Source organism: Moschus berezovskii, chromosome 15, assembly GCF_049115385.1.
Source record: "Moschus berezovskii isolate FMDL1 chromosome 15, NW_MosBer_1.0, whole genome shotgun sequence".
Lineage (NCBI taxonomy): Eukaryota > Metazoa > Chordata > Mammalia > Artiodactyla > Moschidae > Moschus > Moschus berezovskii.
In genome coordinates this window covers 46549254-46692334 of record NC_142474.1, presented here as the reverse complement: position 1 = coordinate 46692334, position 143081 = coordinate 46549254, and the positions used below count along the sequence as shown (strand labels likewise).

General features: G+C 49.0%; 2 protein-coding genes across 3 annotated transcripts; one reads left to right on the top strand and one right to left on the bottom strand.

Moving 5' to 3' along the window:
• Positions 1-35225: 35225 nt before the first annotated feature.
• DSTN (destrin, actin depolymerizing factor) lies at positions 35226-64039 on the top strand. Its single transcript, XM_055430283.2, has 4 exons — positions 35226-35384; positions 59054-59361; positions 61841-61917; positions 63743-64039. Exons 1-4 carry the CDS (start codon positions 35382-35384, stop codon positions 63850-63852), a joined length of 498 nt encoding a protein of 165 aa, XP_055286258.1. The 5' UTR covers positions 35226-35381; the 3' UTR covers positions 63853-64039.
• Positions 64040-68791: 4752 nt separating this feature from the next.
• RRBP1 (ribosome binding protein 1) lies at positions 68792-116128 on the bottom strand. 2 transcript variants are annotated; one of them, XM_055430274.2, is made up of 24 exons: positions 115997-116128; positions 93422-95780; positions 84341-84489; positions 83179-83301; positions 82477-82629; positions 81737-81855; positions 80736-80889; positions 79172-79310; positions 77534-77703; positions 77407-77441; positions 74780-74870; positions 74309-74401; positions 73866-73958; positions 73700-73783; positions 73487-73576; positions 72960-73052; positions 72544-72615; positions 71984-72079; positions 71478-71561; positions 70888-70983; positions 70301-70384; positions 70048-70146; positions 69575-69718; positions 68792-69329 (listed from the first exon to the last, which is right to left on the bottom strand). In XM_055430274.2, exons 2-24 carry the CDS (start codon positions 95757-95759, stop codon positions 69294-69296), a joined length of 4635 nt encoding a protein of 1544 aa, XP_055286249.2. In that variant the 5' UTR covers positions 95760-95780; positions 115997-116128; the 3' UTR covers positions 68792-69293. The 2 variants fall into 2 exon arrangements, with proteins under 2 accessions (XP_055286249.2, XP_055286251.2); XM_055430276.2 differs by having other exon boundaries at positions 70897-70983.
• Positions 116129-143081: the final 26953 nt, after the last annotated feature.

The window sequence follows — 143081 nt, the reverse complement described above, 5'->3', positions numbered from 1 at the left end:
AGAGGCAAGAAAGAGACATGGCCCACCCAAGGCCACTTCAAGGGTGTGGAGTGTAACTCTATCACAATGGAATAAAGCGTTGGGATCAGCCACCCAGTCTGTCACCCTTGGAGAGAACTTTTGGAAAAATACAAACTTCCAGAAACATAACAACAGAAAAAAATATTACTTCTGATTAATCCAGTGGAAGAAACACTTGGAAAATATCTACTCACAAAGTATCATCTGGAAGAGTTAAATATTGGACAAGGTCAAGTCCTTACCCTTAAGGGGCAGGAGACAAATTCCTACTTAACAAATGAAGATACAAGGAAATCTGGGATAAGTTCAAAAACAGAGATGGTAACAAAGCACTGTGGTTGCATCAGGGCAGCAGCAGTGAGCAGTGGGTGAGCAGGCAGGCAAGTTAGAATTCCAGATGAAATAGCATAAACGAGGTGTGTACCCTGAGTTCCCTGAACTTGTAGCTAAACCGGGGCAGGTGTGGTAAGAGAAGTCCCACAAAGGAAAGCTCAAAGGCTCCACATGAGTGACCGTGGAACATGGGCATTACCTCCATTCCTTTCACCAAGACCCACCAAAAATGGCAGTAAGGAATCTCTTGAGATTAAAATTTCACAAAAATAAGGAAGAAAAGATGACAGTGGACAAGTTCCATCAACAGATTTTCAGAAGGCTGACCAGGGACAGATTCCTGGAGACTGATGTCTCACTGTGGAGAAAGCTGAAACCCAACTGTCTCAGGGGATGGGATAAGAAAGCTGGTTCCAGCAAGAGGATCTCAGAAAATTTTAGGAATCGTATGTATGGATGTGAGAGTTGGACTGTGAAGAAGGCTGATCGCCGAAGAATCGATGCTTTTGAACTGTGGTGTTGGAGAAGACTCTTGAGAGTCCCTTATACTGCAAGGAGATCCAACCAGTCCATTTTAGAGGAGATCAATCATGGATGTTCATTGGAGGGATTGATGCTAAAGCTGAAGCTGCAATACTTTGGCCACCTCATGCGACGAGTTGACTCACTGGAAAAGACTCTGATGCTGGGAAAGGTTGGGGGCAGGAGGAGAAGGGGACGACGGAGAATGAGATGGCTGGATGGCATCACCGACTCTGTGGACATGAGTTTGAGTGAGCTCCGGGAGTTGGTGATGGACAGGGAGGCCTGGTGTGCTGTGATTCATGGGGTCGCGGAGAGTCGGACATGACTGAGCGACTGATCTGATCTGATCTGATCTGATGTAGCAGATACAGGAGAAGATGGAGGTAAAGGGTAGTGTTAGCCAGTCCAAGCTCGTACTCCTTGCCATATGACAGGTCAATAACTGGAGAGATGAGTTGTCAGGGCAAGGAACAGAGACTATATTTGGAAAGCCAGCAGACTGAGAAGAAGGTGGACTTGTGTCCCAAAGAACCATCTTCCTTGAGTTAGGATTCAGGCCGCTTTTATACTAACAAGGGAAGGGGGTGGCTGGTTGTTGCAGACTTCTTGGTGCAGGAATCCTTAGTTCTAGCAGCTGTCCAGGTACCTCTGGTTACAATGTTCCTATAAACCTCCAATAAGACAAGTGTTACTCTCTATTCTGCAACTTTTTATCTCTATACAAATGGAAGAGTGTTACCCCTTTAAAGGTCAGAGCTCTGAGAAAAGACTGTCAAGAATATTCCAGACTGTAGGCAGCATGCTTTGACAGAAGGTGCAGACCCTGGAGAAGTTAGCACGGGCAACAGAGCACAACGGTTAGAGTGAGAGGAACAGACCCAACATGGAGTCAGGTTTGCTCATCTCTGTCACAGTAGAGCTGAAACACAGGAGGGTTGCCTGAGAGTCTGCACAGGAGCAGTTAGCATTTCAGATCTCCCACTCTATCCTGCACAGCCAGGCAACCAACCAATCTTCGTCATGACAGGAGACCTGAAAGTTATTCCAGGTAAAACTGAACAAGAGCTGTCTTGAGTTTAAGGTGGCTGGGCATAACCAAGGGCAGGATGGTGACAGATGAAGCAGCTGCGGGTGGTAGGAGCTCGGCCAGCAAGCCCATCTGGCTGCAGTCTGGGCCCTGGTAAAGGGGAGTAGTCACTTACAGAACGAGGGTCAGTGTGCATCCCAGTTCACCTGAGACCATCCATGTTTACCCCCTTTACCACAGTGTGAGTATAGCTGGCTCCCTCTTTCACTCCCAAGAGTACTGCAGTTTGTCTGAGAAGGACACAGCATCTCATCCCAGCCTTGAATGCATCAGTTTCAGTTTAGCCGCTCAGTTATGTCCAACTCTTTGCAACCCCATGGACTGCAGCACGCCAGGCTTCCCTGTCCATCACCAACTCTCGGAGCCTACTCAAACTCATGTCCATCACATCGGTGATGCCATCCAACCATCTCATCCTCTGTCGTCCCCTTCTCCTCCTGTCTTCAATCTTTCCCAGCATCAGGGTCTTTTCCAATGAGTTGGTTCTTCACATCAGGCAGCCAAGGTATTGGAATTTCAGCTTCAGCATCAGTCCTTCCAATGCCTAAATCTACTCATATAAAAATATCCAGACAAACCCCAAATAAGAAACTTCATTAATAAAAATAGACAGGAATGATATTTTTTTTAATGTTAATATCATAAAAGATGAAAAGACACCTGGAGAAGTTCCAGGTTAAAGGAGACTGACATCCAAATGCAGTAGTGATCCTAGACTGGATCCTATACTGAGGAGAGAAGACACTGTAGGATCACTTCTAGGTCCACTGGCAAAACCGGAAGATGGCCAATAGATTAGAACTGAATCAATATTGAATTTACTGAAGTTTATGACTACTCCATAGTCAAGTAAAATAATGTCTGTATTCTTAGAAAATATCCTCTGAACTATTTGGGGGTAAAATGCATGGCAATATACAGCCTTGACGTACTCCTTTTCCTATTTGGAACCAGTCTGTTGTTCCATGTCCAGTTCTAACTGTAGCTTCCTGACCTGCATATAGGTTTCTCAAGAGGCAGGTCAGGTGGTCTGGTATTCCCATCTCTTGAAGAATTTTCCACAGTTTATTGTGATCCACACAGTCAAAGGCTTTGGCATAGTCAATAAAACAGAAATAGATGTTTTTCTGGAACTCTGGCTTTTTCCATGATCCAACGGATATTGGCAATTTGATCTCTGGTTCCTCTGCCTTTTCTAAAACCTGCTTGAACATCTGCAAGTTCACAGTTCACATATTGCTGAAGCCTGGCTTGGAGAATTTTGAGCATGACTTTACTAGCATGTGAGATGAGTGCGATTGTGCGGTAGTTTGAACATTCTTTGGCATTGCCTTTCTTTGGGATTGGAATGAAAAGTGACCTATTCCAGTCCTGTGGCCACTGCTGAGTTTTCCAAATTTGCTGGCATATTGAGTGCAGCACTTTCACAGCATCATCTTTCAGGATTGGAAATAGCTCAACTGGAATTCCATCACCTCCACTAGCTTTGTTCATAGTGATGCTTTCTAAGGCCCACTTAACTTCACATTCCAGGCTATCTGGCCCTAGTGAATCACCATCGTGATTATCCGGGTCGTGAAGATCTTTTTTGTACAGTTCTTCTGTGTATTCTTGCCACCTCTTCTTAATATCTTCTGCTTCTGTTAGGTCCATACAATTTCTGTCCTTTATTGAGCCCATCTTTGCATGAAATGTTCCCTTGGAATCTCTAATTTTCTTGAAGAAATCGCTAGTCTTTCCTATTCTGTTGTTTTCCTCTATTTCTTTGCATTGATCACTGAGGAAGGCTTTCTTATCTCTCCTTGCTATTCTTCAGAACTCTGCATTCAGATGCTTATATCTTTCCTTTTCTCCTTTGCTTTTTGCTTCCCTTCTTTACACAGCTATTTGTAAGACCTCCCCAGACAGTCATTTTGGTTTTTTGCATTTCTTTTCCATGGGGATGGTCTTGATCCCTGTCTCCTATATGATGTCACGAACCTCCGTCCAGAGTCCATCAGGCACTCTATCCATCAGATCTAGTCCCTTAAATCTATTTCTCACTTACACTGTATAATCATAAGGGATTTGATTTGGGTCATACTTGAATGGTCTAGTGGTTTTCCCTACTTTCTTCAATTTAAGTCTGAATTTGGCAATAAGGAGTTCATGATCTGAGCCACAGTCAGCTCCCGGTCTTGTTTTTGCTAACTGTATACAGCTTCTCCATCTTTGGCTGCAAAGAATATAATCAATCTGATTTCGGTGTTGACCATCTGGTGATGTCCATGTGTAGAGTCTTCTCTTGTGTTGTTGGAAGAGGTGTTTGCTATGACCAGTGCGTTCTCTTGGCAAGCTCTATTAGTCTTTGCCCTGCTTCATTCCATATTCCGAGGCTAAATTCGCCTGTTACCCCAGGTGTTTCTTGACTTCCTACTTTTGTATTCCAGTCCCCTATAACGAAAAGGACATCTTTTGGGGGTGTTAGTTCTAAAAGCTCTTGTAGGTCTTCATAGAACCGTTCAACTTCAGCTTCTTCAGCACGACTGGTTGGGGCATAGTCTTGGATTACTGTGATATTGAATGGTTTGCCTTGGAAACAAACAGAGATCATTCTGTTGTTTTTGAGATTGCATCCAAGTACTGAAACACTGGGCTGGAAGAAGCATAAGCTGGAATCAAGATTGCTGGGAGAAATATCAATAACCTCAGATATGCAGATGACGCCACCGTTATGGCAGAAAGTGAAGAAGAACTCAAAAGCCTCTTGATGAAACTGAAAGAGGAGAGTGAAAAAGTTGGCTTAAAGCTCAACATTCAGAAAACTAAGATCATGGCATCTGGTCCCATCACTTCATGGCAAATAGATGGGGAAACAGTGGAAACAGCATCAGACTTTATTTTTCTGGGTTCCAAAATCACTGCAGATGGTGATTGCAGCCATGAAATTAAAAGACACTTACTCCTTGGAAGGAAAGTTATGACCAACAACTAGATAGCATATTAGAAAGCAGAGACATTACTTTGCCGACAAAGGTCCGTCTAGTCAAGGCTATGGTTTTTCCAGTGGTCATGTATGGATGTGAGAGTTGGACTGTGAAGAAAGTTGATTGCCAAAGAATTGATGCTTTTGAACTGTGGTATTGGAGAAGACTCTTGAGAGTCCCTTGGACTGCAAGGAGATCCAACCAGTCCATTCTAAAGGAGATCAGTCCTGGGTGTTCATTGGAAGGACTGATGCTGAGGCTGAAACTCCAATACTTTGGCCACCTCATGCGAAGAGTTGACTCATTGGAAAAGACCTTGATGCTGGGAGGGATTGGGGGCAGGAGGAGAAGGGGATGACAGAGGATGAGATGGCTGGATAGCATCATCGACTCGATGGATGTGAGTTGGAGTGAACTCCAGGAGTTGGTGATGGACAGGAAGGCCTGGCGTGCTGCAGTTCATGGGGTCGCAAAGAGTCAGACAAGACTGAGTAACTGAACTGAACTGAACTGAACTGAAAATGCATGATGTGTGCAACTTACCCTCAAATGATGGTTTAAAAATTACTTGTATAAATGTACACATAAACATAAATATTGACACATATAGACAGACTTGCCTGGAAGTCCAATGTCTGAGACTCAGAGCTCCCAATGCAGGGGGCCCGGGTTCCATCCCTGGTCCAGAAACTAGATCCCATATTCTGCAACTAAGAATTCACATGCCACAACTAAATCCACACACACCGCAGCTCAGACCCAGCACAGCCTGATTAATTAATCAAATGTATGAATCAAGAAAGGAAGTGGGGCATAATAGTAACAATAGTAATCTGATAATTACTAGTAACAGTAATAATAGTAACTAGTTACTATTCTTAATAATTACTAATTAGTTACTATTAAGAATAGTAACCGGAGAAGATAATGGCACCCCACTCCAGTACTCTTGCCTGGAAAATCCCATGGATGGAGGAGCCTCGTAGGCTGCAGTCCATGGGGTCGCACAGAGTCGGACACGACTGAAGCGACTTAGCAGCAGCAGCAAGAATAGTAACAGTGAATCTGGATAAAAGGTATATGGGTGTTGTTTGTACTATTCTTGCAATTTTTCTTAGACAGGTTGAGATGATTTTCAAAACCGTTTGTAAAAACTGTGATCACCTTATACATGAAGCACTTTACAATGTAGACATCTGAAAAAGATTCCTTTGCTTCATGCTATAGCTGTGTAGCTACAAAAAAAGCAAAAAGAGGGAGAGGGACAGAGAAGTAGTTTAGTCAACTATGCAAGAACAATAGGAGAAAATGGTCTGTAACCACTGACCAATTTTAATCATGTGAAATATGTGATGGCATCAGTGAAATGTTTATAACAAACATGAACGGGAGGAGAGAAAACAAAAAGCCACATGCATGGTGATTTTGGTCATATAAAAATATATATAATTAGAAATTAGCTTAATCTACCAGGCTTTATGTTTATCACATCTTTTTATTGCCATGAAGAAATACAAAAACTAGGCAGAAATGGTTTGTCTTTTAGTCAGTTAGTTTTAAACCTTCCCTTTCAGTTAAGATACATTCTGAGTTTGCTTTGGGCTTTTTATAAACATAAAGGGTAGAGGGGGGGTTCCCTGCCGTCTGATAGTTGTATGGCCTTGAATGATTTCGTTAACCAGTTTTTTGAATTGATGGATCTGAGCTAAGGCGTCTCTATGAGCTTCCCGCTTGTTATGGGCTGACTTGTGTCCTCTAAAATTCATATGTTGAAGTCCTCACCCTCTGGTTCCTCAGAATGTGACTGTATTTTGGAGACAGGGCCTTTGAAGAGGTAACTCGGGGGAAATGAGACCATGTGGGTGTGCCCTGATAAAATATGACTTGTGTCCTGATAAGAGGAGATTAGGACACAAACAGGAAAAGTGAAAGTCGCTCAGTCATGTCTGACTCTTTGTGACCCCATGGACTATATGGTCCATGGAATTCTGCAGGCCAGAATACTGGAGTGGGCAGCCATCCTGTTCTCCAGGGGATCTTCCCAAGCCAGGGATTGAACCCAGGACTCCCACATTGCAGGTGGATTCCGTACCAGCTGAGCCACCAGGGAAGCCCAGACAGGAACAGAGGGGGAACACCTCATGAAGACACAAGGAGAAAAACAGCCATCTACAAGCCAAGGAAAGAGGCCTCAGAAGAAACTACCCTGCTGACACCTTGATCTCAGACTTCTAACCTGCAGAACTGTGAGAAAATGAATTACTATTGTTGGAGCCCCAGGTCTGTGGGGCTTTGTTATGGCAGCCCTGACAGTCTAAGAGGCTGCAGGAGCATTCTGATTCTATACGGTCTCCTTTGATAGTCTATCCTTTCCCAGGACATACAGATGTGTGCCACAAGAGGGCCACGCTGCCCTGAGAGTGGACACCTACCTCCTGGCCCCTAGGGCAATTGCAGTCAGCAGCAGGTGGGGATGGGGGGAGGCTGGGTACACAGATGCACAGCTTGAAGCCTTGCCACCAAACTGGAACAACAGGTCCTGCAGGAGAGGCTCTTACTGAGTAAAGTGGCCAACAAACCCATAGTGAAAGGGCAAACCTCTGACTGCCAGGCCCTGCTCCCTAGACTGGCCTCCCCATCAGCTGTAGAGAAAGCTCGGCTGCCATACAAGTGATGTGTCACCGTGAAGGGTGACAGTGGAGGGAGAAAGACACTCAAAAGCAAGGCTCTCTCTCCAACTGCACACGCACTGTGGATGCTACAGGCTTTTCAGAAAGTGAAGCCACGGGCTCTCTCACTGTCAAAGCCAGGAGGACACTAAGCATCTACCTGCTTTCCTTCAGGTTCAGTACAGACACCGAAGCAAATATCCAGTGTGCTGACAGGTGTATTTCTTGTGGCTTTGGACTGACAGGATGGAAAAAGTATGACAACTAGATTCAGTGCATGAACTTGAATGGGATTCTAGACCAGAAAAACAAAAACGCGACCATGAAACATTACTGTGATGCTTGATTAAATTCAAGTATGGAAAAATGGATTAGATAGTAATATTATGTGTTAAACTGCCTAATTTTGATAATCATTCAATGGCATATGAGAAAAGGACCTTGTTCTCAGTAAATACATGCTGGTTTAAGGAATAATTAGGCACAATATTTAACTTACTGGCAGTGTTTCAAAAAACAAATAATATATACGTGTACACACGATACAGGAGGGCATGGAAACCCACTCCAGTATTCTTGTCTGGAGAATCCTCATGGACAGAGGAGCCTGGGCAGGTACAATCCATGGGATCACAAAGAGTCGGACATGACTGAGCGACTGAACACAATATATGATACACACATATAAATCAATACATAGAATAGTAAAACAAATGAAGAAAAATGTAAATAATTGGTGGATTTAGGTCAAGGGTATAGTAGAAGTACCCTGTACTATTCCTGCAACTTTTCTGTAAATTTGAAATCATTAAAAAAAGAGAGAGAGAGAGAAAAGCTGCCCTCCAAAATCCCAAACACCTCTGGAAAATGTGTGCTGAGAGTAGATGCTTCATAATGATAGCAAGAAAATGCAAAAATGCTCCTTTGATTCACCAGGTGGTATCATGGTTTGATTCACCAGGATTTCATGGTAGGAGTTTAACACACGAATGATGAAGGGGTTTTGAAATACACATAAGCTCACCTTCCCTGAGCACCAGACAATGGGGCACAGTCATGGAGCGTGATCGAGACATTGTCACACCTACCTATGCATCATCACTCTGGTTATGCGTGAGAAGTGGCCGTATCCTTGACCCCAGGGAAGCAGCAATGAGTCATTGTCCCAACAGGCAGCATTCTCAGGACCAAGTTCACAGTTATAATTTCTTGTGGATTTCAATCCAGCCATGCTGTTCATATTTCTGCTCTGTATTTCTCTTCAAGATATCATTAAATGGACCTACTGCCACATTCAAGTTGGGTCAGGGTACATCTGAACCACCCTCTTCTCTTCTAGGAATAGATTGTCCAGTGGTTTGATGTATCATCAAGCCACAGTTGGCCAAATGGCGTTTGTGTGCTCATTTTTTCCCTAAAAGGAAGCTGTTCCAGACCCCAATTCGCACCACTTAGGAAATGGATCCCAAGGAATTAGACACAAACATCCATGAAGGCATTTCTGTTAGGAATACACAGTCACAGATTTAAGCCTACATCTGGTGTATCCATTGTTTCCACAGGTCCATACTGCTTTCTTATGGATAACAAGAGGAACTGATTGAGCTATTTCACAAGAGAAGATGTTTTTATCTCCCAAAGTGTACCAACTTACCTTTAACCTGAAACTGGCAGGGATGCTATCTCAAGTTATATCTTTATTTATTACTCTTATAAACTTCTAATTTTTGGCCATACACACGGCCTGTGGGACCTTTAGTTCCCCAACCAGGGGTGGAACCCATACCCGCTCCAGTGGCCTCACAGTGTCTTAACCACTGGACCACTAAGGAAGTCCCAGAAATGATCTTTTTAAATATATGATTCATTTTCTCCATTTTTCCTGTTGATTGTGATCTCCAGGATGAATCCAGTTTCAATCAACATCCAGTGCCTTAGTCATTGGTTATACTGGAGACAAAGTGGGCTCCTTATCACTTTGAAGGCTGTTAGGCCTCCAAATTGGAGAATAGTTCCCTTAAGGAGAACTTTAACTACCTCAGAGTTTCTTTGCCCAGGTGAAATATGTTTTCATCCATCCTGCAAAAGTGTCCACAAACACTAAGAAGCATCTGAAGTTTTCCGCAGCCCCTCTGCCTGCCAGTCCTCAGTGGGGCAGGTTCCTCTCTAGGACTGAGTTCCCAACGGGCGAAGGGGTGTCTAGAGCAGGCTTTGGATTATTTTTTAGCACAAATCACACAATTCTGAGTGACTCACTGGATGGTCCTTTGCAGATTAGGGCTTTGCAATCCTTGGTAAGATGGCATCTCTCCTGTCATGGGTTTTATTATGGAGGAGCCCTCCAGAGGGTATCCAAGCCTCAGGGATCAAAACGATTCCTTCTGCACTGTATTTCCAGCCCGGCGAGGTGTGATCAAGAGTGAATCCCTTTCTTCAGCCCTTCCGTTGTCCTTTTCTGAGTACACTGGCTGCGATTTTGACAGAGCTGAGGAAGACGTGGCCCTCTCACGACGTGATGACTGCCTTCTTTGCAGCGTGGTCAGCTCACTGCTTGCCTTTTATTGTATGAGTTTTGCCTCTTTGGGGTCATGGGAGGGGTGTTATGGCCACTTGTGAGGGCTTATGGGCTGCCTCTGACAGTGACAGGATTTCAGTGTGATTTGTGTCCTTCGTATTTGAAGTAAGGAAGCCCCCCTCTTTCCAGATTGCCTCATGGACATATACTGCAAAGAATGCAGAGTGAGGGTCTGTATATATGTTCACCCACTTCCCTTTAGCAGCAGAGACAGTTCTTGTTAGAGCAATGATATCTGCCTTCTGGGCTGAGCTCCCTGGGGCCAGGTTTCCCCTCAACACTCCTCTCTGGGGTACTTCTGCGTACCCAGTGCGTCACCCGCCTGGTCTGTGAAGCTACTACCATCAGTGAACACCTCCAGCTCCAGCTCAGCCCAGCGCTGGTCCGTTAAGTCCGGTCTCCTAGAGGACACCAGCTCCGTGTTGTGTGGGCAGTGATGCTCTGGGGGTTGTGTGGCTCCCATCGGGAGCAATGTGGCTAGATTCAGGGCTGAAGAGACCTGCCCTCTTACACTGAGATTGTTTAAAGAGAACGACTTGGTACTTTCCCATTCTCCCGGAGGTCATTTCAGTAAAGAAAGGACATGGTGAGGGATGTACATAGTGAGGGGCTGCACCAGGGTAAATTTCTCAGCTTCCTGAAGTCTGTCACAAGTAACAACTACAGCTTGAAGGCAAAGACCACCCCTTACCAGTATGATCTAGCTGCTTTGAGAAGTAGGCGACAGGCTGAGGGATGTTTCCCAGAACCTGAACTAATACCCGAGACTTACCCTTGTCTTTCATAGACATATAACTTGAAAATTTTCTTCAGATGTGGTAGTCCAAAAGCGTGGGCTGAAATTAACTTTGTTTTTATTGTTTCAAAGCCTCTCTTGTACTCTTCAGCCCCAGTAAGGGGTTTAAGATTGTATCCTCTATGTGAATGGGAAAATGTTATACATTGGAAGATCGGAGTCTTGAGAATGGGCTCTTGGGTATATTCCAGGCTACAGGCAATATTCTTTACCAAAAGTGCAGAGCCCACAAGACTAAGCCCCAACAGTAAAGCACAAAACTTAGAGCTGAAGGAATTAATCCAATACGGAGTTAGGTCTGTTCTTCTCTTTTCCAATAGGTTTGACCCAAATCCAGAGAATGACTGACTGCAACCATGTGACTTGTTGGTTTATTTGGATAAGGCTCTGAGTGATGTGGGTGTTCCTGCTGCTCCACCCTCTGCTTCCTACTCCCGGTTGATTTCAGCTGACTCCCACCGCTTCATTAATTTCAAACTTGTGTCATCTGGCTTTCCTTCTCGCCCTATAGATACCATCCTTTTCTTCATTTGTCTGCATCTCTTGGTTTGGATACCAATATGTTCCTTTGCATCTCTTACACCTCGGCTTGTGCATACTAATTCATGAACATGGATGTCAAGACAGGTCTTCACACCTGAGCCCCCATGGCTGAGCCGAGATACCTTCTGGCTAAGGCTCCACCTCTCTCTCTGCCATCCTGGTGACCGGCAGCTCTTTGAGGGCAGAGTCAATGACATCAATGCTGTTCATTCTCCAAAGACCGTCACTGCCAGAGGATTGTCCCAGAGACCCACCTTCCACACTTCTCCAGGCTGCTCTAAACCCCAAAGGGCTGGGCCTCCGGGGTTGCATCACCCGTCTTCCATGTCCTCTGATTTCCTGTGCAGTTTGGCAAACAGTAGTCATCAGCAGGAGGTCAGGGAGACCCCTTTCCTACCTCCCTCTTCTCCAAGCATGACCCCCACCTGTTCTTGCCAGTTCCTGGGCCCCTCACCATGCTTAGTGGATTGATACCCTTAACCCGGCCCAGAACTCTAGAAGTTGTCCCTTGATTAAATCCTCTCTAGCTAGACTGTGCCATTATTTCCTGCTAGATAGAGAATAACACTGATGGGTATCTCATTCATCAACTAGTAAAGCTTCTGATTCAAAGTAGGTGTCTGATAAAAACCAATTAAAGAGCAAATGAAGCTTAGATAGAAACTGGACATGAAAGACACATTTTTTGAACGCTGGGAGGTTCATGTTGAAACCTTAAAATAGGAAAGCTGAGTCTTGCTGGGTGTTCAACGATGAAGCACAAAGCTCTGACCAACAGCGGGACCTGAGGCCTGGCCCTTTCACCCCACATTTGCTGATGGGGCTGTTTCAAAGTCAGATTTAGTAGCGGCTCTCCCCTGTGATGGTTTTGTTCAAACTTTCATCTTTAGAGGAAATACACAAGGACAAAACAAAAATACATTAATTGTGGAAGAAAACAGTGCACCAGTCAGCAGAATGATTGCAGTTACAAGACACACTCAAAGGAAAAATTAATTCCTTGGAAAAGAGCTTTCTATTTTAAGAGGATGAAAAAAAGAAGAGACGTCCTCAAGTGATACATAATGAAGACACTTCCCAGGCTCCTCCAAGGCTGTGGCTTTTCAGATGTAAACCTGAAACAAAACCCATCACCAAGGGTGGCATCCAGGCCACATTCCGGTTGCTTATTTTGTTCTGCGGTCAGTCTCTGCTGAACATGGAGTTTAAACTCCAGCCACAGAGCTGCCGGCTGCTCTGGTCTCTCACATGCCTTGGACTGTCCTCAGTGACCTTAACTTGGGTCACAGTCCTCCCAGGGCACATTGTTTTTCTCCAGGCAACGTGAGTTTAGGGGTAACACACACACACAGTGGACCTAAAAAAGCCACTTTGCCAGGATTTGCTATGTGAAGTCGAGGGACCTCTAAGACCAATTTCAGGGCACCTCAGAGCTAACAAGCCAGCGGTCCCAAGCATGCCTTTGAGGCTGCCTCTTAACAGCTCATAAGACCCAGCTGTTAGATTTTCAGGAATTTGAGGATCAGGGGGACACCTCATTAGTAGCTTGAAATTAGCCAGATGGGAATGTTTACACCACAGTGTGGAACCCTATACCAAGGCCACAGATGTGGAGCCCTGCACCAAGGTCAACTCTGAACTGACCGAGCCCCATATAGCAACTGTTGCCATGAATCCCTCCCCATCTAAATTCAGTCAGCTCCCTGATTCCATCTTAGGTAAAAATACCCACCTTATTACCCACCTATAGCATCCTAACCAGTCACCTAATGCCACCCTTCGAGCAGGAATTTTGTCTTGAGGCTGTAAAAATTGGTTACCAACCCATGAAAGTCGTTGGCTCTCCCTTGAGTCAGCCCACTGTACTAACAGTGTCTCTCGCTCTAATAAACTCTATTCTGAAATACACTGTGTCTGAAAATTATTTTCCTACCCATTCACAGACCGTGATGCACAGGAACTGACAAACACCATAAAGACACTCAGGGCACGTGCCCCTTGAAAGTCAGGTGTTCAACATTTACTCCATCCCATTACCTGTGAAATAATACAGCCCCAGCTCTCCAGTGGCAGAAATTCATGGGGAGAAATTTTTAATGTCCTTTCTTCTGGCTCTGCCAATTCAAAGAAGAGAATCAGTCTTCCCAAGTATGTAAAGTGGTACCCTAACTTGAAATGCTCAGTTTAAAAAACAATTAGACTAGAGTATATAGCCTGAGAAAATGGCTTGCTTTCATGTCAAGTTGGCTCAAGAGGTTTCTGAAAATTAATTTATAATAAATTGCTTTATAGAGTTAAAACAGCTTCTAAAATGTTATGGGGCCATTTAAAAAAATGGGGGAGTCAGCCAGTAAATTAAAGTGTAGCTCTATAAAGGAAGAAAAAGATTAACCTCAAAAATAATGCAGGCCCAACTGGAGGAATCAGTCTCTATTTTAGTGGAATGGTAAATAGAGATCCTTAGCTAATCTCAGGATTTTTTTTCCCCCTGAAATAATGGCTGACCATTGGTTCTGTTGTTTTTGGCCAGATTTTCTACCCAAACAAGAATTTTGCAGCTGCAATGACCTAACTTGGGAAACAATTTGATAACATTTTCTAGAAAACACACATTTGTTTTACTCTCTCTGAAGACCAACAGAGGGACTAAGAAGACAGCATGGTATTTTGCCTTGAAACAAAGAAAAACGTTAATAAGATTAGTGGCTGGAAGAATATTTCGGTTCAAATAAAGGTCATCCGAAGCCTGTGAAACGTTGTCTTTCAAACCAGTAATGAACACTTTTCACACAACCAGCTAACATCCTGGGTCCATTCAATTGGTTATTAGGGCATAAATGGAAATCCTTATCATATGATAAATTGTAAGCTTGCTAGCTAGCTTCGAGAAAAGCAGCAGGAATGGTGATTAGCTGAAAAAACAGACTTATGTTTTAGAAAAATCAGGAAAAAAGTTATTGTTGTGGTTGTGGGGGGAAAAAAAAGCAGCTTGCAGTGACTCAGATTTCATTTGGATGGTAAGAGAGTGTAAAAACAAAAATTGTATCAGTTCATCTATCAGCAAATGCCCTCCCAAAGCTGAATACTCACATGCTTCATCCCTAAGCTGGAGATGATATTGGCTCCCAAAAGATGTTGTTAGGGTTAAGTGATGTGCTTGAAATTGTTGTTACTGTTTAATGGCTAGGTCATGCCCAACTCTTTACAACCTACATGGACTGCAGCCTGCCAGGCTTCTCTGTTCATGGGATTCCCCAGGGAAGAATACTGGAGTGGGTTGCCATTTCCTCCTCCAGGAGATCATCCCGACCCAGGGATCAAACCTGTATCTCCTGTGTTGCAGGTAGATTCTTTACCACTGACCTACTAGGGAAGCCCTTTTGTACTTACAATGGTAAGTTCTTAATAAATATTAGCCACTAGTTTTCGCATGTAGCCGACTTACTTTAATCATTTGTCTTGGCTTGGAGTCCCCCAAAAGCAGATCCTGAGGCAAGGATTCAAATACAATTATCATTGGCATTCTGTGTCCGTGGGCTCCACCAACCGCAAATTAAAAATATTTTGGGGAAAAATTGGAATGAATTCCCTTGTGGTCCAAGTGGTTAAGATTTCGTGCTTTCATTATTGCAGGGGGCCGGCTCAATCCCTGGTTGGGGAACTAAGATCCTGCAAGCCTTGCAGCATATATCATGAAAAATTATATATATTTATATAGAAAAATTTTACATACATATGAAAAAAATTCCAGAAAGTTCAAAAGAGCAAATCTTGAATTTGTCCACATTCAGGCAACTATTTACACAGCATTTGTATTGTATTTACCACAATTTACATAGCATTCTATTCAGTTCAGTCAGTTCAGTCGCTCAGTCGTGTCCGACTCTCTGCGACCCCATGAATCACAGCACGCCAGGCCTCCCTGTCCATCACCAACTCCCGGAGTTCACTCAAACTCATGTCCACAGAGTCGGTGATGCCATCCAGCCATCTCATTCTCCGTCGTCCCCTTCTCCTCCTGCCCCCAACCTTTCCCAGCATCAGAGTCTTTTCCAGTGAGTCAACTCGTCGCATGAGGTGGCCAAAGTATTGCAGTTTCAGCTTTAGCATCAATCCCTCCAATGAACATCCAGGATTGATCTCCTCTAGAATGGACTGGTTGGATCTCCTTGCAGTAAAAGGGACTCTCAAGAGTCTTCTCCAGCACCACAGTTCAAAAGCATCGATTCTTTGGCGATCAGCTTTCTTCACATTCCAACTCTCACATCCATACATGACCACGGGAAAAACCATTGCCTTGACTAGACGGACCTTGGTCGGCAAAGTAATGTCTCTGCTTTTTAATATACTATCAAGGTTGGTCATAACTTTCCTTCCAAGGAGCAAGCGTCTTTTAATTTCATGGCTGCAATCAGCATCTGCAGTGATTTTGGAGCCCAAAAAAACAAAGTCTGACACTGTTTCCACTGTTTTTCCATCTATTTCCCATGAAGTGATGGGACCAGATGCCATGATCTTTGTTTTCTGAATGGTGAGCTTCAAACCAACCTTTTTCACTCTCTTCTTTCACTTTCATCAAGAGGCTTTTGAGTTCCTCTTCACTTTCTGCCATAAGGGTAGTGTCATCTGCATATCTGAGGTTATTGATATTTCTCCCGGCAATCTTGATTCCAGCTTGTGCTTCTTCCAGCCCAGCGTTCCTCATGATGTACTCTGCATAGAAGTTAAATAAGCAAGGTGACAATATACAACCTTGACGTACACCTTTTCCTATTTGGAACCAGTCTGTTGTTCCATGTCCAGTTCTAACTGTTGCTTCCTGACCTGCATACAGGTTTCTCAAGAGGCAGGTCAGGTGGTCTGGGATTCCCATCTCTTTCAGAATGTTCCACAGTTTATTGTGATCCACACAGTCAAAGGCTTTGGCATAGTCAATGAAGCAGAAATAGATGTTTTTCTGAAACTCTCTTGCTTTCTCCATGATCCAGCGGATGTTGGCAATTTGATCTCTGGTGCCTCTGCCTTTTCTAAAACCTGCTTGAACATCTGGGAGTTCACGGTTTACATACTGCTGAAGCCTGGCTTGGAGAATTTTGAGCATGACTTTGCTAGCGTGTGAGATGAGGGCAATTGTCCGGTAGTTTGAGCATTCTTTGGCATTGCCTTTCTTTGGGATTGGAATGAAGACTGACCTCTTCCAGTCCTGTGGCCACTGCTGAGTTTTCCAAATCTGCTGGCATATTGAGTGCAGCACTTTCACAGCATCATCTTTCAAGACTTGAAATAGCTCAACTGGAATTCCATCACCTCCACTAGCTTTGTTCGTAGTGATGCTTTCTAAGGCCCACTTGACTTCACATTCCAAGATGTCTAGCTCTAGGTCAGTGATTACGTTATCGTGACTATCTTGGTCGTGAAGATCTTTTTTGTACAGTTCTTCTGTGTATTCTTGCCACCTCTTCTTAATATCTTCTGCTTCTGTTAGGTCCATACCATTTCTGTCCTTTATCAAGCCCATCTTTGCATGAAATGTTCCCTTGGAATCTCTAATTTTCTTGAAGAGATCTCTTGTTTTTCCTATTCTGTTGTTTTCCTCTATTTCTTTGCATTGATCACTGAGGAAGTCTTTCTTATCTCTCCTTGCTCTTCTTTGGAACTCTGCATTCAGATGCTTATATCTTTCCTTTTCTCCTTTGCTTTTCGCCTCTCTTCTTTTCACAGCTATTTGTAAGGCCTCCTCAGACAGCCATTTCGCTCTTTTGCATTTCTTTTCCATGGGGATGGTCTTGGTCCCTGTCTCCTGTACAATGTCACGAACCTCCGTCCAGAGTTCATCAGGCACTCTATCTATCAGATCTAGTCCCTCAAATCTATTTCTCACTTCCACTGTATAATCATAAGGGATTTGATTGAGGTCATATCTGAATGGTCTAGTGGTTTTCCCTACTTTCTTCAATTTAAGTCTGAACTTCGCAATAAGGAGTTCATGATCTGAGCTACAGTCAGCTCCTGGTCTTGTTTTCGCTAACTGTATACAGCTTCTCCATCTTTGGTTGCAAAGAATATAATCAATCTGATTTCGGTGTTGACCATCTGGTGATGTCCATGTGTAGAGTCTTCTCTTGTGTTGTTGGAAGAGGGTGTTTGCTATGACCAGTGCATTCTCTTGACAAAACTCTATTAGCCTTTGCCCTGCTTCATTCCGTGCTCCAAGGCCAAATTTGCCAGTTACTCCAGGTGTTTCTTGACTTCCTACTTTTGCATTCCAGTCCCCTAGAATGAAAAGGACATCTTTTTTGGGTGTTAGTTCTAAAAGGTCTTGTAGGTCTTCATAGAACCGATTAACTTCGGCTTCTTCAGCATTACTGGTTGGGGCATAGGCCTGGATTACTGTAATATTGAATGGTTTGCCTTGGAAACGAACAGAAATCATCCTGTCATTTTTAAGATTGCATCCAAGTACTGCATTTCGGACTCTTTTGTTGACCATGATGGCTACTCCATTTCTTCTAAGGGATTCCTGCCCACAGTAGTAGATATAATGGTCATCCGAGTTAAATTCACCCATTCCAGTCCATTTTAATTCACTGATTCCTAGAATGTCGACGTTCACTCTTGCCATCTCCTGTTTGACCACTTCCAATTTGCCTTGATTCATGGACCTAACATTCCAGGTTCCTATGCAATATTGCTCTTTACAGCACCGGACCTTGCTTCTATCACTGGTCACATCCACAACTGGGTATTGGTTTTGCTTTTGCTCCATCCCTTTATTCCTTCTATAGTTATTTCTCCACTGAGCTCCAGCAGCATACTGGGCACCTACTGACCTGGGGAATTCCTCATTCAGTATCCTATCATTTTGTCCTTTGTTACTGTTCATGGGGTTCTCAAGGCAAGTATACTGAAGTGGTTTGCCATTCCCTTCTCCAGTGGACCACATTCGGCTGTGGTCCATGTGATCAGATCGACTAGTTTCCTGTGATTATGATTTCAGTTTGTCTGCCCTCTGGTGCCCCCTAGCAATACCTACCATCTTATTTGGGTTTCTCTTACCTTGGTCGTGGAAAATCTCTTCACAGCCGCTCCAGCATTCTATTAGCTATTATAAATAATCTGGGGATGATAGAGAACCTAAGAGAGAATGTGCATAGCTTGTATGCAAATTTTATACAGACTTGAGTGTTTGGAGAAGGGGGTCCTGGAACTGACCTCCCATGTATATTGAGGGGTGACTGTAGTGTATTGGGGAGAGGGTCCTGAGCACCAGTAGATGCTGCTGAAGAAGGGGGATAGAGAGAGAAGGCAGCAAGTTACGGGGATGTTCCCACGATGATCACGGTGGACAACTGGAGCTCACTGCTACTGTGTACTCCAGGAGACTGAGCAGGACACCCAAAAAGATAGCCCACCGAGGGGCGAGGGGGATGGGTTCTTGCCCACCAACTCCCTATCTCTGGTTGAAGGCTGTTCCCGAGGGCAGCCTTCAGGTTTAGAGGAACAAGTTTAGGGACATGGCGGAGGAGTAGGGGTGGGGCCTGGCAGAGCTTCTAGAATCCGCATCCTTGTTTTCTGATCATTAAATGAAATGAAGTTCCTCTACATGTTCACTGGGTCGACCCTATAGGGATAATAATGCAACAAAACAACTGTGTTCATTCTCTGCTGGTTTTAATGGAGATACTAAGATAGGAAATAAATTATGTAACTTCAAAACAAGTATAAGTTTCCATCAAGTCAATGCAGCATGGAGAATAACATGTGGAGTTTAAACTCGAACTCTGCCTTGAATCGCTTAACATTTCCTCAATACCTATCACCTGAAGCTAGAAAGTGTGGCTAATATTTTTTCACATTGCTGTGGAATAGCTAAGTTTTCATGAAAAAAGAAAAATAAAAAATCCCTCTTTTCCCCCCAAATCACCAAGCTTTAACAGCTGCAATAACATGCTTCCCCAGTAACTGGAACTCAAGTTTTTAGGAAAAATAACATATTAAAATTCCAGGACTTCCCTGGTGGTCTAGCGGTTAACACTTTGCCTTCCAATGCAGGGGGTGAGGGTTCGATCCTTGTTCAGGGAGCTAGGATCCCACATGCCTAGGGGGCCAAAAAAACCAAATATGAAACAGAAGTAATTTTGTAACAAGTTCAATAAAGACTTTAAAAATGGTCCACATCAAAAAATATTAAAAACAAAACAAAACTTTCCCATGCATCCAGGAAAAGGTTCAGATACTAGAGTGATGATTAACACTTATGAACTCCATTCCTAAACTGAGAATTTTATTTTACATAATCTTATCATTTGTGTCTTTTTCATGTGAAAAGAGGAAAGTAGCTGACATTTCCAAAATAAATAACTGCCTCAGACAAAAAGACTGAATGATTTGGCCACATAAAATATACTCTTTTGTGCTACAAAAACCCAAAAAAACACCCAAACGAAAAACCTAATGGCAACAACCCCAAAACAATGTTAGAGGCTAATCAAAAACAGGGGGAAAGTTTGCATAGTAGATAAATGACAAAGTATTATATAAAGATTACAAATCAGTTGAAAAGGACAAATATCTAATAGAAAAGTAGATGAAGATTGAAAGCTGTTGAGAATTTTTTTGTTACAGAATCTGACCATTTGTGATATTTTCTAATGAAAAGGAAAATCATGTATAAATGGCCTAGGTTTCTAAAGCAAATAAGTATAGAGTTTGATATGAAATGTTAAAGTATAAGGAGGAAGGTACATGGTCAAAAATACGAAAAGATGTTCAAGCTCATTATTCATCAAATATTGCAAATTTAAAATGAGAAAATGGCACCTCCCAACAAATTGGCGAAGGTTAGAAAGATCATTGAGACCTACTTAACACTGAAGTGGGGCCAGGGACCCAGACATCCTTATACTGTTACTAGGAATGCAACATTTCTAGATGGCAAACTGACAACATGCTTCATATTTCTTTAGATAGCTCAGGAATTTCGACCTAGCAAATTCTACTCACAGGAATTCAGCCTAAGGAAATAATTGGACAAATGTCTGGACATATTCTCAACAGATGCTGTGTCAGTCAGGGCTTTCCAGAGAAACAGAACTAATGTTTTATATATATATATATATATTTAGAGAGAGAGAGAGATGGATCTATTTTAAGGAACTGGCTTATGCCATTGTGAGGGCTGGAAGGCTGGCAATTCATCTAAGAGTTGAAGTGCAGTCTTGAGTTTGAAATCCATCAAGGCAGGTCAGTAGGCTGGCAATTCAGGAAGGATTGCTACCGTTACAGCCTTGAGGCAAATTCCTTCTCCAGAAACCTCAGTTTTGATATTACAGCCTTTAGCTGATTGGATGAGGTCCATCCAAATCAGTAATCTGCTTTACTCAGAGCCAACTGATTACAAGTGTTAACCACATTATTTTATTATATGTTATATCTACAAAATATAACATCCCCATGGAAAAGAAATGCAAAAAAGCAAAATGGCTGTCTGGGGAGGCCTTACAAATAGCTGTGAAGAGAAGAGAAGTGAAAAACAAAGGAGAAAAGGAAAGATATAAGCATCTGAATGCAGAGTTCCAAAGAATAGCAAGGAGAGATTAAGAAAGCTTTCCTCAGCAATCAATGCAAAGAAATAGAGGAAAACAACAGAATAGGAAAGACTAGTGATCTCTTCAAGAAAATTAGAGATACCAAGGGAACATTTCATGCAAAGATGGGCTTGATAAAGGACAGAAATGGTATGGACCTAACAGAAGCAGAAGATATTAAGAAGAGGTGGCAAGAATACACAGAAGAACTACAAAGAAGATCTTCACGACCTAGATAATCACGATGGTGTGATCACTCACCTAGAGCCAGACATCTTGGAATGTGAAGTCAAGTGGGCCTTAGAAAGCATCACTATGAACAAAGCTAGTGGAGATGATGGAATTCCAGTTGAGCTATTTCCAATCCTGAAAGATGATGCTGTGAAAGTGCTGCACTCAATATGCCAGCAAATTTGGAAAACTCAGCAGTGGCCACAGAACTGGAATAGGTCACTTTTCATTCCAATCCCAAAGAAAGGCAATGCCAAAGAATGTTCAAACTACCGCACAATCGCACTCATCTCACACGCTAGTAAAGTCATGCTCAAAATTCTCCAAGCCAGGCTTCAGCAATATGTGAACCGTGAACTTCCAGATGTTCAAGCAGGTTTTAGAAAAGGCAGAGGAACCAGAGATCAAATTGCCAACATCCGTTGGATCATGGAAAAAGCAAGAGAGTTCCATTGACTATGCCAAAGCCTTTGACTATGTGGATCACAATAAACTGTGGAAAATTCTGAAAGAGATGGGAATCCCAGACCACCTGACCTGCCTCTTGAGAAACCTGTATGCAGGTCAGGAAGCAACAGTTAGAACTGGACATGGAACAACAGACTGGTTCCAAATAGGAAAAGGAGTACATCAAGGCTGCATATTGTCACCCTGCTTATTTAACTTATATGCAGAGTATATTATGAGGAACGCTGGACTGGAAGAACCACAAGCTGGAATCAAGATTGCCAGGAGAAAAAGATAAAATAAAATAAAATAAAGATTGCCAGGAGAAATATCAATAACCTCAGATATGCAGATGACACCACCCTTATGGCAGAAAGTGAAGAGGAACTAAAAAGCCTCTTGATGAAACTGAAAGAGGAGAGTGAAAAGGTTGGCTTGAAGCGCAACATTCAGAAAACTAAGATCATGGCATCTGATCCCATCACTTCATGGGACATAGATGGAAAAACAGTGGAAACAGTGTCAGACTTTATTTTTTTGGGCTCCAAAATCACTGCAGATGCTGATTGCAGCCATGAAATTAAAAGACGCTTACTCCTTGGAAGGAAAGTTATGACCAACCTTGATAGTATATTAAAAAGCAGAGACATCACTTTGCCAAAAAGGTCCGTCTAGTTAAGGCTATGGTTTTTCCCGTGGTCATGTATGGATGTGAGAGTTGGACTGTGAAGAAAGCTGAGTGCCGAAGAATCAATGCTTTTGAACTGTGGTGTTGGAGAAGACTCTTGAGAGTCCCTTGGACTTCAGGGAGATCCAACCAGTCCATTCTAAAGGAGATCAGTCCTGGGTGTTCATTGGAAGGACTGATGCTGAGGCTGAAACTCCAATACTTTGGCCACCTCATGCGAAGAGTTGACTCATTGGAAAAGACCTTGATGCTGGGAAAGGTTGGGGGCGGGAGGAGAAGGGGACGACAGAGGATGAGATGGCTGGATGGCATCACCGACTTGATGGACGTGAGTTTGAGTGAACTCCAGGAGTTGGTGATGGACAGGGAGGCCTGGCGTGCTGTGATTCATGGGGTTGCAAAGAGTCGAACACGACTGAGCGACTGAACTGAACTGATATCTACAAAATACCTTCACATCTACACCTTGACGAGTATTGAACAAGCAACTGGGCACCACAGCCGAGCCTCAGAGACACATAATGTTAACCATCACAGATGGTCAAGACTGACTTCACAGATTAATAGGAGTCAGCAAAAGACGCTCTTAGTCCAACACCCCATTTTCCCTTCTTGTGTCTCCTCACTAACATTTGGGTGTTGACCAAATGCCCTTACTTTTTTTCTTTTTAATTTTTAATGGAGTATAGTTGACTTACAATGTTCTGTTATTAATAGTTTCAGGTATACAGTACAGTGAATCAGTGATACATTTACACATATCTACTCTTTTAGGTCATTACAGAGTATTGAGTAGAGTTCCCTGTGCTATACAGTAGGTCCTTATTATTTATCTATTGCATATATAGTAGTGTGTATATGTCAATCCAATCTCCCAGTTTATCTCTCCCCCCTTACCCCCTGGTAACCGTAAGTTTGTTTTGTACATCTGCAACTTTATTTCTGCTTTGTAGATAAATTCATTTGTACCCTTTTAATATATTCCACAAAAAAGTGATATCACATGATATTTGTCTTTGTCTTCACTCAGTATGATAATTTCTAGGTCCATTCATTTTGCTGTAAATGGTATTATTTCATTCTTTTTTATGGCTGAGTAATAACCTCAGATATGCAGATGACACTACCCTTATGACAGAAAGTGAAGAGGAACTAAAAAGCCTCTTGATGAAAGTGAAAGAGGAGAGTGAAAAGGTTGGCTTGAAGCGCAACATTCAGAAAACTAAGATCATGGCATCTGGTCCCATCACTTCATGGGAAATAGATGGAAAAACAGTGGAAACAGTGTCAGACTTTATTTTTTTGGGCTCCAAAATCACTGCAGATGCTGATTGCAGCCATGAAATTAAAAGACGCTTACTCCTTGGAAGGAAAGTTATGACCAACCTTGATAGTATATTAAAAAGCAGAGACATCACTTTGCCAACAAAGGTCTGTCTAGTCAAGGCTATGGTTTTTCCCGTGGTCATGTATGGATGTGAGAATTGGACTGGGAAGAAAGCTGATCGTCGAAGAATTGATGCTTTTGAACTGTGGTGTTGGAGAAGACTCTTGAGAGTCCCTTGGACTGCAAGGAGATCCAACCAGTCCATTCTAAAGGAGATCAATCCTGGGTGTTCATTGGAAGGACTGATGCTAAAGCTGAAACTGCAATACTTTGGCCACCTCATGCAACGAGTTGACTCACTGGAAAAGACTCTGATGCTGGGAAAGGTTGGGGGCGGGAGGAGACGGGGACGACAGAGAATGAGATGGCTGGATGGCATCACCGACTCTGTGGACATGAGTTTGAGTGAACTCCGGGAGTTGGTGATGGACAGGGAGGCCTGGCGTGCTGTGATTCATGGGGTCGCGGAGAACCGGACACGACTGAGCGACTGAACTGAACTGAACTGAATATTCCATTGTCTATATGTGCCACATTTTCTTTTTCCATTCCTCTGTCCATGGACTTTTAGGTTGTTTCCATGAACTACTCTTTCTTAGGTCCAAGATACCACGTGCTTCTGGATTTCCCATTTCTTTACTCCTTCTTCACCTCTTGAAGATATCCTCTTCAAATTCACATCTTTGAATTATTGGGGCTCTTGCATCCAGATACATGGAACAGGCACCCAACAATAGCTTAACCAAATACAATGGGGTGTAGAGGCAGGCAGATTAGGGCTGGCTTGGTGGACCCCAACTCTTTCCCACTCTCATTCTGCTGACCTGGGTTTGTGGCTCTGGTGCCCCTGCTCACAAGATACCTGCTGCCCTCTAGCAGTGTCTACACCCACAGGGTCTACACCAGCAGTGTATCCCCACCAACTCTTTGGAATCAGATTCATTTATTCAACAGGTGTTCTTCACAACCTATGATGTGCCAACACTCTTTTGGCACTGAGATGACAGAAGTGAAAAAATATATAATGAACCTTGTTCTTGGAGAGCTTATACTCAAATGAGGGAAACAGAACGTAAATAAGATAGTGAAACCTGCCCTGTGTTAGATGGTGGTGGCTAATATGGAGAAAAATAAAACAGGGAACTGCGGCTTGTTGCTGTGCATTTTCACCTGTCACACACAGGTTTAGGGGTGGGGTGGACCCAACATTTTTGGGGGAACTTATTTAGCCATATTGGGTCTCTTTTAGCCTTACTCTGAAGGCTTCAGTACTCTCTACTCTTTTATATGTATATATTTTTATCTCTGAATTTATAAAAGCCCCTAAAGTGGGTAAAACCAATCCCAGTGAATGGTTTAGGTGCGTTAAGAAATGGAGATGCTCAGAGCTCAACCTCATTGTTTAAGCAGCAAGACCCACCTCCATACAATCCTCTGAGGTTTTTACCTGAGTCCTCTTTGCCTCTCCAGAGCTCTTTCCCTTCACATGGACCTTGGACATAATTTCTTGGACGTGACTAGAGAGACTCCCAGGCAATTAGACCAGTATTAACCAGCTCTCACAGAGGTGTGCGGACATGCTTCTCATACCGTTTCTCCCCATTTTAAAAAAGGAATATAAAATTTGTTTTTTCTGTAGAATTAAATAATATTAAAATAAAAAAAAACATTAAAAAGCAGAGGGGACAGGAAGGCTGGGGTGTGTGTAGTAAGATCAGGCAAGGTAGTCAGGGAAGGCCTCATGGAGGAGGTGACATCTTAGCTGAGAACTGAGAGAAATGATAGGCAAGGATTGGGGTGTCTTCCCTGTACAGGGGTACTCACTGATGATTGAATAGGATGCTGGTCATGGTTTTGAAAAATCATAAGAATGCAAAGCTATATCTATCGAAAGACCAGTCATGTGTGTGTGATTGTATAAGTGTACAAACTGGAAGATACATTCCAAACCAATGTGACGGCTTCATCTTGGTAAGGGGCAAAGAACTGCAGGAGAGAGAAATTGAAATTTTCTGTGCTTTTTTTAAATGAGAGAAACTACTCTAGGTAATTTGTATAATTAAATTTTTTTTTAAATCACCTTCTAAAATGACTGACTTAAGGCAATGGGCAGAGTGGGGAAAAACTTTTCTTTCTAATACATTTTCAGAACTAAAAATGTTCTGCATTTTTAAACAACCAGGAAAAAAATGCAACAAGGTGATTTCTGACCTGTAATTATTCCTTTGGCCCAGCCAGCAGATGACCCAGGAAAGCTCTTATCAGACTGCCTCCCTCCCACGTCTGGCTCTGTGCTCCCAGCATCACCATGGCTAGCTACAGGCACTCCTGCCACAACCTCAAGGGTGGAAAGAGCTTCCCCCCAGCAGGTGACAACACTTATTAATATAAGATGATGGAGAACCAAAGGGAGAAAGAATGCAATGGGCTGGGCCTCCAGAAGGCAAAATCCCAGATCTTCAGCACCCATACCCAGCCCAAGGCTCATCTGCCTGATAACCTGGCTCTCACAGTTTCCCTCCCTCCGGGAAATTGTAGATAAGCTTCTCGGCCACCGGGACAAAGGGCCGTTGGATGCAATGTTTGGTTGCCCTCTTGCCATGGTCCAGGCTGGTCAGTGGCTTCCCTACCAGAGCACAGATAAAGTTACTTTATCATGTCTCTGCCCTCTGACCTCCCTTACAAAGTGCTCCAGGTTCTCTGTCTTGCAGGTCTGCATCAATCCCACCATGGTCTCCTCTTCCCAAAGAAGCCTTCGTGCTGACTTCACAGATGGACAGAGACATCTTTTCAGATCTGTGGCCTCGTCCTGGGTCCCTGGCTCAGGACCCTCACAGGCTTGACAGTCATTTGTCCATTTTCTCTGAGGCATGGAAATGTAACCTGAGCTTTTTCTGTTTTTAATTTTGGCAGCACCACAAGGCTTCACTTTATTTCTTCATGCTGCTGCTGCTGCTAAGTCGCTTCAGTCGTGTCCGACTCTGTGTGACCCTATAGACGGCAGCCGACCAGGCTCTGCCGTCCCTGGGATTCTCCAGGCAAGAACACTGGAGTGGCTTTATAGCACCTCCTTATTATGAATTTATGATGACTCCAGACTGTAAAGTGTGTGTGTGTGTGTGTAAAGCCAATGCTGAATAACACTGTTGTTGTTTTTAGTCTCTAAATTGTGTCTGACTCTTTGTGACCCCATAGACTGAAGCCCACCAGGCTCCTCTGTCCACCCAGGCAAGTATACTGGAGTGGGTTGCCATTTTCTTCTCCAGGGATCTTCCCAACCCAGGGATCGAACCTGAGGCTCCTGCACGTCCTGCATTGCAGGCAGATTGTTTACCACTGAGCCACCAGAGAAGCTTCCCTGAAGAACACTACTAGTAAGTAAAGCTGCTCTGTTAATAACCTTACTTTGATTCCATAGGATAAAGCAGCTGAAAGGAAGATTTAAGCTACTTATTACAAGGTTTTGGTAAGCTGTGATATCAGCCCTTTGCACTGGGTATGAATATTTGTATACTTTCTTTAGAATTACTACCCACTCCAGTGTTCTTGCCTGAAGAATCCCATGGACAGAAAGGAGTCTGGGGGGCTTCAGTCCACGGGGTCACACAGAGTCCGACATGACTGAGGGACTAACACTTTAGAAAATCAAATCAGCTGATGGAAGTTACATATGCTGACTTTGTTTCACGAGAAATGAAAATCCTACTCAGGAGTCCAACCATTATTTATGGCTCAGACTTTCTAAGTTTTCCCTGAAACAAGTTGGTATTCTGGATTCCCAACATTCTTCCCAGAATGCTTCGTTGTTTCTACACTGGGAGATGGAGGAATTTTTACTCAGGAAGGAAAATATTTTTCTTTTTTTTCTGAGAGGAAAATATTTCCAACTGTACCCGCATCAATTTTTATGGTTGGTAAAGTATTTTCATTATATTAGTCAGAAACAGTCTAGCCTAAAGTACAAAACCAAAGGTATTTGAAATGGTTTCCTAGTCAGGAAGGTCTCGCAACAGCTCAGTTTCTGGATTCAGGAAAAACACACGAAGTTGTGGCTGGCCAGGAAGGCCACCTCACAAGAGGGCTGACTCTTTTTTTTTTCTGAAAGCTTGGAAGTGGAGTCCCAGTCTATTTGTTGACTACACTGTTCTTGTTTCTTGTAACCATAGAGTCTGGTTTGACTGAGTGTTTCTTCTGTCAAGGCTCCTGCTGAGCCAATATTTATCATTTTAGAAATTTCCGTGAGTCATAAAATAAACCCGAACTCTGCTGTACCTTCTATGGGTACTTCTTTGCTAGAATTATTTAAAATAAAAGGAAAAAAATGCTGGAATCCAACACAGCATTCACCAGACCAAATACACACTTTCTTCTGCATTGAGGGTCCTTCTCTGAGACGTCAAAGTCATTTAAGGTGTGTGGCTGGCTGCCTGGACCCTTCCTGCTCACCAGTTCAGATCCTTGGCTGGGGGGTGGAGGGGTGAGATGGGTGGGAGGGAAGGGGGGTAGGCTGGGGCTGGGAAACAGAGGAAGCTGAAGTTTGAAGCCAGGAAGTGACTCACTGGCTCACAGCACGAGAAATACAAATGAGCAAGTGATTCCTTCCAGCTCCAGTGTGGAAAACCTTGCCAAGGGACCACCTCTCAATGACTGAGCCTGAATTCACTGACCAAAAAAATAAAAATAAACAAATGACTGTATGACGTGACATGTCAGCCTCGCGTCGACATGGACGAGTACGTGACATTAATGCTATTTTCTCCCTTTGTGCCAATCAGCTCCCTCCCCTCAGGTGTGGCTGCCTGAGAGAAGCTCATGAGGCCACCACCTTGACAATTATAACAACTTATTGATTTTGCTGTAAAAATAGGCCCTGTGTCAAGAGCCCAAGGCCCAGTTTCTCAACCAAAATTCAAGGGTCTGCCTTAGTAACACTAGAACAGGATACTCTACAAACGTCTGATACTGCACCAGATACTCAATAAATCTTCTGTTTCGTGCAGGCATCACATTTTTGAGCTAAAGAATTTAAACTAATCAATACCTTCAGTTTGCAGGTGAGGACAAGGATGCCCGGAGAGGGGCATTTTGCAAGGGGTTACACAGCCAGTCACAGCCGGAGCTGGTGACAATATCAAATACCTCATTGAGAGACTGATGGCAGAAATACCGGTGTCTTACAGTTAAAAGCCCTCGAATTTCACATCACAACCACGGTCCCTTGGTTGTTTCCCCTGTGGGAGCCGTCATAGAGCCTGCTTCAAGGTCCTCATTGGGCAGACCTGGGTATCTTTGGCTGAATTATCATCTGGCATCCTTCCACCGATCCCCAAAGAAAGGGAAAACTAGGAAGCACAGCAGAGCATCCCTTTGTGGGGGGTGGAAATCACATTTATATCTGTCTAGGTATCTTGGTTGGAGAAGCAATGGCACCCCACTCCAGTACTCTTGCCTGGAAAATCCCATGGACAGAGGAGCCTGTAGGCTGCAGTCCATGGGGGTCACTCGCTAAGAGCGACTTCACTTTCACTTTTCACTTTCACAAATTGGAAAAGGAAATGGCAACCCACTTCAGTGTTCTTGCCTGGAGAATCCCAGGCATGGGGGAGCCTGGTGGGCTGCCGTCTATGGGGTTGCACAGAGTCGGACACGACTGAAGCGACACAGCAGCAGCAGCAGCAGGTATCTTGGTCTGTGGGGTCTAACGTTTTGGTAGAAATGCTTGGTGTTCTTTCCTTCCAAACATCAATCTCTGAGCGTCCCCTCTGGACTCGTGTTCCCCAACCTCAGTAAGAAATCATGTTGGGAACAAATGCTTTCTTCATCTCTCTCCGGACGCCTCACTCATTAAGCTCCAGTAACATCTCCCTGCTAAGATCTGCCCCATCAGTGGGAGTTTGAGAATTCCCAAGAGATCCTGGGCGGAGTTTATCTTGGCATCGATCTGTTCACACTCATGATCTCCTTATGGCAGGGCCCATGACTTATTCATCTTCTTGTTTCTGGTGGCAACACGGCCACAGCTGGCAAAGAGTAGGATCCCAGTTGTCAAAGCTAACTGAAAAATATTGCAAAGTGGTGTCCTGCTGTGAATGCAATGTTTTGCCTCCAAACACAAACTTTCATTTTTTTAACACCTCTTTTTCATATGAGAAATTCGGGTGGTGAAAACAGATGGGCTGGTGCAAACATCCTTTCAAAAGGCCAGGCTGCTAGGACTCCTACTTGGTTGGTGTATTAGACTGAACCATAAGAAAGTTCTGTTTTTGTAAGTCTGAGGTAGTTGAGGGTTGCCCATTTTCTTTGTTCAGACTAACAGAAGTGAAAAGAATATAACTGCAGATACATTGCTTTTTACTTTTCACCAGACTCTTGAAGGGAATGCATAGGCCAAGAGGGATGAAAAATCACTGGGCAGAATAACTGTGATATTCTACCCCATTTTCCCTAGCAGTACACTATCACCTGAAAAACACATGTCACAGGTGTTCAAATTTTGTTATATAGCAGTGTATGACTTTAAGGATTAAAAGAGAAATAGTGTTACCATGTGGGATTACCCTCTTCCCATGAATACACTACAATATATTTAGCGCTTTTCTAAAATAGGCCCTTGGGGCTGCCTGGACCGCAGAACTAGGCTATGGTAGGTAAAGGAATGCTCAGAATGCCATTTACCTTGGCCCTAAAGTCAGGAACAAGACAAAGGTGCCCACTCTCACCACTACTATTCAACATAGTTCTGGAAGTTTTGGCCACAGTATACCTTGGTTTGTATACCCCCCATCCCCTGTGGTAGTTAGGAAGCAGCAAAGGGTCCCCAGTTCTCTTGTTGGCACCACTGTGAGTGATGTCATGTGGCCTGATGATAATAAGCAGATGACTTACTCCTCTAGGCTCCTAAAGACCCTCTCCTCCCCTCACCACATCTGTAGAACAGGACTAACAATTGTTTCTACCTGTGGCCATCACCACTGTCACCTCCCAATAGCCATGTTCCCTTCTTCCTCAGGAAAGGAACCCCAGTTTCTTAGCTGAGTGCATTGCTGCTCAAAGAAAAGACCACATTTCCAGACTCCCTTATAGCCATACGACTGAGTTCTTGTGGGTGAGATAAAAGAAGCCCCGCCTGGCATTTCTGGGAAGTTTCTTTAGAAGGCAGAGGTAGATGACACATTTCTACTTCTACACTTAAGGAGCCTGGAGGCTACCACTCTGTCCTAACCACAAGTCAGAAAGAAGCTGAACAGACTACCCTCCTTGGATCTGTAAAAGAGAGAACTCAGGGCAAACCACTGCCCCTCAAACTGGAGACAGACAGGAAAACACAGGGAGCTGTGGCTTCCAGATCAGAAACTCACAAGGGGAAACCGCCATGGGAACCAGTGCCGGGTGGGAAGCTCTGAACTGTGATGGACACATTGCTGGAGGCTTAGGGTGGATGGACAAGTCTGACAGTGAAAAACTCCAGAGAGACTCAGTCACAGGGGGACCCCCGCCCCCTCTGTTTACCTCCTGGAGCTCCACCAGGTTCCCACAGTAAATACCACAGAGAAATTCCCTCCTGCTTGCAGTTGGGGATGGGGAAAGGAGCCACTCTGAAATCCTTCAGAGCAGTGGTCCCCAACCTTTTGGGCACCAGGGACCAGTTTCATGGAAGGCAATTTTTTTCCATGGACTGGGGAGATTTGAGGATGCTTCAGCACACTACATTTATTGTGCACTTTATTTCTATTATTACATCAGCTCCACCTCAGATCATCAGGCATTAGATCCCCAAGGTTGGAGCAGATCCTTGCTCCAGAGCATTTTGCTCTTCTTTTTTAAAATATTTATTTATTTGGCTGCATTGGGTCTTATTTGCAGCATGTAGTGCAGGGGCTTCTCTCTAGTTGCCTTGTGGCATGTGGGATTCCAGTTCCCTGACCAGGGATCGAATCCAAGTCCCTTGCACTGGAAGATAGATTTCTAACCAATGGACCACCAGGGAAGTCCCACTTTGTTCTTAACAAGGCCTGCCCTCAGGGTAAACTAGTTAACCAGAGCCTAACCAATCAGGCGGAGAGGACAGTGGCAAGCCACTCCAGTACTCTTGCCTGGAGAATCCCATGGACGGAGGAGCCTGGTGGGCTGCGGTCCGTGGGGTCGCTGGGGGTCCGACACGACTGAGCGACTTCACTTTCACTTTTCACTTTCACACATTGGAGAAGGAAATGGCAACCCACTCTAGTGTTCTTGCCTGGAGAATCCCAGGGACAGGGGAGCCTGGTGGGCTGCCATCTATGGGGTCGCACAGAGTCAGACACGACTGAAGCGACTTAGCAGCAGCAGCAGTTGCCAGTAGACCTGCCTTGAAAGAAATGTTAAAAGAAAATCTTTGAGGAGAAGGAATAAAATAGAGGTCAGAAACTTGGATCTATGTTAAAAAAGAACATCAAAGAAGTAAGTGAAGGGAAAATAAAAGGTTTTATTTTTCTTATTCTTAATTTGATCTAACGACTGTCTGAAATAATAGCAACAATGTATTCTATTAAACATGCTTTTGTATACATTACATACATGCCTATCTGTGAGTATACATAGGTGAAATGAATCACAGGAATGATAAAATATAAGAGGAGGATAGCAGGATTGTCACTGTCAAGTGCTCCCACTATCTGTCAAGTGGTACGGCATTATTTGAAAGCAGACCTCACTATGTGTCTTCTGAGGACCAGTACCATGTCAGTCACCGGGGGGCATATGAGACCCCACTTCTAAACACCTGACCTTGCATTTTAACAATATCTTCAGGTGGTCTGGATGCTTCTCAAGATGTGAGAAGTGATGAACTGTGGTACTAAAGAAGGACCCACTCTTTTATTTTTTTTTAATTTTAATCTTTTAACACCAAAAAGTATTTTGTATTGGGGCATAGCCAATTAAGAATGTTGTGGTAGTTTCAGGCAAACAGCAAAGGGACTCCGCCATACATATACGTGTATCCGTTCTCCCCCAAACCCCCCACCCATCCAGGCAGGCATATCATCACATTGAGCAGAGTTCCCTGTGCTATACAACAGGTTTTTACTGGTTATCCATTTTAAATATAGCAGTATGTACATGACCATCCCAAAGTCCCTAACTATCCCTTCCCCCTGGCAACCATAAGTTCATTTTCTAAGTCGGTGAGTCTCTTTCTGTTTTGTAAGTAAGTTCATTTGTATCACTTAAGAAGGACCCACTCTTGATCCCTCGGAAAGTGGTCAGAGATCTCCAGACTCCTGGAACATTCCAGGATGAGACTGGCAGGCCCATGACCATGACAGAGTAAGAAGAGTTCTGGAGTGAGAAATTTAGTTGGGAAGGAAATTGGGAACTTTGGAAGATGTGGGAGATAGGACAGTAAAGGTAGGCTGAGGCCAGAGGCAGGACAGCTGGACTGACCTGCTGAGATTTCTGGAGGAAGTCATAGAAAATTTTAAGCATTAAAGAAACAGGATCAGATTCTTATTTCTGGACTGAACTCTGGTGGCAGCGGGGAGGACAAAAGACATAAGAGAGGCCGGAGCAGGTCTGACTTGTGTCCTTAAATGAATATGGTTCAGTTTGGGATTAGAAAGGAAGTCTTTGAGGACTCAGAGATGGAGGGTGACTCCAAGTCCCAGGCCAACAGGGTTCCAGACACAGGTTCCAGTTGCAGGTGGATACAGGTGGGTTCTTTCCTCTCAAAGTGCTAACACCCACCAGCCACATCAGCATCATCCAGGAATCCTTAGAAATTCCTGGGTCCTGAGATATACTATCAGAAATTCTGGGGGTAGGGCACACAAATCGGATATTAAGTTCTCTTTCACGTTGAAAACCACTGCTCTAACCTGTCAAAAATTCTGCAGTAGATGCTAAGCTTAAAAATTGCCACTTTTAAAACCTTTTTCTTAAAAACAAAACAAACAAAAAAAGAGGACAGTAATGAGAAATGGGTTTCTATGCCGAGTGGCCAGAATATAGTGCCCAAGAACAACAAAATGCGTATTGATTATCTCGTCCAAAAGCCTAACATTGGGAGAATTAAAATAGTTGTGGTAGAGGCCTGCTGGGGCTTCTCTTGTGGCTCAATGATAACGAATCTGCCTGCCAATGCAAGACGTGTGGGAGCCTCGGGTTTGATCCCTGGGTTGGTACGACATGACTGAGGGACTAAGCATAGCACAGCACATAGCTTCCCTGGTGGCTTAGATGATGAAGAATACGCCTGCAATGCAGGAGACCTGGGTTCAATCCCTGGGTCAGGAAGATCCCCTGGAGATGGCAATGGCTACCCCCTCCAGTATTGTTGCCTGGAGAATCCCATGGACGGAAGAAGCTGTTGGGCTACAGTCCATGGGGTTGCAAACAGTCGGTGGCGACTGGGCACAAAGCATATAGGATAGGCATGCTGTGCTCTGGGGAGCCTAAATTAAGTAAAACGTCATCACGCCGGTTGTAAATTCTGTTCCCTTTATCCTCCACTGAAACGCCCTCAGAAAAAAAACGCTGGGATTCCTTCTGGCCCTCTGAAAAGTGTGTTTCTGATGCAACCGCCCATGAAACAAACGCAGTCCCAAATTAAAAACCCGCAAAGCCGGGCAGCGGGGCCTGCGCCACGCCCTCCCTAGGCGAGCAGGCCGTTTCCAGCCGCACCCTGAGGGCGGCAAGGCGTTCCTTCCCCGCGCTCTTCCCAAAGATAAATAAATCGCTCCTTGTTTTTTTTTCCAGACCTGAAATTAGCGATGACTCAGAGCACTCAGGGCTGCCACAGTCGCCTTGGGAAGGAGGAAAAATGCGCAGACTTTTCCCCTCGCCCGAGGGCCTGACGTGCCGGGGGTGAGCCAATCACTGGAGGTTTGCGGGAATCACACCAAAGTAGGTAAAAAAATGCGGGACGCGCTCCCCGCGAGGCCGGCGCCAGGCTCCCGCGGGCCCTCCCTGCGGTCTCCTCCGCCGCCGGCCCCGCCCCTCTGCCTTCCCGGGCTCTCAGGCCCCGCCCCTCGGCCGTCCTCGGCCCCCAGGCCCCGGCCCTCGGCCGTCCTCGGCACCCCCCCGGCCCCGCCCCTCGCCGCGGCGCACACCTGGCCAGGTGGCTACTTCCATGTAAGGACAACGGCCGCGCAGTGGGCGGGGCGCCAGCGTGGCCACACCCTCGATCAAGCTCCGCCTCCTCGTCTGAGCTTGGGGAGGACCTCGTCCGCGCCCCTAATTGATTAGGGGCACTGGGTCCACCACCCCCAGCCCACGTCTCCGGAAGCTGAGGAGGACCCCGCCTGCCCGGAGTCAGAGGAGGCTGGGGGGGTGGAGGTGGGGGAGTGGGGCGGTTCCGCGGGGGCGGGGCGTTGCCAGGTCGGTCGGTTGCCTAGCAACGGTGGGCAGCACGTGACGTGCGCAGCCGCGTCGGGGCCCGCGGCGCCTGCCCGCCCCTGGGAGGCTCGCCCGGGCTGCGGTGAAGAGGACGCTCCGTAGACTCGGCGCCGGCCGGCTCCCTCTCCGCGCTCTGCGACCGCCGCGGCGAACATGGTGAGCGGGGTTCTGGGGCGCCGCGAGGTCGGGGCGGCAGGGGAGGGAAGAAGGGACCCCGGCTTCCGCCGCCGCGACCCGCTGGGCCGCGCGCCGGGGCGACTCGCCGGCCGCTGCGTTCTCGTCGTCGCCGCCGCCGCGAGGCCTCTCGCGCGGCCTCGGCAGCCCAGCCGGGGCCGACACCCCGGCGCCCCGGCTTCGCTGCCAGGGCCCGCTTGCCCTCCCTCCAGTGGGGGCCTCATCGGCGCTGGTTTGGCCGAGGCCGGGCGCGGGCGGTCAGCGACTCGGGTGGTTTCGGCCCGGTAGGTCTGTGCATCTAGGGGAAGGAGTGAGGCCTTGATTGAGCCACCTGGGGCGGGAGAGGGGGGGCGCGGGATGACCACCCGGCCTGACCCGGGCGATTCCGAACCGGGCCTGTGGCACTTGACTATCGCCTCCGGCGGTCCGGTCCGCGTCCCGCCCGTCCGGCCGGGCGGTGGCCTGTCTGGCCTCCCCATGTGGTCACAGATTTTCTTTTACCTGCAAACAGGTTGGCTCTGCCAGCCCTTTCCGTACAGCGGGGTGGCCTTGACGCTGGGATGCTAATAAAAGTAAATGAAAAAGCTTTGTCAAGTCTATCAAGTTATCCGAGTTGCTTAAAAGTAAACAGATGTTCCGCATATTCTAGATGTTGGACCTTTTGCTTAATGTACCTATTTTCCTCTCCAAAGTGGTATTCTGGTTTGCTGTAGAACCGTGGTATTAACTGGACAACCAAGTAGAACATTAGTCATTTTCTTTAGTCCGCGCACACTGTTACCATTTTTGGTCAATGATTTGCAGGCGAAGGCTTACCAGACTTTGCTAGAAATATTACACTGTTACTGCCTCTGTCTGCCTGAAAGCAGCTGGTACCAGTTCATCTGCATACAAAATGTTTTCACTGAGTAACAGTTTGGGTTTTCTTAAGGTATTCTTTCAGAGTTATGCCGACTGGCTCATTAGTGGAAGAAAAAAGATTAACCAGTCGTTTCTTGATGACTGAGAATCAGTTCAGTTAGTCGCTCAGTCGTGTCCGACTCTTCGCCAGTAGGAATTTGCTGTTCGATTTTTGATTCTTATTTGGTTTAATTCTGTGAGCTACAGAGAGTATCAGCATCTTACAACTTTTTAACTGCTTTAAGATTATACTACTTTATATATTACTCTACAGTAAAAGACTTCATCCAGCGGCTTTGAGTTTTCATCAATTTAAGACCATCCACTCCAATGAAAGTGCTTTGAATCAGATTGGAGCCTGCTTTAGTGTCTTCTGATATGACATAACTTCATTTTCTGTTTGAAAAAAGAATCAAGCCTTTTTACTTTAGTTAAATGCTTGAATTTTAAAGCTTAAGTTCTTTATTTCTGTACATTCAAATACAATGAACAGTCTGTTTTATTTGTGGCTCAGGAGGAGGAGAAATAAAAATTAATCAAGATGGGTGGAGTCTGAATACATTTCAGACTTAGGAAGAATTTATGAACTACTCTTGTTTGGATGCTTTCAATGTGAATTCAGAATGCAGATGACCATTTCTATTTTTTTAATTGATGTGTAGTTGATTTACAATGTGTTAATTTCTGCTGCCCAGAAAAGTGCTTCAGTTGTACATATATATATACACATACACACACATGCATTCTCTTTTTAAATATTCTTTTCCATTGTGGTTTGTCACAGGATATTTGAATATGATTTCTTTTGCTATACAGTAGGACCTAGTTGGTTATACATAGTAGTTTCCATCTGCTAGTCCCAAACTCCCACTCTATCCCTCCCCTAACCCCCTCCCCCTTCACAACCATGAATTGAATTTGTTCTCTGTGTCTGAGCGTCTGTGTCTCTTCTGTAGATAGGTTCATTTGTGTAGATGACTATTTTTAAAGGTTACTCTTCTGTTTAGCCTTTGAGCACAAGAGCATCCTCCCTTCAATCCAGCTGTGAAGATTGAAAGAATATAGAATATAAAGAACATAGTGAAGATTGAAAAGATAGAAAGTTATTCCAGACTGTAGCATTTTACCACCTCTGTGTTTGAAACTATTTAGATCTGTTGGTTAGATGCTTGCTTCCAAGTTTATTAGCTTTTTTTTTTGGAGATTAAATATTAACTGCTGATGAGTTTGTTCTACATTAACAAAATCACTTCCTGGTACTCACTGACTTCTAGAAGCACTTGGGAATAAAGTAACTTGAAACCAACTCCAAAAATCACCCTGGGCACTTTAAAATGAGATTTCATGTTTGCATAGTCTCACTTTACAGTGCCAAAAAAAAGAAAAAAAACAAAAAAGACCCCATAAGTCTGCCCTTCACAGGAACCATATACACACTCCAAACAAAACTTTGGTGTATGTGTGTGTACTGGGTGTGCCAGCTTCCTCATACGAAGATTATTTACCAGCCTACCATCAAATTCCTAGGGTTGTCTGCTGAGTAGTTCTTTCTGTTGGGTATGGATTGACACATCACAGGAGACCGGCCTAGCTACTCTTGTGATAGTGTAAATGCATTTGCAGCATAGCTGTGTGGCTCTCTGGGGAGTCAGTGTAGTCTTGCCCCTGAAACAGTAAAGGTCTGCGTTATAATCTAACCCTTCATTTCAGTTCAGTCGCTCAGTCGTGTCTGACTCTTTGCGACCCCACGGCCTGCAGCACGTCAGGCCTCCCTGTCCATCACCCACTCCCAGAGTTTACTCAAACTCATGTCCATTGAGTAGGTGATGCCATCCAACCATCTCATCCTCTGTCGTTCCCTTCTCCTCCTGCCCTCAATCTTTCCCAGCACCAGGGTCTTTTCAAATGAGTCAGCTCTTCTCATCAGGTGGCCAAAGTATTGGAGTTTCGGCTTCAACATCAGTCCTTCCAATGAACACCCAGGACTGATCTCCTTTAGGATGGACTGGTTGGATCTCCTTACAGTCCAAGGGACTGTCAAGAGTCTTCTCCAAAACCACAGTTCAAAAGCATCAATTCTTCCTTAACCTCACCCTGATCAGAACTTGGCTCTAACAAACTGAGCTGTTGACTCAGAATGAATTATAAGTGTATCCTGCTGCTGCTGCTGCTGCTGCTGCTGCTAAGTCACCTCAGTCATGTCCGACTCTTTGTGACCCCACAGACGGAAGCCCACCAGGTTCCCCCGTCCCTGGGATTCTCCAGGCAAGAACACTGGAGTGGGTTGCCATTGCCTTCTCCAATGCATGAAAGTGAAAAGTGAAAGTGAAGTCGCTCAGTCATGTCCAACCCTTAGCGACCCCACGGACTGCAGCCTACCAGGCTCCTCCATCCATGGGATTTTCTAGGCAAGAGTACTGGAGTGGCTTGCCATTGCCTTCTCCTACCACCTGATAATTAGCAGAAACGTTTTTACTTTCCAGTGGAAAAGTCTGGTCATGTATTATTCCTGTGCCTATTTAACATATTTGAAAACAGTCTGTTAAGGATTAATTGACGTGGGGCCTTTTCTGACTCCATATCTGGTTTTAAAATAATTTAAAAATTAATTTTGAAACATTTTAAGCAGGAAGGTACACAGAATAACAGGTTCCTTTGTACAAAAAAAGATTAACTTTTTCCATATTTCAGGTTTTTATATTGGGTAAATTATTCATCTTCATCCCATTTCCTTCCCTCCCTAGAGGTGACGTCTCCTTGTCAAAGAAGTAATACACTTACTGGCCAATTAAGAAGATGATTTTTGCAGGCTATTACAATTGAGAGAACATTAATTAAAGTGAGGAACATCTGCAAAAAAAAGAAAGAAACCTGGGGCTGGTAAACTGAGGAGTCTTGAGAAAGCCTGGGGGTGGGACTTAATCTCACGGTAGCAAGGGCAGGGTCATTTTGTTACCCTGAACACAAAATGATGGGAGTGGGTTTCTTAATCATCTCTGCTTTCCAGGAGCACAGGCCTCAGGTACAGTTCAACATAGTCATCTGCAACTGATTCATTTGATTTTCATTGATGTTCCACATTTTGAGCTGTACATGTGTGTGTCTGTAATATGTTTCCTTGATGTATTTTTAGTTTTTATATAAATGTTACTATGCTTCACGCATCCTTTTGCAACTTTGAGAAAAAGAGCTTTGTGAGGTTTAGTTCTAGTTTGCATCCCATCAGCCAGTTTCTCTATTTCTTTTCACTACTTGGCGTTATGTGACTTTGAAAACCAATCCAATAGGTGTGAAATGGGTTCTCATTCTTTTAATTTGAGTTTCTCTCATTAGCAATAGTTGAGTATCTTTTTATTTTTTACACGCATACATTCTCAGTGAGCCTGACGGTGTTTAAATACTCCTCATGTCTTCATCTCAGCTCATTTGTGGATCCATAAAGTAAATCCAAGCTTAAAGAAAATTAATGTGAGGTGGTCAGAACCAGGCCTGCGTGATGAAGACTGATGTCCCTCACCTCTGGCACCTCTTTCCTTTAAGCTCACTGTTCTTAATCCTAGCCCGCTGCCCTTGCGAGGCTCTGGTAGTGGTAGAGTGATCCAGAAGAGAGTTTCATGTCTGACTGGATGTGGAGATTAACATCCTCTGCTTTATATGTATCCTTTTCTTTCTTTTTTCCTAGGTAGTATATTTAGCCAAGATATTGTTAAAAGAAAAAAGAAAACATGGGGATAGATAGAAAATCTGTACTTTATGTTCAGTTTTGCTGTGAACCTAAAACGTCTCAAAAAATAGTTTATTAAAAATAAGTAAAACAAAAATAACCATTATCGTTTTAAACAAATAGAACTGGTTTAAGTCAAAATGATGTTTTTAGTATATAGGAAGACTAAACATTTGTGTTTTTATGACAATGTAGCTATTTTCTTTCAGTAATAATTGAGGTGAGCTCAATTTGAAATTTGAAAAAAAAACTGAAACTTTTAAAAAACTGTTGTTTTTAAATGTACATTGTTTTTATCTACAGAGTAAGGCTCTAGTCTGAATAGCCAGGTCTAGTCTCTGTTGGATTCTTTGGTATTTGCATACCTAAATAATGCTTATCATTTCAGCATCTTGAGCTTCCTACCCACATAGCATACTAGTCCTCTCCAGGTTGTCCACAAGAGACATACCCAAAGATTTGTATTATATGTCACACTCTGAAATGTTTTGTTTTTCTTTTGTCCCTGCCTCCTTGCTTTAATGTTACAGGGGAGTTTTCACTTGGAATTGTCCCTGTAAAAGCTGTCCCCTATTCATTTTGCTTGAAAGCATAGAAGAATAGACGTCAGGTTGGTCCGTCTCAGTAATGCTTTGACAAACCTGTTGCTTAATTCATCATAGAATCTTCTGTAAAAGGACCCCATAGAGTTGAGAATGTAGTCTGGAGTGATCCTTAACTCTTTTAAGATTGCCTTCTAGTAGCTGACATTGCAATGCTTTTGTGCTCTTTACCCTATTTCATGGTGTGTCTGCTGTGTTAAAATTGAACAATCTATTTTTTGGTAGATCTTTAAAAAAATAGCTTATTTCAGTAAAAATGCAATCAAAATTCTTAAAATTCATATTTTAATTTGTAGTGTGAAATAATGAGACTTTGGCTTTATTTATTTTTGACTTGACAAGGGACCGTCAAAGAACTCTTAAACTGTTACAACAAGGTTTAGGATGAATGCTTGAAAGGTAGAAACTTCAGTGCATACTGTAGCAGGAAACCTAATTTAAGACTAATTTATCTTTGTATTTGTGCTTTCGGATCATGTTAAAGGAAGACTGTTTACTCCTTTCAACATTTTTGCGTTACTTTATGGGTTGTTGCTCCTCTTTGTCTTATCACAGAAAAGAAAGATGAATTTTCTACCCATATTCCTATCTTGATCTGTTTTCAGGAGATTGCCAACTTGTAAATGTAATTAGTGTTTATTTTTAAATTGTTTCATGTAGCCCATTTTTGCTTATAGTTTTTTTTTTTTTGGTAGTAATACAGCTGAAAGTAAAGCATGGCAAATATGGGTAAAACTTCTCTAGGTTGCTAGGGAGCAATCTTATAAGTCAGTTGTCAAAGCTCTGAGGAATTCTTAAGTCACTTTGTTGAGAATGTTTTAAGTCATCTTTAGATGTTGTCGAATAGAAATAAAATGTGAATTGCTTATGTATTTAAATTTTCCAGTAGCCCCATTAGGAAAGTAAAAAGAAAAGATGAACTATATCTGAAATATGTCAACATTTAATCAATGTAAAAATGAGACATTTTACATTCTTTTCTCATACAAATTGTTTGAAATCCAGTATATATTTTTATACTCAACACATCTCAATTCATACCCTCAGTTTTCACTGGATACATTTGGTATATATTTAGATATAAACTTTACAGTTGAAAAGGTAGATTCACATGCCTAAATTGCTCCAAGCATACTTAGTTTTCCAGTATGGAATGGATAATTGATTTTAAAATTTAAGTTAATTAAAGTAAAAGTGAAGTTGCTCATTTGTGTCTGACTGTTTTCGACCCCATAGACTGTAGCCTGCCACGCTCCTCTGTCCATGGGATTTTCCAGGCAAGAATACTGGAGTAGGTTGCCATTTCCTTCTCCAGGGGATCTTCCCAACCCAGGTATCGAACCCACGTCCTTGCATTGCAGACAGACTCCTCACCATCTGAGCTACCAGGGAAGTCCCTAAGTTAATTAAAGTGAAATACAATTAGAAATGCAGTTCCTTGCCACACTGGCCACATTCAGTGGACTCAATAAACCACATGTGGTTAGTGGCTACCTTGATGGACCAGCGGCAGACTTTGTGGATTGGCCTATTTAATTTGTAAAGGGAAGTTAATGTGAATACCAGCACTTTTGTTAATTCTCTGCATGTTTGCATATGACTGTGCTGAGATAACACTGTTACTGATTACAGTGTTTTATGGGACTTGTTAAGTTGTTTTATGGAACTAGACTGTTGAGCTCCATAAGATAGGATTTGTGTATTTCAATAGCACGAAGTCTCTGCTAGTAGGCTCACAACAGATGCTGCCAAATGAAAGTGAACGAGAGGACATTCTTTGTTATGATGGGGCAGGTTCCCATAGAGATGGATTGCTTTAATTTTTATACTTTTTATTCTTCCTTACCTTTTAAAAAAAATACAATGGAAATTGAGTTTTAAATACCTTCTCTTTGTATACTGTTATAATGTATTTTGAGTCTTATAGTGAAAATCCTTTGAGATAGATAAGGCAAGTATTGTCAGAGTGGCAGCTTTGAAATAATTCTGGCATACAGAAACCCCCTCAGCAGTAACAGTTCCCTCCTCTTAAAAATGAAACAATGATATTTGATGCTCACTGAGGCATCCTGAACCATAGAAAAGCACTTGAAAGCTTAACAAATGAAAGAACAAGAAGTAATGCTGTCTCAGATAACTTATAAGTATTTACTGTGTGTCGGGCATTGTGTTACTGTATCTCACTCATCCTTACAGCAGCCCAGGGAAGGGGTATTGTATCATAGCTGTGAGACTACACCCTGTCTGGCTGTCTAGGTGTTTTGACTCTTGCCACTTATTAACTATATGACCTTAGACACATGACTGACTGTGCTGTGTCTCCAGTTCATCATGCTTCCAGATGGGGATGGTAATAATACCTGCCATCACAGCATTCTGGGTGAGGTGTGTATGTAATAAACTAAAGCATGCCTGGCACATGGTTAAGTGCTGCTTATCAGCATTGGCTAAAATAGTAATATTAAACCACTTTCGATCCAAATTACACGGATAGTCTCATTTCTTTATATTCTGATTACACTAGTGCATACTTCAGTAATTGTAGATAAAATGCAAACAGTGGGCGAGTGCATTAAAACATGTCTTTTTAATTATTATATTCCTTAAATTCATATTATTTTACTTGGAATCATTATACATGATCATTTTTTTATGATCAACTTTTTAATTTGACTTTTCAGGTGACTTTGATTCTAAATATAAAAAATCTTGTCTTCCACTCATATTTTTCCTGAAGTAATTAATGGAGATTGAGACACAGTTCTTCTTGGCCCTCAAGGTTTACAATGGAAGTGGAAGTGTTAGTCACTCAGTCATATCCAGCTCTTAGCAACCCTGTGGACTGTAGCCCACCAGGCTCCTCTGTCCATGGGATTCTCCAGGCAAGAATACTGGAATGGGTTGCCATTCCCTCCTCCAGGAGATCTTCCTGACCCAGGGATCGAACCCAGGTATCCCCATAGCAGGCAGACTCTACCATCTGAGCCAACAGGAAAGCCCCAAGGTTTACAACAGCAGCAGTTTATTCAGTAAATAACTTGAGAAATTATATGCCAAGAGCTGATCTGAGCACTTGGGATACAGTTCTGGGTAGAGGGGATTTTGTGTGTATGTGTTAGGCAGAGGACATTGATAAAGATACCAGAGTTAAGGTGCTGTGTCATTGTGGTTTTGTTTCCCTGATGTTGAACACCTGTTCATGTGCCTCTTGGCCATCTGTATGTCTTTGGAAAAAAACGTGTATTCAGAGCCTCTGCCCATTTTTTAATTGGATTTTTTGTTGTTCCTGAATTGTATGAGTGAGTTCTTTACATATTTTAGATACTAACCCCTTATCAGGTACATGATTTGCAAATATTTTCTCCCAGGAGTTCAGTTGGATGGTTTCCTTTGTTGTGCAGAAGTGTCTTCATTGATATAGTTTCATTTATTTTTTGCTTTTGTTTTTTTTGTTCTTGTAGTCAGATCCAAATAATCATCACCAAGACCTATGTCCAAGAGTTCTCCATCTGTGTTTTCTTTTAGGAGAGTCACCATTTCAGATCTTACATTTAAGTCTTTAATCCATTTTTTGAGTCACTTTCCTTATGTTGTAAGATTCTTTTGCACATGATTGTCTACTTTTCCCAGCACCGTTTGTTAAAGCACTGTCCTTTCCCATTGTACAGGTGACCCTTGAATAGCACAGGTTTGGTTCCACTTAGCCGTGGATTTTTTTCAATAGATTTGTGCTGCGGTACTATGCAATGTGTGGTTGGTTGCATCCACCAATGTGAAACCATGGATTCAGAGGGCTGACTGCAAAATTACATGCTTCTTTTCAGCTGCCCCGAGGGTCAGGCCCCCTAACTCCCAAGGCATTCAAGGGTCAACTGTATATTCTTGGTTCTTTTGAGGTAAATTAATTGACCATATATACATTAGAATATCAGTTATAAGAAAGAAATGTTAATAACAGATGTTGGTGAGGATGTGAAGAAAAGGGAACCCTTGTGCACTGTTGATAGGAATGTAAATTGGTGCAGCCATTATGGAAATCAGGCTTCCCTGGTAGCTCAGACGGTAAAACGTCTGCCTGCCATGCGGGTTAGGTCCCTGGGTCAGGAAGATCCCCTCAAGATGGAAATGGCAACCCACTCCAGTATTCTTGCCTGGAGAATCCGATGGACGGAGGAGCCTGGGAGGTTATAGTCCATGGGGTCGCAGAGTTGGACACGACTGAGCGACTTCACTTTCTTTCTTTCTTTTCTTTTTTTCATTATGGAAATCAGTATGGAGATTCCTCCAAAAGTTCAAAAAGAACTACCATATGATCCACTTCTGGGTATTTATCCAAAGGAATAAAAGATGTATGCAAGCCCTTGTTCATTGCAGCATTCTTTACAATAGACAAGACATAGAAGCTGCCTGTGTTCATTGATGGATGAGTGGATAAAGAAAATGTGGCATATATTTGTGCACTTATAAATTCATAAATGTAATATTATTTAGCCATAAACAGGAAGATGTTTTACCACTTGCAACAACATGAATGGAGCTTGAAGGCAACAAGCTAAGTGAAGGAAGTCAAACAGAGAAAGACAATTACCTTATGATCTCAATTATATATGGAGTCTAAAGAAAAAACCCACACTCACAGATAAGAGAACAAGCTGATGGTTGCCAGAGAGGATGGTGGGCGAAATGGGTGAAGGTGATCTAAAGACACAAACTTCCAGTGTCCCCGGGATGTCATGAACAGCTTGGCGATTATAATTAATAATACTTACTGAATACTTGAAAGTTGCTAAAAGAATAAACCCTTAAAAGTTCTTATCACAAGAAAGAAAATTGTAAGTTTATGTTGATGGAAGTTAACCAGACTTATGGTGACTGTTTCACAGTGTATACAAATACTGAATCATTACATTGTACTGTACGCCTGAAATTAACAATGGTTTATCAATTATAGCGCAAAAAATGTCTTTCAATTTCACCATCTTCACAAGTACTTTCATGAATCCTTGATGTGATACGCAGTGAGTTGTCACTTATAAAATGAAGTAATGTGAAATTTTTCCTTCTTTAAAAGTTTTTTTTGTCAATAAGTTATGAGGAACCTAAAAAACATAAATTTTTGCAAACGGCATTCAGAAGACTGAAATTTTGTGTCTTATGGAAAAAGATAAGAATAGCTTGTCTCATCAGGAAAAAAACAGTCTAAGGGAGATCAAGAGAAATTGCTAGAAGTGTTTTTAAAGTGAAAGTGAAGTCACTCAGTCATCTTCTACTCTTTGCGGCCCCTGGGACTGTAGCCCGCCAGGCTTCTCCAGCCGAGGGATTTTCCAGACAAGAGTACTGGAGTGGGTTGCCATTTCCTTCTCCAGGAGATCTTCCAGACCCAGGGATTGAAGCTGGGTCTCCCACACTGTGGGCAGACTCTTTACCATCTGAGCCACCAGGGAAAAGGAAATTTAGAAAGGCAATTCCTTTTTTTAAAGGAAATTTAAAACAAAAATTATTCATTTGGCTGCGCTGGGTCCAAGTTGTGGCATGTAGGCTCTAGTTCCCTGACCAGGGATGGAACCCAGACTCCCTGCATTGAGAGTGAAGAGTCTCAGCCTCTGGACCCCTGAAGTTCTGCTTACAAGTTTTTTGCTTTCTTTTTTCCTTCAGGAGACCCTAAAGTTTTGAGATATAGTCTTTTCATTGGTGTAAGAATTGTTCTATAAAGGATGGGGAAAAATATCTTGAAGGGCATTTCATGAAAATGGAATCATCATTTTTCAGAACCTGATCAAGTGGATGATATTTCTTAGGTAGAATAGTTAGTTCTTCCCCTTAAGGAGTGCAGTCTAGAGAAAGTTGATCACATCCTTGGTGATGCTGTGCTGCCAAGTCACTTCAGTCGCGTCCAACTCTGTGCGACCCCATAGACGGAAGCCCACCAGGCTCCCCCGTCCCTGGGATTCTCCAGGCAAGAACACTGGAATGGGTTGCCATTTCCTTCTCCAATGTGTGAAAGTAAAAAGTGAAAGTGAAGTCGCTCAGTCGTGTCCGACCCTTAGCGACCCCACAGACTGCAGCCTACCAGGCTCCCTCCTCCATGCATGGGATTTTCTAGGCAAGAGTACTGGAGTGGCTTGCCATTGCCTTCTCCAAATGATTATCCTCTGCGTTGGCACATGGAAGCCTTGAGTCACTCGGGTTCAGATGGTGGTTGAGGGACCAGGTAAGCCTTGCCTTCCCAGAGGAGATGCCTGAGCTTTGTCCCTGGGTTGGGAAGATCTCCTGGAGAAGGAAATGGCAACCCACTCCAGTACTCTTGCCTGGAAAATCCCATGGCTGGAGGAGCCTGGCGGGCTACAGAGCCTGGGGTCGCAAAGAGTGGAAGACGACTGAGCGACTTCACTTTCACTTTAAAAACACTTCTGGCATTTCTCTTGGTCTCCCTTCAGTTCAGTTCAGTTCAGTTCAGTCGCTCAGTCGTGTCCGACTCTCCGCGACCCCATGAATCACAGCACGCCAGGCCTCCCTGTCCATCACCAACTCCCGGAGTTCACTCAAACTCATGTCCACAGAGTCCGTGATGCCATCCAGCCATCTCATTCTCCGCCGTCCCCTTCTCCTCCCGCCCCCAACCTTTCCCAGCATCAGAGTCTTTTCCAGTGAGTCAACTCGTCGCATGAGGTGGCCAAAGTATTGCAGTTTCAGCTTTAGCATCAGTCCCTCCAATGAACATCCAGGATTGATCTCCTCCAGAATGGACTGGTTGGATCTCCTTGCAGTATAAGGGACTCTCAAGAGTCTTCTCCAACACCACAGTTCAAAAGCATCGATTCTTCGGCGGTCAGCCTTCTTCACAGTCCAACTCTCACATCCATACATGACCACGGGAAAAACCATTGCCTTGACTAGACGGACCTTGGTTGGCAAAGTAATGTCTCTGCTTTTTAATATACTATCAAGGTTGGTCATAACTTTCCTTCCAAGGAGCAAGCGTCTTTTAATTTCATGGCTGCAATCAGCATCTGTAGTGATTTTGGAGCCCAAAAAAATAAAGTCTGACACTGTTTCCACTGTTTTTCCATCTATTTCCCATGAAGTGATGGGACCAGATGCCATGATCTTTGTTTTCTGAATGTTGAGCTTCAAGCCAACCTTTTCACTCTCCTCTTTCACTTTCATCAAGAGGCTTTTGAGTTCCTCTTCACTTTCTGCCATAAGGGTAGTGTCATCTGCATATCTGAGGTTATTGATATTTCTCCCGGCAATCTTGATTCCAGCTTGTGCTTCTTCCAGCCCAGCGTTCCTCATGATGTACTCTGCATATAAGTTAAATAAGCAAGGTGACAATATACAACCTTGACGTACACCTTTTCCTATTTGGAACCAGTCTGTTGTTCCATGTCCAGTTCTAACAGTTGCTTCCTGACCTGCATACAGGTTTCTCAAGAGGCAGGTCAGGTGGTCTGGGATTCCCATCTCTTTCAGAATGTTCCACAGTTTATTGTGATCCACACAGTCAAAGGCTTTGGCATAGTCAATAAAGCAGAAATAGATGTTTTTCTGAAACTCTCTTGCTTTCTCCATGATCCAGCGGATGTTGGCAATTTGATCTCTGGTGCCTCTGCCTTTTCTAAAACCTGCTTGAACATCTGGGAGTTCACGGTTTATATACTGCTGAAGCCTGGCTTGGAGAATTTTGAGCATGACTTTACTAGCGTGTGAGATGAGTGCAATTGTGCGGTAGTTTGAGCATTCTTTGGCATTGCCTTTCTTTGGGATTGGAATGAAGACTGACCTCTTCCAGTCCTGTGGCCACTGCTGAGTTTTCCAAATCTGCTGGCATATTGAGTGCAGCACTTTCACAGCATCATCTTTCAAGACTTGAAATAGCTCAACTGGAATTCCATCACCTCCACTAGCTTTGTTCGTAGTGATGCTCTCTAAGGCCCACTTGACTTCACATTCCAAGATGTCTGGCTCTAGGTCAGTGATCACGTTATCGTGACTATCTTGGTCGTGAAGATCTTTTTTGTACAGTTCTTCTGTGTATTCCTGCCACCTCTTTTTAATATCTTCTGCTTCTGTTAGGTCCATACCATTTCTGTCCTTTATCGAGCCCATCTTTGCATGAAATGTTCCCTTGGAATCTCTAATTTTCTTGAAGAGCTCTCTTGTTTTTCCTATTCTGTTGTTTTCCTCTATTTCTTTGCATTGATCACTGAGGAAGGCTTTCTTATCTCTCCTTGCTATTCTTTGGAACTCTGCATTCAGATGCTTATATCTTTCCTTTTCTCCTTTGCTTTTCACTTCTCTTCTTTTCACAGCTATTTGTAAGGCCTCCTCAGACAGACATTTCGCTCTTTTGCATTTCTTTTCCATGGGGATGGTCTTGGTCCCTGTCTCCTGTACAATGTCACGAACCTCCATCCAGAGTTCATCAGGCACTCTGTCAATCAGATCTAGTCCCTTAAATCTATTTCTCACTTCCACTGTATAATCATAAGGAATTTGATTGAGGTCATATCTGAATGGTCTAGTGGTTTTCCCTACTTTCTTCAATTTAAGTCTGAACTTCGCAATAAGGAGTTCATGATCTGAGCCCTTAGACTGTTTTTTTTCCTGATGAGACACGCTATTCTTGCCTGGAGGCTTTGCCAGAGGACAGGAGGAAAGTAAAGCACCACTAGTGCGTGTGGTGCGTTCAGGAGTCACAGTTGTGCCTGACTACAGTTACGTGGTGCGTGTCGGGGAGGAGTGGGAACGGAGACTGGAAAGATATGGCATCAAGGACTTGGCGTGGCGTAGGTTTATCCTGAAGGAAATCAGACGCTTGAAAGAGAACAGGAAAGACCTAGGACTGTTGCCAGTGTGCTTACTGCTGCCTGGTGTTCCCCCTCCCACTTTTCTGTCTACATTTTGGGAGCGGGTAGGAGGGGGTAATGGGGACTTTTATTTTCTCTGTCAGGTTGATGGTTACTGTGTTTTTTATTTTTGTTTTTAAATTTTTTGTTAATTTTATTTATTGTTGTCTGGTTTTATTTCTCTGTCCGGTTTGTTATTGCTCCTCCCCACCCTCTCTGACTTCCTGCCTCCCGGGTGGGTGAGGAACCTGGTAAACCTAGTCAGATTGTCTGAATGACCGCAGGCAATTCGAGGAAGAGAGATTATTTTTTAGCAACTGGGCTTTTATTATGTCTAGTCTACTTTGGAGAAGGAAATGGCAACCCACTCCAGTGTTCTTGCCTGGAGAATCCCAGGGATGGGGGAGCCTGGTGGGCTGCCGTCTATGGGGTCGCACAGAGTCGGACACGACTGAAGTGACTTAGCAGTAGCAGCAGTCTACTTTGGATGTTTAAATAATTTTTCTGTAAGATTTATTTTTATTCTGGTGGGGTTATGGCTGGTGGTTCAGAGAATTTAGGTTTTTGAAGGAGAGTTGGTTTTTTTTTTCCCCCCAACTAAGTAAGGTGTATCCATAAAATCATTTTTGTGTACCTCTGAACTTTACCATATAGCTGGTAGAGTTGCTGTTTGATGTGCATAGACTGTCCTCAAGGACATGGTTTGTGTTTTGCTGTGAGCTGAAGAAGGACTTCTACAAGTGGAAACTGGCTATCAATTTAACGCTGTTTGGTTGTCCTGGTTTGGGGGAATGAACCAGTGAGTTAGGGCAGGGAGTTAACTTGGAACATTTTCTGGATCACCGATAGTCTGTGTAGTGACTGTTTAAATGACACAGTGGGCATTCCTCGGGGTGGTGTGGCCTTGGGAGACAGGCTCTCCCACATCGAGGTCTTGTGGGCACCTACCTATCTTGGCTAGTGGGGCAGAAACTTAATTAGCTCCTTCTTGCACCCTTGGTCAGGCCCCCTTGAGCAAGGCACGATATATAAAACCATCCTCAGCAGCTCTGGACAGTTTGGACTTATCAAGGGATAGAGGATGCTGTGTGTTTGCTGGTCTGATCTATCCTTACTGGGCAGGGACAGACTGTAGGACAGAAACTGTTAGCTCACCCTACAGGTCCAAGTTTTCATCATTGTGAATTTTGGTTTACTGCTGTAGGTCATGTTTATAAGTTTTAAACTATCTGGTTGTTTTGACTTTTTCCAAATTAACACACGGAATACACCCCCCTCAGAGAGTCTCTTATCTAAATTCCCCCCCAAAATTGCCTCCTCACCTCCAGCAGTAGTTGGCTATAATTATTAAACTCCAGTTGAAATCCTGACCCTTGGAGGCATTATTTTACTGCCTAGTACAGTAACTGAGGTTGCTGATGACACAAGGCATCCATAAAGCTAAATAGTATACTGTTTTTCCAAGACAGAAAATGACATAATAGGCTTTATAAATTTGTTTACCCAAAATGTACTATTTTAGTACGTATTGAGTTAGTTTTGTGTGTGTTGTTTTATATTAAGCTATTTGAAGTCCTCTGTTGCATCAGCTGTAGTCTACATGCTCAGTCACCCCGTGTGGTGGTGGCTGCTGTGTTGAACAGTGCAGATGGAGAACATCTGTGTCATCTCAGAAGGTGCTGTGGCTCAGCGCAGCTCTCTGGAACAGTGGGCTGCAGAGTTAGAGATGCATGGTCAGGGCCTGGTGGTAGAGTGACACCTACACATGGCCACCTATTTTCCTGTTCTCAGTGTGATAACTGAGCCAGAAAGACTCTTCTGTGGGCTCTTGCCAGAATTCCTGGGATGCGGGGTGGCAGCAGAGTGGCGTTCAGGAGGAGACCTGGGGACCTAAATGCTTCTCAGACTTTCATTCGTATTTATTTGAATGTTCAGTGGCATTTTGGTAGTGAGATGTATATGTTCAGCACCCTTCTTGACCTAGAATCTGTGAGGCTTTTAAACTTTACATGTAAAAATGTCCCTGACATACTTGTCACTCTTATTTGTTATCTCAACATTATTGCTCTGAGGCACTGGTTGTAGTAGCCAGAAGCCTAAATATTTTGTAGTCAGTAATGTTCTGTTTCTCCTGACCCTTGTGCAAGGATAGTGTAGGTAAAGGATATTCATGAACCCATTTTTAAACTCCCCAGTTCCTTTGATAAGCAGTTATGCTGGGTGTTAAGAGTTGGCAGGTTGAGAAAGGACGTAATTAATGCCTTTTTTTCTGCCAGGTTTTTGTAAATTTGAAATTCTATTTGTCTGCTATGCAATATCCTACTTTCAAATATTTCAGACTCTCAGCTTAGAGAAATAATTTTTTTTAATATAATAAGTTTTGGAGGTAAGACAGTAGCTTTTATTCCTGTTTTCTCCAGTGAGGGCTTTGTTAGGTATAGTTGACATCAAGTTTGGAGCCAGTCAGGTGTCCTTGCATTTGGTGGTGTAGGCCTAGACCACTGTGATATTTTGGGGAAAGATGGGCTGCTGTGAACAGTCACATTTTAGCTGGTTCAGTTGTTTACAGTAATTGAATCAGAAACTTGAGCTTTCTTCAAAGCTTACCACCCTTCCACTAGAATGGAGAGAGTTGATGTTTTAAATGTGTTCACTCATCTGCAACTTTAAAATACCCAGTGTTTCACAGTCTTTGTAGCTTTTCTTTCCCTCTCTGTTAGTAAAGAGAAGTTTTTAAAAAGAAGTGTACACTGAGTGGATGTTGAGTATAAAAGGCAGTGCATCCTTGTATTCATTTATCTCTGAATCAGTGTTTTACAGAAGCTCTTCTAGAGTTGATTCAGGTTTGAGATCCATTTCAGACGGTAAAGAATCCACCTGCAATGCAGGAGACCTGGGTTCAGTCCCTGGGTTGGGAAGATCCTCTGGAGGAGGGCATGGCAATCTACTCCAATATCCTTGCCTGGAGAATCCCCATGTACAGAGGAGCCTGGCGGGCTAGCACTCCCATGCTTCAAGAACAAGTTAAAACTGGTAGCCACATGAGACAAAATGCAGTGAAATAATCATTTAACAGCAACTGTTTTGACATGGGAGTGGAGTTCTGAGAGCAACTGCTAATTCTCCAGTGGTCACTGGTACAGAACAGAGAGAAACTCAAATCGTGGATAACATATCTTTTTAAGGTAATCGCAAGGCTCTTGTTGAAGCAGATCTATTTTTGCTCTCAAGATTTTCTTTCCTAACTGCAGCAGATTTTGGTCCTATTTCAGAGTATCCTTTAAAGGTCTTTATTGTTAAAACTTTGCAGTTGAATATAAATAACTCTCTAGAAATAAATTTCCTTTTTTGGGGGGGGGGGGGCTTTCCGGACAGCATGTGGAATCTTAGTTCCCCAACCAGGGATGGAACCGGTACTCCCTGCAGTGGAAGCACAGAGTCTTTACTGCTGGACCACCACAGAAATTAATTAATTTAGAATCCCAACTGAGCTTGGTTTTCCTTTAAAAAAAAAAGACTTTGGATTTTTTTTTGACAGCTGAGCAGTTAATATGTTAATAATTAACATTTTAGAAAAGTACTGAAAGCTGATACTTACGGGAAAGGATCTTTTCTGTTAGGTAAAAACACAGTAAACAAGTGATTGTGTGTATCAGGGTTATACCCATTTTGAAGATTCCTTGTAATGTCTTTTTGTGGTAACAAATCCATGGGACTTAACTACTCACAGAAATTCTTAATCATTATGATAGATGAACCATATTTCAGAATAATTGGCTTCTTTTCTTTAATGCTGTGTCTTCTGTTTGAAACACCATGTTGAAAAAGGACCCCTGTAGGCTTTAGGAGGAGACTGTGTTCCCAAAAATGCTTTGACTTTGGGCCTAATAGTTTTTGTAATGTACTCTTATCTACTGTTTCATTATAAAAATTAAACTTGTAGGCAGAGAAGTTAAATAGCAATGAGTGCTAAGATTTTATCATGTTTCTTGAAACTTAAAGCAGCAGTGTAGTGATCTTCACCTGGAGTTTATTGGACATGTAAGAATCTCAGAGTCTGCTCCAGATCCTCTGAATCAAAATCTGCACAATCTGCATTTTAACAGGATCCCCAGGTGATTAATACTGATCTAGTGCTCGCCCCTAAATAAGTCAGTTGAAGGAACTCATTTACGTTGGAGATGTTAAATGACACACCCGAGGTGACGCAGCTCATTCGTGGGGAAGCTTGGGTGGAGCTGTTGCTCTCATAATTCGTACTTTAATTTCTAGTTAATTTCTTTTGGCCTCTAAAAAGTTAGTAAACTATAGTTCAGTCACTCAGTCGTGTCCGACATTTGCAACCCCATAAATCGCAGCACACCAGACCTCCCGGTCCATGACCAACTCCTAGAGTTCACTCAAACTCATGTCCATCGAGTCGGTGATGCCATCCAGCCATGTCATTCTCTGTTGTCCCCTTCTCCTCCTGCCCCCAATCCCTCCCAGCATCAGGGTCTTTTCCAATGAGTCAACTCTTCGCATGAGGTGGCCAAAGTATTGGAGTTTCATCCTCAGTATCAGTCCTTCCAATGAACACCAAGGACTGATCTCCTTTCAGATGGACTGCAGTCCAAGGGACTCTCGAGAATCTTCTCCAACACCACAGTTCAAAAGCATCAATTCTTCGGCGATCAGCTTTCTTCACAGTCCAACTCTCACATCCATACATGACCACTGGAAAAACCATAGCCTTGACTAGACGGACCTTTGTTGGCAAAGTAATATCTCTGCTTTTTAATATGCTATCTAGTTTGGTCATAACTTTCCTTCTAAGGAGTAAGCGTCTTTTAATTTCATGGCTGCAGTCAGCATCTGCAGTGATTTTGGAGCCCAGAAAAATAAAGTCTGACACTGTTTCCCCATCTATTTGCCATGAAGTGATGGGACCAGATGCCATGATCTTAGTTTTCTGAATGTTGAGCTTTAAGCCAACTTCTTCACTCTCTTCTTGCACTTTCATCAAGAGGCTATTTAGTTCCTCTTCACTTTCTGCCATAAGGGTTAGGATTAGTTTTCCTTTTTCCCATCCCACCAGTCGTGACCCCAGCTGTGCAGTTGGCTCCCAGTCGCCTGCTGATGGAAGGTGGAAGAAGAGCCCTGCTGGTGCCCTGAGCCCTCCTAGTGGATGGAGGGCGCGGGCAGAGCCGGTTGGGCTGGAGGAGTGGTTCCCTTGCCTCCTCAGTTGGTCCTTGCGGTTTTTGTTTTAGTTCAGCTTTGTAAGAGTCATTATCAGGGGTGTAGGGACCAGTTGTTTAATCTTCCATACCAAATATATTGCCAAGTATATGCTAAGTAAACCAAAGTCTAACACATTGAAGCATATTTTATTCATTAAGATTGAATATAATAAATGTGCGTTTTAAAAATTACCTTCAAGGGCAAAAGTTGGTGTTACAGCGTTAACTCGTCACAGAGATTGTACTTGTATAACGTCAAAGCCTCTAAAGCCACCCCAATGGGAAGGTTAGAGAAGATGAGTGTTTCGTGATGTTAGTCAGCCTCCTGATGACTAAACACTTGACTCTGACTCACTCCTTCCCATCCTCCCTTCCCAGCCAGGGTGTGGTGCACAGGTGACTGTCACCTTCTCCGTGTCCGCCTGCCCTCCTCAGTGTGCTCTTCCCCTTTCCCTGATGAGGTCTTCATCAGGTCCTGCCTTGCTGCCAGAATCAGCCTTTCAGGTGACGGTGTTGCCACAGTTCTCTTCCTGCTTGGTTGTCTTATGCGTCATTTCATTATCTTCCAAAAGCACAATTCTGGTCACCTTTACTTTATGTTAAAAATATCCAGTGCCTCCCCCTCCCGCCGCCCCATCCCCCGCTCAGTTCCCTCTTCTCGTGCTGTGCGCGCTGGGTCCTGTTAGTCAGGAACTGTCTTTTCATCCTTCCAGTCCCTCAGAAAGAGTGGAACTTCTCCGTGACTTGCCTGCGGCCCCGCCCCGCCCCCAGTTTGCCTTCTGTAAACGCCCTTCTGTTGGAGTTTATCAGGGAAAAAGAGTGTTTTACCCCTGCCTTTGTCTTCTCCATCAGTGCACGTCCTTGAGAATCCGATTCCTCTTTAATTTCAAGGGAATATAAAAGTGAACAAGACAGACTTAAGAGTGTTAACGCACTTACCACTCCTTTGAGGAGACAGTCAAATAATCTTACAGACAAGACTTGAAACTGTAGTGAGTGTCATGGGTTAGAGACACCTGGAAGTATGTGGTAGTGATTTTAACTCGGTTTTAGAGAATTGATCTGAGGTATAAAGAGTGAATGAGGCAGAGAAGGCTGAAAAATCAAAATAAAGATTCTTAACTTGGCTTTACATAGATGACTGTGACGACTGGAACAATATTTCTCCTAAAGCAGTAACAGAAGGTTTAAGAAAGTATTTTTTAGAAGTGGGAAAGTGATATTGTGCAACTTTTGAGGTAATTTTCTAGCCTTAATTTTTTGTATCTATGTGGATCAGATTAGTTAGGATTGAAGTGAGTATGGTTAGATTTGGATTAGATCAGGTGGGATTGAGGTGAATTATGGCTTCCCAGGCGGCTCAAACCGGAGAAGGCAATGGCAAGCCACTCCAGTACTCTTGCCTAGAAAATCCCATGGATGGAGGAGCCTGGTAGGCTGCAGTCCGTGGGGTCGCTACGAGTCAGACATGACCGAGCGACTTCACTTTCACTTTTCACTTTCACACATTGGAGAAGGAAACGGCAACCCACTCCAGTGTTCTTGCCTGGAGAATCCCAGGGACGGCGGAGCCTGGTGGGCTGCCGTCTATGGGGTCACACAGAGTCGGACATGACTGAAGTGACTCAGCAGCAGCAGCAGCAGGCGGCTCAAACAGTAAAGAATCCGCCTGCGATGCAGGAGACCTGGGTTCGATCCCTAAATTGGGAAGATCCCCTGGAGAGGGAAATGGCTACTCCAGTATTCTTACCAGGAGAATCTCATGGACAAAAAGAGCTTGATGGGCTACAGTCCGTGGGGCCACAAAGCATGGGACACAACTGAGCAACTAACACGCTAACTTTAGTGATTGGATGTGGATTAGATTTGATGGGATTGTGGTTCAGTTGCTCAGCCATGTCCAACTCTTACAATGAGTGAATGATTCAATGGCCCAGTTACCTTAATACTAAGTAACTGCTAGGATCTTTGTGTATTTAACCCCTAGAATTCTTACATGCAGTTTTAAGTAACAGCTTTATGGAGATTGAGTTCATGGATCGTAAAGTACAATTCACTGATTTTCAGTTTATCTCCAGAGTTGTGCACCCATCACCACTGTCGAATTCCAGAACATTCTGTCTCTACAGAAAGAGGCTCTATAGTCACTCTCCATTCCCTTTCCCCTTAGCCACTGGAAACCACTCATCTACTGTCCATGGATTTTCCTGCTCTGAACATTTTACAAAAATAGAATTGTGAGATATGTGGCTTCTTACATCTGGTCTTTCACTTGTTCAGTTGCTCAGTTGTGTCTGATTCTTTGTGATCCCGTGGACTGCATCATGCCTGTCTTCCCTGTCCTTCACTCTCTCCTGGAATTTGCTCAAACTCATGTCTATGGAGTGATGTCATCCAACCATCTCATCCTCTGTTGCCCCCTTCTCCTCCTGCCCTCAATCTTTCCCAGCATCAGGGTCTTTTCTAATGAGTTGACTGACTCTTCACGTCAGGGGGCCAAAGTATTGGAGCTTTAACATCAGTCCTTCCAGTGAATATTCAGAGTTGATTTCCTTTAGGGCTGATTAGTTTGATCTCCTTGGTGTCCATGGGACTCTGAAGAATCTTCTTCAGCACCCCAATTCAGTCTTTCACTTAGCATAATGTTTTTCAAGGTTCAGTTTGAAGTGTAGCAGGTGTCAGCATCTCATTGTTATGGTGAGTGATATTCCATTGTATGGATATGCCATGTTTTGCTTATCTGTTCACCAGCTGATAAACATTGGGTTCTTTCTACTTTTTGGCTGTTAGGAATGATGCTGCCATGAACGTTCAGGTACAGATTTTTGTATGGACATTCATTTCCTTCGTGTATACACCTAGGAGTGGCACTGCTGGGTGTTAACTCCATGTTTAACATTTTGAGGAACTTCAAGACGGTTTCCTGAAGCATCTGGCTGTTTGACAGGTTCTTTCAGCAATGTTTAAGGGCCCTATTTTCTCAACAGCCTCACGAAGATTTGTCATTGTCATCTTTTTTATTAACAGCCATCCTAGTGTGTGTGCAGTATTTTTTCATTATGGTTTTGATATGCACTTTCCTAATGACTAGTAATGTTGAGTATTTTTTCCAGGTGCTTCTTGGCCATTTTAAAATTTTCTTTAAAGAAATGTTTATTCAGATCGCTTGCCCATTTTTAAATTGGGTTGTGTTTTTTTTTTCTTTTTTTTTTACTGTGGTTATAAGGTTTCTTTTTATATTCTAGATACAAATTTCTTATTGGATGTATGATGCAAATATTTTTTCCTAGTGTGCGGATTATTTTTTCATCTCACATGCATTTTAACTTCTTAAAAAACTTGATGTTAATTTTGAGTATCATTAACAATTGGTATTCTTCAGTAGTTAAATTCCATTAAGTTTACAATTCTTGTTTTAGAAAAGCTAACATGCAAACCAAAGTAGTTAATGAAGCATAAAAAATTGTAAATAAAGTTAATGAGAATAGCACATTCCTTAAGATGAAAAGATCAAAACCTAGTTTTAGATCTTCTGTTACCAACATCTTGTGTGACCACTTCTTCATTTGGGGATAGCATGTATAATATGATCCTGAATTAAGCTATCCTGTTTTTGTTATAGCAGTGAATATCTACTTTTAATTAAGATAAAATTGACATGTAACATGTAAGCTTAGGGTTTACAGGGTGTTGATTTTTGATACATTTATGTATTGCAATATGGTTACCACTGTTAGTTAGCTAATACTTGTATCACATCACATAAATATTTCTTGTGGTGGAAATAGTTAAGGTCTAGTCTCCTAGCAATCTTACTTATTCTAATTTTAATTTAAAACTTTGTGATTTCTTAAGTGAAATTTTAAAGGTATGTGACTGATACATTACTGGATATTAATCATAATTTTGACGTGAATAGAACAAAAACCTTTAAAATATTCTTTTATTAGCAAAAGGTATGCTGTAGAAGTGGAGTTTTCCCAACCCAGCCACTCTGACCATCTGGAGGGGGTGTTAACACCTGAACTGGAGAGAGATCTACCCACAGTCTGGGCTGTGAGCAACCTCTGTGAGAAGAAACTAGCACCCCAGGAGGCTCTGTCTTCCAGGTTCTAGGGTCAGAGGAGCCGCTGTGGCCAGATCTTCCCTTACTCCCACGTAATGGTGATGAACAGCTTTGTATGTGTCCTCTTTTTAAAGTCTAACGACTGAGATTCGTGTTTGCAGCTCAGATTTTCCAGTCTTCCTAGTAGATGACATGTAAGTGCATACCAGTCTATAACCAGAAGTCATAGTGTTGTTTATTTGGCATGATAAACGTTGTATCCCTTTTGGTGTTCTTTTCTTCTTACTCTAGGCCTCAGGAGTGCAAGTTGCTGATGAAGTATGTCGCATTTTTTATGACATGAAAGTTCGGAAGTGCTCCACGCCAGAAGAAATCAAGAAAAGAAAGAAGGCTGTCATCTTCTGTCTCAGTGCAGACAAAAAGTGCATCATCGTGGAGGAAGGCAAAGAGATCTTGGTGGGAGATGTTGGTGTCACCATAACCGATCCTTTCAAGCATTTTGTGGGAATGCTTCCTGAAAAAGATTGTCGCTATGCTCTGTATGATGCAAGCTTTGAAACAAAGGAATCCAGAAAAGAGGAGTTGATGTTTTTCCTGTGGTAAGCATCGTTAAAAATATCAAGCTTCCATAAACTCAGAGTTAATCTCTTGTCAGCGTAACTCCTCTCCAGAGTCTTCAACACGCTGTGCCCAGAGTCAGCCCTCTCCCTGATCGATTTGTGCTTTTGAATCGGGTGCGGTCATCATCTCCAATTGTGATTTGTTCTTCGTCCACACTCTCCAGGATAGCTGCTGGCCGCTTGGGGCTATTGACATGAGACAAAATGGGTTCGGCTTTAGTTTGAGTCGCCACATTTCAGATGCCTAGTAGTCACATGTGACGAGTGGCCGCCTCGTTACACAGCACTGAGACAGAACATTCCCGTCACTGCAGAAAGCTCTGTCAACCGTGCTACTTGACGCAGTGAAACAGAGCTGTAAAGCCATTTACGTGGCCTTTTTCCTGAAAGCCTGTTTAAATTATTCTGGTCTTTTCAAATAAGTTCATACTTGAGATTAAGTTTGACTTGAAAGTCACCCTGATCCTCACTTAATCATATTACTGTACATACCATGATATGGAATTGCCACATAGTGAGAATCTTCTCCAGCTTCTAAGGGGGCAGATGGTAATGGCCTGTGATTTGGGGAGTGGGGGTGGGCCCTGTGGGTCCTCTTAATCCTTTGGCCTGAGCTGGGCAAGGCAAGCAGGAGTTTAGCTCTTAGCTGTGTGCAGGGGACTGGGAGATCAGAGCATTCTGGTTTCAAGGAATGTGACTCTAGGCCACCCCTAGTCCACTGCGGCCCTTGGCTGCACCTGGGGAAACAAAGATGCCATGGGGTCGCAGAGATGCCTTGGGTTTACAGATGCGAGGTCATATTGGGCTCTTACTGTGGAGCAGGCCTGGTAGCCACAGACACGTGCTTAGAGATAATACTGAGTCTTAAAACCGAGCATGTTGAATGAAAGTGCATCTGTTAAACTTTTATTTTTGCTACATGCCAGGTGTTGGGTTAGGGCTGGGAAAGTATCTCTGAAAAAAGCAGGGAGAGCCCTGGCCCCTCTGGAATTTACTCTGAGCCACAGATATGGCAGGTAAAAGTTTAAGCTTTTAAATTGGTGAATATTTCCTTCATTTACACTATTTTTATCCTGGTTTTTTATCCCTTTTTTTCCCCCCCACTAAGAAAATGATACATCCTCATTAATGAACATTTGGGAAAAAGGAATGAAGAAGAGAAAATTCCAGTGTTAGTGCTGTGTTTTATTTTGCATTGTTACTTTTTGAAAGATAAAACCTTATTTTAGGAGTTTCCTGTAAAAGACTCTGTTTAGGGCCCAGGGAATGGCTCTTAAAGTATTTTAAAGATCTGGTTAGAGTGAAATGAGAACAGCTAAAGCTTTTTTTGTCCCTGACCTATTTTGCATAAGAAAAGTACCCACTTAATTTTGTAGCTCATGTATCTGAGGTCCATGTTGTGGCTTTGCCACCCTCATTGGACCCTAGAGTTGTGAGGAATGCACATCTTATTCCCAAGAATAGACTTCGCCTGCTGTTGGCAGGCAGCAGACTAGGTGAGGGCCACACAGGTCCATGGTGTCCATGACTGTTGATGTACTAGAAATGTGGCCACTGAATGGGGTTGTTACGTGCTTAAAAGTATTTAACTACACTCCTTTTACCCTTTGGTGTAGTGTGGTGTAGAATGCAGGCGGGCCTGAGGTTTGGTGGTGCAGTGAGAAATCATGCATCTGTGGATGTGCAGTTTGAGTGGATGAGATTTTTCTGTGCGTTGTTAATATAACTTCAGTATTGCTGCTAAAGAATGTGGGGAGGCACGGAAAAGTTTGTGAATATAGCATAATAGTAATATTTACAAGACATCATTATTGCTGAACTTCCATTAAGCTTAGAAAAGTCTTTGTGCTGTATTTTGTGACGCTAGACCGCAGTGGAAAACAGGTGCACATGGTCTGAACTTGCTGCTGGAGTGGACCTGGGTGCGAGACTGGCTGGGAGGGACGTGCGGGGGCTTGGACTTCACTTACATTCTTCTCCTGAAAACAACCTGAAGGAACAATTAGGAGCATTTCTTAATTCTAGGTGGCAGATACTTGATTCACAGATTATTCTCTATACTTTCCTGTATTTTGAAAGTTTTTCCAACCATAAATTATTAAAAAACCTCTCACGAAGATGGTGGTTATTAGCCGAACTCAGTCCTTTATTGATACAAATGATAAAAAGGTATTTTCAAGAAGATAATTGATAATACAGTGAATTATACAGTGTTTATTTTCACCCCATTAACTGAATCTGATCATTGGTCCGTGACTCTTTTCCTTGGTCAACTCAGGTTGCTCTATGTATGCACGTCTAGCACAGTCTTGGAGGAGCGGAACTGGAAAACTGTGCAGTTAGAAAAGTTCTCCCAGAAGGTTGAGGGCCTCCCCCATCTGATGCACATGTGTAACACGATGTTAGTTGTGCTTTCTCTAAACTGGTTTTCTTCTTTTTGGGCCCCTTTCCTCTCCAGGGCACCAGAACTAGCTCCTCTGAAGAGTAAAATGATCTATGCGAGCTCCAAGGATGCCATCAAAAAGAAGTTCCAAGGTAAGGTCTAGCCTCCACCAGATGTCTGGGGTGTGGCAAGCTAAGGAGTAGGGGCATCGTTTCAGAGCGGCGCCTTGTCTCCTTGGCAAACCTCCACACAGAGCGAAGGGTACTGCTTGTTCTGAGGAAACCCGGAGGCAGAGCCATTTCTCAGCATGTCTCTGCCTTCTGCAGGTCCTTGGGCCGGGAGGCCTGTGCCTGATACTCTGCCCTCTCGACATTGTGTGTGTGTGTGTGTGTGTGTGTGGCTTGTTCAGTTTGGTTTGAAACTAGTTTCAGACATTGCCAAGGTGGAGACAAATTGGTTTACATTGGTCATAGTAAGTAATAAATCTGCTGTTGCCTCTGAACGTAGCCAAGTAGCAAAAAGGACGTGTTCATAAATGGGAAGGGATGCCCTTATTGCTGGCTTTTCTTTGGAATGGTATGATTTTTAGGTTATTGACTCACCTGTGTCCAAAGGAGACTAGCCAGGGCTGGCCTGTTATATGTGACTTGCTGCTGGGTCATGGGATCCTGAGAAGATGTCCTGGACCTATTTACTGTCTCCAGCCAGGAGGAGACGCTGGTATGATGGACAGAGCATGGGGCCAGTGCCTGTAGCCCACTGAGGGCTAAGCTTGTTGTCTAACTGCTGTGTGGCTCAGCCCAGACCGCATAACCGCTGTGGGCCTGGGTCCTCCCAGCTGAGAGTGGGTAGGCGCCCGCCTTCGTGCTGTGACTGGCTCCAGACTGCTGGGAGAGCCAAGGTCACAAGGGCTTGGCCCAGGGTCATGTTCATTTGGTTTCACTGTGACTGGTTTTATATTGCAGTAGAACAGATTTGCCTTAGCTTGTTTTACGTGGAAACACAAAATTCTCGCTTCCTTCCCTGAAATCTGGTGCTGCCTCATTGCATCCCTGCCTGGCTCCGCACGTGCTTGTTTGGTGTGGGGTGTGTCCTGGCTCTGTGTCGCCCTCCTGGAGAGGAGCTGCTCCATGGACGCACTCTGGTGACTTGTGAGGCATCCCCCTCCTGTCCTTCTCCTCAGCGAAAGCATCGCTGGCTTTCTCCCGGTGGTCCCACGTGGTCTAGAAGCTGCCCAACTGTGCTTTTCAGCAGCTCAAGAAACGGTCTCAAAACTACAGAAAACCAGAAAACAAGGCAGCTGTTCAGAAGCGAGCAGCCGTTTCCAGAGCCTCTGCTGTACACTCCCGCATCACAGGACTCCCTGTGCCACGCGCTGTCCTCCTGAGAAGGCCATCACTAGGCTGTCTCTGAGAGAGCTGCCCAGACATAGGGTGTGGAGCCATTGGAGGGCTGCTTGCTGGGCAGAATGATCCCCTTTGTGCTCTTGCTCCTCAATCCAGCCGACTGAATCAAAGTACCAAATTCATGTGTTAATGTATGTTTTAAAAACCAAGAAAAAAGATTTCTCCTCCTGCTTTTTAACTGTTTTGTTGAAAACAGCATTGCTTACCTGTAGAAAGCGTACATGAAGCACAGTTGTTTCCTGATCTGGTGACCAGCACCCAAGCCTTGCTGCTGCCCCTCCCTTCTCCCTGCCAGGGACACCAGCCCCTGCTCCTAACAGTAATTCTGGCTCATTTTGTTGTGTGAGTGGAAGCGTCTAGAATGTGCGCTACTAGGTCTGGCCTCTCTTTGTCAGCACTAGTTCGTACGAGTCTCTCTCGTCGGTGCTCGTGGTTTCAGATGACTCATCAGCGGTTTGCTCTGCCACAGCTGTCCCACCCCTGTTTGAACCGGCATTTTAAAACGGTTTGCTGTGTTAAAGAAATAGGTAAACTGTTGCCATAACTAAACATAATTGTCTTTCCTCCCTAGGCATAAAACACGAATGTCAAGCAAATGGGCCAGAAGACCTCAATCGGGCTTGTATTGCTGAAAAGCTAGGTGGATCCCTAATTGTAGCTTTTGAAGGATGCCCTGTGTAGACCATCATCTGGTGCCACAAATCGGAAGCTTCCGTGTTTAACGTTATCCTCTTGCTATATATAAGTAAAGCAGAAAATGTTTAAGCTAGGGACTCACTGAAGGGGAGCTGTCTTGTCATTTGTGGGGGTAAGCTATTCAATGAACATGTGCAAATGGCCCTAAATAAATCTACACTCTAAAACTTTATTGGTGTGAAATTAACTTCTTACTGGCCAAATGCCTGTTTGGATGAGTTGGCTTGTTATAAACATTTTTGTTAAAGCTCATGATTTTTAAATTAATAGTGCAGTTCACAAACCAGTAGAAGGCCACGTGAAGAGAACTGTTGCATCTTTGTTAACCTCAGCAGTTATTTACTTTCCTTTTTGCTTAGAGATTTAGTCATAATCTGGTTGTAATTTTGGCCCAAATTTCTTTATTCTGTTGAGTTAAACTGAATAATGGGAAGTAGTTCTCACAACATGTAACAGCACTAAAGTACTAACTTGGTGATTCTACTGGATGCATGGTAGAGACCGCCTTGAAAGGTGTAGGCTTTGAACCAGCACTGACCTTGCAGAACACTGTCGCAGCCCATAGTTGGCAGAGGAAGCTGCTCCCGCACCTGGGGCCGCTCACTCACAGGTCTGGTCAGAAGGCTGTTCTGAGAGTGGCCTTGCACCCTGGGAATCAGGAGAATGTGCACCATCTTATAACAGCGAATTGTAAAACAGATCTGGGCTCCAGCGTAACCCACTTCGTTAATGAAAATGGTGAGGGTGGTGTATTGACAGACTGTGACTCCCTGCTGTCTTTAACTAATTGTGTCTCCTTCAAAACTTTGTTGCTTCTGGTATAATAAAGTATGGAAGAATGTTACTTTTACTCTAGGGCCTGGGAGAACTTCCTCTCCTAGAGTGACTTGCAGCTGTACATGCAGTGGGGAGCAGGTATGATGGACAACACGGGAAGCCACGCTGAGCACCCCTGGAAGTGACTGTCCTTCACATCACAGGCATAACACTGAACAACCTAGAGATGCACAAACAGTGGAATTTAGAAGTAGCAGTACTGGCTTTATGTAATAAAGAAAGCATTTTTAACTTCTCTCCTGTGTAATTATTCATGCATGACTTGGGAATAAAAGATTTTGCCTTCCACATGTGTGGTTGGGTGGGGAGGTTTGTCTATTTCAGACAATTACAGTTAAGATCACAGCTCCCTCCTCCTCTGATTGAATGAAAAGGTTGGTATATATTTGAAAGTCGTTCTCTTATTCAAAATGTTTATCTAAATGCCAGGCTGTTATCTTCTCTCTTGTTTGGGAGCCAAAAAAAGGTTATGCTTTGATCAAAATACTTCTTTCCAGATTATCTAGAAACGGCGCTGGCTGCTGGTTACATCCGGGCTGCTTGTCATTCTTTCATCTTGAATTTCTCTCCTGCAAAGCCGTGCTCTCAGTGACTATTGACAGGCGCCCGAGAAGGCCTGCAGGCCCCAGATGGCCCTGGTAGAGAATCAGCCTTGTAGGCGGAGCCAGGAGGTTCAGGAGGAGACTGTCTTGTGGTTTCACCTTGTGACGTGTGGAGCCACTTGTATGAGCACCTGCCTCCGTGCAGGTATGTGTGTGGGGTGCTGTGGGGAAAGTTTCGAGCAGTGCCTGGGGGTGTGACATGTAAATAGCTCCTGGCACTCAGCTCCAGAAGTTGGGAAATGCTAATAGTCACTTATCTCTCTGCCCCGGAGCTTATGGATTCCTGAGGTTGGGGCCCTAGATTCTGGTTCACCAGCACTACAGGTAAACTCTGTTGCAAAATGAGTCTTAGACCTCAGCTGACCCTGGTGAGGAATGGAACTGCAGGTACTATCTGCTTCCAGCACATTTACACTTTTACAGGTGTTCACACATTGCAGAAGAGTGGGTGGAAAGCTGACTCAGAGTTCATTGAATGACTGCTTTTCTGCCCCGAGGAAGCAGCAGCAGATACCACCACTGCTAACAAGACATTTAGAGCTGGGCTGTGAAGTTAGTTATTCCGAGAATGTTAATCTCAGAGAGAACCATGAACACAGTGACTCGGGTGTAAAGATGGGGCTTGGTTGAGTGGGTTCCTTTCCTAGAGCCCCTCACCCCTCAGAGTACGGCTGGTCCATGCACACATGTGTGGCTTCCACTCTTAACCAGCTAGTCCTTGGACTCTCAGAGCCTGGATGGGCCTAAGGACAGATATGTTGATTTGTCATGATTTGGGGTATTTTCAAAACATGGAAGCCATCTCCAGATCAAGAACCAGCTGGGCTGGGGCTGGAAGAAGGGTCACTACATGGTTGGGGAGGGGCATTGGAAGGGGACTTACTGAGCCAGTCCCTCAACCACTCCAGAGAAGTAAAGTAACTTGTCCAAGGTCACACAGCACTCGGGTCTCTTCCCCCCCGCCCCCCGCCCCTAATTTATTCCCATCATACCCCTGGTGAGTTATTTGTAAAAGCTGGAATTCTGAGTTAGATTTTGTTCTGTTTGAGGCAGGAAGGAAAACAACTCTTCTTTTGGGCTCTGAGTCCTGTTAGGCATTTGTGGAGAGTGTCTGGTGATTTCACTGCCCAAAGGCCAGGCATCCCAGGGATTGTGCATTTTATTGATGCCCCACGCAGGTGACCAGAGATAGTCCAAAAAGCTTCATTGGGGCTTCCAGATCTAGAGGGGTTGCTAATGGGCAGCGAGACCGTTTCAGGTCAACCCCGGGAGCCTCTGAACTTGGATGTTTTCAGAGCTCCCAGCTCTCCTGTCACCTGGGGTCTGTGGTAGGTGGCTGCCTCTCCACGCCTCCATCTATCCCCGCCCCCACCCCTGCATTTTTCTGAGACTGAGGGTGAACCTGTCCTCTGGACAGCAAGGTCCACAGGCTCCCCCTGCTGGCCGGGAGCTGCTTCTACCAGGCCTCTGGCTGCTGGGCCAGTGGTTGGCAGGTGCGGAGGCCCTCACCCTGCCCATCCCCAGACGTGGATGCCGGAGCCCTCCAGGCAGTCTGAGGATGGAGCCCACAGGCAGCAGCTTGGCACCCCCAGGGTCTTTCGCGCCTTCCTTCCCTAGAGGTGACCCCGTTCCTTTGCTTTCAAGAGGCTTCTGCCCAGCCTAAGTTTAGTCACTCAATCATGTCCAGCTCTTTGCGATTCCACGGACTGTATGTAGCCTGCCAGGCTCCTCTGTCCATGGGATTCTCCAGGCAAGAATACTGAAGTGGGTTGCCATTCCCTTCTCCAGGGGATTTTCCCGATCCAGGGATCGAATCCTGGTCTCCCATTGCAGGCAGAATTTTTATCATCTGAGCCGTCAGGGGAGCCCAGCCTAAGGGTCCCCAGCTTTCAGCTGCATGGTGGGGGAGGGGAGCTTAGTGGAAACGCAGGCTCTGGCAGCCACCATGATGCAGAAGACCTGGTTCAGGACACAAGCCCGGCTGTCCACCAGAAAACGGCCCTGAACCACTGCCCTTGGGTGAAGGTTCATGTGTGTATGAGTCGTGAGCCTGGCCCTGAGTTGGGGGCTTACAGGGGTGTGGAGTGAGGGGCTGCTGGTCACAGCTTCCACAGTCACAAGCCTCCTTTCCAGCCAAGGCAAGGCCCCAGGCCTCCAAACTTCAGCAGGTTTTAGAGGCGGCCAAAAGCCCGCCCTGCCTTTCACCAGGTGGGCTGTTCCCACTTCCTGGGGATTCTTTGCAGGATGGGGGAGGTGCCCCTTCCATGGGCACTTGAGATGTCACCTGAGAACCGAGGCTGTGGCCTGACAGGCGTCATCAGTCAATTCTTCCTGCTGAGGCTTCTGGCCAGAATCCATGGCCTGTGTCCCCAGGGCTTTCTCCACTTAAGCTGCCTGCAGGGGTCTGGAACAGGTAGGTCTCATCTCCCCTCCTGGGAAACCTCAGTGGCTCCGGTGCCATGCCCGTCCAGACCCCTTGCCTTCATGACCCAGCTCCACGGGGCCCTCTCACCCACCCTCCTGGCTCCTCATCCCGTTTCTCTGCACCCCTGTCCCCTCGGCCCTGACCCCTCCTCCCTCCCGGCAAACTCCAGGTCCTGCTCTCGTCTCTGGGGAACCATCCCAGAATTTCCAGCACCATGATCCCAACACAGTCAGTCACCACACGTGCCACTCAGCAGTCAGGTGGCCCACGGACCAAGTGCCCCCTGCAAGCCAGCACCTGGTTTCGTGCAGCCTGAGGTCAGCACTGCCCAGCCCCTGGCCGCTTCTTGTGTATGTGGCCAAAGGCAGCTTAAGGAACCTTCCCTCCCTAAGGTCTTGAGCCGCGGGTGACAACCACCCCAGAGGGGAGTCAAACCCAGCCTGGAGGGATGGGACGCCGAGGCTCTCAGGTGGTGAGACCCCCTCCCTCCCATCTGGGTGCACCTGCCATCCAGGTGCTTGTCTTCGCCCAGCCACACTCAGCCCATCAGACCCCTCTCCCAGGCTTCTGAGTCTTGGGACTGAGCTGAAGTACCACCGAGACCCCTGGGGGCAGCTTCAGTTCACCTTCTGTTCCTGGGTTGATGTGACCACTCCTGTGACCCTGCCTCTAAATCCACTTTTGGCTTAAGCTCCAGGTTCCTTACGAAGCCAACTCACCTCTTGACCAAAGACTCAGATCCCCGAAAACATGAGGGTCCAAGGATCATGGCAAGTTAAGCTGGCTGCCCTGTCTCCAGCCCTCCTGAGGAGTGAATGTTTGCCCAGGTCCGGCCAGAAGGATATAGAGTCCCTTGTTCATTCCTGGAACTCACTTCACACCACAGCCTGGGCCACCCGCAGCCCTGCTCCTCAGGGTGGGGACCAGTCCGTGCATCCATCAGGCCACCAGGTATCTCAGGCCCTGCTCCCTCACCCTGCCCAGTGGGCACTGGGGGACCAGAAACCACACTCATTCTCTCCCTGAAGGAGCCCTCAAGGAAGATGGGACGAGACCGGAATGCCGGGCGACACGCGGGTTTTAATGGCATTAACACCCAGGAGTCACGCGTCGGTTCTGGGGGCAGCATCTTCCGGGGTCTGGGGCTGCTGCCTCGCTGGCTGTGACCTTCCAGTCTGCTCCGCAGCCTTAGGGACTCAGCACCAGAACCACCCGACTCCCAACCCCGTGAAAGACAATTGCACTGATTGACATACAGACCCCAGGCCCGCCTCCCAGAACAAGCCCTGGGTCTGTCACGCGGCTGACGAGGGCTTTGGCGTCTGCTGGCTGGTGGTCCAGGGCCGGGCCAGGGCGATAGTGTTTCTCAAATGTGACAAAGGTTCTTCTTGTACAAACTGGGTCTGGAAGATCTACTTCTGGTGCTAAGAAACTCTTGTCTTTATGGCTTCTCAGAGCTACCGAAGTTGGGCCCGGATAACGCTGTGTCGGTTGGTTTATTTGTAAGGAATGTGTAAGGCATTTTGGTAAGTTGAACAGTAACTTCTTTTTCTGCAGGAGACTCAGACAGAAGTGCCTTCCTTTGAGCTGCTGTTCTCCTGCGGACAGGGGGTGAAGGGGAGAGGCTGGCCGGGGGCACGTACTCACCCCTGGCTCCTAACCCACCCTAACTACAGCCTGCAGCCCAACACCAGAGCGGTCCAGGGCTGGAGGAGACACCAAGGGCAGCTTTCAGGAATCTCTGTTCTCACCCCTCCAGCCCCTGAGTCCACGTCTCCTCCTTGCTTGCCTTCCCCAGGGTCCTGGGCACCCCCACCCCCTGCCCCACGGGCTCAGCGCTCACTGGTCTGTCCAGCTGCTCCTGCAGCTTCTGCACCGTGTCCTTCTCTTTCGCCAGCTGCTCCTGGGTCGTCTTCAGAAGCTCCTGCAGCTTGGTGGCCGCACGTCCCAGGTCACTGGTTAACTTCTTCTCTTTCTCTAGCCTCTCCTGCAGTTGGAGGGTTGAAGGGGATCAGCCCGCACATGACATGCAGCAGGATGGCCCCCTGGCTGTGCCTGTGGGGCCACACCAGGCCCAGGAGGACATGGTCTCCTGGCGACAATCAGGAGGGTTTCTACAGGGCTGTTCGAAGCTGTAGCCCCTAGGGTCACGTGCTGGCTGCTGAGCACTGGCCTTAAGTTCTACTTGATCCAGTTGTCTGTGATACTGGAGGTTCAGGAATACTCCCCCACCTTACCCACCCCTAAACGAGGCTGGACCGTGCCCAGGGGGCCTCCAGGGATGACAGGGAGCCCGGGGTGATGGTGTCCCAGTACCTTCAGCTGTGCAGCCTCCTCCACCTCCGAAGACCCAAGGGTGCTGGTGCAACGGAGCTTCTCCAACTCTGCCTGCAGCTGACTCGCCGCGAGCTGAGCCTGGAGGGTTGGGGGGGGGCGGGGTCAGGACCCATACAGAAGGCGAGTGACAGGCGTAGTGACAGTCCCCCAGGTGGGTTGCGGCTGGCCCAGCCCTGCCACCCTGACCCACAAGGGCCCTGACGGACAACTGTCAGCTGAGCAGCACCCTGACCTCCTCAAATTCGGCCGTGAGCTTCTGCCGCCGCATCTGCTCGTCCCCCAGCAGGGCTTCCGTCCGCTCCAGTTGTGTCTTCAACTGTGGGCAAATACGTTTGGAATCTGGAGGAGATGGGACCCTCTTGGGCACCCAGGGCCCCCCACCCTGCCCTGCCATGGACATGCGGGGTGGCCTGGGCCCTACAGCCGGTCCCAAGGCTCCCCTGGGGGAGGCAGGGCCCAGCCGCTGGGGAAGGGAGCTGGGTGACGGGGTAGAGATGCCAATGGGACGCAGGGTCCTCTGGTGAGACCCCAGGACAGAGAAGCCTCAGCCCCGTGTGAGCCCCGACCCAGGAGGCCATCCCACCCTGAGGCCGCCACTACCACGGTGAGACTGTTGACAACCGACTGGATCAGGGGTCTGGAGGGCGAGTACCGCACCAGACACCCCAGCCCTCGCCCTTCCTTCCACTCTGCGTCTCTTCAGAAGCGGGGTGTCTGAGCAGATTGGGGCTGGGGATCAGCGGGTGTCAGGGTTGCCGTCCCCGCCCCACAATGGGTGGAGGAGCCCGCGCAGCGTTAAGTGACCAACACCTGGCTCACCCCCCTAACCTCGGCAGGGTCCTGCTCTGCTCGGGGGGCCTCGGCCACATCGCCATCCTCCACGTGGCTCTTCATCTCACTCAGCTGCTGCCTGACCTGGAACAGGGAGGCTGGGTCTGTGCTGAGGCACGGCTGCATGCACGCAGCCCCCCAGGAGTACCACAGGCACTCTTGGGAGCCACGGCCCCTCGGAGGACCTGCTCTGATAAGCATGGCCTGTGTGGGCTCCCCTGCAGGTTCTTGGGGGGCAGGAGGCCAGGACCGAGACCCCTTGCCCGAGTCAAACTGCAGCTGAGGGACACTCAAGGGGCCCAGACTGGCCTTGTGCATACACTCCACTCACTGCAAGGCCAGTGGCATGGAGCCCAGAGACCCTTGGGGGATGTGGTACATGCAGGACTGAGGCGTGCAAAGCAAGGGAGGGGACCTCCCAGGCCCGGGCCACACCATGGTCCCAGCAGCCACAGGCCCAGGATCGAGCAAACGTGCCAGCAGCCCCTCCAGCAGCCCACCCACGTCCCCTCTGACTGGGCGTGGGAACATGCATACCCAGCCCCCACAGCGCAAGCGGTCACACCATGGCCACTCACCAGGGCAAGCTCGTCGCTTTGTTTCTGGGCTTCGCTTTTGGCCACATCCAGCTGAGACTGAGATTCTAATAAGAGCTGCCTCAACTGAGAAAACGGAGCCGGGTGGAGGGAGAAAAGAAGAGAGGACCAGTTCTTGTGAGCACCTCTCAAGGAACCCAATACATGCAGGCACCTGCCCCAGGAACCTGCAGGGGGAGGGCAGGGGGAGGCAGCCTCCGGCAGCTTCTGCTCTTTTTAAGACTTGGGAAGCATGGCGTTCGGGACATGGCTTCTCCCAGGCCTTCACAAGTTTATGGAGTGTCTTACAAAGCAAAGGCAGAAGTCTGAGATCAGACCAGGATTGGGGTGCTAAGCTTGTCCTCTCTGCTGCCTGAACGTGAAGCCGCGTCATTTAAATGCCTGCCCATGAGGACGGTGTTGCCACTCCAGGTAGAGGAATTACCGTGCTGCCAGGCTGGCCGGCCTCACCCTGCCCTGCCTGCGGGGCTGCTGGGGATGGGACTCACCCCTGCCACCTCCTGGGCGTAGCTCTGGCACTCGGCGCTGGCGGCCGCCATGTGCTTCTCCAGCTCGGCCTCCAGGTGCCAGGTGTGCTCCCTCACCTGGACAGGACATGCATCAGAGGCCGCAAACGGATGGGATAAGAAAGGGACGACCACGGGGACCAGGGCTGGCCGGCCCAGGGGCAGGGGCTGAGAAGGGGCTTCCGCAGCCCGACGATTCCAGGCGGCGCCCGGGATCAGACCCCTGACGTGGCGCCACACGCAGGCACCCCGGGACAGATGGGCTCTCAGGCCTCGAGATTTACTTGCAAGGTGGGTGCTGGGGGACCTGCTCCAAGGCCAGGGTGGATGGACGAGCGTGGCAGGGCCACCCCGCACCCTCCTCCCGCAGTTCCTGAGGCCATGGCAGAAGCCACGGTGCACCGGCTGGGCATGCTGCTTCTGGCCACCCCGAGGTCACAATGGCTCATTAAGGAAAAGCAGGGACATGTGGACCAGGAAAGAAAGCGACCACAGGAGCCTCTGTAAAAGGACGGCACTCTCTGCCTAGAGCCCCCACGCACCTGATCAGAACTTTCGAGTTCCCCTTTGAGCTTCTCAACAACCTCTTCGAGATGTTTCACGGTGACCCGCGACTACAAAGCACAAGGAAGGGGCAGTCAAGCATGAGCCCTGGAGGATCTGACCGGGGATGCACTGCCACGGCTCCTCACAGCTGTCCTGGGACCCACCCCAGGAAGCCCATGGTGCCCCTGCCCCCCCAAAGAGTGACCAGCCCCTCTTCCTGGAGGTGGGGTCTCCTGGAGACCAGGATTCAGCTGTCAAGTCTTTCTGCGACCACATTTCATGTGGCGTCACCAAAACCTGACCTCCCCAAGTGACGCAGATAACCCTGTGGGCGTCCCCACCAGCACTGATGGCATTCCGCCCTGGCAGCTTGGCTCAGGCAGGCGGACCCTGGGTGCCTTGGGCAGCGTACCTCCCGGAGCTCCTCCTCCGCGGCGCTCACCCGGGCTTTCCACACCTGTTCCTCCTCCTCCACACTCTTCTGCAGTGCCTTGAGCATGGCCTCCTGTGGGGGCAGCCATGAGCATGGCCTGCAGACCCCACATACATCCCCCAGCTCCCTCCCCGCCCCAGTGACCACCCTGTTCAGATCCCAGCCTGGCTGGCCACGCAGTGAGGAAGGGGAGGCCCTGGATCAGGGCCCTCCCAGCCAGCATGCAGAAGACAGAGCCGTCGGGACTCTCATCTCTGATGGGTCTGCAGCAGGTGGGCCTCAGTAGCCCAGGAAGGGCAGGCCCCAGGGCAAGGGCTGGGCTCCTGGTGTCAAAGGAGAGCCAACCGCTCCCCTCCCACCTCAGACTCGCCCCAGACCTTTGCCCTGAGCACACCTCTTCACCAGCCACAGGAACAGGGCTCAGAGTGGGGCTGTGCCCACCCAAGGTCACAGAGCCAGCGACCTGGTCAGGCCCCCCAACTGCTGGCTTCCCCGCCGGGCCTCACCGTCTCAGCCAGGATGCTGCGGTACTGGTCGCACTCAGCCTGCAGGCCGCTCTGCGTCTCCTCCGCCTCCCTCAGCTTGGCAGCCAAGTCCTGAGAGCAGAGGCAGAAGGGGAGGGGTGGGGGTGTGCTGGTGAGCCAAAGCCTGATGACCAGCTCCAGGCAAGCCCGGGGGGACAGGGCAGGATGTGAGGCTGGACAGCTGTCCGTGCTCACCGAGGGCTCCGGGCTTGCCTGCGGCCGCTTCAACAACTCCAAACAGGCATTCTCTTTGAGTTCCTGCAACCACTCCGTATAACTCTGCAACAGAAATGTTTTGCGGTTGAGTGGGATGCACCCCTCCATGGGCGGGGGGGCCCAGAGGAGCCATCCCACCTCCTACCTGGTGGGTGGGGGCAGGGAGCCCCGGGAGTAGGGCCAGCAGGGCCTCCTTGGTCTGGGCCTCCGTCAGGCTGAGTTGCTTCTCTGACTCCTCCTGTGGGGGGTTTGGGGTGGGGTGCAATGGTCAGCCCGGGCGCTTAGGGGGACCGTTCAGACAAGATTTCAGCTCAGAAGAGGAACACGAACAAAGTCCACGCAGACAGACCAAGCTCGGGGCCCCCGTGGCCTTGGAGGGCAAGGCCCAGCTGAGAAGCAGCACAAAGAGCTCACTGCTCCCCACTTCTCCAGGGGAACAGGTGGGAGGGTGGGCAGAGGGCACACAAAAAGAGGCAGGGCTGGGCCCTGGGTGGACTTCTGAGCCGCTCTGAGCCCAGGGCAGCCCTGCATGCAGCTGCAAGCTCTGCTGACAAGCTTGACTGCGGCCAGCCCGGAGCCCACACTGACCTTGGCCTGGGTCAGGGACCGCAACTTCTCCTCGCAGCTCTTCTCAGCCGAGGCCAGAGCCTCCATGGCCTTCCAGTTCTTCTCTCGGAGGTCCTGGGAGGAGAGAGGCATGGTCAACAGCCAGGCCAGTCTCTGCAGGGCAGGCGAACCTCCCTGACCTGCCTCCAGACCCCACAGGGCATGCTGGGCAGCACTGGCGCCAGACGGCTCGGGGTGACCTGGTGCCTTTTAGGGAGACTCGTCTGTGGGGCTCAGGGTGGGGAGAGGAGGGCAGTCACTGGCTCCTCAGAGAAGAGCTTCCCAACACCAGGAAGCCGACTCTGGCCCAGCCAGGCCCCAGGAGGCGCAGGCAGAGGCTCTGGGAGACGGCCTGGGCCAGGGATGCGGCCAAGGCCCCTGCAGATCCGCCCTGTACACACGGCAGGTGGCCCCGCCCCATCCACATGGCAGGCTCCCTCACCCCACACTCACATTGTTCTTTGTCTTCTGCTGCTCCACCGCCTCCCTGAGCTCCGTGGCCTCCTTCTCCAGGCACCACACCTGTGATTCCAGCTCCATGAGGCTGGGGACAGACAGCCACTGTCTGGCTCTGAAGGCATGCAGCCCCCACAGGGCCTGTCTCGGGGCTCCTCCTTGTCCCAGGTGCCCAGGAGCACACATGGGGCCTGGGACGGGGGTCAGGCCCCTTCCTCACAAGGCACAGGCTTAAGAGGAGCCTGGGCAAACACCAAGGCCCCTTCCCCGAGAGCTGAGGCCCAGAGGCCACCAGAGTCCCACTTGGTGACACAGCTGCTTGGACAGGAGAGGTCAGAGCAGCCGCCTGGCCAGTGCCAGTACAGGCCCTGGACTGGCACTTTTTGGGGTGCTCTTTCTTCTGCTAAGGGCTTCCCTAATAGCTCAGTTGGTAAAGAATCCACCTGCAATGCAGGACACCCCAGTTCTACTCCTGGGTCAGGAAGATCCCCTGGAAAAGGGAAAGGCTACCCACTCCAGTATTCTGGCCTGGAGAATTCCATGGACTGTATAGTCCAGGAGGTCGCAAAGAGTTGGACATGACTGAATGACTTTCACTTCACTTCTGCTGCTGCCTGGTCCCGTTCTGTCCCACAGCCTGCAGCCCTGGCCCTTCCCTACGGCCACAGCTGCCCTCGAGAGACGCCGCTGGGCCTCCTTGGAGGACACCGTCAGCACCGTCACCCGCAGTCCATCAGGAACATTCCTGCTCTTGGCGGTGCCTGGCAGGCCCTGGCTCCCCTGCCACGACCACCCTGTGTCCAAAACCTGGCTCTGCCAGCACCCGAAGGCTCCCCCTCAGTCCTGCATCCAGGCTCTCAGACACTGGCCCGCGAAGATCCCAGACACCAGGGGAGCTGGTAGGACAGCGGCCCCACTTCCTCACGCTTCTCTCCAGACTCAAGGCCATGTGGTTCTGTCTGCCCCCGTCACCCAGCTAGCTCGGGGTGGACACTCTAGAATGTCTCTGGCTGTTCTGAGAAAGAGGCTGCAAATGGACACTATAAGGTGTCATCTTTTGAGTCTCGATTTAGAACAGGACAGGAAGCCGCTAGCGCTGACCTGAAGTAGCACAGCCAGGGCCGCGCGGGGTCAGGAAGGAAGTCCCTCCGAGGATGCCCCTGGTGGGAACACGTGTTCTGATTTTCTCACCAGGGGCCACAGTGAACAGCTCTTTGAGGACCGCCACCCTAAGGAAGTGTGTGAAGACTCAACACCCTCAGGGAGGGCGGTGCGCTGCCTGCCCTGACCCTCACCTTCATTCAAAGTGCAGTTTGCACCCAGCCTTGTGGACTTCTAGGATGCTAGTTTCAGGCCACAGAACCTGACCCCACCCTCAAAGCACCACTGGGACCCCTCACAGCTTCTCCGTCAAGCCACCGGGATTCTGCAGCAGCCGGCCCCCTGCAAATCCCTGAAAGAGCACCCCCAAGGAAGAAGACACAGCCAGCGGGTGGCGAGGATACACTGTCACCCCGCTTGGTGGCCACTGTCCGAGGTATGTTCCAGAACGTATGGGGTTGGATCACTCACCTCACCCCAGAATAGAATGGCCTGGCCTAGTCACAATTTCCAGATAAACAGTCTGAGAAGAAAAATTTTAAAAACCTCTCGTTCTGTCAAACATCTGCAGGATGCAAAATACTAGAATCAACCCTATTTGCAACATGACCTATGTACCTAGAAATCAGCTGTGTGGTCCAAGAATCTGATCCTAAAATACAAGAACAAAATGCTAAATAAATACAACCTCTCTACCCCCACAAATGCCACAAGGAACAAAGTTGCCCTGAGCTGTCTGGAAAGGCACACGGAGAGGGTTTGCTTCTGAGTCTCCAACAAGGCACTGTGGGGCCTCCAAGAGGCCAGCTTCCTTCCCCAGCCTTCAGACCCGAAGCTGGGAATGAGGGCTGTGGCCTGGAGGCACCAGGGAGGTGACCCACTGGCGGCAGCAGCCAGAACAAGGGAGCCTGGTCAGCAGACAGCCCAGGACAAGGCCAAACACTTGTACAGGGATGGACATCACCAGGCCCCACCCCACGTGGCTGTCCTGAGGGGCCCCGGCCACAGCAGCCAGGACCACCCATGAGCACGTAGGCATCTGTTGAGGGACACACACTCGGAGGCGACAGTCATTCCAAGGGCTCCAGCCCCCCGGCCTGGGGTGCCTCCACCAGGTCTCAGTAGCCTGAGGCTGGCCACCGAAGTCACCCAGTGCCAGCCCCCGCATCTGGTCAGCTGGGACCCTGCACCATGGTCAAAGCTGTGCCAAGGTCTGGGCAACCTCCCAGGTTCTCCACTCAGGGTGCCTGATCTGTTTTCTATTTGAGTTATGACTTTAAGCCCGAAAATCCCTCCTCCCATAGACATGGAGGGAAACCCCCAACCAGCCAGTCCTTCCCGTCCAGAGATGGATGGAAGGACGAATGGACGGACGGCAGGAGGCCCGGCCACTCTCCCCACAGCCTGGGTCCTTTCCTCTTTCCTGCTCCCCACAGGCACTGGAGGAGGTGTGGGGAAGACAGGGCTTCTCAGGGGTCCTCCCCGGGATCCCACACCCAGGCTGGGCCCCTGCTCCCTCTTACCGGGCCTGCTGCTGGTCAGCCTCCACTCGACTGGCCTGGAATGAGAGAAGAACCCTGTGGTCACCAGGAGAGATGCCTCGGATGGCAGGTCATCGGGCGTGGGGGGCCCTGAGAAGGGGCTGCTGACCTGGGCATCCCGGGCCTGGCTGGCCTCCAGCAGGGCCTCGATGGAGCGGATCCTCTCCGTAAGCTGTGAGTTCTGCGCCCGGGCCTCGTCCAGCTGCCCATGGAGACCACGCAGCTCCTCACACTTGCCCCTCACCTCGGCCTCGGAGGACTGCAGCTTGCCGTGCAGCTCTGTAGAAGGGGTGGCTGGCAGGTCAGGGGTAGGGGGTTGCCGGCATGGACGCTCCCAGGCTGCCCAGAACACACCCATGGGCTCGAGACACACGCCCCACCCGGGGCAGCCCGCCGGCTGGTGGAGAGTCACAGCCAGGCTTCTGCACACTGGGGGACAACGAAGCACCCCCACCGCTTGGCAACAATGGGATTTGAACAGGCGTCTGTTACAGAGTCTAAACCCTGCTCCTGGGAGACCGGCTCATGTTGCTGAGACCAGGGCGGGGGCTCCTGGCGTGTCCTCTCCCCTCTGCGACCTCCACGACATCCCACCACGGTTCTAAATGCCGGCCACATTCGTCTGACTCTGCCCAGCCCCTAGCCTGGGGCTCGCCCCACATGCACAGGGCTCTGCTGAGGGCTTCCTCCTCCTCCCCACCCCTCACTCATCTCTGAGGCCTGGGGATCCACGTCCACTGCTGGCCCAATCCCCCAGGCACCTCTGTGGCTGCCTGGCCCATCCCTGGTCCCCGGGACATTCTGCCCCTCGGTCCTTTCCCGGGCCAGAGCCGGAGCATCTGGAAGGGCAAGTGGGGTCGGTCCCGCCACCCCCACCCAAGCTCCCAGCCCTCATCACTCCACAGGCTGGTCACCCAGGCCCGCCTGTGCCCCACACTGGCCACTGCTGCCATCTCCAGCCTTGCGCGTGGACCTCCTCAGTCTGTTTCTTGTACAGTCCAAGTTTGTCCCCATTCCTCAGGGGCTCCGTGCCAGTCACTTCTGCCCTTTCCTGGCCTTTGTGAGGCAGGCCTCTTCCAGTCATCCAGACCTTTCTCCCCAGAGGCCTCCCCTGACCACCCGAAGTCACACCGGGCCCATCACAGCAGGGGGCAGCAGACTAGAACCCTGAGCCATCCCAGACGATAGCCTGTTTTCGTCAATAGAGTTTCCGTGGCCCATGGCCAAGCCCGTCTGTCCTGGGCTGTGTGGGCACTGCGGCAGCAGAGCTAAGCAGCTGTGACAAACACCATCTGGCCTACAAAGCCGAGATCACTACTGCCTGGCCCTTCACAGGTGCAGCTGGCTGCTTCTAGGACCTGCTCCAGGTCACAGCAGCCACTTGGAAGTCTGTTGAGCACAAGACTATGCAACCTGGTCAATGGACCGCCTGCCCCGCCTCTCCAGGGACCTTCGGTGCCCTGAGTGTCTCCCCACCTCCTGATGGGGAAGGTGCCCTGAGAGCACGGGGGACCACGGCCCACTTCCAGACCTGGCCCTGGGCCTTACTGAGCTGGAGGAAGAAGGCCAGCACTGGCCCTTGTGGCAGCGTCTTCTACCTGAGCCCACCTCCCATATCTGGCCCCCACGGCCAGTCCTCCAGACCCCAGGCCTGACCCCAAGCACCCCCGTGTGTCCCCCAACAGGTGCAGGAGTCCAGGGTCCCGGATGCTCTTGCCCCACAGGGCCGTCCCCTCATCGCCCTCACCAGCCATCTGCTGCTGCTGCTCCCGGGCCTTCTCGGCGTCTGCCCGGAGGCTGGCGTGGCTGCTCTGCGCGCGGCACAGCTCCCGGCTGACCTCGTCCAGGCGCTTCTGCAGGGCCTCCTCGCTCTCCTTGTGAGATGTCTGGGGACCAGCAGAGGGAAGGGGGCCGTGAGGGTGTAGGCGGGAGGCTGGACTCTCTCGGCTCTGCCCCCAGAGCTCTTCACTCCCTGCCACCCCACACTAACAAAGCAGAAAAGCTGCCTGGATGTCCGGGTCAGTTCACCCCCTAGATAAGGCCAGGGGGCCATCCTGACCCCTGAAGAGTGGGTGCCCAGGGAAGACGCTGCAGGTGAGACCAACAGTCGTCCCATTTTCACTTGAGTGGGACCTGGGAATGGTCACAGCTGCTGAGCATTTCTGGGCAAGGCGCTGTCGAGGCACCCATGTGTCAGTGTGGTATCCCGGCCACCCCAAGACACAGGTACCACCACCACACCCACGTTACAGGTGGAAAAACCGGGGCCTCAGGGTCAACGCCGTGGGACTCTGCGTGACCGAGGACGGCAAGACTGAGCGGGAGGAGACGCGCGGAGCCTGGGGCTTCCTGACGAGAGTGACGGCGGCAACTTGGCACCGGAGTGGTGGCTCCAGCCCTGGAAGCATTGGGACCACCCGAGGGCTTTCAGAGCACAAGCACCAGGCGCTCCCCAGGGGTCCTAGTCCCATCCCACTGCTCAGGCCAGACCTACTTTACTCCAAATTATCTACCTCAATTCCACCCAAACAATCCCCATTTATCTGTGCCTGCCCTGGGTCCCCTGGGCACACAGCAGTCTCAGAAAACTTCTAGTCCTTTCCGTGACACAGTCCAACGTGCTACAGCCAAGCTTCAGGGACTGAGCAGAAACAGGAGCCAAGCCGTGTGGGTCTCCCGTGTTCATGTGTTCTCTCCGAGAAGTCACACACACAGAGAGGTGACAGCTGCCCTTAGACAGGCTGCCTGGGAGATTTAGGGCTCGTTCAGCCAACGGGGAGCTGCCCGGTGCCCTGTGGGGGTTCCTCCCTCCGGGGAATGGGTGTCCCCCTGGATAACTACAAGCTCCCAGGCCACACTGAGGGCTGAGAAGGAAGAAGCCCCACCAGATGCTCAAGCCAGAGGCTGTGCGGAGACCCATGATGACACAGGGTGGGTGACTGCCTGGGGGCTCGTGTCCTGGCTCTGAGTGAACTGGGGGGCCTTGCTTAACTCTGTGCCTCCCGTTCCCTTCTGAAGAAATGGCACATACCACCAGTATCCACCCCATGGGGTTACAAGGAAAATTAACTGAGAATTAACGCTTGTGAACATTTAGAACAAATGCTGAGCATATAGATGGCACCCACTTGATGCTGACCAGGCATCACCAGTAACAAGACCAAGGCTGAGGGTTCCAGTCCCAGCCCCGCCTGGGTCTCCGGCAGCCACAGTCACAGCTGAGGACAGATGACCCCGGGTGGCCAGATGGGCCAGGAGGAGAGGTTTGGTGGGCGGGATGCACAGGCACGAGGGGGGCTGCCGCCCCTCACCTGCAACTGCAGGACCTGTTTCTCCACAGCGGCCGCCTTGACCTCCAGGGCCTTGCGCTGCTGCTCCTCCTGTCGCGCAGCCTCCGACTTCTCCACCAGCTCCTTGCTGACCTTGCCCAGCTCCTGCCGGAGCTTGGCCAGCTCTGCATTCTGCCTGCAAGACAGTCACCAGCCCCCAGAATGACGGACAGGAGAGGGCTGAATTGGTTCCCGTGTACCCTGAGAGCTGCCCGGGATGATGGGGACAGGCGGCCCTGAGCCTGTCCTCTGGGGCCCCGGCTCTTTCTTAAGTCATTGCCTGAGACTTGGACCCCACCCCGCTGAAGCCCCTCGGTATCATTAGTCACGTGGGGTGAGATGTGTTTTGTTGAAAATGCTATTTCACGAGCAGGGTGGGTGGCTCAGTGAGAGCAAAGACCAACACAGACCTGAAAAGCAGCCCACAGAGCCGACAGCAGCAGCTGATTCCTCACGACTGATCTGGGCCCAGAGAAGCCCTGGGAGACAGGTGGACGGGCCTCTCCACCCCGAGGGCAGGGCCACTGGCAGGCTCGAGTCCACACACAGGACTCACCGGCCGGCGGGGCCATGACCAGGCTGGGAGGCCACACATAGCGGGAGGCTGTGGCATCTTACAGAGGAGACCCCTCAACGCCACATAGAAGGTGGGTCTCGGGACCAGGCAGGCACTCCAGAGGGGGCAGGTCCAGGCCCACCTCTTCCAGTGCGAGGAGGTTATCGGCCTGCCACCTCCTTCCCTGGCACAAGAGACACCTCTTCATGGCAGGACTGACTGTCCAGCCGAGTGACAGTACCAGACCAGGTGAAATGGACAGACAAAACTGTCCCCCAACCCTGGGAGACAAGAAACCTGGCCAAGACCAGCTCTGCTCTGCTGCCTGAGGGGCACAAACATGGCCCCCAGCCCCCAGGGTAGGGGTGGGAGGCCGGCTGGTGGGCCCTGGGAGTCAAGTGCAGCTTGAGTTACAGGCAGGGCTTACTTGCTCTCCACCTGACTCGTGGCCTGGTTCAAGGCGTCCCTCAGGATGGAGTTCTCCTGCTGCAGGCGGGCCAGCTGCGCACTGGGGCCATTCTCCAGCTGTTCCTGCAGCGTCCGGATCTAAAAGGGCATCCGAGGGGCATCAGAGCCTTGCAAGGACAGCCACTTCCAGAGCAAGGTCAGCAAGCTCCCAGCTCACAGACAAAAGCCCGAGCAGAGTGCTCAGCCCAAAGCTCCAGGCACGCGGGTTCACTCTGCTGCTGACCAAGGTCCTAAGACATAGCACAGAGCTCACGGTCACCCCGAGGACACCTGTTTCCTGCTCTCTGACCCCCCTGGCACAGCCCCTGCCGCCCCAGGCGGGTAGAGGAGAGAGTGCAAGGCTCCGAGTCCTCAGGCCAGAGCCGGCCAGGCCCTCCGCTGGGACCATGCAGGTTTCAGACCCCTTGTTTGGCTGGGTCCTCCCAACCTTGAGGGGAGAAAGCAGAGCCAGCAGGACTCCAGGGTCACGGAGAGGCTGCAAACTTGACCCACAGGCCCCCCGAGTAAGGGATGGTCATGTCCCAACGTGACCACTTGGGACCGGAGTGTTTTCAGAAAGTGCTCTTTAAACGTATGCATGTCTCCCTGGTTATTGACATTAAACACACACACACCAGCCAGCCAGACAAAACAGCCCCTCGCCGCCCCCCTTCCCCCACCAAACCGGGCCGGGCGGACCCGCCCCGTGACTGTGCCCACCTTGCCCTGCAGCTGCTGCACCTCCTTCACGTGCTCCCGGTAGCTGGCCTGCATGCGCGCCTGCACGGCCGTGATCTCCTGCTCCCGGGCTACCAGCTGCTTCTTCACTTTGGCCTCCCCGGCGGCCGCCTTGGCCTTTTCCGCTGCCAGCTCCTGAGAAAACCGAGGGCAGGGAGGCAGGAGTTCATCAGGTGAGACCAAGGCCAGCACCACTCGGAGCATTTGACAAGCCCCCACTCCGGCTGTCTGTCCGTCCATCCCCCACCAAACACACCTTCCCCCTGGCTTGGAGCCAAGGCCCTAACTCAGGACAGAAACTCAGACTCCTCGTGAATGAAAGGATCCAGGGCTCAGGGCCAGGGGTATCCTGAGGCCCTGGCCACCATCTGCACCTGCTGCCCCACAGAGAGGCCGGGCACGGAGACGAGGCGGCAGCCACACACAGTGCTTTACTGGGAAAGCACGGCTGTCACAAGACAAGGGGTGTTGCCAGCCCTCAGGGACCCGGGCTTCCTCCCCAGGAGAGACAAGGGCAAAAAAACCCTAGCTGAGCTATGACAGGAGTGGCCATGTGCCAACTGCCCCTTGAGCAAGACCCCCCCACTGTGTCAGGGGGGCCCGGACCCCCGAGACTGGAGCTCACGGGCATAGCCCAGGCTCCTGGAGTCCTGGGTCTTCACCGGCCCCAGACCCCGACCCCACCTTGTTGAGCTCCCGCAGCTTGCTCTTGGCGACGGCCGCATCCTCCTGCTCCGTGGCCAGCAGTTTCTCCTTCTCTTCCAGCTGGCGTTTCAGAATTACCACGGGGTCGCCCTTCTGAGTGGCCTGGAGAGACCCACAAAGCCACATTTAACAGGAGGCGGGCAGACGTGTGGTTTGAGCCCCAGTCCAGCCCTCAAACCCCGACCCAAGAGCAGAGCCCTGACTGGATGGTGCAGGAGTGGTTCCTTGCCAACCGCACACACATGCGGAGGGGAGGCCCCACCTCAGCTGCCTGGCCCATCAGGCCTCGGGCCTGCGGATGCAGGAGCTGCTTCAACCCAAAGCTCTGGACCCCAGGGGCAGTTATTGGGAGCATGGCTTTTCCCTAACCCAGGTTGATGGTGGTCAGGGTCTCTCCTTGGCCTGCTGGGGGCCATCAGCCATCGTTCTTGGCTCAGTGCCCAGCCCTGAGTGGCTGTGTGGGGCCAGCTGAAGTGTGGAGGCTGGGCTGGGGGTGGAGGAGGGTGTATTCTGGGTGTACTGCCCTGAGGCCAGGCCTCTCTTATTGAGGGGTGTGGTCAGCATGACCTCCAGCCACTCAAGCCCAGGAGATGGACAGAAGCTCACTGAGCAAAGTGCTCCTGTGACCCCAGGGCCCGTGCCCCCTCAGCGGGGGCCAGGGCTAAAAAAACCCAGTGACCTCGGGGCAGGGGCAACCTGGCTGGCTCTCAGGACACTCCCCAGACATCTCTCACCTCTGAGGCACCACAAAATCCTCTAGCAAAATTACCTATGATGCAGGCTCTGTGTAAGGAACAAACATGCCCCACAGCACTTCCTGGGGGCAGCTTGTGGCCCCTACACCAGAGGGGGAAAAATCTAGACAAGCAAGCACCTTCCCTCCTGCCCCCAAGCCCTGGCCACAAACCAGCGGGAAAGCTCCTGTGCCCGCCTTGATGCCCCTCCTATAGTGGTGGCTGGGCTGGCTCACCCAGCCATCCCAGGAAGGGGCGGCGAGGAGGCAGGTGGAGGGGTTTCAAGGACCTTCGGTGCAGCTGGGCATGCCCCAGGGAGGCCGGGGCCCTGGGACCAGGTGGGGTGTGGGGGTGGCCCCTGGCCAGCTGCCCAAAGCCGCAGTGGCACCAAACATGGGGGGGCCCACCTTGTGCCACGTGTCCTGCACGATGCCCGCCTTGTCGGCCAGGATCTCCATGAGCCGCTGGGCCTCTCCCTCACTGAGCACCATGCTTCCGACAGTGGAGACCAGCGTCTTGTAGGGTAGGTGCAGAGTGCCATTGGCATCTGGGGGCCCTGTGCATGGAGGGGAGGGCGGGCGTCACACACCGGCACAACAGCCAAGCCCAGCATACCCCAGAGCAGGAGCCGGTTGGGGTCCTGCCCACAGACAGTGCAGAGATGGTCCCCAGTAGAGAAACACTGAGCATCTCTGTGCTGGAGAAGACAACCCCTGGAGCAGACGTGGACAAAGCACACTTTCCCCAGCCAACGGCCCAGTCCAGCTCTGGCCTGCACCACCCAGAGAGGCTCACGGCCCTGCCAAGACCCAGCCCTGTGGCCCTTGGATCCAGACTGACCAGGAGCCCATCAGCCCGATGGCTGCAGCCCCACATTGAGGAGAGGGAGGCCACCTCCCACGTGTCCTGGTCCAGACCCTCTATTTGCAGCTCTCCCCAGATGAAGAGTAAGGCAGGTTCCAGGAGGGATGGCTGGGCCAGCCTTATCCCGGCCTGGCCACCTGCTGGGCCGGGAGCACCTGACCTGCTAGAGGACACAGCACCAGGTGCCAACAGCCAGCTGTCACCCCTGGATACCCCCAACATCCCCACAAGAGCTCCGCTCTCTCACAGGCCCTCATGCAGCCCCAAAGGCAAGAGGGGGTGAACAGGGACGCCCCTGTTCTCATGCGCGGCTCCAACCTGCCCTCAGCGGAAAATAGGGCCCCAAACGAGCCAAAACAAAGCAGAGCGGCTGCCCGCAGCGGCACCTGCCGCCAAGCCCACCTCGCCGAGGATGAGTGAGGGGGAGGTTTCCATGGCAACATGAAATCCTCTGCCTGTCACAATATTTTCATCACATGTGAAAACACTTGGCAGGATGCCCTTGCAAAGGGGACGAGGGGGTGGGGGTGTGTGGTTGCTACAAGCACCTTCACTCAGAACTTCTCGACCCACAAAGCTCGGGAATGAAAGATAACCAGGCTAACATTCAGGCCTGGAGCTCAAGGAGTCATGAAAACAGGGTGGAGGGTGGGGAGGGAGGGATGGCACCCTTCAGTCTTCACAGTTCTCACTGAAATATGTATATTAAATAATTTTAATGGAGAACTTCTGCACCCAAGGGGATTTCATTGTGGCTCAGCTGGTAAAGAATCCGCCTGCAATGTGGAGACCTGGGTTCGATCCCTGGGTTGGGAAGATCCCCTGGAGAAGGGAAAGGCTACCCACCCCAGTATTCTGCCTGGAGAATCCCATGAACAGTAGAGTCCATGGGGTGGCAAAGAGTCGGGCACGACTGAGCGCCTTTCACTCACTCACGCACTCTGCACCCAAGAGACAGCTCAAGCACAGCAAAGCCCAGAGAGAAGGAACCAGTCGATGAAGACCCCACAGTCAGCGCCTTGGCCTCTGGGCTTCCTCTTCTCCGGTCAGCGGGAAGCCCGATGTTCCTGCCTGGGTTCTCCAGAAGAGGGCGCCCGCTGGGTCAGACCTGCCAGGATGGCCTGGCTGAGGCCGGCCACTCAGACCTCCTCCTTGTTCTCTGGACTCAGAGAGGCCTCTCTGAGTGCCCCCGTGCTGCCCACACGCAGCCACCAGCCTCGCAGGCACCTGCCAGGGGGCTGGTGGTGGGAACAGGAGTGGTTCCCGGAGGGGCACACACCAGATTCTGAAAACCTGGTATGAAAAGAATGAATGTCAAGGATCTGCGATAATTTTTCATACTGATTGCAAGCTGAAGTGATAAAGCATTTGGGGTAAACTGGGTTACATGAAACACATCATTAAAGCAAATTCCATTTGTCTTTTGTTCGCCTTTCTTAACGTGGCTCACAGTGTATTTCTACTGGACAGACTGGCTACTCTGTTCAAGCCCTGGGGCCCCCAAGCACTGCCTGCCCCAGAGTGCCTGTCCTCCCAGGCCCGGGAGTGGTCTGGGACGGGGACTCAGCAGCTGGAGGATGCAACCATGTGTCCACAGGCACACCCCTCCCTTCACAGTGTCACCCCAGGTCTCACACGTGTGTCTCTTCCGGAGGGCCTGCAGACCATTCCTCAGAGTATTCCGGGAGAGCGTCATCCTAATACATGTCTGCTAAAACCCTCTCACGTAACTACACTAAATTGTATTAGACTTCCTAATCAAACAAACTAATACAAAACTCGTAAAGCTATGCAGTAGTGAAGTTTATTTCCCCGTGCCCACCCCGACAGAAAATTTCACGGCCTTCTCCACCCCTATATAAATACTTCAAAATTACTTTCAGAGACGTCATGTTATTTTTCTCCATTAAGGTTGAGGACAGTACCATCTCTGGTCTCTCCAAATCAGGGGAAGTAAAACTGAAAGAAAAGAACCGAGAAGCAGGAACCAGAACTCTGAGCCCCACGTAACTGGCATTTATTTCTGGGTTTCAAGGTCTTCTGGCCAAACCCTCAGCCCTAAGCTCAACCCCATAGGGGCCGGGGACCGGGTATGGGAGGCGGGTGGTGGGTGGCATGCTGACCCACACATGGGACTAACATTCCTCCAGCAAACGCTCCAAGGCTAGAAAGAATCCTTGGCGCTGGGAAATCTTAAGGCCCTGAGATAAATCTCTCGAAGACTCAACATCTGTTCTGTGAAGCCACAGGCCTCACCAAGACCATGTGGCCGTGAACTCCCCGAAGACAGGAGCAGCCAAGGCTCTGCGCACAACGGTGCGTCTGAAATTCCAGGTGTGGACAGGCCAGGAGGCCTCGGGGAGGAAGCCGGGGGCAGGAGGGCAGGGTGGCCAGGCAGGGCCAGTGTCTCATGGAGTCAGTTCAGGGCTGAACCTATCCATGGGCCAGTTTCGGTCTGCAGGTCTGCAGGCAGTGGGTACCCTGTCAGAACAAGGGCCCTGGAGCCCTGGGCTTGAATTCCAGCTCAACTCCTTGCCAGCTGGGCATCCTAGGGCACGTGGCTTCACATCTGTGCCAACTTCCTCATCCATGAGGTAGGGTGACAATCACCCCTCCCCAACATGTGGCAGGTTAAATGGCAACATGCTGGGCACAGGGCAAGCACTGCAGGGTCCATGAGCAGGGCCAAGAGCACCCCAGACCCGGCCCCGCCCTGAGCAGATGGCACCCTAGCAAGGAACTTGTTGGAAAGGGTCCCCTTTCTCTGCTCCCCCATGATCTCCACAGACAAGTCATGCCAAGCCAGCGCAAGGCACCCTCCCGGGGACAGAGCGCCATGGCCTGTGCCCCTTTAGCCCCTGCCTTGCACACAAGGTCATGGGGGTAGCACGTTTAGAAAAGCTAGGAGACTGTGTCTTCTCGGGCTCTCAGCCCCAAAGCACACAGCATTCAGATAACATGCACAAGCCTCAAATTCCAGAACTGTGACCATGCTTGGAGGCTTAATTACCCAACATCATGCCAGTCCTGTAAAGAGGGTATGGTAATCTCCCTCTCAGTGTTGACTGAGGGGTCCTTTGGGGAGAAGCCCATGAATGGTCTCAGCCAGTGGGTGCTCAGCAGGCTCCCCACGCTGCTTCAGTCCCTAGAAGCCCTGCCCTGCTCATGCCTGGCTCAGCCCATGACAGGGTGATGTCAGAGCTGCTCCAGGAACCGCGCTCGTGACAGACAGCTGGGATCCAGCCAGGGACGTAGCCAGGCCCTGGGACGGGCATCAGGAGGCTCCAGCTCCATGCCGGCTGCGGCTGCAGGTTCCCTAAGCCCTGCCTAGGGGGTCTCCCGACACCAAGTATGCACCGACTATGTACCCTGCAGTCTACAAAATGCAGGTGGAAGGGACTCCCAGGCAGGAGAAGGAAGGAGACCCCAGACATGGAATCAACAGAGCCCCAAGGACCCCCAGGGAGCAGCCATGGCAGCAATGTTGGGAGGGCTTTTATCGCAGGAGATGCTCATGCCAAACGCTCTGGGCAGAGAGCAGTAAGGGCTGGGGCTCCAGGAAGGGAGGGAGAAGCAAAGACAGGCACCAAAGCTGGCAGAGCAGAGGCAGGCAGGGCTACAGCGGGTCCCAGGTGTCACGGGCCCTGGGGACCCGGGTGTCACCTCGTGGGCAAGGGAGCATCACCTGGGAGTGAGCCGGGTCTGTACCTGAGAACACCGGGGGACCAGGCCGGTCAGGGACGAATCCAGGCCAGGGGCTGAGCATGCTTAGGAAACGGCAGCGCCAGAGACCCCATGTCAACCCTGGGGCTCTGAGGGCGGGACACAGGGTGCAGTCTCGGGGTTGGGGAAGGACATCCAGACCAGTCCCCAAGGCTTCTGCACAGCTGTCACCCCAACCGTGTGGGTGGGGGGCCATGCATGGTCCCCTGGACAGGAAGCCAGAGTCCAGCCTCGGGGAGCCCTCCAGGACATCCCAGTCACCTGAGCCATACCCAGGCCACAGGCCCAGGACCCCAGGAAGGGCCCCTTGCCCTCCCAGAAGCCAGCACGTCTCAAGCAATCGTCAGACTCAAGAGACAAGACAAGCTCCTGACTCCCACTGACCCCAAGGGCAGAGGGCGGCCCCTGAATCAGAGTGGCCGGCAGGCCACCCGTCTCCAGAAACAGGAACCTGAGCCAGCACCACCATGGCCCCCACCACCCAGGAGCACGGACAGTGGCCATGAAGGATTCTCCTGAGCCTTTGGGAAAGGGGTCCCCACCAAGGCCCTCGATGGAAGAGCCCCCAGATGCGGCAGAGGCACAGCTGCAGCTCCAGCCAGGGTGCGACTACAGCAGTGGAGGGCCCCGGGCAGCGCACAGATGACTGACCGCAAGCCCGTCTCAGGCCGGAGCCCAGCACCGCCCGGGCCGTCTGCCCCCTGACAGGGTGAGGGCCCTGCACGGCGGTGCACTGGCCCCAGAGCAAAGCGCAAGTCATGTCTAGAGCAATCCTACTGGGGCCTCTGAGTCAGGCCTTCTCATCTGGTTGGAGACAAAAGTCATCTGTTGACACAATGGGAGCTTTTCCATATAATGTTGCCTCATGGAATTTTTTTTTCTAAATGTCTACAAATTGACTTTATCTTTCTCTTTATATACTTCTGCTCCCCCCACACCAATTTTAATAAAATCCATTTTAGCTCTGAAAAAAAAAAAAGAACACATCACAGTATTTCTTAAAGAAATACAACCCTGGAGGACCTGTGGGCGAGATCCTTCCTCGGGCCTGAGACAGCCATGAGGTCTGACCTACAGCCGGAGGAAAGGACGGGGGACGGACAACCTTGGGCCCCTGTCCCGGCAGTGGTGGGAGACCTGGAGCTGCCACGTGTGAGAGGGCTGACCAGGAATGACCGGAAAGTTCTGGAAGAACGTCTTCCAGCAGCTTCTCTAAGACGTGACAGTGCTGCACTAACACGAGCCTTGCTTCCCTGGGGGATGTTTTGTTCTTTTGAAAGAGAAGAAGAAGAAAAACTGCGTTTGAAGCACTTACACAGAAAGTGAATTAAATAAAGGCTCATAAGCCCAGTAGTTTTCTTCAGAGCTTCCGACCCTGAGACACTTAGTTTGAAAGAGAGGATCAAGCATGATCTCACCAGCTCCCCCTGTCTCCTGGGGAGAGGGGCGGGCACAGATGGAGACCCAGGCCCAGGTTGCCCGCCCCCCACCCCTTCTGGGAAATCTCGAAACAGAGCTGAACTCTAGTTACTGCTGTCAGAAAACAAGCAGAGATACAAGCCCACCTTAGAGAACGCTGGGGGATAAACGCATAGAAGGACCCCTGCCCTCACCCCAGGCTGGGGTGCAGCAGGACACCGGGGTGCAGTTCCCATCCAGTCATACAGCCTGAGATGAGGCCCTGCAGACTACACACACCTGGAGTGATGTTCTCCTGGCCACTTTGGGTCACAGAACACGACTCCACTCCTGCGTTTCCCAGGGTCTGGCAGCAGCAGGAGGCCTCTCACAACAAGGAGTTGACGGCCCCAGGATGCAGAAACCTTTCTTTCTCATCCGACCTCAGTGCCCACCATCAGCTGGGTGCCCAGGGACAGAGACACACTGAGAAGTACTGACCGCCTTTCTTCCTCACCCTGGGCCCCCAAAAAAGCAGGAGGCCCTCTCGCTGCTCAGAGCCCACTCGCGGTCCTGAGGTCAGGGCTGGGCTGCCTCCTGACACCCAAAGGGGTGCGAGCTCCACTGTGGTCCAATGAGGGCCTGTTTCCTCAACTCACAGACAATGTGGAGTTTTTCTCTTCCACTAACAAGAATACATGTTATAGAAAAACTAGAAAGTGCAGAAGGGTGAAGGGAAGAAAATAAAAGTCACCCATAGACCTCCCCACAAAGACGGTCTTTCCCCCACCTAGACCTGTGCACATCTGACTCAGCGGCCTAAGGGCAACTCCACCTCCCAGAGGCTGGCAGAGCCCAGCCGGGATGGTCTCTGGCCCAGGGTTTAGGCCCAAGTCTGCAGGGCGGATGGCACTGGCACAAAGCCAGGGCACAGAGTCTAAGAGGAGGGCCCCCAGTCGTCCTCCTGTCCCCCTCCCCGCCCCAGTGACACCCACAACCCAAGCCCCCTGGCAGCATAAGGGCTCAGGCCCACTCGGAAGGTGCCTCCTATCCAGCCAAAGCCTGCGTGTCCGGTTCAGGGGGCCTGGCCTGCGCCACATTCATGTGGACTCGAGTCCAGGAGCTGGAGAGACAGCCCTGTCAAGAGGGTCCCAAACCACCCCCACGGCCACACGCTTCCTGGGCAAGAAGCTGCTTTCCTGATCTACACAGACACTGGCTGTGGTGACTCTCAAGACAGCAAACCAGGGGAGGCCTGGACGGTGCCGCCAACGCTCTGGAGCTTCAATTCCAGAAATTTCTACTTCGCAAGGATTCCGTGAATTCCCTCTTCTCCAGACACTGGGAAGAGAACCCAACCTTCTGTTTCATAACCAACTGTTTTCCCCTAGTCCACACCTGGGCTCCTAACGGCCTCCAATGTCATCACCATCTCCACACAGCCACGTGAGATGCTCGTGTGGGCTCATCACGGAGGGGCCCGTCCGCCGCGCCAGGCCTTTGGTGGGCAAGGTGGATGGGGCCATCTCCCTAAGTTAAAAACGCACCTGCCTTCTGATGAAGCAGCTACACATCTGGGACCTGGCGCTATGGAGACCCTCAACTGGTGGGACACGGACGTCACTGCAGCAGTTAATTTTAGCAGCAAATTAGCAGTTTAAATACATTATGTTATGCTCAGGCCACGGACGACAATGCAGTCGACTCGGGACCATCCTCCTTCCTGACCTGCTGGCCTCGGGCCAGCACCCTACTGTCATTCCAACAATTTGGGAAAGTGTTCACATATTATACAGAAGCGGCCTTCCAACAGTCACTTAATAATCTATTCACTATGCTTACTCATTCATCCCTCAAGAGAAGACTTTCAAGCCCACTGAAATTTTGGCAGGAAGAATAATGAACTACTAAGTTAACCAGAGAGTGACAATCTTTCTATCATGTATAATCTTTCTTGTCCTGAACCGCGGAATTTTTTGCTGTTCAAATTTCCTCTTATCCTACACCTCAGGTGAGCAGCTTTGTGGGTTCACACAGGTCAGAAGTTAGGTCTTCCTCCCAACAACGCTTTTTGTTACCTGCCAATTTTGCCTTCCTTTCTAATGTGAAGTTTCTGTTTCACACCTTATTTCAAATGTCCAAGGCCTTACAGGGTCATGACGATCCCAGGAAGCTCTGACGCGGGAGAAGCCAGAGAACAGACTGGCTCTCACCTACATCCCTGCTGTCTGCCTTCAGAGCCCTTGGCCCCAGGTCAGGTAAAGCATTGCCTTGAAGACGGGGAGGTGTGCTCCCTCCACCCGTGGGGCCGGGGCCAAGGATGAGTGTCTGGGTTTTTAAAGGGCCTGAGAGGTTGTCGTGACCTCCACCCATGAGGCAAACGTAGGCTAGTCCCTGAACCTCACACAGAGCACAGTGTGGTCTGAGAGAATGTCCCCCCAGCAGAAAAGCGGATACAGCTTCAGAAAAAGACAAGAGAGGGGAGCCAGCTACAAACACAGGGCCTGCCTACTTGGCAGAGGCCCCAACATTTCAGGCCCCTAAGATGCCTCACCAAGACAAATACAATTTTCCGAGTCGACTAATGGCTAATCTAAGAAAGAAAGAAATCTAGCAAGAGAAAAAGAGAAAGGGACAGAGGGAGAAAGCAAACACTGGACTACTCTATCAAGTGAGGGGTGGACATGAAACAGGAACTCACAGGTTGAGTTTCTACTGTGATCTGCTCTGAAAAGATAATGGGAAATCCATGTTCTATACATTATCACACAACATGTGTATCTGATACATAATATCTATTTTAATGTTCTATAATGCTCCCTTCCACAACTGGGGTGGGAGGTAGCAAAGAGGGAGACCTGGGAGGAAGGGGGTGTGGACATGACTGCTTCTTAGGAGTAGCATCCTGCTGTTACTCAATAAACATCGAGAAAAGAACAAAGCTATGCTAAAGCACCTGGGGAGGCAAGAATGCAGAACAGGTTGACAGAACACGGCCAGACGTTCAAGAGACACTGCAAGACACAGAACTGTTTTCGAACTGTGTGGTAGAGGGAGTGGTCACCTCTTCTGAACTCACACCTTTCCCCACTGGACTTCCTCTTGTTGACTCAGCCTCAGTCTCACAACTTGCTCTGGTTTGAGAAGTGCCTTTTTACAGCTCTGCCACAACCATGAGAAGGTCCTCTGCCCTCGAGACTCACTGATGCCTTGGCCTGGGCCCCAGAATGAATACGTGGAAGCTGACCCAAGAGTCAACCTGTGGCAGGAGCCAAACTAGTTAGAAGTAACACAGACCAGTCAATCAACCTCCATCCAAATCAACAGAAACATGAGCAAGAATGAATGACTGATGCTGCAGGACCCTCAGTTCTGGGATGTTTGTTATGCAGCCTTGTTGTGGCAATAGCTGACTGATACAGATGGCTTCCCCAAAGGGAATCTGCAAGCCACTTAGAGACAGCTTGTCTCTCCACATTCATAAAGAAACCAAAGCTACTTACCAGGCTCACCCTTCTTCTTTGACCCAGACTTCTTCTTTGCAGGAGCCTCTTGCTTTGGTGCTTCCTGGCTCTGAACCATGTCTGCATTTTTGCCCTGGGTAGGAGTTGTCTCTGCCTTTCTACCCTGATTGGCAGATGCATCCACCTTCTTGCCCTGGTTGGGGGACCCTTCTGACTTTTTGCCTTGGTTTGAGGTTCCCTCTGCCTTTTTCCCTTGATTGGGGGTCCCATCTGCTTTTTTCCCCTGGTTTGCAATACCCTCCATCTTTGTGCCCTGATTAGCAACTGAATCTGCCTTTTTGCCCTGATTCTGGCCTGCCTCCGCTTTTCTGCCCTGGTTGGGGGTCCCCTCTGCCTTCTTGCCCTGGTTCTGGGCCCCCTCTGCCTTCTTGCCCTGATTCTGGGCCCCCTCTGCCTTCTTTCCCTGATTGGGGGTCCCTTCTGCCTTCCTGCCCTGGTTCTGGGCCCCCTCTGCCTTCTTGCCCTGGTTGGGGGTTCCGTCTGCTTTTTTACTCTGGTTTTGAACCACTTCTACCATTTTGCCCTGGTCCAGGGTACTCTGCTCTTTTCTGCCCTGATTCTGGTTCCCCTCTGCCTTTTTGCCCTGATTCTGGGCCCCCTCTGATTTCTTCCCTTGGTTCTGGGCCCCCTCTGCCTTCTTGCCCTGGTTGGGGGTTCCCTCTGATTTCTTTCCCTGGTTCTGGGCCCCCTCTGCTTTCTTCCCCTGGTTCTGGGCCCCCTCTACCTTCTTGCCTTGGTTCTGGGCCCCCTCTGCCTTCTTGCCCTGGTTCTGGGCCCCCTCTGCCTTCTTGCCCTGGTTCTGGGCCCCCTCTGCCTTCTTGCCCTGATTCTGGGCCCCCTCTGCCTTCTTACTTTGGTTCTGGGCCCCCTCTGCCTTCTTGCCTTGGTTCTGGGCCCCCTCTGCCTTCTTGCCTTGGTTCTGGCCCCCCTCTGCCTTCTTGCCTTGGTTCTGGGCCCCCTCTGATTTCTTGCCTTGGTTCTGGGCCCCCTCTGCCTTCTTGCCTTGGTTCTGGGCCCCCTCTACCTTCTTGCCCTGGTTGGGGGTCCCCTCTGATTTCTTGCCTTGGTTCTGGGCCCCCTCTGATTTCTTTCCCTGGTTCTGGGCCCCCTCTGCCTTCTTGCCTTGGTTCTGGGCCCCCTCTGCCTTCTTGCCTTGGTTCTGGGCCCCCTCTGCCTTCTTGCCTTGGTTCTGGGCCCCCTCTGCCTTCTTGCCTTGGTTCTGGGACCCCTCTGATTTTTTGCCCTGGTTCTGGGCCCCCTCTGATTTTTTGCCCTGGTTCTGGGTCCCCTCTGCCTTCTTGCCCTGGTTCTGGGCCCCCTCTGCCTTCTTGCCCTGGTTCTGGGCCCCCTCTGCCTTCTTGCCCTGGTTCTGGGCCCCCTCTGCCTTCTTGCCTTGGTTCTGGGCCCCCTCTGATTTCTTGCCCTGGTTCTGGGCCCCCTCTGATTTCTTGCCCTGGTTCTGGGCCCCCTCTGCCTTCTTGCCCTGGTTCTGGGCCCCCTCTGCCTTCTTGCCTTGGTTTTGGGCCCCCTCTGCCTTCTTGCCTTGGTTCTGGGCCCCCTCTGCCTTCTTGCCTTGGTTCTGGGCCCCCTCTGCCTTCTTGCCTTGGTTCTGGGCCCCTTCTGCCTTCTTGCCTTGGTTCTGGGCCCCCTCTGCCTTCTTGCCTTGGTTCTGAGCCCCTTCTGCCTTCTTGCCTTGGTTCTGGGCCCCCTCTGCCTTCTTGCCCTGTGTAGAGCTAGTGGCAGGGGCACTACCTTTGGTGCCCACTGGGGATACCACCACCATAGGCACCTCCTTGGGAGCAGCTTCCAAGATGGCAGCCTTTGAGGCAAGAACCTGAATGGAATTCACTACAGAGCTGACTGCTGGTTCCACCTTTGCCACTTTTTTCTCCTTCTTCTTTTTGTCCTTTGGGGAAGAAGCCAGCTTCTCTTGGGGCATGGCTGGTACTGTGGCTACAGGGGCAGTGACCACAGGGGACTGGACTGGGGTTGGAGCCACCGCCACTGCAGGTGCCCACACTGGGTCCTTGGGGAGGATGGTCACGCCAGGGGTGGGCTCATGGTCAGGTATCTTCCCGTTGGGCTTCTCCTCCTTTTTCTTGGTCTTTCCTTTCTTCTCCACTGTCTTCTCCTTCTTCTTCTTCTCCACTTTCTGGTGGTTGGTCTTCGCCATTTCCTTGCGCTGGTTGGCCAGAGCTTCTTCATATGACGTTTCCTTCATGGAGAAGGTTGATACCAGGAAGATGCCGATGGCAGAAACAACCATGAATCCACCAAAGACCACAACCCCCAAGGTCTGAGTGTCGTAAATATCCATCCTGGCTGGTTTTCCTTTCACCTGCCAAATACATACACGGCAATTACTTTCCGAAGAAACTGAGGCATTTGACAGTCACCGTCCCCACTCGCAACACCTAACACGTGGTTCTACTAATCCTTCAGACTGATAAAATCAAAGAAGAAACAAACAAGGCAATCTCTGCTGTCACCTTTTCTCCCTGCCCCCTCAGAAGTGAGCAACTTTTACACAAGCTGGGACACACGAAGCCACGGAGAGACGGCAGCAGGCAGCTCCATGACCGGAGCATGTGGCACCCATGCAACTCAGAAGCCATGACCCCAGGTCAAGATGTTCCCCACCACAGGGTCAAAGATGAACATGAACACAAGCATGGGCCAGTGTTAGATAACTGGAAGTGGTAAGGATTGTGTCAAAGTGCCGACTACATCAGGAGCAGGAGTCACCCAGTCACAGGTGAAGACTGTAGAGCACTAGGTTGATGCAGCTTTTGCTTTCTCATATCAGGACAGATTTTTCCCCTCCTCGACTCAAGCTGACTGATATTAAGGATACCATGTGAGTCAAATCAAACACAGCTGCTGGCTCTCTCTCAGTGTCCCGGCTGGTGGGTCTCAGGAGCACTCTTTCTCTGCTGCCCCTGCTTCCCCAGGGCTGATAAACCCAAGCACCCACCCAGGGGCAGAGATGAGAACAGACGCATTACAATCCCAAAGGTGATCAACATGTGGTGAGGAAAAATGGAGCCTGTGAATCCTAATGGAACACATTAGGAAATAGGAAATATCGGTCCTGGGAGGCTGACCAAGTAAGAACTCAGGTCTGAATTCCACATCCAGAGGCTGCAAAGAGGGAGGGGGACAGCGTCACCAGGTCCACTCCTCACCCTGGGGAGAGGACCCTTTGTCTGATGACACACTCCCAACCACGAGAATGAACTACCCTTCTCGCTGGCCAGGGACCGAAGTCCACAGGGTTGGAGGTGGCCAGGTCCACACCCAACAGCTGTCAGCCGGGCTACACCTGACTTCAGTGAGGAACTCCAAGGGGTCCATCTCTTGGATACATCCAACGTTTACCAACTAATTTTGCTGCTGCTACCACAGTTCCAGTCCCCTGACTTGGGGAGTGACAAACAGAACCCAGCTCCCCCAGGAGGACCAGCAGTGGAGTAGCTATGGGAAGGCGTGTGTGAGAGACTTGGGGAGGGCAGAGGGAAAGGAGAGCTAAGTGGTCCCCCAAATCTCTGGAGCTGGGATAGGACAGGCCCAGGCTTCTCAGTGGCTTAAATGTTGAGATTTCTCTTCCTGCGTGAGTGGGGGCTTCTAAACAGCCATGGAATCCAAATTTTGACATTAGGGGGTTTGAGAGGAGGGACTGAGCTCAGCATCCTATTCTAAGGAAAATCACTCTCATTGCAGGAAAAACACATGACTTTGCTGTCTTTCTACGAAACCCCTGCAGGAGAAGGGTGGACTGTGCCCGGCTCTCTAGGGCAGCACCTTCCTCAGGGGCAGCCGGACACTTACTTCTCCCAGACTGTTGCCAGGGGCTGCAGCTCTGGGTCAAACTCCACATCCTGGTCCACAAGCCCAAGGGGGCTCATGGAACCTCCAGCTCTTGGGGCAGCAAGTTCTGACCTCTGGCCATGGGTGCCACATACACAGAGGTCAGGAGCCTTCGAGACCACACTCATAGCTGAGTGCAAAAAGTCTGGAGGGGAGGGGTCCAGGAAGCGGGAGGGCGGGGACAAGAAGCTGGAATGTTCCACCGTCCCCTTCTAATCCCTGCTGCTCGGTGGGCATCCACAACTGAAACGCTGGGTCCTCACAAGGACCCCTCAGAACTCTGCTGACATGGACACGTTTCAGGTACAAGGCAATAGCATAACCATGACATCCATCCTATTCAGGTGACAAAAATCCTCCGACCTACTGTGCAGCACAGGAAACTCCTCAATATCCAGGAAAAGAACCCAAGAAAGAGTGGATACAAAAACCCTCTGCAATGCCCTTCTCCAGAGGCAGCACCTGGTCAGGGGTCCGGGTCACCCAGCTGCAGGTCTGCAAGCCCCGGGTCCCCGACATGCCCTGGAGGGCAGGTCCCATGGAGACCCTGGGCCACCAGCCCCCAGGACAGGCATTGCCCTGCCCCATCTCATCTCCCCCCACCCCCAACTCCATCCCTTTTCCTGCACCATGGATTCTGCAGCCAAGTGGTTTGGGCAGAAAAGCCACGGATGAAAAGCTGGTTTTGGCTCTCAAACACAGGATACAAGATATTCTCTGCCAGGGGCAGAGTGGAGAGAAGCCAGCTGCGAGAGCATTTCCCTCTGCACGGCAGACGGACATCTGAGGCCATCACTTCCTACGCCTCCAAATACACTCAAGGTCAGTCTTCAAGGTTAGCCTGCCAGGTGCTCCACACACAGTCAAAGGACCCTGGCAGGAACCTCCCACAAGGCTGTGCTGTGTGCCGTTGCATCCTGAGTGGGCTGACCACAGAGGATCTGCGCTGTCGATCCCGGAAACTTCTACAAAATGTACACGTTTATTTACAACGGCCGATCTGCTTAGAGTGTGAAGCAGAAGGCCAGTCAAGCACAGGGAGCAGACGGCCGCACCGAGGCTCAGGAACCACTCCCAGGCTCCATGGCTGAAACGCTGGGCCCACCTTGGAGGTTCTGAGGGCATGGCTTTCTTCTGCTCCTGGGAGTAAGGACTGGGGAACAGAGGTTGTGTGGACACCTCAAGCATGGACTACCACCGCTGATTCACTCGGCCTGACCAGGCTAGTGCAGTTTGGCCAGGTCAGTCCAATCTGGCAACAGGGATTTGGGTTGGTTTTGCAAAAGGACTCTTAATAGCAATCCTGGGGCTGGGTTGTGTCACCACCCAGCTGTGCCGTGGGGGGCCATGTGTGGGCACTCCAAGAAACGACAGCAGGGGGTGGGGAGGAGGCTGTCGAAGAGACCCAGCCCCATTTCCTGGGTGTAAGGTGACTTACCAGGAAGGCACAAAGCCAAAACAGAATGACAAGAGAATAGAGATATTAGCAGATATGACTGCATCATCAAGTATTTCAAATATACACAAGATTAAGAGAAATATTCTGAATGTCCATTTATCCACCACCCAGGTTTAGCAAATCCAAACATTTCCCCCATTTACTTTAGATAAACATTCAGTGTCTCGTCTTTCCTTCCACAGAGGACCAACACCCAATGTGCCACCATGCTCACCCATGGGTGCCCACCGGACAAGCCCAGGACCACCCTGGCAAGGGATGCATGGGACCAGCCCTGCGAGTATCACTGGGCAACATTTTATCCTCCAGAACACACCACTGGCGCAGGGTGGGCACTGTGCCACCAGATGCTGCCAACTGCTCCCTGGGGGCAGCATGAGGCCCCATCCTCCACTCACCCCCTAGACATGTCCCCACCCGTTGCCAGTGATGCTGGGCCTCCCATGGAGATGAGCACTTCGCACTTCTCCTATGATGTAGTCTGTTCACATGCTTGGTCTGTCTTCTAAAGGGCTACCTTTTTCTTTGATTTATAAGTGTCCTTTACATAGCTTGGATATGAACCATTTGTTGTTTTCAACGACATGAGTTTGAGTGAACTCTGGGAGTTGGTGATGGACAGGGAGGCCTGGCGTGCTGTGATTCATGGGGTCGTGGAGAGTTGGACACGACTGAGCGACTGAACTGAACTGAACTGAATGTATCCAAGTCTGTGAAGCCGACTCCTTGGGAAACACCCTGATGCTAGGAAAGACTGAGGGCAAGAAGAGAAGGCGGTGACAGAGGATGAGATGGCTGGATGGCATCACTGACTCAATGGACATGAGTTTGAGCAAACTCCAGGAGATGGTGAAGAACAGGGAAGCCTGGTGTGCTGTAGTCCCTGGGGTTGTGCAAAGAGTTGGACACAACTTAGCAACTGAATAACAAGTCTCTGGTTTCATTTTTAACCATCTTGTTTGTTTTTACAGTGTTTTCTTCTATCAGAGCTATTGCCCCAGAGTCTGGTGCTGCCCAGGAGGCACTGCTGGTAAAGAACCCACCTGCCAATGCTGGAGATGTAAGAGACTCAGGTTCGATTCCTGGGTTGGGAAGATCCCCTGGAGGAGGGCATGGCAAACCACTCCAGTACTCCTGCCTGGAGAATCCCATGGACAGGGGAGCCTGGTGGGCTACAGTCCATGGGGTCACAAAGAGGTGGACACAACTGAAGCAACTTAGCACACACACAAAAGAGTCAAAGATAATGTTTCCTTTTTCTTTTAAGGAAAAAACTTGTTCTCCTTTCAATCTAAATAATCACTCAGTCGTGTAAAGAGGCAATGCACTCCTAGGGGTCAAAACTTGAAAAGCACAAAACGGCTGATACAGAGTGAAAACCTCCCTATATCCCTGCCTCAGCCACTCAGGTCCCAGCCACTGGAGAGAAGTCCTTTACTGTTTATTTTCTTCCACACACTTCAGAAAGCTTTTTGTAGTTCAGTTTAATCACCTGAGATTTACTCTATATGACAGGAGACACTGTCCGCTTCTCTCATGGCTTAAATTGCCCGGCACCCCTTCTGAACTGGTCCACTCTTCTCCCCGACTTGCACAGTTGCCTCTGCGCCACCAGGTTTGATGGACTTACACTCTGTCCCACCTGCATATTTATCTGTGACCAGCATCAATACCACATTTTGGCCCACGCATCCCCTCCAAATCCCAATTTCACTGTGATTTTTGAAACAGACTAAATTTACAGATGCAGGTGGGGACAGCTGACTGGACACCATGGGAACTGTCACTGAACAGAGTGTATAGCGCTCCATGTATTTAAATGTCCTTTTATATTATACTTGCAAAGAGCTTTAATGATCTCTATAGAAAGTTTTACATGTCTTTTTTGGTGTTGTTAAGGTTATTGCTATTTTTAAGTGTACAAGAAAAAGATACCTTTTTCTATTTCTAGCTACAGGCATCCAGCAAAGTTATTCATATTTGCACGTGTGTTGTTTACCTAGATATTACGCTAAACTTTCCTCAAATACAGGAGTTTGTCGATTCTCTTCACGAAAAAAAAAATCACCTATGAAAAAAGACAGTCATTTCTTGCTTTCTAAGCCGGATCATTGCATCTCTTTTTCTCATGTCCCTGAGCTGGGCAAGAACTCTGAGCAGGCTTGCTGGTCTTGTCGCTGAGTCTCCACTTCTGATGTCACTATTAGATGCTGTGTTGGTACAAAACTTATTCTATGAATATCAGGTTAAGCTGTCTTATATTCCCAGTTGCCTTTCCTTTTTAATAGCTGGGCACTAAGTTTGAGCAAATGCTTTTTCTTTATCATTTGACATTTTTTCTAATCTGAAATGGGTTGAACTAAAATAACACACATTCCAGTGTTAACTCACAGATGGTTCTGAGTGTGTAGACACTTCTTGATGGTGGGTCTTTTCCTTCTTAATCCCTCACTAGATTTGGTCTGTTGACATTTTTCTGGGGGATTCAGGGCTATGAGCTCTCATGTGAGGGGAGGCAGAATCGTCCTCAGACTGTGCTTCCATAGTCTTGGCAGCAAGGTCGCCTCAGTCCCATAAGCTGAGGATCACCCCTTTCCCTCTGTTCTTTGCAGATCCAGAAGAAATGGCCTGTAAAACCATCAGAGTCTGGTTTTTCACGATCTGTTCCTGGAGGGGGAGGAGTGGGTATAGAGCTGCTTTTTTAAAAACTTGAAGTATAGGTGCTGTTGCAGATGTACAACATAGTGATTCACAACGTTTAAAGGTTTTTTAAGTATAAAACTGCTCCATCCACAGTTATTATAAAATACTGGTTATGCTCCCCATGTTGTACAATATACTCTTAGGGCTTGTTTTATTTCGTTTTATTTTTGTAGCTTATTTTATACCTCTTAATCCCTTTCCCCTGTACAGCCCCTCCCCCTTCCCACCCCCTCACTGGTAAACACTATTTCCTATTATCTGTGAATCTGCTTCTTTTTTGTTATATCCACTAGTTTGCTGTATTTCTTAGATTCCACATGTAAGTGATATCGTACATTATTTTTCTTTCTCTAACTTATCTCACTTCACACAATACCCTCTAGGTCCACCCATGTCGCAAATGGCAAAATTTCATTCTTTTTTAATGGCTGAGTAGTGTTCTATTAGCATTTCACTACATATATGTTACATATACATCTGACATCTTCTTTATCCATTCATCTGTCTGTGGACATTTATGCTGTTTCCACGTCTTGACTATTGTAAATAGTTTTGCTATGAACGCTGGGGTGCATGTATCTTTTTGAACTAGTGCTTTTGTTTTCCTTCAGATGCATACCCAGGAGCAGAACTTCTGGGTCATATTGTTGTTCTATTTTTAGTTTTTTGAGGAACCTCCATACTGTTCTTTTCCACAGTGGGTGCACCAGTTGACATTCCCACCAACTATGTATGAAGGTTCCCTTTGGTAGAGAGCTGACTTTAATTGCTATTTCAATTTCAATGATGATTCCAGGACCCGTTTATGGGTTTGTGATTCAATCTACATAATTAATTTTCATCACTCCTTCTTTTAACTTCCATTGGTTCATTCTGTTCTTTCTAACTGCTTGACATGAACATTTATTAACTTTCAGGCCTTTTTTTCTTTTTTCTTGTAGCAAATATTTAAGGTAATAAATTTTCCTGTAAAGTACTACTGTAGCTTTATCCTCCAAGCTACAATGCACTATTTTCATCAGTGCTCAGTTTGAAGTATCTTCCAGTTCCCCAAAGACCTCTGACTCACAAAATGGCAGCGTCCTTAACACTCCTAACATGTGAGGGCTTTGAATTACCATCAACAATCCTAATTCAACTGCACTGTTCATCAGAGGATCCATTCTGTGTGATACAGGTCGAAGCTTTTACACTTGTAACCATGATCCAGGAAGATAACTTGACCCAGGACACACACATGCACGCTCTTATATGCACAGTATGTATATGAACATGTAAATAATAAGACTCATGAAACAGTAACTCAGTATTTGCATGTGTCATGCACTGGTATCTCCTAAGCCATCAACATTTTTTAAAAGTTTTTCACAACAAATTAAATTGACTTTGAGGGTCACGACACGCTGGGCCTGGAGTCTGACAAAGCACTGGCTTGGATTATGATGTTGGGGTGTCTTGCTAGGTTGTGGTCAGCTTTTACGAACATGTACTACGGGAAAAATTGCAGGCAGAAGGAGAAGAAGGTGGCAGAGGATAAGATGGCTGGATGGCATCACCGATTCAATGGATGTGAACTTGGGCAAACTCCAGGAGATGGTGAGGGACAGGGAGGTCTGGCGTGCTACAGTCCATGGGGTTGCAAAGAGTCGGACATGACAGAGCAACTGAACAACCACAACGTACTCTGTGGACTGAGGGCCGCACATTCCAGTGTATAACCTTCTGTAGAATCCCATTCATTTTCTGTCTGCTTAATCTAACAGCTACTGAGAGCTTTAAGAATCTCCCTCCATGAGCATGGATTTGCCAGTTTCTCCTGGGAATCTGTCAATCTGTGCTTTATTGGGAGGGCATCTTATCAGAATATAAAATCAGAACCGCGACATCTTCCTGATGAAGTGCCTACTACTTTATCCTCTGTTATAAAGTGATCCTCTTTATCCCTAATGATTTTTTTTTTCATTTCATTGTCTGATTATTTTAAAAGTTACATCAGTTTCTGGGGGGGCGGTTAATATTGGCCTAGAATCATTTTCTGTTCTTCACTTGCAACCTTTCTGGGGTCATGTTTTAAGTGGAACTCTTAAAAATAGCATATAGCTGGATTTTAAGACTAGCATGGCAATTTGTCTGTAACTGGTAGGTTCAGTTCATCAACATCTTCTATTTGGACTCATTTACACCTTCATCTTGTTATTCTTGTTTACAGTACTTTTTCTTTGCTTATTCCTCGCTTATTTTCTTATTTTATTTTGCATTCCACTAGACATCTTGTCCTCTGCATTTGAAAGTTACACTCTTCTGTATTCGGGTGTGTCTATGTGCAAGTGTTCTTTTAAAAAATTGTGATTAACCAAAAAATAATTGTGATTAAAATGCCTTTTCCCCTTACATTCTCTTAACACACACACCTGACAGCTGACACTTCCCAACAAAGGAAGAGCCACAGCAGCCTTGGGTCTGGGGCCTCCATGGGGCGGCGGCGGGGCGGGGGTTTCCTCTCCCCACCCCCCACCTTCTTCTCCCTCACACACACCTGGACCACCTGCACATACTCTGCAGTTCCAGACACTCATGCTTATATTTCCCAAATGGTCCCCCGTCTGTCTGCCAGTCACTGCTTCCTGCATCGCAGGCCTCCTGCATCTCTGAGTCTCCCCAAAGCACATCCTTGACCACCTGTTTCAGCAAGAATCTCCTCTTAGCAACATTCTCAGTCCTTGCAGTCCTGAAAGGATTTCTTTCCTTCACTGTCATTCAGCATGAATGGTTGGCTGAGTACAGAATTCCATCCTGAGAGTTGCTTACTCTCACCACTCTGAAGATATTGTTTTATTTCTCTGGCTTTATTTTTTTTTTTTGGTGGGGGGAGGGGTGGGCATGCTTAGTATCAAAAGGCATATTGGCATATTGTCAATTTATCATTTATAAGATCTTTAAAACAAAAAGATCTCGCTACTTTTAAGATACATCTTTTGGGTTCTGAGGCTTCAACAAAACCTTTAGGTATGTAGTTATTTTTATCATCTAATTCAAGCTCACCATGCTTTCTCACATGTTTCATGGGTTCTGGGAAGCAATGCTCCTGCTTTTCTGCAGTAACTACTAACTGCACCTCAACCTCTGCCACCACTCAGGAGAGATCCTCAGACCTGTGTTCCACTTCACTGATTGTCTCTTCAGCTGAATCTAACCAGCTCTGTAATCAATCACTTCTTTGAGGTTCTTCTCCCCCCGCCCAAGTTTCCCGTGTTTTTTCCCTGGTGCTATTTTTTTCCCATTATTGGTTTTCAGTACTTTTATACCTCTTAATAGTGACTCTGGGGGGATTTTATCAGTGGCAATCCTGTCTGGTCTGAATTTTGGGCTTGTCTCCAAACAGCTATTTTATCTCTGCTTCAACAAAGCCTTAGGAGAAAGCAACAGTGAGGACAAATTTTCAGAGGCAGTATCATCTCGGGTTAAACATTCCCAGCCTCTCCTGCCTCAGGACAAATCAGATAAGTTCTCTTATCATCTCCACGCCCCCCAACCAGCAGTCCTTTTAACTCAGGTTTTACATGGGAGTATGGAGGGGGATTCCATTCCCTCCACGCAGCTCCCACCTGGACATAAAAGCCAAAGACCCAAGACCCAGACTCTGGATGATAACACCCACTCCAAAGGGCCAGTTTACATCTGTGTCCCTGCCACTTACCCTGCTCCCCGGGGGCTTATGGCTTCTGGCAATCTCTTTTACTACCTTGCAAGTCCAGCTATGTTTTTTACAGAATGCTTATTTGGGCCTCCCTTGTGGCTCAGCCGGTAAAAGAATCCGTCTGCAAAGTGGGAGACCTGGGTTCCATCCCTGGGTTGGGAAGATCCCCTGGAGAAGGGAAAGGCTACCCGCTCCAATATTCTGGTCTGGACAATTCCATGGACTGCACAGTCCATGGGGTCTCAAAGAGTCAGAACAACTAAGCAACTTTCACTTTTGGAGAAGTAAATGGCAACCCACTCCAGTACTCCTGCCTGGAAAATTCCATGGACGAAGGAGCCTGGTAGGCTACAATCAATGGGATCACAAAGAGTCATACACGACTGAGCAACTTCACTTCCCTTATTAACTCCATCTAACATGAAATCTTCAGATCACGTCATATTACATTTTAAGGGCAACCGCTAATTCTTTTTTTTTTTAAACCCAGAAAAACTAAGAGAAAAATCGGTAACTGAAAGATATATTCAGAAATAATCTATTTCATGTTCTAAGAGGATGGAAATAACTGACTTCCTATTTTCAAGAAACAATGCTATTAATTTTAAAGAAAGCTAAAACACCAAAAATAGAAATGTACTCTATTCCAAGCCTGGGCTTATTCATTGGCCATTTCAGATTCAATTTCTTTGCCTAAGGAAAAATAAATAAATAAATAAACCACTGACACGTTTTTGTGTTTCTCCAAAATAACAGTCTTTGGAAAAGTTAGGTACATAAATAGATCTAAATCTTCTCGCCTCATCAGTGAAGACAATACCCCACAAGGTAGGAATAAGGAACCCCAACTCCTCAAGATACATACAGGCTATTCAGACATGCAGAGTTCTTCCTGCAGCGGACACGGGGCACCCAGGGAGTAGGATCAATGGTTTCCCACTGCATTCAGTCGAACCCCAGCACATCCATGCTCCTGAGCATCTCTGAATGCAGGTTCTGTTAGGGGACGTACACGGACTGAAACCGCCCACCCTGGCCAGGCCCTTTAGTAACCATTCGCATAAGTTGTTTTATGACAGGAGATCCTGGTAAGGAATACGGACCTAACAAGCCACCACCATCCAAAAGAGTTTGGCAAAGGTCAAAAGGAGACATCGCGTGTGCATCCACTTCCCAGAATCCCTCTCGCTAGCATACATCTTGGCTGAGCGATGCGTGCACCACCAGGAAAGACTGAATTAGAATGACTGGCCAAAGACCACCCGGAAACTGATCCCATCACCATCAAACCCGAGACTGCGAGTCATGTGGCAGAGCTGTTCTCCTGGGTTCCCTTAACCTACTGCTCTCCACTCGGGTGCCCTTCCCAATAAAGTCTCTTGCTTTGTCAGCACGTGTCTTCTCGGACAATTCTTTTCTGAGTGTCAGACAAGAGCCCACTCTTGGGGCCCTGAAGGGGGGCCTCCCCCTTCCTACAACAGTTCCGCTAAACATAGGTCAGGTGGGAACCACCCATTGACACCACATCGCAACAGCACAGGTACCTTGGTGGAGGAAGAGAACGTATGCCATACAGTCTTACTGGGGAAAGGTATTTTTCTTGGTTTTTCTGCTTTTACACTATTGCAAACATTGCCTCTCCTAAGTTTCATTCTCTGTTGCTGGTGACACCAACACCAACAAGTAGTTGATCTCTGTTCGGTGATTCTGGCCCACACCCTCCCCCCAACCCCCGCCCCGACCCGGCAACTTGCCTGTTTCTACTAACAGTGTAGATTAAAAAATTTTTTCTACACATGTAAGCATGTTGCCTGTAGATCCTGTTCCTTTCTTTCCTATCTTCAGCTTCACTTTTCTTGAGTGTTGGCACAGGGTAGGACCACCAACACCGTGCATGAAATGAGTGTCAGCAAGCACCCCATTCTTTCTCATCTCAAAGTGAAATACCTGGGTATCTTGCTATTTAGTGTGATGCTCAGTATAGAGCTCCTGAAGGCAACCCTTTCATCAGGTTCTTGGTTGTCTTCTTAGCTCAGTGTTGTTAAATTATGTTTTCCTAGAAACTGACTTATGTTGCTAAAAGTTGCAAAATCATTGCCACCTTGGGATGAAAAAAGATGTCTAGTATGTAACAGTGCAGTGCAGCCCCCTCCCGTGGATGGATACTCCAAGTTCTAATAAACACCTAGGACACAGGTTGACTCTTATTGAGCACAAGTTGTTCATCCTAAAGGAGATCAGTCCTGAGTGTTCATTGGAAGGACTGATGCTGAAGCTGAAACTCCAATACTTTTTGGCCACCTCATGAGAAGAGTTGACTCACTGGAAAAGACCCTGATGCTGGGAGGGATCAGGGGCAGGAGGAGAAGGGGACGACAGAGGGTGAGATGACTGGATGGCATCACTGACTCAATGGACATGAGTTTGGGTAAACTCTGGGAGCTGGTGCTGGACAGGGAGGCCTGGCATGCTGCAATTCATGGGGTTGCAAACAGTCGGATACGACTGAGTGACTGAACTGAACTGAACTGTTCATGAAAACCACTCCTCTTTTCAATGTCACCACATTTGGAGTGAAGCCCCATTCGACACTCAATATTATTTTCCCTTTTCATGACCAATTTTGCTTGATGTGTGTCACCATGACTTATCTTTTTTAAAAATGAAGCTCTGGCTTTGTTGAACTCTGGGAACTTCTCCCGCATTTACAGCAAGGGGCTTCCTTTTTGCTGGGACAGCATTTGCTCGTGGGCAGAAATGCCATGGGCAGCGGAGCCTGGTGAGCTACAGTTCCGGGGGTTGCAAGAGTCAGACACAACTTAGCAACTAAAACACCACCACTGGTAAAATCTGACCCTTCCACAAACCTTTTGCAAAGGCTCATCTTTGATGAAGAACTCTGCAGCCAAGGACTGCCGCCTCTGGGACAGGGTGAGCATGGCGGGAGGCAGGGGCCTTTCATTAGGAGAAGTGGTACCTCAGCCTCCCCTGGTTCCTTTCTGCAGTTGGCCACTGTGGACTATAGTCCAGGCTCTACAACGCTGGCGGGGGTACAACAGAGGACCAGCGCTGGGGGGAAAAGTCCTCACTGTCAGTCACCAAAGTCAGGGGCAAAACTATACTTTATAATGTACTTTATTATATATCGTAACAGAAGCCCCAGATTGGAAACTACCTGAGTGCCCCTCCAGAGTGACACACGGAGAACACACAACACAGGGATGGCCCACCACAGCCCCAGAGCATGGACGGACCTCATGTTCACACGCAATGTCAAGCAGAGACCCAAAGAGCAACACGCGTGTGGGTCCACTCCCCCCGAGTTCACCCGCGGGTGGAGGGACCCGCGAGCTAAAGGTCAGGAGGGCAGTGACCCTCTGGGAGGGGCAACAGCTGAGGGGCACCAGATGAGCTGCTGGGGGATCACATTTCTTGGTCTGCTGGTTAAACAGGGTGCTGCCCCATGGACCTTTACTAAGCTGTAGACACAACGGTGCATTTTTCAATATTTGCATTTTACTTCAGTAAAGAGTTTTACTTTAGTAAGGACTTTCTGGTGGCTCAGGCGGGAAAGCGTCTGCCTACAACGCGGGAGACCCAGGTTCAATCCTTGGGTCGGGAAGATCTCCTGGAGAAGGAAATGGCAACCCATTCCAGTACGCTTGCCTGGAAAACCCCATGGACGGAGGAATCTGGTAAGCTACAGTCCATGGGGTTGCAAAGAGTCGGACACGACTGAGTGACTTCACTTTAGTGAAGAGTTAATGCATATAAATATACATATGCCAACTTGGTAGGAAAATAAGTCCACGTGGCTCTGGAAGGAGCATCTCTGATGCCTGGCGGGTCTGTACTGGCTTGGCCACTCCTATACCACTCAGGTTGCTCACGTGCGCTGACCACGCGGCTCCCATGAGAGGGGAAGTGGAGACCAAGGTCCTGGTGGGCGGGCACTTCCTGCCTTAACTCCCCACAGCCCACACCACACTGTCCCTGGTGGCTTCTGACACCAGAGTGTTCAGAACAAGGCTTGGGGCTTCCAAACTAAGAGGGAAGAAGTGGCTGGGCCTGGCCATGGCGACCTCTGCCCCGTCCATGCCCCGAAGTGCTGCTGAGACTGCCGGCTCGGCATCAGTCACCCAGTCACTCTCCTGTACTGACTCCCTCCCCCGATCACTGTGGTTACTACAAAATTCCCCACAGGATTATCTTTCTTTCTTATGACTACAACTGGTCTAGAATTCCGGGGAAAATGAAAACAGCAGAAACAAAGTTACCTGTAATTCCTATGCAGGGCTAGTCTTAATTAAAAAGGAAATCAGTTTTGCTACAGTTGAGGTGAACCTTTTAACCAGTGAATGAAAAGTGCCAGGAAAACATACCACCTGGGCTGAGGGCCAGAACCTGATCTCTCTGGGTTCTACGTGAAATGAGTGGGCCAGTTCCTACCATCAGAAGGGGTCAAAGTCTAGGATTGACTGTTTCTCTGCCTAAAAGCAAAGGCAGGAGGAGACAAGGGCTGTGGACTCAGCCTGGAAGAGGTACGACCAGCCAAACCCCCTGCTCAAGCACACCCCTCTCGGCTCCCATGCCCCTGCCTCAAGGACACACAGTCGGGGAGGCAGGAGGTTAGCCTCATCAAGCCCTCATGCTCCTCGGCCCCAGAGTCTGGCTAAAAGGAGCGTGGATGGAAGGCTGGTTACCCTCCTGCCACTAAGGAACACTCTTGCTCACAAAGCACAAAATCTTCCTCTTTTTGGAGGCAGCACATTGTTTAAACCAAAAAGAATGTTTTGGCTCCTGGTAAGGGTGCGTCACCAATATGCTTGGCTGCCCCACAAGTCAGTCTAACTCCTCAGCTCGGCCGGGAGGTAAGGATGCTCATGGCGAATTCTCCTCCCGGAACAAGCACAGGCACCTGGGAAGGGCCCAGTCCAGCGAGGCCCCACGTGGGTGACAGCAGAGAACAGGTGGCACTGAGGCCAATCTAACTAGCCTGCGGGTGAGGGTGCTGGGGGGAGAGCAGAGGCCCAAGCCCTCTACCGAGGGTCACTCCAGAGCCCTGGGCTCTGCTGACCAGAGGGCAGCCCACATGCGGCACCGTGGCCACAAGTGACTATCAGCTCCCAGCGGGAGCCAGGCTGAAGGGAACCCCACCGTCACTTGGCTTTGGAATTTTATTTTTTGTGTTTATATTTGATGCTCGAGGAATCCAGGCTACTTGAGGTGGAATCATAATACACTTACAGAACTTGCGCGCTAGAAAATCACCTCTCCATTAGCTTGGCAGGACAGGCATCTACCGTGCACTGCTATTCTAGGTGCCAGGGCTGCCTGGGGAAACCGAGCAGACATGTCCCTGCACTGGGAGAGCTTATGCTCCGGTGACAAAAGTGACAAAGTCAGTCACACATGCGACACATCAGGTGGTGATCGTGCAAAGAAGTGGGACGGCTCATGGGGCTGTCACTGCACAGCCCTGAGGACAGCAGGTGGAGTGGCCACGTGGCCATCTGGGAACCAGTTCCCCCAGGAGAACCACAGCACATGCAAAGGCCCTGTGGCCAGAGCATGCCCAGGAAACAGAGGGCAGCGGTGTGAACGGAGCGGAGGGTGGCGCCAGCAGTGAAGCAGAGGGAAGGCGGGGCCTTGGAGGGTCTTAATGCAGGGTGGCACGACCTGCCCTGGGAACAGACCAGAAAGCGAGGGTGAGGGCAGAGCAGGAAGACGACCCAGAGCCAGTGAAATCCGCCAGGGGATGAGGGTTCCGCACCCAGCCAGCCTGGGGAGACGGGGTGAGTGGACAGAGCTGTAGGTTTGCCGGCATGAAGGATACACGTATGAGAGAGCACGGAGTGAAGGATAAACCAAGGTGTGTGGCCTGGAAGATGGAGCCACCTGGCCTAGTTTCATTTTACATGCGGAGGAAACTGAAGCCCCAGGAAGGCAAAGTCATGTCCAAGGTCACACCACTTACTCTGGGGATTAGAACCCTTCCCCCGCCGCCCCAAGCTGCAGCTCAGGGGAGACCCTAGTGGACTACTCAGGTCACAGGCAGATGCCCTCGGGCTCCTCTGAGCTCTCTGAGGTGGGGGCAGACAGTGCCCCCGGGGACCCAAGCAAGGTATAGTGAGGGGTGAGGGCTGGGAAGAGAGCACAGGCCCTGCTCAGGGAGGCGACTGCAGTCCACGGCTGCCACCAAGAAACAGATCCAGTGGGCCCGGAAATCCCCATTGTCCCCAAGAGAGCTCCAAAATCTAGATTTTTAACAACAACAGCTTCTCCAATTTTAAAAGGTGGCTCAGTGGTTGAGCAACATGGGGCTGGACAAACCTCATGTGCTGGCCAAGGCCCCTCCGTGCAGGTGTGGCCCCAGCCAGGAATCAGTCTCAAGTCAGCCCGAAACACACCTGGTTCACTCACACCTCAGCCAGGGTCAGGGCACAACATTAAAGCCCTGAGTCTAAGAATGGTCTTTTATTACAACTTTGAGGCCAGCAGATGATGTTCACGACCACAGTAGCTAGCTGATCATTTCCAGCATAGCCTCTCCTACCAACACGAAGGCAGCTGCCGGCCACTCTGGGATCTCTGTTAACTGGGTTGATCCTACTCTACATGCAGTACTGACATGAGGCCGCTCGCTCAGACAATTTCTCTCCAAATACTAACCAATGATCCTGTCAAAGTTACATGGAATGTAACAAAGTGCTGCCAATAGCCAGGGCACACCTGATGCCAGCCAAGCAGGCAAACACCAGGACACTGGACCAGGCAGGGTTCGGAGCCTGCCTGCTATTGCAGCCTTGCTAAAATAATCCAACGTAGAAATTACAAAACCTTCTTTATAAATTACAGCTGCTCTGAGTAGCTGCGCGGGTGGGAGGGACACATCACCCACAGCACTTAAAGGAAATAGGCCATGTGTGTCTGGCCTTTGGCAGTGGGAGCTGGCCTGCCGGTCTCAGGAAACTCACCTGAACTTTTGAGCCTAAGGAAACAGCCTCCAAGGAAGTCCCCAGGTTAATTTTCGGTAATGCCAAATGGCCCTCTTGCCCAGACTCTCTGACTTAGAATTAAATATTTGCTTTCCCATACGCTTTCTGCCCAATATCTATTTTCTGTGTCTGTTACCCTGGGCCATTTTGATGGTGCTGCTTTTAGGCAGGAATCTCACTAGAGCAGGACCCTGCTTCCTGCTTTTTGCCCTGAACATGCAATTTGTAAGGTGCACCCAAGTCAGTCCAAAAGTACTTTCTAAGGTGACATCTCAGTAGGTGGACACACATGAACTGCCATTAGTCAACTGTTCCTGACCTACAGAATGGGCACTTCACAGGGTTCAATGCAACAGTGTCTCTAAATGATCAGAAAAAGCAAAGGCATCAATGGGAGGGAGAAGGCAATGGCACCCCACTCCAGTACTCTTGCCTGGAAAATCCCATGGACAGAGGAGCCTGGTAGGCTGCAGTCCATGGGGTGGCGAAGAGTCAGACACAACTGAGCGAATTCACTTTCACTTTTCACTTTCATGCATTGGAGAAGGAAATGGCAACCCACTCCAGTATTCTTGCCTGGAGAATCCCAAGGACAGAGGAGCCTGCTGGGCTGCCGTCTATGGGGTCACACAGAATCGGACACAATTAATGTGACTTAGCAGCAGCAGCAATGTTCAATGAACACCAGCCACCTGCAGAGCAGTGCTGTTCAGGAGAACTCCCTGTGGCAGGGGAACGGACTGAAATCTGCGCTGACCACCACGTGACACTGGGCACTGAAATGTGGCTCTGTAACTAAGAAATGAACTTCCGTTTTATTAAAGTTTAAACACTTCTGTGTGGCTACCCTACTGGACAGCTCTAGACAGGAGCTTTTGCAGACACGCGTGAGATTCACTTGTCTGCAGTGTATGAAGGCCCGGCACACAGAAGATGGTGGACAAAGCTGTGAGATGAAAGCATGGTCTTCACACTCACTGCTACGCTTCACACTGACTCCCCACCTTCCTTCCACTGAAGCTCTTCATTTCCAGATCGAGGTGCTCCCCTGGAGTGTGGAATTACAAAGCCTGTTGGTGAACATTCAGAAGGCTGTGCCCACATCGCCCAGCAGCTGGGCAGCAAGAACTAGCCTAATGACTGCCTGACCTGCTGGGCCTCCATATTCTCACCCACTGGATGGACACCTGAGATGGAGATCAAAGTTGCGAATCCGTTTCTAAATGGTAAACCTTAAAAATCAAGTTGGGCTGAGCTTCAGTTGTCCAGTGAGACAGCTGGAAAAAATGCACCAGGTTGCTGGTCTGCCTCATTTCATCTACATTTATTCTGTTATGTTCAAAGTGTTAGCTGCTCAGTCGTGTCCAACTCTTTGAGACCCCATGGACTGTAGACCAGCAGGCTCTTCTGTCCATGGGATTTTCCAAGCAAGAATACTGGACTGGGTTGCTGTGTCCTCCCAGCTACTAAATAAACCAGTATTCCAGTCAAATTGTTTGCATTCAACCACTTAGATGGAATTTGGTGCTGCATCATCACTATAGCCTATTGGCCTAGAGCCCCCTTTAGCAAAGAGCATAATTGCTCAAATGTGACTCAATGATTCAGGATTTATTTAAAACTCTCCCGTCACCAAAAAATATTCATGCACCAAGATACCAGTCTAATCCCTTACTCTCTGTAGAAACGTTCAAAGGCAGACTCCTAACTGAAAGCAAAGAGTTCTGTTACAGCACGGTACCTCCGGCTCTACACACGGGACACGGTTTCTAGTCCCAGAAACACCTTTCTCATCCCCCTCTCTCGTCCTCCCCCCAACCCAATCTCAGCTGGCCCAGAAACCCTGCACGGCTCCACCATCTGCCTCCAGTTTTCCTCCTTCACTTAAATAGAGAGGGATGTGGCATGTTTAGGACCTCAGAACTGGAAGCTTCTTCCTGGAAGGAACGCAAACTGGCTGTCTGTGGCGGGGCTGAACTCTGGAGAGTTCACAAAGGAGTGGAGACATCACCAGAGAGCAGCTCGCTGCAGGGTCACCAGGACCTCCTGGTGTTGGGTTAAATGAAGTCAAGACGACCCAGCACCAGGGGACAGAAGGTGCTCCCCAGCCACGTGGGTCGTGAGTAAAGCACACAGCTGCCCTTCTGGAAAGGCTGGACCGAAGAACTGAGTCTCTGGGGACATTCAACAGTCAAAAACCTCTGATGAGCTCTCTGGCTGTCCCCAATTCCAGAAAATGCCCAGACAGTTTCAGCACACCAGAAAAAAACCTGTGAGGTTCCCAAGAGCCTGCAAAGTTTCATTTCCTTGGTGCTTCCTAGGCTGATGACCTCTGACCTCCAGGAGTTATTGCCAAACTGCCTTAGTTTGCACAAGGTCCCCGTATTTCCCAGCACCTACCAGGAGCCTGCCTGACCCCATTGTGGGTGGGTGGTTCTATTTCCAGGCCACAGATAAGGAAATCTGAGTTCATAAAGGTTGAGAACCCTGAGCAGAGGGTCTGTGGCGTGGCAGGGGGTGGGACCCAGATTCTGGGACGTGGCAAGGCTGCGTCTGCAGCGGGCTGGCTGGAGGCAAACCCAGACCCCACCTCCCTCCCGGCCTCTGAACACCCTAGAAACTTACTCAACAGTAACCTCTGACACCTGTGGCCCACTCCCACGCGTGCTGGGTCTCCACCACTTCTCTCTCCAGCAGTCTCTCTTTCCGACGTGGACCTGCATCCCGGAGTTTAAACAGCCTGGCCGACTCTCCACAGTGCGGGTTTGCGGAAGCCAACCCCTTGACCCAAGCTACCGATTCTTATCTGCCATCTGGGGAGGGCTTCCCGAGGCTTCCCAGATGCTGCACTGGAAAGCGCGGACCCCAGCCCGCCCTCCCCAGCCCAGAGCGAGGCTGGGTGCCCCGGGCAAGAGCCAGACCGGGTGCCAGTGCCGGGCGGCCGCGCCGGGGATGCCGCTTCCTCCGGGCCTGGTACTGCCGGCCCATTCAGCGTCCCCGGCCGGGAGCCCTCGCGCCGGGTCCGCGCGGCCAGCCGGGAAAACGGCGCTCCCCGACCCCGCCGCCAGGGGGCGCAAGGACTCGCCTGCCACCCCTCCGGGAAGTTGCCACCGCGGCCCGCCGAGCGTCTGGCCCTGGACGGTCCAGGTCCCCGCAAGGCGGGCCACCCCCACCTCCGCGGCCCCGGGCCCGCCCCGCCCCGTCGGCGCCGATCGGCCCCGCGGAACCGGGGCCGCAGCCCGAAGTGGGCGCGCTCAGCCCCGGCCCCCATTCAATCCCGCCCCCTCTCCCCGCCGGCCTCCGCCGCCTTCCGCCCGCCACCCCCCAACCCCAGCCCGGACTCCAGCCCGGCAACGTCATCCGGCCGCTTCCCGAAGCTTAACCCCTTCCTCCGCCAGCTGCGCGCCGCCCCGCCCCGCCGCCAACTTTCTTCGCCCAACTTCGGAGCTCGCGGGCCGGCCCGACGGCCAGGCGGAGACGGAGGGAAGGAGGGAGCGGCGTCCACGTCGCGCCGCGGGGCCGCGGCCGGTCCCGTCGACGGCGAGGACGTGGGGTCCACACCGCGGGCGCGCTCGGCCGACGACCCCCGCATGGGGCTCGGGCCCGGCACACGCCCCTCCCACCCCGGGGCCCACCGGGACCCCCCCTCGCCCAGGTCCGCGACCGCGGCGACGGCGGGCGGCACCGCCGCCGGGGGAGGGGCCGCCAAGGAGACGTGTCACTCCCGGCGCGGCCCGGCCCGGCCCGGCCCGGCCCCGGCGCCCCGACGGCCCAGCCCGCGCGCCGCCGCCGCCGCCGCCGCTGCTGCAGGGCCCGGCCAAGTTTCTTACCTGCAGCCGGAGACGCGGGAGGGAGAGCGAGAGGGCAGGAGCCGCCGCCGCCGCCGCGGAACCGGGAGAGAGAGGAGCCGGCCAAGCCTCCGCCGAGAAGCCGCCCCCCAAGCAGCTGCAGGCGCCTCGATCCCGACGCTGCCCGCCCCGTCCGCCGTCCGCTCCGGCCGCTCGCTGGCTGCGTGCGCGCGTGTGGAGTCGTGGCACTTTCTGCCTCGGAGCTGGCGAACGGCCCCCTCCGCAGGGATCGCCGCCTCCTGCCTTCCCCACCCGGGCCAGCCATTCATCTAGCCGCCTTTCCCCATTGGCTCGCACCCCGCCACTCTGCCGGCCGCTGGCCAGTCAAAACGCCGGCAGCCGAGCCGCGGCGGCTCCCATTGGGCTGGGAGGCGGGCCTCCGCCTCGGCCAATGGGAGAGGGGAGGAGCTGCGGGGCGCCGCGGGGGCGGGGCCGGGGCGAGGGGCGGAGCCGGGGCGGGGGCGGGGCCGCGCCGTGCGGCGCTCGGCCCCTGCGCGGGGGCGGGCCGGGCCGGGGCGGGGCCGGGACTCTCGGCCACACGCAAGGGAGGGGGCGCTGGCCGGCCCCGCCCACTCCTGGCGCCGGCCCAGCGCGCGGGCGCCGACCCGGGCCAGGCTCTGGGCCGGCGGGACCGCGGAGGTTCGAATCCAGGCGGCTCTCCGCCCGCGCCCCTGGCCCGCTCCGGGCTGATGTGGCGGTGGGTGTCGCCCTTAGCAGATGGTTGCGCAACACGGGAACAGTAGGGAGAAATGCTTCGTCTAAAAACCAGCTAACTTACCCCCGCAGCAGCGCCCCCTCCGGGCGCAGGATGAGAGGACAAGTCCTGCCGGCGGCCAGTCCCGAGACGGCTTGTCCCTATGTTCATTGCAGTCGGCCCCAGAAAGAATTTTCTCGAGTGAATGGAAGATCGAGGGTGGAAAGTCCAGACGACGCGCAGAGGAATGGAGGGCGGACCTCACTTGCACCCATTTTCAGGGCGGTTACATCGAGACACAGTTCAGACCTCAGCTGGCAGCAGGGCCACAATTGCAGTTCTCTTTATGACTGCAAGGAGATCCAACCAGTCCATCCTAAAGGAAATCAGTCCTGAATATTCATTGGAAGGACTGATGCTGAAGCTGAAACTCCAATCCTTTGGCCATCTGATGCGAAGAACTGACTCATTAGAAAAGACCCTGATGCTGGGAAAGATTGAAGGCAGGAGAAAGACGACAGAAGGTGAGATGGTTGGATGGCATCACCGACTCGATGGACATGAGTTTGAGCAAACTCTGGGAGTTGGTGCTGGACAGGGAAGCCAGGCGTGCTGCAGTCCATGGTGTCGCAAAGAGTCTGACACAACCGAGCAACTGAACTGAACTTATGGCGTTTATACCGCGCTGTGGGAAGGAGCGAGGTCTGAGCCAAATAAACTCGCCCACTTCCCAGAAAACTGAGCAAACGGCTTCCTTTTGGGACTTCCTCCCTGATCCCCATCCCAGCCCCACCCCCACCCCACTCCCAGCCCCATATAAGCCAACACTCTCTTTTCGTACCAAATAAATCTTTCAATTACGATAATTTTAGGCCTGGTGTTTAACCATGATATCAGTTTAAACTTGAGCCAAAGCCAATTTCTTTGAAATTAAGGTTTCTGAGAGGCCAAGGGGTCTGCTGCAGGCTGTTGTGCCCCACACCACTTCCCCTGCCTCCCCCACCCCCGCGTGGCTGCTGCATCCTCTTCACAATATCTGTTTCTTGGACAATTTCACATACTCCCTCCCCCTTTGTCACTGGTACTGTACACGTTGTTAGAAAGATGTGCAAAGATAAGTCATCAGAGAATAAAGAGAGATTGGTTTGAAGTTAAACCGTTCATTCCTATTTTTAATCTCAGCAGTTCTCTAGCACATTAATGATTAATCAAGGGGAATTAACCTGGATTAGCTTTGGACAGTCTTTTTTCCAGTGGTGAACTCTAGCTCCACATAAAAATCAAAAATTCCAATTTCCTGCTGTTGTATGTTACCAGCTAGTTCTAGTTGACCATGGGTAAACCAGTTAAGCTCTCTGAATATGGGTGTACCTTGTAAGACAATCACTACCCCCTCTGTGTTTTGGAGGTTCGTTCTTCCATCCTTTTGTTCATTCATTCATTCACTGGTGTTTGTTGAGTGCCTGGAATTCATTACCAGGCTGGCAAACAGCCAGGAGGGTTACACAGACCCAGTAAAGACCCCATTGCCCTGGGAAGCCTTGCTGTGGGCAGAGACCTCCTTCTTAAGACTCATTCATACTGTTTAGATTTTCCCAGAAGCAGATCCTGACTGGTACGGTTTGGATGCAAGGGACTCACCTGGGGGGTGATCACGGGAAACACTAGTAGGGACAGCAGGATGGGAAGGGCTGATGAAGAGTGCAATATCAAACAAGTGACCTCTGCAGGCAACCAAGGCTCAGTTGGGCACATGGGTGTCATGTGGAAATCTCCCAGGGGTGTCCCACCTGCAGGGTGGGACTCCCACCAGTCCTTGTGGGTGGAGGGCTTCTTCTGGAGGGACTTTAACTCACCCAGAGTTAAAGCCAGAGACAGCCTTTCAACAGAGAGAAGCAGCTGTTTGCAGCAAGAAGCCCTTGGCAGAGTCTGAGTGCCTGGGGCATCTGGGGTCCAGACGAGCGTCTTCTAATAACTGTGACCCCAAGGCTGACACAGCGCCTGCACAGAGTGGGGGTTCCGTAAGTGCATGTTCCGTAAATGTTGTTAAATGAACCACAGAGTTACAAAGTCCCTGAGAGTGAAGGGTGTTTACAAATAAAGGAGCTTTCTGTCTGTTCCCTCCTGTGATTGATGTCTGGTTTGGCCCTAGTGCAACATATGGTTCAGCATGCATGAGTGGCCCGGCCTTTGCCTTCTCCTTTCTTCGGTCCCTGCTCCTTGTCCAACCTCCACAAGGAGGTCACCCCCAACCCCCAATGCACCCCTGCTGCAGCCTGACCTTCCCTCATGACCACTGCTGTGCCCATGGACCTAGCCTCAACATGGTCCCACCTACTCAGTACATCTCAGCCCAGTGCTTGCCTCAGGTGTGTCTGTGGAAAAACAGGAACTGAGCCAGGACTTGAAGAATGGGCTTCCCCAGGCTCAGAACCCCTGGCCCTGCAGCAAACACAGAACTATCAAGTCACATGGGAGGAGACAGTTGTGATCGCACAGCACAGCCTCCGGGGCCTGTCTGCTCAGGGCCAGCACCAGGCCAGAGCCCAGGAATCAGGTCCCTGCCACCCCCTAGGATGACAGTCCAGTGAGGGGCTGTCACATGCAAGCAAGTCAGAAAGATGTCAAGGTGCATTCAGACAGAGGAGAGCAGAAGGTGACAGCGGTAGCTTGAAAGAGGACGGAAAGCCAGCCCGACCAGAAGGTAGGAAAACAGGACAGAGGCCTGTGATCTAACATGGCACAGTGCACAAGGGGTCCTGCTGAGCTGTGGTATTTTGCCAAAGCCTGGAGGGTGAAGGAGAGGGTCAAAACAGATGTGTCTCAAAAGGGGAGCATTACGGGCCCAAGGGACCCATTTAGAGGTGATTCGAACATGCCACACCTTGGTGATAGTGATAGTTATGCCATCAAATTATGAGCTCCTGAAGAGGGTGAATTTGGTTTGTAAGCAAATTATTCTGCCATCAGCCTAACTCTAGGGAAAAAAAAAAAAAGATGTCCTTTTGGATCTTGGTTGTATATTAAAAACAAACATTCTTATTAGGAAAAACTAAACATACAAGAATAATAACCTTGTACGGCCCATCAACTCACCACAGGGCTTTGCTTCCTAACTTGCAGATATTATTTTTTTAAGAGTAGGCAGAAAAAGAAGAAGATACCTTACAGTGTAAAAAGAGGTTTTTACTTTATCAACAACTATAAAAGGGTGATAAATGACAAACAGAAAGAAAATGTCATGTAAAAAAGAAAAAGTGTGGCAGAGCACAGTCTCAAAGGGCATCCGGGCTCCAGGAATTGCCGTTCCTGGGCTCTAGAATACAGGCTCAATAGCTGTGGCATGTGGGGTTTGTTGCTCCGCGGCACATGGGATCTTTCTGGACCAGGGATGGAACCCTTATCGCCTGCATTGGCAGGCAGATTGTTAACCACTGGACCACCAGGGAAGTCCCCCGGTTCCTTATTAGAGCTCACATGTCTATGGGTCAGCTGAGGCTTGGCTGATCTTGGCTGGTTCCTGCATAGGGTGGGCTGGGGGGAGCGGTACACCTCTTGTCTGGGTGTGCCTGGAGCATCTCAGATGCTGCTCCACTTGGCTCACTCCTTTTTTGGGATATGAGAGGCTAGAGAGGGGGTTCACTTCTCATGGTGATGCTGAGAAAGAGAAAAAGAAAAGAAGCAGGAGTACACAAGGTCCCTGGAAGGCTTAGAACTGTTTTGTTTTCTACCTCATTCTGTTGGTCAAAGCACCTCACGTGGGCAAGCCCAGGTTCAAGGGAGGAATAAATACGAACAGGGTGAAGAAAAGGTGCCACTGGTGCATCCTATCACTGAGTCCAAGAAGCACGAGGAAAAGGTGAATCAGGAGAGGGAGGGGTTACCAAAGAGAGAGTTTTAAAAAGTGAAGAATGGTTGATGCAGCCTGGAGATTCAGCAAGATGAAGACTGAAGTGTGTATCAAATGTGGCAACTCAGGAATCATGAGGGACCTCCACAAAACAGCTTTAGAGGAAGGGGCAGGTGAAAAGGTGGCCACCAAACTGTGGGGGCTGAGAAACAAAAGGGAGGATGAAACATGATCCATTCATCCAACAGATGAATTCAACTTGGTACCTATTACAGGTCAGTCCTGTTCTAGGTGCTGGGGAGACAGCCTTGAATACGGCAAAGGGTTCTTTTCATGGAGTCCACATTCTAGTGGGAAAAGAAAAAGACAACTGATAAATAAGCAAGGTGAAGTGAGATGGTGCCAAGGGCTACAAGGAAAGAGAGGGAGCTCATGTAGTAGAGGGGTGGGCCTTTGGGAGTGGGGGTGCCGAGGATGCAAGAAGCTGGTCAGAGAAAACGCTTCTGGGGAAGTGATGGTTGAGAAGAAGCTGATCTTATGTAAAGAAGGAAGAATAAGTGAAAAAAGCCAGTTTTGTGCCCTGAAACAGGAGCTTGGCAGCTATTTCAGGGGACAAAAAGAAGGCTATGTGGGGACTTCCCTGGTGGTCCGGTGGCTGAGATTCTGTGCTACCAGTGCAGGGGGCCCGGGTTCAGTCCCTGGTCAGGGAACTAGATTCCATGTGCTTGCAACTAAGACCCAGCGCAGCCAGATAAATACATACTTACATATATTTAAGACTGTGTGACTGAAGCTCAAGGAGGAAGGGAGAGGAAGGCAAAGGCCAGGAGGCAGAAAGGTGCTAGATAGGACAAGGGGCCTCAGGATCCATCCAGCCAGGGGGAGTGGGAACCTGGAGCAGAAGAGTAAGGTCATCTGATCTGCATTTTAAAAGGGACTTTCCTCGAAGTCCTGGAGGTTAAGACTTTGCACTTCCAATGCAGGGGGTGCTGGTTCAATCCCTAGTTGGGGAGCTAGGATCCCACGTGCCTCTTGACCAAAAGTCAAAATATAAAACAGAGGCAGCAATACCATAACAAATTCAATAAAGAGTTTTTAAAAGGTCCACGTTAAAAAACACACACACACACACTATAAAAAAAAAAAAGATCTACTTTAGCCGTGGAGGGCAGAATCATTAGGATATGTGATAGAGGATTCAAGGACCAGTTTGAAGGCTTTTGTAAGATTCCAGGCAAGATATGGTCAATGTGCTGGTAAATATTTAACAGTTGGCTATGGGAGGTTGGGGGTAGGGGTGCATTCCTAATTTGTAGCATTTGGCAGTTTCTGGAGTGTGAATACTCCCATCGGATTTGATCTGAAGCTACTGAGTAACCAAACACAAAAGTGGAAAGAAATTAGAGGTAAAGTACTATTATAAATCAAATAATCTCATAAATAACCTCAAAGGCAGATATAATAGTAAAATGCAGTCACAAAATTAGGATGTGATGAGGATGAGTATTACTTTTGTTTTTAATATAATCTATGTCATTGTAAGTTTATATGATGAAATATTTAATAATGACTGTATTTAATGAACTGCTTAAAAAATTTCTGAAAAGGCAACAATCAGCTTTTACGAGGCAGCTGACTCCTTCACACCACTGAATATAACAGTAACCTGGGGACTTCCCTGGAGATCCAGTGGTTAAGCCCTCACCTGCCAATGCAGCGGGTGCTGGTTGGATCCCTGGTGGGGGAGTTAAGATTCCCACATGCCTCCTGCCCCGCAAAAGAAACAGAACAGAAACAACAGAAGCAAACTGTAACAAATTCAATAAAGACTTGAAAAATGGTCCACATCAAAAAAAAAAAAAAAAATTTGAAAAAGAAAAGAGTCACCTGGACTGGAATGGAGGGTGTGTGTGTGTGTGTGTGTGTGTGTGTGTGTGTGTGTGTAAGACAGACTCAACAAGATTTGACAATGTCAGAAAACGAAATACTTCACATGCTTATGGTGACATTTCAACACACACCTCACACCCTCTCTGAACAGTGGATTTGTTGGAGGCAATGGCTTGTTCTGAAGGATCCCTGTGTTCCCTGAACCCCTAACCCAATGCCTTGAGTCTAGTTAAGAAAAAAAAAAAACCACCTTAGGTTAGCTCTCCTCTGAAGAAGATCTTAAGAAGAAGATGTGAGTGAAAGCATTTTATGTGGAAGGTGATCCCAGGAATCACTAGGAAGGGTGTGGAGAAGTGAGTGGGGGGAGGAAGACAGCCAGTAAACAGTGTGTCACCAGCAAATTTCCACCACAGGCAGCTGAAGCTTAATCCTGCTGAAGAGCCCTGGGAGACAGGGAGCTTTATGCCTCGGAGGTACCCAATCTGAGAACTGAGGAAGCCAGAATATTTATTCACCAGCTCCTACCCATCACTGGTTGAAGACTGCTCCTGGCATTTCCAGCCCATGCCCCTAGAGAAAAACCTGAGAAAGGTTGCTGGTGTTTGCAATCAGAGGCTGTGAACATGCAAAGGAATGGCAGAGATGTGAACAGCATACCAACTGAGTTGATCCAAAACTGATAAATATTTCTTGAATGAATAAACGAACGAATGATTGTAGGGCCCTGTGAGCTCCTTTAAACACGAATTTAGGATTTGAAGGTTTTGAAACAGTTACACTCCACAGTCAGCACATTTATCTTATAGTTTTGCAAAATCTCGAGCAGGGGACCTACGACATCCCAGATGATTTAAATTCTGCAGCAACATTACTCAAAATCACAATAATGTTGTTACACACTTAAAGAAAAACCTCAATAGATAGACTATGTGTGCATATTCAGTCGCTTCAGTCACGTCTGACTCTTTGTGACCCTATGGATTATAGCCCGCCAGGCTCCTCTATCCATGGGATTCTCCAGGCAAGAATACAGGAGTGGGTTGCCATTTCTTCCTCCAGGGGATCTTCCTGACCCAGGGATCAAATCTGCATCTCTTACATCTCCTGCATTGCACGCGGACTCTTTACCACTGAGCCGCCAGGGAAGCCCATAGATAAATTATAGTAACTGCAAAAGAAAAAAGAAAACTTACACAAAGAAAACAGATGGCAAGAGAGATCCCAAATTACTAATTTTTATGGAGGCTAATGGTAGTAAACGATAACAAGAGTCAAAAATGTTTGGTTTGTTGTGTGGCTGATGTTGGAAGTGAGCTTAGAGATAGAAGCTTTTGTGAAAACGAGGACTGTCCCGGTGCTGGCTGAATCCCCAAAGAAAATACGGAGGGGAAATAGATGGATGATATTTGCCTGGTACTTTCCTATTTCCAAAGTGCTTTGCAAGCAATCTTTACTAGAACCATGAGAAGGAAGCGTTACTATCACTACCTGCTTTCAGTAAGGCAGCTGGTGTTCAGAGATGTGTTAAGTAGCTCACTCAAGACGTCGCACTTATAAATGACAAAGTTATTGCTGTGGAAAAGCCAGGGGGGAAATGAGCAGGTATAACAGACCCTACAGGAATTAATGAAACCTTCCTCCTGTCAACTATTCTTCTGGGATTCCATGCATTCCCCATTAAGCTTGCTCCTCAGGTAACAGCAAGCATTTGGTGAACTGCAGACACTGCTCTATTGAGCTGCTCAGGTCCGTTGTCCTAGGAATCCTGGAATCACACCCCTCTGTCTCAGGTGGGATGCACCAATCATAAGCAATACCTCATGGCTGTGAGGTCACCTGGCTTGACTAGATGCCTCACACTGGACATGCAGATACACAATCTGAGGCCCATCAAGTCGAAAGGCTCTCCTTGAGCAGAAAGCCTCCTTAACTAGCCTGGCTCGTTAGACACCTTGACTCTTCTAAGATTACCAGCGAAGAAGAGCTCAGGTTGTCAAAACTTTGTCCCCGCCACCTGATTTTGTTCTTTTGATCAACATTTACGGAGTCCTGCTGCACACTAGAGTCTATGCTCAGGGCTGAGAACTCAATGGATAACAAGAAAAGCAGCACCTTATGCTCAGTGAGCTTTTGGTAGGCATGGGGCAGGCAATCAATAATTCATTAGACTAACATCCAGCTTGAGGTAGATGCTCCAAAGTAAACAGCATGAAGTGTGTACAGAGCCATGAAAGGCCCAACTGTGTTCTCTGTCACTCGCTCTCTCTTTCCAATCCATCCCCTCACTTTGAGCAAACGCAACCTTCCGAAACTGTCTCCATCTCACACCTGCTTTGCCTTCGGGAGACTCAGGTGGTTCCCATGATGTCAGGTCTTCCTTCCTCTGCCTGACTGGTGTGGGTTCCCTGTAGACCGGTGCCCCAGACATTCAGCAGGCTCTGCCCCTTGCCGCCTGTGCCCACGCGGTGCCTCTGCACAGTCTCACACCCTCCCCTCCTGCCCCCTTTCAAAGGCTGTCTTTGCTCCTTCATTCTGGAACCATCACTGCATTCTCCAGACCCTGCTTCTTGGTGGGAGCAGAGCTGGTTTCTCTCTTCCTTTGAACAGCTCATAGGATTACTTCCTCCACCAAACTTCTGAATACATTTTCCCCCCCTCACTGACCCCCTGGAGAGGCTGCCCCAACACAAGTGAGCACTAGTTTGCTAGGAGATTCTGTGTACAGGAATCTTTACTGTTAATAACTTATAAAAGGCCTGAGTCATGTATTGGTCCTGCTGAAACCACGTGATTTCTGGTTCTGCCAAGGATCTGCTTTTCGCTTTGGGAAGTCCTTTATCATGTCTGTCTTAAATCCCTCCTATATCCTTGTGTACTTTTGTCTAAAGTCTTATTCCTCTTGGTTTTAGAGCACAGCTAAGGCATGCCCACACGACTCCGGTGTCTGTTCAGTGTTCGTGGAGTGCATATTGGTTGATTAGTGACTTCGTGGCACTTAGTAATCATTATTCCATCCCGTCCTCTGGGTTCTTTTCTCCAGGCTTAAAAACTGCGGCTCCTTAAGCCTTTTTTTCCCCTGTGTTTTTTCCTGAATCTCTTAATCATCACGTGGCTCTTCTTAAACTCTGTTAATCAGCTTCTTCTCCTTTTTTAATCATTAGTGAGAGTTTTGAAGAACATCTTTAAACCAGGAGCAAAAAAGAAAAGAAAATCCAGAAAGGGCCTGGGAGGGTGACTGGGCTCGGCTTTCTGCCTCTGGCCTGGCAGGCCCTTTCCAGCTAATAGATCCAGCAGACTGTCTCAGATCAGCCCAAGCATCCGGTCTCCGATCTCTGAATGTGAGCAGCAGACAAATTAGATCTGGGGGGATGAGAACAGAGCCTGTAGCCCCATTGACACTCTTCTTTAGACTGCTGCTGGCCACTGCGGGCAGAAAAATCCAGTCCTCGGCAAAATTTTGTTAGCCAGTCTAATTTAGGCAACTTTTATTCCTTCTTCCATTGTAAGTTCACAGACTCTCACAAGAGTTCTGGGTGCTACCTGTGGTATGTGTGTGTCTGTATGTATGTCTGTGTGTGAGAGAGAAAAAGAGGAGATGAACTCAGAGTAATTCACACTAAAGTATTACTGACTTACCATACAATGCCCCTAAAGGCAGAGGAAAGTGAAGGCAGGCAGTGAGAATGGGGCACCAGCCTCTAACCCATCTGCATCAGGAAGGCATTCAAGTTTATATTTAAGATCCATGTGATTTTTGCATTTTGTGTACATATACACAAAGGCAGATTTTCTAAACAAGGATATCATTTCATTGAACGCGTAAAAAATCACCTGAAGGGACTTCCCTAGTGGTCTAATCGTGAAGAACCTGCCTGCCAATGCAGGGGACATGAGTTTGATCCCAGATCTGGGAAGATGCCACATGCCATGGGACAAATGAGCCCACGTGCCCTCACTACAGGAACCTGGGTGCCCTGGAGCCCATGCTTCATGACGAAAGAAGCCACTGCAGTGAGAAGCCCACATGCCTCAACTAGAGAGTAGCCCTCGCTCTCCACAACTACAAGAAGTCTGTGCACAGCAATGAAGACCCAGTGCAGCCAAAAATTAATTAATTAATTAAAAATAAAGCTAGGCACTTAGGAATGGAATCTTCTATTTAAAAAAAAAAATCACCTGAATTCCCAAAAAAATCCCCTGAATACACAACCCTCACCATGTGACATTGTCTACTTTTTCTCTTCTATACTACTTTCTTTTATTTTTTAAATTTTATTTGTGTTATTTATTTTTGGCGGTGCTGGGTCTTCATTGCAGTGCACTGGCTTCTCATTGCAGTGGCTTCTTCTGTTGCAGGGCACAGGCTCTAGGGCACTTGGGCTTCAGTAGTTATGTTGCACGGGCTTTGTTCCTCCATGGCATATGGGGGATCTTCCTGGATCAGGGATCGAAAACATGTCCCTGCACTGGCAGCCAGATTTTTTACCACTGAGCCACCAGGAAAGCCCCCTTCTATACTATTTTCTATTAATGAATACACATAGTTTGTTTCAATACATATTAAATATTTAACATTATAATATGTATTTCATCTATATATAAATAAAATAAAGTTTTACATTATTTACTGCTATGTAAAAAGATCATGGCAATTTACACAGTGGTGTCAGATCCAGATAGGGGAGACGGCTCACCTGACCTCAGGTGTGAGCCTTCCAGGAATTGTGCACATTTTTGAAGACGAAGGAAGAGAGGGCAGAGGACTTTCTGGAAATGCACTGTGTGGGCACTTGCTCAAGGCCATCAGGCCACTGCAGTGGGCAGCCTCTGGTGTGGACAATGCCTGGCGCTGGCCAGCCTGTGAGCTCTGTGAGTCCGCTGCGTTTTTCCCTCGAATGATCCACCTACAAACCTAGATTCATCTTCCTTGCAGAGACGCCTCACTCTCTAGCAGAAAGCAAAATCCTCCAATTCCTAAAGAAGTGTTTTCTTGCAGGCATGAAAGTTAATGAGCTCCATCTTTGGCCTGGGTTAGAAAATTTCACCGTGGCCTTGGCAGGTTTCGCGCCAACACCAAGACGTTAAAGAGAGTCCACGTTGAGAGCCAGCAGGAACAAAGGTAAGGCTGGCTGGCCTGGTTTCCTCACTCACAGTCAGGAGAGAAAAAAGAGAGAGGAACAAAGTACCTGGCTACAAAGGTGCTTCCCCAAGCTGTTCTGGAACCGTCCGTCTCTGCAGGCAGCACAATGCCCTCCTTATTCCCCGGTCATCACCACAGCTGACGTGGAGCCTCCCCGGCAAATGTTCAGACCTGCGGCCGCCAGCACGTCTCAGGCAGATTCCTTCAGCCACTGGGCTGGTTCCCACTCTCAGCAGAGGAGGAAAAAGCCATGTTTGCCACACAGTCTTTGGTTTTCGGAAAACAGTTGGCAGACTGACTGACTAAACGCGACGTGTCTCCTGGTTATCAATAAGTATTTGTTTCATTCTCAGTATGTGGTTTTTGAGCACCACCTATGCTCCAGGGGCTGGAGACACATCTGTGAACAGAACAGACACAGACCCTCCGTGAAAGGAAGTTTGGGATGGCAGGGGTGACCATCGGCATTAAACAATCAAAATAATTTCAGGTACTAATAGCATAAGACAGTGAGACAGAAAATGAGTGGGGGGGGCTTGTCTCAGGATTCTCCGTGGAAGCTTCCAGTGACACTGTCACTAAAATCAGAATCACCTGAAGCAGCAGCTGAGGGAAGACGCGGGCACACCAGTTTTCCAGGCAGAGGTTGTGCAAAGGCCCTGAAGCAGCAACGTGTTTGACAACTTCAGGGAACTGAGTGAGAGCCGGTGAGGAAATGGTGGTGATGAGCACCAGGCAGAGACCAGGTTCATCAGAGGAATCATCATGTCTAACATTGTAGGTGTGTTACAGTTTGCAGAAGGCTTTAAACATACACTATCTCCATTTAGTCATTTTCCTTGTTAATATTCCTTAGCAAACAGATAAAGAAACTGACACTGAGGAGGGAACTTCCTCAAGTTCACAAACTAGGAAGTGGTGGGGCAGAATTCTGACCAAGGACTCTGTTTGCACAACGCCAGAGAGAGCTATCCACGCAGCCAGGGGAGCCGTTTGTATCCCTGCTTGGAGCTTGTGCAGTGCACAGCCTGTGCCACTGTACATTGTGACCCTGTGTCAACTCAGGTCTATTTTCTCCAAATTTCTATTTTTTTTTTTCTGTGCTGATGCTATTGAAAATACAAAGAATAAAAAATATTATTTTAGCTGTTGATGAGCACAGGATGTAGTTGAAGAGAAAGAAAATAAAAAAAGGTAGTGGGTAATAGACAGTATTTGTTCCAGCAAAGACATTATGGGTGATTTGGTAGGGGCTGTGAGGTTTGTCTGATGCTGGGAAAGGTTGGGGGCGGGAGGAGAAGGGGACGACGGAGAATGAGATGGCTGGATGGCATCACCGACTCTGTGGACATGAGTTTGAGTGTACTCCGGGAGTTGGTGATGGACAGGGAGGCCTGGCGTGCTGTGATTCGTGGGGTCGCGGAGAGTCGGACACGACTGAGCGACTGAACTGAACTGAACTGAACTGAACTGTGAGGTTTGTACCTAGTTTGAAGATTTCGACTGGTGGACATACAGGCCAAAAAAAAAAAAAAAAAATCATAGGACTTCACCACGTGAACGTGCAATGAAATCTTGGTCTGTTGTAGACCATCACGAGAGCTTGTCTCCAGCAGCTGCCAATTTTTTCTAAATGAACATTTATTATTCTATCAAGTAAAAAATGAACCATATAGGCAAAATTTTGGCAAACCTAAGAAGAGGGAAAAAAATCATCTATAATCTCATTCATGAAAAAACTACTTTTCACATTTTAGTGTAGTTCCTTCTGGTTTTTTGCCCAGGGAAGTAATTTGTGTGTGTGTATTTATGTATTTATACATATATAGAGAGAATACCTATACATGAATGTGTATATATGTGTGTGTTATATAGGCTTCCCTGGTGCATCAGATGGTAAAGAATCCACCTGCAATGCAAGAGACCTGAGTTTAATCCCTGGGTTGGGAAGATCCCCTGGAGGAGGGCATGGCAACCCACTCCAATATTCTTACCTGGAGAATCCCTTGGACAGAGGAGCCTGGCAGGCCATAGTCCATGGGGTTGCAAAGAGTCAGGCACGGCTGAGAGACTAAGCACATTATATGTAATATGTGTTGTATATACACACACTACAAGTACAAATACACACGTGGTCTCACCTTTATTGATGTGTAATTTACGTACTTTAAAATTCACAGATTTTAAGTGTGCAGGTCGATAAGTTTTGACTTCGTCAGGTATGCAGCTGAGTAACTGCTGCTGTGCTAAGGATTGGAGCCCTTTCCTTTCCCCCAAAGTTCCCTTTACCCTTTAGCCTATTCCCCCCGGGCTCCCTCCCTCCTTCAGGTAATCACTGACTCACATCTATAGCCTTGAACTAGTTTGGCCTGTTCCAGAACTCCACATAAATGAAGTCAAGTGTGTGCTCTTCTGTCTCTGGCTTCTGTCGCTCAGGGTGTTCTTGAGGATTATCATGTTAGCACGTATGCACCAGCAGTTTATTCCTTTTTATTGCTGGTTAACATTCCGTTTAAAGAATACACAAGAATTTGTTTATTTGTTCACCTGTTAATGGACATGTGGGTTGTTTCTGGTTTCTGGTCTGGAGATATTTTGAATCTAGCAGCTATGAACTGCTTGTGCCAGTCTCTTTGTGATGCTTTCCTTTCTCTTGGGCAAACACCTGGGAGTGGAATTGCTGGGACATAGGGTAGGTCTGCGGATGCTGATTGCGGCCATGAAATTAAAAGACACTTGCTCATTGGAAGTAAAGTTATGACCAACCTAGATAGCATATTAAAAAGCAGAGACATTACTTTGCCAACCAGAGTCCGTCTAGTCAAGGCTATGGTTTTTCCCGTGGTCATGTATGGATGTGAGAGTTGGACTATGAAGAAGGCTGATCGCCAAAGAATTGATGCTTTTGAACTGTGGTGTTGGAGAAGACTCTTGAGCATCCCTTGGACTGCAAGGAGATCCAGCCAGTCCATTCTAAAGGAGATCAGTCCTGGGTGTTCATTGGAAGGACTGATGCTAAAGCTGAAACTCCAATACTTTGGCCACCTCATGCGAAGAGTTGACTCACTGGAAAAGACTCTGATGCTGGGAGGGATTGGGGGCGGGAGGAGAAGGGGACCACAGAGAATGAGATGGCTGGATGGCATCACCGACTCTGTGGACATGAGTTTGAGTGAACTCAGGGAGTTGGTGATGGACAGGGAGGCCTGGTGTGCTGTGATTCATGGGGTCGCAAAGAGTCGGACACGACTGAGCGACTGAACTGAACTGAGGGTAGGTCTGTATGTATCACTTTGTGGAAAACTACCCAACAATTTTCCAACTGGTGCAGCATCTACAATGAATGGAATCTAAGTGCTCCACATCCTCACCAGCACTTAGTATGGCTGCTTTTTGATTTTAGCTTTTTCTTGGAGCGTGTGTTGATGCTGGTTTAGTCGCTAAGTCGTGTCCAACTCTTGCAACCCCATGGACTGTAGCCCGCTGGGCTCCTCTGTCCGTGGGATTCTCCAGACAAGAATACTGGAGTGGGTTGCCATTTCCTTCTCTAGGGGATCTTCCCGACCCAGGGATCGAACCCAGATATCCTGCATTGCAGGTGGATTCTTTACTGACTGAGCTACAAGGGAAGCCCCCTTGGAGTTTGTGGTAGTTTTAATTTGCATTTCCCTGATCACTAATGATGTTGAGCGTTGTTTCACAGGTATGTGTTTTCATAGTTGTAATTCTTTGTGTTCGCTGCTTTTTAAATTTACACTTAATATTACCATTCTTTTCTGCTACCTTACAGTGTTCACGATCACTGTATTAATGGCTTTTAATATTTCAACAAGGGAATTCTATACAACTGATTCAAACATTCCTCTATTAGACGTTTATGGGCTTTCCTAGTAGCTCAGTTGGTAAAGAATCTGCCTGCAATGCAGGGGACCCCGGTTCAGTTCCTGGGTGGGGAAGATCCGCTGGAGAAGGGATAGGCTAACCCACTTCAGTATTCTTGGGCTTCCCTTGTGGCTCAGCTGGTAAAGAATCTGCCTGCAATGTGGGAAACCTGGGTTTGATCCCCAGGTTGTGAAGATCCCATGGAGAAGGAAAAGGCTACCCACTCCAGTATTCTGGCCTGGAGAATTCCATGGACTATACAGTCAATGGGGTCACAAAGAGTAGGACACAACTGAGCAACTTTCACTTTCTATTAGACATTTATAGGACTTCCAGCTTCCCACATTTCTGAATAACACTGAAATTAATGTATGAGTACATAGATTTCCCCCATATTATAGATAATTTATTTTATATTAATAGCAGAATAAAATGACCAGGTCCAAGGCATTTTTGTGGTTTTGGAAGCGTAAAATATGAACTGAACATCAAGACCAGTGTCTTCAAAGGCACAAACTAAGTCCCCTTCCCATCTCAGCTCTGGGCTGGGGTTTCAGAAGGGGGCCCCTTTCATGAATGCAGTCCTTCTGTCAAAAGACAGAGCTGATGGCAGCTTTGTAGCCAATTTTTTTTAAATTATTTTTTATTGGAGGATAATTGCTTTACAATACTGTGCTGGTTTCTGCCATACATCAACATGAATCAGCCACAGGTATACATATGTCCCCTCCCTCTTGAACCTCCCTCCCATCTCCCACACCATCCCAGCCTTCTAGGTTGTCACAGAGCCCTGGATTAAGCTCCCTGTGTCACACAGCAAATTCCCACCAGGTACAGAGAACAGTGTGAAGATTCCTTAAAAAACTAGGAATAGAAATACCATATGACCTAACAATTCCACTACTGGGCATATTCCCTGAGAAAGCCATAATCGAAAGAGATGTGTGTATCCCAATTCTCATTAGAGCACTTTTTACAATAGCTAGGATATGGGAGGAACCTCGACATCTATCGACAGATGAATGCATACTGAATTTATGGTACATATATTCAATGGAGTATTACTCAGCTATAGAAAAAGAATGTGAGTCAGTCCAATGAGGGAGATGAACCTAGAGCCTATTATACAGAGCCTATTATCAGGAAGAGAAAGTCTATTATGTTTTGAGTCCTGGGTGATGCTGAGAAGGTGAAGACTCATTGACACCACATGGCAGTACAATGGGTTTCATTCTCCCTCCAGCCACAAGGAAATGTGAGACAAGAAGAACTCTGGGTGCCTCGTCCCCTAAGAACCATCTGTGCAGCCACCCAGCCAAATGGCTATTGGGCTCCTCAGTGGCAGTTCCAGAATGTCCATATGTGAAGCATTCCACTGAGTGGGTGAGAACTTGCCTCAAAATGTATTTTGATGCCAGGCACAGTGTTTTCATTCAGGCTACATGTTTGTTTGGGGGGCACATGTTTGTTTGGGGAACCCTGGGAGGGCTGGTAATGATGCAGAGGGGTGAGAGAAAGGAACTGGGGGGACCACAGCTCCTGCAAAAATAGTGGATTGATCCTGCCTCAGTGTAGGAATGAAGTGGGCACCCAGGAAAGCATATTCATCCCATCAGGTCAGCAGAGACTCTTATCAACTCTCCTCCAAGCATCCAAAAGCTATCCAAACCCAACAAGAGCCATATTTTATATGGCTCCAGGTCCCCCTCCAAATTCTTCTTTCAGGAAGAATTGTCCAGGAAGGTGAAAAGTAGGAGGAATTTACACAACAACTCAGTCCCCCGCGGGTACCACATTCAGGCCTCCTGGGTGGAAAAAAAGGCCTCGGGCCAGGTTGCCGAGGACCCTCTTCCCCATTGGCCTACTCCGGAGAGTCTCAGCTGAGATCCTGCGCTTCCTCGGGGCACCCTTCATGATGCCCCAAAGGGCCACCAGCAGACCACCTGCCTCTGCCCTGAGACCCGACACCTGGCAGCAATTCCCAGAAACTCCTGGTGCTACTCAGCCAGTTTGTCTTTCCTCCTCTAAATGTGACCTTATCAAAGACAAAAACCATTTCTTGTTCATGATGTCCTAGTCTGGATTCCCCTCAAGCAGACCCTGAAATGAGGATTCAAGGGCAAGTCATTTATTTAGGGGGCTGGTCCTGATGGGGGAGGGTGGAAGTGAGCCAGGAGAGGGGGCAAAAAGACAGGGTGTATAGTCAAAATTGTTCCCTGTGGGCTGTAGGCACCAGGGGCTTCATCCTGGGGGACCTGTGGGGGATGGTACACAGCAGTCCTCCAAATGACCACACCTGAGCAGAAGGGTACCAACCACCAACAGTCGATGGTTGAGGATGTCCCCGGGGAGACTTTAATCCCTGGCCTTGCAGCTGCACCGCCTGCAGGCAGGGTGGGCTCCAGCTGCTGGAGAAAGTGACCCAGCAAAGAGACACAGGTGCTAGCAGCTGGAGGTCAGGCTCCCTCAGGCACTGAAGGGTTAGAACCAGGAGGCCACGTGGTGCTGTGCCTCCCTAGTGCAGCTCAGCACCGGTGAGGAACAGGTCCTCATCGGGGCAGGGTGGCTGAGTCCAGAGGTCTCAAAGCTATGTGTGCTGTGCTGTGCTTAGTCTCTCTGTCATGTCCAACTCTTTGAGACCCCATGGACTGTAGCCCACCAGGCTCCTCTGTCCATGGAATTCTCCAGGCCAGAACACTGGAGTGGGTAGCCATTCCCTTTTCCAGGGGATCTTCCCAACACAGGGATGGAACCCAGGTCTCCTATATTACAGGCAGATTTTTTACCGTCTGAGCCACCACGGAAACCAGGAAGCCCATGAATACTGGAGTGGGTAGTCTATCCCTTTCTCCAGGAAATCTTCCCAACCCAGGAATTGAACCGGGGTCTCCTGCATTGCAGGTGGATTGTTTACTAGCTGAGCCACCAGGGAAGCCCCTCAAAGCTATAGCTCCTGTCCATTCTCCTGCAGCCCCTCAGTATGGCCATCAGCCAGCAGCACTATTTTAGGACCAGACCCCGGAGATCAGTACCCTTTACATTTTTGAGCAATTGATTCTCAAAGTGTAGTTCCTGGACCACCAGCAACACCCAGGAACTTGTTAAAAATGCAGATTCTTTCGTCCTACCCCAGCCCTGCTGCATCAGGATCCTCAGGGGTGGGGCCCAGGAATCTGTATTTAACAAGCCCTCCAGCTGATTTGATTCCACTCCTCGCTCCCCAGTTTGAAATCCACCATTTGAGACTCTAACATCCAGGGCAGTCTCTAAGGCAAGGCCACTTGCCCTTTGGTTAGATAGTTCCCCACTCCCAGCCTCCAGCAGCAGAGGCAGAAGGAGATGGAACCACTAGAAAACTTGGAGACTTCGGTCCCTTTTTCGTGTGTTTTCCTTTTCTCTTTGGGCTTATCAGACAGAAGTTTTACCTGATTACCTGTGACCTCGAAAGGAAAGCAGTAAAGGCATATGTACTGTGGAAGCTAATGGGTCTGTGCTGGATTTGACAAGAGACAGAGAGGGTGGGGGATGCCTCTGCTCCTGTTTGTTTTCCTGAGCTAATATTTAAATTCCTCTGCTTGTCCTCTGAACACACCAGGTGGGCAGTCGGGGAAAAAACCAGAAGTTGGCTCTGTATATTTAAATCAATCAGACAGGACATGAAAAGGGACTAGGTAAAGGTGGGAGGTACCCCCTGCAGTCAGTTTATGTGGGAAATTTTATGTATAAAGGACAAACTTGGTCTAACCGTGTTGGGGAATTGGTCTAACTGTGTTGACCCTGCCCCAGAGAACACCTGGCATCGGAGGGTTTAAAGCTGCTCCCAGGCTTGGGGGGCAGACACCTCGCTGCTTCTCCAGCAGAGCTGGCTCAGGACAGCACCCAGATGGGGTTTAGTTCTAGATGGGGTTGGGGGGAATCCTCTGACACCAGTGGGGACAGCAGATCGGGTGGAGGCTGCCCCAGGGTGTGACATCACAATGTAGTCCATTCAGGGTCTGGAGGTTGACTTGCCCCTGGTCTGGGGTATAAGCTGACCCTCCCCAGGGCTGGCCCACACTTACAAGCCAGGCAACCCAGATACGCTGACCTTCAGCACCGAATTTCAGGCACCCTTGGTGAGTACCGGGTGGGCAGGGTAGGCCAAGCACTTTGGGGGATCTCACGGGGTCACAACAGCATCATCCAGCCTGGGGACCCTTCCTGGGAAGCTGCTTGTCTGACCCCTCACCCCCTTTCCAGCCTCTGCCTGTGGGGTTACCAGCTGCAGGAAGTGATATTCTAATCACCTCCGGTCTGCTCTGCCACCTGCCCCAGCTCCCTGGGCAAAGGCCAGCAATGTCTTTATAGATGCCAGGGGCAGGGAGGCAGGCTGTCAGATGGCAGGTCCACCACGGCGCCCCTGACCTCCCGGTTCTGGTGAACGGAGCTCAGAGGCCACCTTTGGTCGAGGACACACCTCACGGGGGCTGAGCACACGGAGCCTTGGCTGTGCACCAGATGCCAAGACCACCGCCCCTCCAGAAACACACACCAAGGCCCTTCCTCTCTGCACACTCTGTGTCTCTGAATTTTTTTAAATTAATTAATTTATTTATTATTCTTGGCTGCACTGCTCAAGACTTTTCTGTAGTTGAGGAGAGCTGTGCTGGTTTCACTGTGGTGGTTTCTCTTGTTCTCTTTTTTCGGAGTGTGGGCTCGAGACACAGGCTCAGTGGCCCCACGGCATGTGGATTCCTCCCGGACCAGGGATGGAATCCGTGTCCGCTGCATTGGCAGGCAGAGTCTTAACCACTGGACCACCAGGGAAGCCCCCTGCAGGTTTTAAATCCAACTCGCCACAGCCCTCGGGTGTGTCAGGTCCCCTCCTCCCCTTCCAGGACAATGAGGGAGATGTGAGCCAGTGGTGGGAAGAGGGTGGATGGCTCGGAACACCAGCAGGGCAGGCAAATCAGAGGAAGGTGATGGGGACCGGAGCCACCTCTCCAAGAGGACCCTGGCTCTTCCATCTGGGCCACCAGCCCTTGGCTTAGGATGGTCTGCAGCCAAGAGCCGGACTCCGTGCAGGGACACCAGGGCCCAGGGCCAGCCTCGCCGTGCCACCCCCCACTCTTTCCCTCTGCCCGCCCATCCATCAGTTTCAGGCATCCAGACGCCCACTCGGCTTCTGTGACGGGTGCCCGCGGGCCGGTTGTTCTGGGGCCCATGGTTTTCAATGGCTTCTGGTTTTCCTGAGTGTGTCAGGCAGTAAGCGAGGAGGGTTCATGGAGAAACCTTTGACCCTGAGGCTTTGCCATCCCGCCTTCCTCTTTCTGGGATGGCTGACCCAGACCTTGACATTGACATCTCACACTTGAGTCCCAGGTGTCCGTTGTCACCAAGTCTGCTGAGACCGCTATCTCCACCCCAGGCCCACCAAACGGGAAGTATAGTCTAGGGCCAGAGGGCCCTGGGGTCCACCTGTATCCACACCTCCCACCTCCCCTGCGCCAGCCCCGAGTGGAGAGGAGGGCGGGAACATGTATGAGGCACCCATTGTGTATCAGACCTGCTGCCCCATGTCCTTGCTTTAAATCCTGCCACCAGGAAGGTAAAGCTTATAGACACGGAAACCAGGAACTATGTTTTAAGAGGGGTTTTAACCTAGAATTTATATATACTCCATGTAAAGGCAAGCTGTCCAGCATGAGAGCATTCTGAAAATAGAATGAGCTGCTTTGCGAGGCAGCCATTGAAAGCGTCTAGATGAGCTGGGTGCCTTCCGCCAGCAGGGCTGGGGTGGGACCCTTGTGATCAATCGGGAGCTAGACCAAAAAGATCTTAAAAGGCTGATCTGTATCTTGGATGCAGGATCCGGGTCTCAGCACCTGGCTAACCTTCCATGTTTCAGTCCAACTGGGTCAGGCCTCCCAGGGTGGCTGCAAACATGGGTAGGGGGGAGAGCTTGAAGAAACTTGAGGGATCAGCTCCGCTGGGCCCCGGGTAGGAAACCGGGGCCCCAGGCTGGTTAAGGGGAGAGGCCGCAGCCAGTCTGCAGAATGAATGCTTGTTGAATGAATGAAGGAGTGACAGCACCAGGTTGGAACCAGCCTGCACATGAATCGAACATCCCTCAGCCTGACTCGCCTCCTCTCCTGAGGCTCTTGCCTATCAAATCATGATTCGGCCGACACTCACTGAGCACCTCCTGTATATCAAGTGTGTGCACAGAGGTTATTTCATGCCGTCCTCCCCTAGCCCATCAGGTGGGTGTCCCCACCCTGTTTCTCAGATGAGGATGGTTGGGTGCATGCCCAGGGTGGGGTGAACCTGTGGAGATGTCACAGACACTAAGGACCGTGCAGTCCTCTAACTCGAGGGAAGGCCTGCATCTCCGCCTGCATCTCCACCTGCTGCCTCCCAGGTTGAGCCAGGAAGCACGGTTCTTCCTACCCTTCCAAATAACAAACTGCCCCGACCTCGCCCGGTGCCTCAGGGGCTGTCTTAGCCCCCGCCCCCAACTCTGAGCTGGCTGACATTGGGCCCTCCATGGACCCACCTGGTTCACTGCCCGTGGGTCTGGCTCTGATGGGACCCCAACAGATGTTTTGTGCTGAGGAAGAAAATATGGCTAATCGAAAACAGCTCCAACTAATTGTAGCAATTTCCCTTCTGCTAGTTGCCCTGAAATAGTAGCCACACTCTGTTCTTTTTTTTTTACATCAGGGAGCCCCAAACTGGCAGCTTAAAGGAGCTTGCAAAGAAGGCTGCTAAACAGCCTCTTTGCTGCCAGTTACCTGAGATAAGGTCTAGCTAGAATGTGCTTTCCAGGCAACACCCCGGCTCCGCTGTCCATGGGCTTGGCTCTTGCTGGGGGTCATAGGGCTGGAGGAACCTCATTGAAACCCAGGGAAACCCAGAACCTCACAGGAGATAACGAGGGACCAAGCCCCAGAACGCCTGGTCTGACCTTGAACCCTGGCTCACTACTGATTTGCTCCACAGCCAGTGCCAGCCAATAGGACTTTGTGCATTGACAGAAACATTCCCATCCACGCCACCCTGTATGGTGGCCACGAGCCACACATGACTGTTGAGCTTTTCAAATGTCTCTCGTGGGGCTGAGGAATCACATGTTTGATTTTACTTCACCTTCATGTAAGTTTAAGTTCAAAGTAAAATAGCCTAGTGTGTGTGATCATCGGCCACTAAACTGTAAAGTGCCGCTGTAGCCCTGCCAGCTTCTGTGACTTCATCTCTTGACCAAATCCCCACCCCCAACTTCCTCTCTCCCTTTGCATTCACCTGCCACGTCAGCCACCCCTGCCCCAAACAGGCCTAAGCATTTCCCCCATCCCTTGGTGACACCCCTTTCCTCTGGCTCAACACTGGGACCTCAGGTCAAATGTGTCCCCTTGAAAGGCCCTTCCCGACATTGTCCAAAGTCATGCCCACCCTCCTCTCCAAATCACTCCTTATCCCTCTGAAATCATCATGTGTCTTAGTTCAGGCTGTTGTAGCTCAATCCCATTGACTGGGTGACTTCTGAACAATAGAAATTAATGTTTCCCAGTTCCCGAGGCGGAAAGTCTGGCAGTGCTGGCCGGGTCAGGTTCTGGTGACGATCTGTTGTCAAGTTGCAGGCGCCCACTTTCTCTCTGACCCTCACGTGGTGGAAAGAGAGGGAGAGAGCTCTCTGGAGTTCCCTCGATAAGGGCACTGATCCTGTTTACAAGGGCTCCAGAAACATTACTTTGCCTACAAAGGTCCATATAAAGTTATGGTTTTTCTAGTAGTCATGTACAGATGTGAGAGTTGGACCATAGGGTAGGATGAGTGCTGAAGAACTGATGCTTTCAAACTGTGGTGCTGGAGAAGACTCTTGAGAGTCCCTTGGACTGCAAGGAGATCAAATCAACTAATCCTGAAGGAAATCAACCCTGAATATTCATTGGAAGGATTGACGCTGAAGCTCCAATACTTTGGCCACCTGATTCGAAGAGCCAACTCATTGGAAAACACCCCCTGCTGGGAAAGATTGAAGGCAAGAGGAAGAGGGGATGACAGAGGACGAGATGGCTGAGTGGCATCACTGACTCAATGGGTATGAGCTTGAGCAAACTCCAGGAGATGGTGAAGGACAGGGAAGCCTGGCGTGCTGTGGTTCCTGGGGTCATAAAGAGTTGGACACCACTGAGCGACTGAACTGAACTGAACACCCTAATCACCTCCCAGAGGCCCCACATCCTAACACCGTCACATGGGGTTAGGATTTCAACCAGTGAATTTGGAGGTGACACAAACCTCCAGATGGCCTACATTGGGTTGTGTGTTCTCCTGTCTACTGCTGTTCCTGGACAAGAATGCCAGTCCTGCCAGAGCAGGGTGCTATCTGCGCTTACCTCTCCTCCCTACATCTGGAACAGCACCTGGAATGGCACCTGGCAAATAGGAAGTACTCAGTACAGTGTCTAGAGCAAGAGAAACCCTGCAGAAGGCCAGTCAGCCATTCCTCAGCTAAATGACAAAATAACCCCTAACTTAGTGGCTTCTTGTTGTTCAGTCGCTCAGTCACGTCTGACTCTTTGTGACCCCATGGACTGCAGCACGCCAGGCTTCCCTGTCCTTCACTGCCTCCCAGAGTTTGCTCAAACACATGTCCTCTGAGTCAGTGATGCCACCGAACCATCTCATCCTCTGTCACCCCCTTCTTCTCCTGCCTTCACACTTTCCCAGCATTAGAGTTTTTTCCAATGAGTCAGCTCTTTGCATCAGATGGCCAAAGTATTGGAGCTTCAGTTTCGGCATCTGTCCTTCCAATGAATATTCAGGGTTGATTTTCTTTAGGATTGACTGGTGGCTTACAACAGCAATAATTAGCTATCTCACCTGATTCTGTGGGTCAGATATTTGGGCAGGGCTCCACTCCATGTGGGATTTTTTTGTGTGTGGTGACTGTGGCACTGTGCAAAGGTGGCCACCTCTCAGCCACCAGTCATGCTGCAGCTGGCTTATGCTAGAGGAAGCGAAGCCACCAGACCTCTGGAGGGCCAAGCATAGCCCAGCAGCACTACTTTCAGCACATTCTGTTGGCCCGAGCAAGTCTGGATGCAGCCTGAATAAAAGAAAGGAGGCCATGTGGCCATAATCTCATGTGGCCCTTGTAGGCTGGAATCTGCACCCAGACCACCTGGGGTCTTGTTAAAACGCAGATCCTGATCCAGTGGGTCTAGGGAGTGTCCTGAAACTCTACATTCCTCTACAAACTCCCAGGAGGTGCCAAGTCTGTGCGGGTCCACACCCGCACAAGGCTATCTTTGAGTACAGCCCAGCAGGGAATAGGCAAGGGCTTCAGGAATGGCTGGATCCAGACCCTCAGAGATGCCAGAAAATTGTTTGTCCCCATCTTCAGATCTGCCTCTCCTGAGATCTTGTCAGCAGACTCCAAAGTAAGGGAGAGATGCCCCCCTCCGCTCGCCCTGCTTTGCACCCACAGCAGGAAGGAGGCCCCACTTCTTCCCTGATCTTTCTGGCTAATGTGCCAGAATTCTTTCTGATTGACCTCACGGGGTCCCCATCATTGTGGCCAGGAGGCTGTGTCACCTCATGACCAGGCCTGGGTTCCATGTTGGCCCTTGGAGCCAGGCGGGGAGGCCCAGTCCCCTTGAGCCACGTGGAATGAGAGCAGGAAAGGGGGAGATTCTTCGTGGAAAATTAGAAAGGAGGGAACACTGCTGTGAAGCCAAGATATTAGCATGGTTGGCAAGAGACAGGTGTTCTGTGATGGCTGGGGAAGCAGAGGGCAGGCCCCCTATCAGTTCTGGAGAACTACCCAGGCCTCCTGTCTCCCAGCACAGACTCAGAGGGGCTTCAGATTTAAATAACTTAAACTCCAGAAGAGATTTGAAAATTAGCCATGGCAGTTTCCTCAGAACCTAACAGTTAACAGGGATGTTAACTGACATTATTTCAAAGGCCGAGTGGTCCAGCAGAGTCAGGAGACAGTGGGTTAGGCCACATCAGCTGTTCCCTCTCTGTGCAGGACTTGTCGGGGCCTTGGATAAGCTGGCAGACACTGCGAATCTCTTAAGAGTTGGGGGAAGATTAAATACTATAGTCCTGTTAAGCGCACTTTGGAAAATTAACCTAACTCCATCCCTCTCACCTGACGGACAAAGCAGCTGAGGAAGGGATGTGACTTGGACAATGTCACGTTGCTGTTTAGTTTCAGGCTGAGTCCCAGCTGCTGTCTCAGTGACCTAAGTGACACTGCATAGAAGCATCACCTTGTCCCTCGGGGGGCCCTGTCCCCAGCCCCGGGGTTTTTCCTTCCACTGGAGAGTGTTCTTTTTCTCCCAGACATCCCTGCCCAAAGGTGCTGTGAGGGGCGGTAGGTGCCCAGAGGACCTCCTGTGCCCGGGACTTGCAGACCTGGACGACTGCAGGAAGTGCAGGAAGCCCGTGGCCACCTGACCTGCTAGATGCCCACACTGTGAGGCTGAAGAGGCTCGATGCCTGGGCAGATGTAGAAGAGTTGGCCACCACCAGCGGTGCCAAGTGCGCCAGGCAGGAGGGCCCTGAGGGAAGGTTGCGCTCCAGAAACAAGCATGCACTCTAAATCCAGAAGTGGCTGTGCGTCACGTCTCTGGAGGGCTGACATGCATGACAGCTCCAACAACGTTGTTGAGGACCTGGCCCTGGTACTTCTCAGCCACTCCAAGACTCATGTTTATCAAGAAGAGAACACAGCCGTTGGTTAGTCGGTGGGGCTCACAAATATTAGCCACACAAGAAAGAGCCACGCTTTTCTCCTTACTGAGCGTACCATCTTGGCTGTGTTATTAGACTCTCTAAGCCTCAGTTTCTTCATTTGTTAAATGGAACTGAAATGCATTTCTGCCTCCCAGCTTTGTTAGGAGGATTCAATAAGATTTCGGGCATGCTAAGTCACTTCAGTTGTAGTCATGCTTTTTACAACGATTTGGATTGTAGCCCACCAAGATCCTTTGTCCATGAGATTTTTCGGGCAAGAATACTGGAATGGGTTGCCATGCCCTCCTCCAGGTGGATCTTCCTGACCCAGGGACAGAACCTGCATTTCCTGAGGCTCCTGCATTGCATGCAGATTCTTTACCGCTGAACCATGGGGGAAGCCCCTCAGTAAGATTACGCCTGTGAAACAGGAATGCTCCTGGTCCATCCATAGCAAGGGCTCCTGAAGGGATGGCGGGAACAGAGAGGTGGGATCAGGGCCAGCTTCCCGGGTGCTAAGGGGCAAAGCCAAGATCAGACCACGTCCAGCCAAAGCCTTGGCGTGGCTCCCTCCTGCCCTGGCATGGCTACTCAGAGATGAGCAGCATTCACAAGCAGACGGCAATGGCTCAGAGCCCAGAGGGGACAAAGGGCTGGTCTGAGTCATATTCCGTACATGGGGCGGGGTGCAGGGGCTGGAATATGTGTCTTTGGTCACTTCGAAGTGACCGGGTCCAAAGGCCAGGCAGAGAAGCAGATGCCGTGAGCAGAGTTGGGTGCTTGTATCTGACCTCTTAGAGCAGAGCCAAGTGCCAAGCATGGCTTAATGGGCTTTGGCCATCAGCACTCAAGGCCACCCAGAGGGAAGGGTCTGGGGACCATG

Bases quoted from the DNA above. Each gene is read 5' to 3' on its own strand.
- DSTN (XM_055430283.2), top strand. The intron at 59,362-61,840 runs GTAAGCATCGTT...TTTCCTCTCCAG, and splicing joins GAGTTGATGTTTTTCCTGTG to GGCACCAGAACTAGCTCCTC. The intron at 61,918-63,742 runs GTAAGGTCTAGC...TTTCCTCCCTAG, and splicing joins CATCAAAAAGAAGTTCCAAG to GCATAAAACACGAATGTCAA.
- RRBP1 (XM_055430274.2), bottom strand. From the start codon at position 95,759: ATGGATATTTACGACACTCAGACCTTGGGGGTTGTGGTCTTTGGTGGA. The intron at 72,080-72,543 runs GTGCGTGGGGGC...TGTCCTGTCCAG, and splicing joins AACTCGAAAGTTCTGATCAG to GTGAGGGAGCACACCTGGCA. The intron at 69,330-69,574 runs GTGAGCGCTGAG...CCCTGTCCGCAG, and splicing joins AGGAGCAGCTGGACAGACCA to GAGAACAGCAGCTCAAAGGA.